This window comes from Primulina tabacum, chromosome 9 (assembly GCF_025594145.1).
Source record: "Primulina tabacum isolate GXHZ01 chromosome 9, ASM2559414v2, whole genome shotgun sequence".
In the NCBI taxonomy this organism is placed as follows: domain Eukaryota; kingdom Viridiplantae; phylum Streptophyta; class Magnoliopsida; order Lamiales; family Gesneriaceae; genus Primulina; species Primulina tabacum.
In genome coordinates this window covers 34,842,447-34,955,210 of record NC_134558.1, presented here as the reverse complement: position 1 = coordinate 34,955,210, position 112,764 = coordinate 34,842,447, and the positions used below count along the sequence as shown (strand labels likewise).

The window sequence follows — 112,764 nt, the reverse complement described above, 5'->3', positions numbered from 1 at the left end:
TAAAATATATAATTAAGAAATCTCGATACAGTTGTATTGTTGCAACACTCACTAATAATATAACGCAAGCTAAAAATCAAACAAAAAATTAAATAAAAATCGAATAGATTCCTCAACTGAATGACAACGGACGCAATGTAGTGTTGGATATTTATTCACAATTCAAAATTTTGACTATAAAACATAATATTACTTTAACAGGCGCAATAATTTTTATTTATTTTAAAAACTATTGATTCAAAATAAATTACCTAAAACCAGAACTAACTAAAATGAAAATTATTCAGTACTCTATCTATAATAGATTATATGTCAATCAATTCCACAAAAATCTCAAACATTAATTATAATTATTTCTAAAACAAAATTATCTAATACAAAAACCCATATGATACCGTGCTATTAGTCAATTTTGTGATACGAAACTCTTATCATAATATATCCATGAAAAATATTTTTTATATCAAAAATATTAATTTTCATTCAAGATATGGACAAGAGACCATATTATAAAATACTTATTTTTCTCCGAGTTTTTGGAAATCTTAGTAATCTAATTAATCCAATGCAACGAGGAAAAATAAGGTATTCGCGTCAAAATCAGTGTATAATTAACTCTCAAATCAAGATCAAAACAATATAGTTAATATAACAAAATATTAAAAAAGATAATAAAATTTCATACTCAGTTTTACAAAACTAAAAATTAAATGAAATATCATTATCTAGCTTAAAAGTTCACAAGATAACATAAAAATAAACAGAGACCATCTACTAGATCACACAGATTTCTGGCAGACAAAAAGGAATAGTAAACGAAAATTTGGAAAAATTATTTGTTTTTTTTGTATTATTATTATAATCCATGTTGTTCATGTGAATTTGTACTGCGTTATTCCATGTTGTTCATGTGAATTTGTACTGCGTATATGTATGTATATATATATACCAACCTTTTTAATTGATTAATTATCGAAAATTAACATTTATTCATTTATTCACGGGATGTCCGACTTACTTTATTTGACTACAATAATTAGGGGTGTCAAAACATGACCACCTATCAAACAGACACGATTCGACTTAGAAAAAAATTAGGTATGAATTTTAAGTTTTTGGGTTCGGTTCAGGTCATGTTGGACACGAAATCTGAGCCAAAAAAATAATCAAGTTTTTTACTCAAAAATTTTAATTTTTTTACAAAATATATAATCAATAAATTTTTCTTATATTTTGATGTGTGGTATGTTGGAAAAAATATTTAGGCATATTTATATAATAAATTTTCATAATTTAGTATTTATTTTGTACATTTTTTTAAAATATTCATTTAATTTAGTAAATATACTTTAATTTTCTAGAATTAGACTTTCAAATTTAAATCATATATAGAAAAGATTTTCTTATTATGCCTTTAAATTAAAATAATATTATGATAATTATTTTAAATAAAAAATCGGTTTGAGTCGAGTTGATCAGGTTGAACCGGTTAAATCGTGTTTACGTTTGGGTTTGGTTTATGAGTTTTCGGGTTCGTTCAATAATAATTGACACCCTGACCCATCATACTCACCCGAATTTACCCCTCTGAAAATAATTGAGTTCTCAAACTCTTGTGGACTTTGATAAATTCAAAAGGTATAATAATTTCATTGATGTAAATTATAGAATTATTTAAATATTAGTCTTCGTATACTTTATATGATATTTATGCAATCAATTAGTGAGATGCATTTTTTTTTAAAAAAAATTATACCCGTTATTCAATTTAATCTAGAATTAATTAAGTGGGATCCAACCAATTATCTAAAAAATTCTCCCTCTCCCACATGACCAAAATTTATTTTAAAACTCCCGTAGCAAAATTTATTTTAAAACACCTGTAAAATATACTCACGATTGATAAACATCATAATAAAACACAGGTAAAATACACAAAAAAATGTTGTAAAAAGTAATTTTACGGAGTCTTGAGAAAATTTACATGATATATATATATATTCTTTTTAACCAAAAAATATATAATACAAAATTGTATTCGACTTCCCACCTTCGTATATATATATATATATATATATATATATAATATTATTATAAGCGTTAACGTTGTTCCGTGATCCGATCAATAAAAGCACTTGTCCAAATCAAATGCAGCAACAAGACAAGGCCCACAGTACTAACAACATATGGCCACAGTGGATTGTATCATATATATGGTCCATTTTTTGTCCCTACGGAGGAATCTTTCGTACAATTGTTTCCAAACTCACTTGTTTTATAAAATATAATATTAGACTTTAAATTCTTCCTATCCTTTCGTTAGCTATGTGTCGTGTGAGTCGATCGCTTCATGCTCAGGTCTAAGAGAGATTCAAACTTGTGTTTGCCTTCACTTATCCCCAACTCTCACATATAATCAATAAATCTCAATATAATTGTATTGTTGCAACGCTCACCAATAATACAATCCAAGCTAAAAATCAAACAACATATTTATATATTAAAAAAATCACACAAAATTAAAAAAAAAAATCATTACATAATTTTTTATATTAGTGTAACATATTTGGATTGGTTTGGTTTGGTTTATTTATATCCAAAATTTGAACCAAATCTATTTTTTCAGTTTGGATTATTTTAATATTAATTTAAACCATGATCGACTGAAAATCGATATAATATAAACAAAGTGGTTGGTTTGGTTCCCTGTGTGGTCAGATTTCTTAACACCTCTAAGGAGGGGCCTAGATTTTTTTTTTTTTTGGAGAGGTGAACACAATTTTTTTAAAAAAATGATATTAAAAAATTTAAATAAAAGTCGAATAGATTCCTTGACTGAATGGCAACGGACTCAGTGTAGCGATGGATATTTATTCACAATTCAAAATTTTGACTATAAAACATAATCTTACTTTAACGGTACAATAATTTTTATTTATTTTTTAAAATAAATTACCTAAAATCAGAACTAACTAAAATGAATAAAATTTAGTACTCTCTCTGTAATTGTTTTTCTGTATCATTATTATATTTAATATAAAACTTTATAATAAAATTTTGAAAAAAGCAGACAAGCCACATCCAATCTCCATCGCCCAATTTCATACAATTTTATTTTATTTTTTTAAATCAAATGCAGCGACAAGACAAGGCCTACAGTACTAGAAACATATGGCCAACAGTGGAGATTATATAAGATATATGTCCATTTTTTAAAAAATTTGTAATTATCATAAATCTGTTTTAGATATAATGTCCATTTTTTGTCCCTACGGAGAAATATTTCGTACAATTGTTTCCAAATTCACTTGTTTTGTAACATATTAGATATGAGTCTCTAAACATTAAATTCTTCTTATCCTTTGTTAGCTACGTGTTGTGTCACTAAGTCATTTTTTTTCCATAATTGAGTCTACATGTCATAATTTTAGTTTTGAAAAAACCTTCTTTAATAAAAAAAAAAAAATGAACACTTATTTGTTGCCTCGGGACCTAAATTTCGGAGACTCGGAAAAAATTAAGTACGACGTTGTATATACTGACTGATATATGTTTGGTAATCTTTAACCAAGATTTGTGTTTTTTTCTTTTCATGGTTACCTAAGAGTCATCGAATATTTTTAATGATATATTACAATTATATAATGAGAAGAAATATATAAAATAAAATGATTCAACGATTTTTATAATGGAATACTTTCATTTTATCATGTTATATATGCATCCACTGGGTTATTTCATATGGACTGTGCCAGAAAAGCAATTTAGTTATCCAATTTCACGTGGAGTGGGAAAAACGAATTTGGGCTAATATTAGAGGACTTTGTTTAAGGATTTAGGCCCAATGAGAAAAAAACTAGTGAGTATACTACAAAATTATTGGGAAGTTATTTTTATACACATTTTAAACAAATTATTTACTTAATCGAAAATATGAAACACCTAGAATTATAGTATTCTAGTAAGCGGAAGTTTCAAATATTTCTAATTGTATATTGATTATTATCGAAAATATCAATGTGATGTAAATATAATTATAAAAGACAAAAACTTGTGTGAGACGGTCTCACAGGTCGTATTTTGTGAGACATATATCTTATTTGGGTCATCCACGAAAAAGTATTACTTTTTATGCTAAGAGTATTACTTTTTATTGTGAATATCGGTAGGGTTGATCCGTCTCACAGATAAAGATTCGTGAGACTGTCTCACAAGAGACATACTCATTATAAAAAGGTGCACGAAGCTTACGTTCGTGTTAAAAAAAGAACGAATTGACGATCTTCGCGTAGCTAGGATTTTGAGTATAAGGACTTGGGGGTGAAACCAAAAAATATTGTTAGATAAGGCTAAATAAGTACAAATTATATTTTTATATATAAATATTCATCAAAGTTTCTTGAATACACATTATTAGATTGATCGGAAAAAGAAAACTACATTTAAATAATTTATTTTTTAAAACATTATATATATAATAAATGGACCTATTGTATGTATGAATGTAATAAAACAATTCATGGTCCAAGAAAAAAAGATCCAAAGTTGGAGGCTTGTAGCCCATAAGTTCTGCCTTTGTAGGACTGAATTTTACCTTAAAAAAATCATCATTAAAAAAAATTTACTTATTAATACATTTTCAATATTTTAGTCTCTTAAAATATTTATCCATAATTATTCGAGAAGAGAATATTCTCCCCTGGGAATCGTACACGTAATATATATATATATAATATATATATATATATATTATATATATATTATATATATATATATATATATGAAAGTGGGACTAGAAATGTGTACGTGTGAAATTCCATATTTACCATAAAAAAATCTGTGACAAAAGTTTCAAGAAGTTAGCCATAATTTAAATTTAGTAATCTTGAAAATTGTTTAATTTATCTATTCAATCCAAATTACCAAGATCATCCAGACATTTCATTCACTGAGATTAAACACAATTAAAGAAAGAAATCTATTTTAATTGTATCTTCAAGATATGATCATTAATTATTAAAGATAAAAGAAATGTTTGTCTGAAGCTGTCTTAATTAATGCTTGCCACAAAACAAGAAATTCAAGATAGGTCGAGTCAATACAGGCTGGAATAAATTCGAATGTTAAAGGAACTTTTTATTTATTTATTTATCCTTATTTTACCAATTTTCCCTTTTACCATGGAGAATATATTGTGTTTTAATTGATTATGTCGATCGACTATCGACGCTGTAACGATCTAAATATATTTTGGTCATTCATGTAATCGAAATTTTGTTTTAGTATATTATTTTTATTTTGAAATTTTATTAATTTTTGTAAGCAGCGTTTATGCATTCAATATAAGCTTTTTATTGTAAAAAAGACTAAATTGCAAAACAAATTATCAAAATCGTCAAAAAATGAAAAATGTAGGAATGAAAACTCAATTTTGATAACATATCGGACCAAAATCGCGGAACATCAAATTTAGAAGATCGGAAAAACAATTTTCCCTATGTAGAAATGGTTAAATAATAAATAATTAAAGATTTATAATGAACCAAACTTGATTTCATGTCATACGAACATTATTATTAATGCAAACAAGGTACACATTTTAACGTAGTCAAACATGAACTATCTTCCCTTAAACTGAAACATTCTGTGACATAAAAAAAAAAAAGGAAAAAAAATCAAGTAAAAAATCCCCTTTGATATCAAATTACCCCAACAAAAAGTGATTGGTATTTTTTTTTATTCTAACAAAGGGTGATCGGTGTTTTTAATTATTCTAAGTGGGATGTTTTCACCAAATTGAAATTTGTCTATGGCTTTCAAACAAGTGAAAAACAACACTCCATAAGGTCCATGGCGAATTTTTTTATTGCAAACAAACTCCCAAATTCGAGACGAGATCTCAACTTCGAAACTCAATTATTATAACAAACCTTTAATCTGACACAAAAACATATGATTCATGATTTAGTTGTATTTTCTTTTATGAGAAAACACTTTCTCAAAGACTTGTTTAAGATTCCATGGTTTTGTAAACGTGGAAATGAGCACATTGATTTAAAAGTTTGACAAAAATTGAAGATTCCACGATTCTCAGAGAGATGTCTAAATCAAAAACCTTGAAAAAAAAAACAATTACAATGAAAGCATGTAGGGCTCATTTCCATTTACATGTTTTTTCCGGTACAAGGAAAAAGGCTCCAAGTAAAAGGGAAGATACTGAGAGATAAGTATCTCCAACATTGGGCAATAAATAAAGTCACTCTTGAAAAGATAGATTTTCCACCATTTGCCAGGCTTACTTTCAATCAAACATAACAATTACGATATCCAGTACAGAATATTTTCATGTCGATTCGTTTTCTAATAAAAAGTTTCAACAAATATAACGTACAATGATACTTACAATAATTTTTCTCTAGTATTACTCAAAATTAATTCGTCGTGCCAAGAATATTATTACCGAATATAGTAACTGTACATATTTATTTTAAAAAGTCGGAAAATATATTAAATTGCTGTAAAGTTGGTATAATGTATACCATCAGTATTATTATTATCATGAGCTTTGTTGGTTGGATTTATAAGTTGTGGCACGAAGATACATGCAATATGTGGCCTTTTGCACTTTAAGAATCTAGTGGAGCATGTGTAGGGGTGTGAAAAGAATTATGATTGAAAAGACAAAAGGGCGTTGGTCCCTCTCAAAAAAAAAAAAAAAAAATTCCTTTCCAACACACAGTGAGAGGTGAAAAAGGTGTAAAATCTCATGTCTGATAACATTGGTAGTCGATGAAGATTGCGTGATGCGTCATTTTCATAGGCTTGCATGCATGTCTTGCCCTTTTCTTGCATGTTATGCTATGTATAAAGAAGCTCCGATATGATCTCCTTCACCACCCCAAGACATTGGAATTTGGTGGGCCAATTATCAAATCTTACTAGCTACCAAGATATATATACACATACAAAGGAATATATCATCAACTACGAATATTATCGCAATTTCGATTTATTATATATATATATATATCACTTTATGATTCAAAGCCTCTATGCCGTCAAATTTTAGTCTTAATCCGCTGTCAGATTTATCGACATGATTCCGACGTGATGCTCATGTGTGTAGTGTCACATCTGCACTCTAGTTGAAAAAGACTAAAATCGACATAATTTTTTTTATAAAAAAAATACATGACTAAATTCGATTTATCAAAGAAATATGACTAATACTCATGTAATTTGAACAACATCGAGAATCAAAATCGCACACATCCGAACATACAAAATGAAATAACAATGTTCTCTCCTCTGTTACAGTGTGTTGATCAATTACCAGATATATATAATAGTTGGGTAGTATGGATCTTGCCAAGATATATAGACTGATTAATGTAGTAAAAGGATATTAGTTACATGTTTCCCGTACCCAAACATTTAATACTTGCTCTTTTATTATAAAAAAAAAAATCACAACAAGAAATCCGTCGTTGATATGTGATTTATGAATCTAATAGAATGTGAATTTACAATTTTCAAAATAAATTCCAAAAGAAGGTGTGACAACCCTATCAATAGGGTAGTAGATTTTAGTGCTCTTTGGTGGGCTTTGGGTCCAAAACTAGTTGGACATGTACTCATTTTTGCTAACTTTTGCTAAATTGTTTTGTGTTAAAATCACTTTAGATTCTTAGACAACACAAAATCACTTTAGATTCTTTCCTTAAAAAAACCAGCTAAAAGAATATAAAAAAACACTCAAAAAGCTATGAAAATTCAAATATACTGGGAAGGGAAAAAATGACTGTTTTATTTGAAAATTAAATAAATAAAATTTAGGGTATTTGGCAACTTCGCGTAAATACCCTAATATCCTTCAAAAAAATGGCAACTCTTTAGTACTCTCGGGCAAACGATCATTTATGACACATAATATTCTTTAAATAAACCATGATAACAACAAATAACCCCAATCATTTAATTCACCATTGACAAATAACAATTCCCTAACCATTCGATTTGGTACGTGTTGACTACTCCTACACACCGATTTCATTAATGAAAAGGCTAATTCTCATTTATCCCGCGGGTACATATCAATGCAGCTAAGATAATAAATATTTTAGGACCACAAAGAATTTCATTAATGAAAAGGCTAATTTTCGAAAAGTATATATAAAAATGGAGGACTGATGCATGTGCACCATGTGTACGTACGTAAAAATGGTTCATCTTTGGTTTGGTTTTCATGAAAATAAAAAATAAAAAAAATACAGAACCTCATCATAGCTTGTGGATCGTATACACAGAGCCCAGGACCACTACTAGTGGTTTACAATCAATTCCTGTCAAAGTACGAGTACTTCCACCATAGATATTATTAACTAATTATTCGTTCCCCAATATTTTTTTTCCATTGATTTTGAGTTTTACCATCTAGTATTTAAATTTTCTATTTTGTTTGAGTGGTGATATGATATCGAAAATTGAACAAATAATATGTACAAACTTAATATACATATAAATGAGAAGTAAACATCAACAAAATTACGGGTTCTCAACGAACTCCTCGACGACATGAGTACAGTATTGTGGTCAAGCTAGATCCCACGCAGCAAGCAGTAATCTGGACAAGACGTGGCCGAGCTCAAGTGCCCAATATGTCGATCTGGTATGGTTAAGTCGTCGGCTAGCTTGACAATATAGCAAGCTAGGCAGACATTTGTGTAATCTAAATCTAAATGTAAACCTAACTTATTGGATTCGAATACATCCTCGAAGGTCACGTAGCTATATCATGAAATCCAAGTACAGTATAAAGGAATATCCACAACCAGCATCACAGAAAATCCAACTCTCTTACACTATAAATATGTTAGTTCTTGGTACAGATCATAAATGTATTCATTGACAGCTGGTTGTAAAGTCATTTAAAGTCGTACATTTTGTGGAAACCATCTGGTTTGGATTGATAATTTTCAAATCCATGAATTTCAGATGTGTTTTTTTTTCAAATAATCAAAATCACAAACTTCAAATCAACTATTTATATGTTTATATGGTCAGGTATGGAGCCACCCCAAAGACTGGAGTGGGCTCCGGCCTGGGATAAAAAAAATAAAAATTTAATAATTATAATATATATGTAATTTTAACTTAGATTACAGTTTTGTCGAACCCATAAAATAATCATATTTAATAACTTAGCCCAATAAAATCATTTTCAACCTATTTAATCATAAGAAGAATCAAATTATTCTATAAACTGCAATTTTGGAAGCCAATACTTGAAGCTGAAAAAGATTGTACGGCGGCCGGCGGGAGGCTTCCATTGAGTTAGCACAAGGTGAAATGATTGTTTTTTGCTACTTAATTGGTTTATTCCATTTATTATGCAGAAAGATTCAAAATATGTCTTGGTTGAGTTTGTAGTTATTTTTTAGCTATTGTAGTGATGAAGTCATAGAATATTAGATTTTTGTTATGTATAGAGCTTGAGATTAACTTTCATATGAGGTATATTTTTAGTTTTTTCTGGATTTTTTGTTTTCCTTTGAAGTAAAATCATGTTAAATTTGTTCATACGCAGAAGTTAATAAGTGATTATTCAATTATTTGTTAAGTGACTGCGACATATTATTTTGAGTTAATTTGAGTTTTCGAGACGATAATAAATCATTTTACAAGGACTTTAGTAAAGTGAAATGGTTATATTGTTGTTTTAATATTATTAAATTCCCAATATGTGTTCATTCATCCTATTTAGGTGATTGAATGTTATTAATTATTAAAATTAGTTTTGATGCTCATTTAAAATATTTGGTAATAGCTTCTGCACCTTTCATTGGTGGTGGTCTTCTCATCCCAGACATGTGCTGATAAAATTTGATTTGATTGAAATATTATTTTAGAAATCAACAATCGACGAGTTTTATTCGATGAAAATCCACATGACACATATTCAGTAGCTTATATCCAGTTCATGTCACTATTGTGTATCGAATCATTTAGCCCAATGTCAAAAAATTTTCTGTCTACGCCCCTGTATATCGTGTTTCACGTTAATTATTATGGATTTCGAATTCACTCAATAATACTTTCATTTGAAATTCATTCTAATTTGCGTAATTAATGCATAAAGTAAAATATGAATTTAATTTTTTTTTATTGTTTCATTGTTAACCAAAAATTATAATCTAAATCAATAGATTTCAAATTCATCTCCCCAAGTACACATGTATTTGATTTTAGAGGATTCGGGTGCCTTTAATTTACTCCCTTAATATATAATAATTAATATGCATTTCTTAGGAAATATCCATTTAATTTTCGCCCCTTATTTTCATTACAAGTTGAGAGAAGACATGCCTTGAAAGCGAAAAATTTATCTGCTAAATTTTTTTCCTATTTGATAAGATTTTGTATGAAAAATTTGTCTTCATAGAATATTGAGTTTCTTAATTTATACATTTTATTTTTAATATTTAAAAAATTTGTTTCCTAATGAAAAATTATTTTCCTTATCTTGCATGAACTTATTCAAGGAATTCTATAAATATCAACATAAATCTATATATATTGAAGAATAATTGATGCACAACAAATGTGTAGGTTAAATGTGCTAGAGAAGCGAGACAATAAATACACGAAAGACTTTTCTGAAGAATTCGCAGAGACAAAGCATCGTGATTTTATTATGTTGTCGTGACGTGTTGGAAACATTTGACTACAACACTCGTACAAAATGATTGAATAATTGCTTTGTTGCTCCGATTTCGGCTACACAGATTTGCATATTTGTGTTTTGGTTATTTTTGTTATTGAGTTTTTAAAATGTAATTTATTTCCTTGACTTGTTAACGAAGATAATTTTTCATTTTTTCACTAGTATTATTTTGTAAACTCGATTTCTTTTCTAGTGATTAATTTGTTACGAGGCATAACATAAATGACACTTGTGCATAAATATCACTATGTTATTTAATTATTTATATGTTATATTATTTCGCTGAATATTATCACACGATATTATAACATTTGTGAAAATATTTATATGATACACACAGTTACTATTGTTTATATAATAATTTCACAAGGTACAAGCATGCATATTGTAGTCATGATTGTTATGTACTAGTTTTTAGTTTTTGGAAATAAAAGCATTCATATATATAGACACACACACGCAAACTAGCTAGAGCACCAACTCTACATGAATATTGGATTTAATTATATGGTTTAAATATTGAAAGATTTTAAAAATTATTTTACACATTGAAGTAAAAGAAATCATGTAACAATTGCAACAACCATTTTGTTTAGATTTCTCGACTTTTTTTTTTTTTTTTTTAAAGTAATGCTCTTCTAATAGAAATACCTGGCTAGCAAAGAAATTTAAACAATCCAATTAATTTATGAACATGATTAGAATCTGAAGAAAGCACATTGAATGGCTATCATTCGATAGAATTTGACTTTAACCGAAAGGTAACGTCGTAGCAATTTTCATTCTAGTTAAGGAATGACAACTCGACCCTCTACACATAAAAAACAAAAAAGACCCCATATTAGAAATATTAATTAGGGAAAATATATTTTTTCCATTAACTTATCTAATTTTTTGCTTTGATCTATCAAGTTTTCAAATTTATTTATAGTTTTATACTCTTTTGGTATAAATACTGATGTGACAAACAAAAATATTGATATGACACTTAAAAATACAAACATAATATTAAAAAATGTTGTCGTGTCATCGAAAATAGATAGATGATGTGTCAGATTTTAAATCAGCTTGTAAAACAAAATTTGAAAATTTAGGGAGCTAAAACAAAAAAATTAAACAATTTAATTGCCTAAAAAAATATTTTCCCGTATAATAGAATGAATTAATTTGTTCTAACTGATCAAAGGACTTGCGTATATAGCACAAATTTGAAGTAGACTTTATACAAATATGTTAAAAATTTATGTCTACGTATCATAACATACAATAGTTAAATATAAATTTTTTTGAAAAAAGCATATATAATAATTAAAGAAGGCATCCCTGCAGTGGGGATCCCCACAGCAATGGATGCTGGGGAGTAAAACGTACTCCAAGCTGTGAGACCCTGAAATTCCAGCAGTAGCATAGCAGCAGCTAGCAGATTTTAGTAGAAGCTATCAATTCCAGCAGCAACTCATATTACAGAAGATATATTTTTCAGCAGACAAAATCCAGCAACAGAAGAGTTCAGTAGCGAGATTCCAGCAGATAGCTACTGGTTCTGCTCAAGACTGGTAACTGAAGCATTTAACATGGAATAAAGACTGTTAATGGCAGATTATGGTCATTAATTGGAAGGCTAACAGTCAGATTTTGGCCTATAAATAACACCCTCAATCCATGAAATTGATGTTAAATCTTGAGTTATCACTTGAAATTAGAGCTAAGAGAGTGCATATTTCGAAGCTGTAAAATCCAGTAGCGAGGCAACCAGATTCCAGAAGACTGCAACCGAAATATTTAGCAAATTACTGTAAGTGGGCTTATGTATAAATATCTTGAAACCGTTTGATAATTTCTGTTTTAAAGCAAAGTATATTTTTAATTTCTGATATCTGATTTTGAAGCACTGAAACCCAGTGAACTAATTGTAGGAATATATATTCTGGACATTACTGATTACTGATTACTGGCCTCACCCCTAAGAGGAGAGAACATATAGGGGACTGATATCAGTTTAGCCATTAAATTCACGAACATGCTCAGTGCTTACTTGTTAAATTCTGATTACTGAATACCAAATACTGATTTCCGATTACTGATTTCTGTTCTGAAATAAAGAGTTTCTGTATATTATTCGTATTACTGTTTCTGTTAAAAATGGTTTTGAAAACTGGGAGTTATTCCCGCCCCTGCTTACTGAGTGACAATCATATCACTCACCCACCAAACTCATCTCAGATAGTAACGAGGAAGAAAAGTTAGAAGAAGAAGAGCAGATCCAGTTCTGGGGCTGGTGAAGAACTGTATCTGTTAAGACACTGTTATGTCTGGTTTTACATTTCCGCTGTAAAACATCAGTATTCAAGTTGTAACAGACAATTGATTTATTCCGTATTATGAATAAAAGACTGGTTTCTGAATTCTGTACTCTGAGGCTTATTGTTTTCGAATGTAAATTTGAGAGCAATGCCGGTGTCAACCAACACCCGTCCCGGGGCATGACAAACGCAAAATCAAATTTTTTTTGCTGGTTTTTTTAAAAATATTTTCATATATATTTTTATTTTCAGGTTTTTATTTCATTTTTTTTTCAATCTTTTTTTTCTTTCTTTGCTGTGGGAGGGAGTCACAATAAATTTTTTTGGCTTTTTTATATTCTAATTCTTTTTCAAAAAATTGGGGTTTCAACATTTTAATTTTTTATTTTCTTTTTTTTATCTTGTCAATTTTTCTTCTATCAATTTTTTTGTGGTATCCAGTTTTCTCGGTATATTCAACCAAAAATATCCAACCTAAAACTTTCAACCCTCATCTCTTAGTTTTAATTTTAATATTTGAACTATAACTCATCAAATTATCATTTTATCAATAAGTTTTTTGGCTTGTTTCAATCTCGATTTCAAAGACTTTGACAAAAAAATACAATGAATTAATTTTTTATTTTTTTATTACATATTAAATACAATAAATTAATAACAAGTTTGATCCACATAATACGTGTTCGAACACACACTCTCTAAGTAACACAATAATAATAAAATAAAATAACATAAAAAATTGGGAGCCAAATAACTAGAAGAAAATTAGATTAAAATATAAAAAAATTGATTGTGCTGCTCCCGCGGACCCCCTGTTGTGGCAGGGGATCCGTTCCCCAGGTATTGCAAGCCTGCAACCACTGACACGAAGAATTTAGTGAAAATATAGACATTTAATACCTTTCTCCGTAAATAAAAGTCAATTATGCGCAGTTTATATTTAATATTTGTGGTCCAAAATCTAGTGCTGGAGAATGTAATCATTTCAATGGCAGAAGCCATAAAAATGGCACTAAATGAGGCAGTGATCATATATCATTTTGATACCAAACTTTCCCCATCATGTTTTTATTATTCTCATACATATATATATATGTATATATTCTCCATTTACTTTTTCACAACGATATATGTGTGTGTATATATATATATACATATATATATATAGACGTGTGCATTGCTTAATCGTTGTCTGTGTATATATATCGACGCGTGTATTGCTTAATCGTTTTGTCCGTGTGTGTGTGTATAATGTAAGAATAATAAAAACAAGCTGGGGAAAGTTTTGGTACCAAAATTATATATATATATTTCTTCACTAATGGAACATGGAGAAAATTAAACACACCAACTGCCAATACATATATACATGTGCCAAAAATTAACCCTACAAACTAAAAGTCAAGTACCTAATAATTAGGGATAATCGATAATGCACAACATATATACACTACAGTGCACTCTAAAACCCTCCATTTTTTTGTGGGCATAATCAATGGAGATGATCACTAGCTAGTAAAAATTTTCAATCCTTCCTTCATCGATCCGTGTTTCGATTTCCCTCCATAACCAGATGTTGAATATACTTCTGGTGCCAACCCAAAATTTCTCCATTAATCAGACGTGAATCTATAATAGTAACTAGTACGATATCGACTTATCAGCAAAAATTACTATTTTGCATTAAATATGGCCATGAAATGGCCGGGAGAGATGCTTTGCTTCTTCCTTCCAAAAACTTCCAATGTCATCTGCGATTTTCTTGGCATCCATGGATGCCCCGAGAAGGCCGCGTTTTGTGAACCCCACGGCGTATAGCCCACATTCGCCTTTCCATCCATTGGGAAATGACCTTTTTGGGAGGCCATCTTTGTCTGAAAACATTTCATTTTCCTGTCCAAATGATGAATAGATTAGTTTTTAGAGTACACGGTACTAATTACAAAAGCGATAGATTACATGATAAATTAGTTCACAGTACCTTTAGCCAAGATGGTACATTGCTTTTGTAACCAGTCGCTAGGATTATTGCATCAAAACTCTCTCTTCTTCCATTTTCAAATTCGACAGATCGATGTCCAAGTCTCCGAATGCTGGGAAATACCTATACATTAAAGAAAAAATCAGCACAAGATCTTTATTGAAATTACCGAACCAAAGATGGTAAAATAATCAAGTAATGTATGGAATCTCCGGTGCATATCAGATCTCAACCATATATAGAAACCCGTTTTCTTTGTAATTGTTTGGACAAAAAAGGTGATTTTGGTTGGACTAAAAATTGCCACTTAGCGAATGCAAAGCAAATCATTGATTCATTAAGGGAGTTGTACCTCGATGTCTCCAGTTTTAATCTTATCAAGGGTTCCAACGTCTAACACCGGTGTCTTTCCTGTTAGGTTCTTTAGCTCGAGTGGGCCTAGTTGAGGCCGGTCCAGCCCTAACCGGCTTGTATCGCCGAGCATGAGCCGTGAAACGTTCAACAAAAAATGGTCGACAAGTTGAATAGGTAGCCACTTTAGCAACCACATGGACAACCCGAAAGTTGATCTTCCCAGCATCTCTTGTGGTAGAACGTGGACCTAATGATAGCAAAATGCAAAGTCATTAACAAAATAAGGAACTCTGAACTACAAAAATAAATGCATTGTACAAAACTAAATTATGGAAAGCATAAATTAAAGAAATGATCAAGAACTAATGTGAAAGATTTACTTGTAAAAATTACACGAAAATTATAGTATCTCTAAACGTCTTGATTAAAACCCTTAATTTGAGCTATCCAAAAGAGAGAGAAATATATTATGTGAACAAATTATTTAAAATTCGAGCCAACATCGACACATTGTTGCGCATGCTAGAGATTTGAGAATCCCAAGAAAGTGAAAACCTGGAGGTTGTTTCCTTTCTGCACCTAAAAGAGGAGTCATGGGCGGATTATAAATGTGATTATTGCATTTACTCAATATAATTAATCATAAATATCAAAATGAAAAATGAAATTCGCAAGATTTTACGAATTAGGGTTTCACTTTCCTTTTTCTATTTATTAAGGGGGAAAAATTAAAAAGAAGTGTGTAGAGGAAGAAAAATCTTTGAGACAGTTAGCAATATAACTTGAGAATAAAGTTTCTCCCACTCGCACAATACAGCCATAAACTCCACTATTATCAAACTGTCAATTTTCCATGCAGATAAACAATTTTTCATTTACTCAATACATATGATAAAAAAACAAATGCTGAAAAAATATTCAAGAATCTTGGGTTTTGCCTTGTTTTCTCAAAACTAACCAGAGATCTTTCAAATGAAAAACACTTTGTTTTCCAATTAACATAGAAAATGCCAGAAAAAATTCAAATGACAAATATTGAAATCACACACACACACACACACACACAAGTTAATTAAAAAAAATCTTACTGTATCTCTCACAACAAGTGAAGGGCTGGCATTATGATGGCAGAGATCCAAACACACCTCCATTCCAGAGTTCCCGCATCCAACAACAAGCACTTTTTTCCCTTCATAAACTCCTCCATTCTTGTACTTACTCGTGTGCACCACATCTCCACCAAACTCCTCCGTGCCTTCCATTTTCGGCACCACCGCCTCCGCATTCTCCCCCGTCGCCACTATCAACCACCGGGACACGTACTCCGCCTGCTCCTCTGCTGCCCCTTGGGCTGCTATCGCTGTTTTCACCCTCCAAAACCCAAGATTCCGATCAAACTCAGCACTCACCACCCTCTGATTGAAAATAGGACTGATTTCGAACCTCTTTGCATAGGCTTCTAAGTACTGGACGAACTGTTGTTTAGTAGGGTAGGTTGGGAAATCTTGGGGGAAAGACATGAGAGGAAGCTCGCAAAATTGCTTCGGTAAATGGAGTTTCAGGCGATCATAGGTTTTAAGTTGCCACAAGGAAGCTATGCAGTTGGATCTCTCAAGAACTAGAGATGGAACGCCTTTTTCTTTCAAGCAAGCAGCTGCAGCCAGGCCGGAAGGCCCGGCACCTACGATCACAGGTCCTGGAACCCATCTCGTGCTTCCGAAATCTCTATTTCTACAAGGATCATTAGCCGTTTTTCCCTCTATTTCCCTTAAGAAATCATCCATGATAACTAATAACGAACCAGAACTAGTTTATCTCGGTGATGTATTATGATCAACAATCAAGATTCAGGAATCAAGAACAATCAGGCGGTTAAAAAAATAATCCAGAAAAAATGAACAGAAATAACTGCTCTATCCAACTGTGTAAACTTCACTGCAGCTACTTGTTCAAAGATTCTGTGGATAGAGGAAGAGTGAAATTCGGAGTGAGAGGGGTTGAAAAAGGGTGCAGTTGATGCGGAGAATAGTTGATGAATCATAGGGATAAGTCTAATATATCCGCCTTAATTCTCTTTAATCCCCCAACATGATTAAGTATGAGTAGAAATCCTGAAGAAGTGGAGATCTGATTACAAGAAATTCTTATCCACTTGTGAGATGGGATTAATTATTTTTCAGTCTGAGACAAAATAGGAGGTGGGAGCGGAGGCTATGGGGCTCATCATCATATTCATTCAATCACTCATTCCATAATATTACGCATTTAAAGCTAGTTCAAAGATGAGCTCGAGAGTGACGTGAAAATTAATGAGTTTTTCAAGGGATGAAGTTGTATGTGAGAAATAGAGAAGAGAGAACCCAGAGGTTCAGCAGTAAACTACAAGTTGTAACTCTTGCGGAGGTACATATATATACACATTATTTGAAATTGATTTGTCTAATACTAAGTCGGTTATTGTCAAAAAAAAAAAAAAATTAAGTGTTTCAAAATCAAATTTAAAAAATTTAATGGATGAAAATTTAAAATTTAACAAGTTAATGAACTAAAAAAAAAACTATTTTATCAGGATTTGTAACATTATTTTTTTAGAAAATATTCTTTATTCAGTTCATGAGTATTTTATTTTGGAACCTCTTATCATGTACACATGGTTTCGTAAAAATAAACATCTTAAAATTACTATAATATTATATATACAAAAGTGAGGAGGAACACTAGACTGAAATCATGTATACATTTTTTATTGGTTACAATCTATAAATTTGCTCTTGCCAAGGACTTTGATTTACATATCACATATTATTCATATTGTGTTTCGCCAATATGATGAGCTCTTGTTACACATCCAGTGATAATCGATTGGATATAGTTCGTGAGAGTTGAATATATGGATTTGGATAATTCTCTCTCTTTCAGCTATCTTTTGGGGTTGAGTTAAGCTTAAACCTCAATTTTAAAATAGTATCTGACCCCAAACTGTTCGTTATGTTTCCAACTATCCATAGATGGGTCTCCCGTTAATGTCTCTACGCTTCATTTGTTCATTTCTGGGCCCTGAGAGGATGTGTTAAGATGTCCTACTTTGGTTGGATAGAGAGTTGCTTGGAGTTGCATATATGGACTTTGACAAACTTCTCCATTTAAACTAGCTTTTGAAATTAAGTTAGGTCAAAATCACAAAATCTTAACAAATTGCACTAAAGTTTGAAATCTATTATTTGTGATTCCACGAGGATCGCGTGGTGACAAGTTTTCATTGTTGGTGTAAGTCGTGTTAGAGACAATGCATTGTAGTTATAAATTTACCACTTGCATACTAATCGATATGTCTTATGTGTTCTATCAAATAAATAATAGAGCCTTCAAATTAAATTATAGCACACTTCAAATACATTTACACTATGTTTGGAAGCAAGGATTTGGAGGTATTCGTGGGGATTTGGATTTGTAAATCTTTATTTTAACTGTTTAGTTTGTTGAATTTTAAAAATGAAATTGGATTTTACGGGATTTGACTGAATTTCATTATGTATAAACAAATCTTTTCAAAACTAGTCAGATTTGATGGGATTTGGATTTGAATAACCTAAAAAAATACGCGTAACAAAATTTTTTAATTATTATCATTCTACCATCTTTATATGTTATAGTTGGATTAAAAGACAAATTTATTTATTTTTTATTTTGCATATTTTATTTTTGAGATCTTATAGTTGCCATGAATATTGTACAATTTTTTATTCAATAACAATTTATTTTTCATTTATAAAATTAGGATATGGTTGAATATATAATTTTGAAATATTTTATGTCGTAGAATTTAAATTTGAATATTTAGATGTTAGGTTTGATTATTATTTTTTTTTTGAAAAGTTTGATTATTTTATTGTAATAATTTATTAACAGTAGTTAATTAATTATATAAGAGTTTACGTAGTTTATATAACACAATTATATAATTGAAATGATATAGGGAAATATATGATAAAATTAATTTTAAATTTTCAGTTTTTTAATAATGTAAATAATATATTTTAAATAATGATTTATGTAAAAGATAATTGATATTATTTTAGTAAAATTGTAAATTTCCAAATTCAATTTTTTTTTCAAACAAGAAATGAATTCTAAATATAATATTTTAAATTTCAACCAAACACGAGATGAAATTATAAATTCATGGATTTTCAAATCCAATTCTACTTTCAAATCCAAATTCCAAAATTTTAAGCAACCAAACACACTGTTAATATTCGATAATTTACAGGCTTAGCGAAGAGAAGAGTAAAATGATCCCCTAAGCTGGAAAAGCCTATGCGTTAATGTTTAATGTGAAAAGTTATATAACCATTCATGTATAATTTTCTATATTTCAGGAAATGTCACTATATGAAGTCATATATAGGCAAAAGTAGATGACATAATTAACCACTAAAAAACAACTTAATATTTAGTACTATTTTTTTAAAAATGAGTTAATATTTAGTGCTTTGGTCGAGAGGGCCAGGTGTTTTTTGGCAATGGGTTGGACTGTCATCTTTATATTGGGCTGGGCCCGTATCAACTCACCTTTTACTGTCTTTCTCCTTCCACTAAGGGATTTGTACATTCACCATTACCTCCAGGTTTATATATACCTCGGAAGATTATTACAAGTTCCAAGAAATTATATTTAATTGAGATGAAATCATGAAGATCCGCTTCAGATATACAAACGACAAATATTTAAAAAAATTATTGGAAAAACAAAATTTACAAACAATTTTTTAATTAATACTATCTAATTTATTCAAAAAATACTTGCACATTTGTCAAGACTAGTCAATAGAGGTATAATAGTACTAGAAAAAATAAGAAAAAGTTGTACTAAATATATAAACTAGATAATATACTTGAGATAACCGATTAAAGAAATGAAGCGTATATAATTGGAATGGAGGGGATATTTTTTTTTAAAATAAATACAAGTAAAAAAATTGATATAAATTCTTATAATACTAACGATGAGGAAAATTCAACAGTTATTGTTATTGTATCATGTAATTTAATGCTATATATATATATATATATATATACACATTTTAAAATTTAAAAAAAATCAGTTTGATTTTTTAAATACATTATTTGTCTTTTCTATACATGTATTTTAATGATAAATATCTTGGTAGAGCTAAATCAAAATGTTGGATTCGTCCCATTCGGCTCACTCAACCAAAAAATAAGAAGAAAGAAATAGATAATAACTAATCTTGTGCATGCATATCATAACTTATATGTAGTTTGATATAATACAAACTGTGAGCACCGCTGAGGTGATATTCACATTATAATGAATATATAATTTTGTTATTTTCTTTATCGCATTCAGTATGTTGACGTTACATCAACAGTTGTCGAGATAGGTATTCACAATATATATACTGCATATCAAAACTCTATCACACACGTATCAAGACGCCATCTCAAGTTATATTTACATTTTTTGAAACCTCAAAACTTTGATATTCCCTATATTTTTAATGAAAATTTTAAAACTTAATTATGGTTCTTGACTCTTAGATGAGTGATAAGGCGTGATTAGGGATTAAGTATCTTGTGACTAATTAAATCACTTTTATTGCTGTACACACATTAATCTTCCTTTAAAGTAATTAATATCAGTATAATAATAAGTTAATCGATTCACAATGTAGAAAAGTAATAATTTAAATAATTTGATCACTTTGCCTTTCCAAAAAGTCGAAATCAACTCATCGTGTTTGCGCAATCTCCAAAAATAAATTATATAAAAGTTATATCATGTGCCAAATTTTATTAGAGTATTATTTCATAAATTTTGTACTGTTAGAATAATTTATGTGTACAATTAATCTTTTACTTATGATTCTAATGAGATGATGATATTAATTTATCTGCCATGTTTTTTATGTGCTAATCTTATAAGAATATTGTTTTTTGTTTGATTTCTTCTAAATTTTTCTTTTGTAATTAATATGCAGAGTTATAATTATTTTTCTCGCATGATTAGTACCGAAAGAAATTATTTTTTATCGTGTAATTTACATATTTTTCGTTTTAACTTGTGTTATCGATCAATTCATTGTTTAAATCTCATTAACTTACATTTCCCCCCTCAATTTTAATATTTTTTCATCAATATGCTGACGTGTGATTATTGATTGCGTCAGCAATACTTATCGGCATGCTATCATTTTTCGACGACACGTCATCACTCCACTAACAAAAGACTAAAATTAATAATTTCAAATTAGTCGAGTAAGAGTCTAAATTAATCAATAACATGATCAAAATAAAAAATATACGATTTACATTATCAAAATTGTAATGATTTCATACCAGTGGCCACTCAACTCAATTGTTGTTTCTTCAATAGCGTAACATTTTGCTCGTTAAGAAATAACAACAAAATAATAAAATAATCGAGAATAGTATTGGCCTCCTCTTTTTTCCGACAAATGGCTCATCCCGAGATTGTTTACAATTATCTTAAAATTGGAAACTTAGGAAGATACCATGTACTAGCCAATTTTAATTATTTTTATTTTATAAAATAATCAAACCCCTCCCGCCGCCAAATGAGTATCCTCAACACCGCCGTAAAGGTGGCGGTGGTGGTGGTGGGTGTTAGAGCTTTTTGTTGTTGACAGTGATGATGGGAAAAAAAAGAGAGAACGACGAAAATAAATAAATATTTATGAGGGAAAATTTAATTTCTTTTCTCACCTAGTTAGTTGTATTCAAAATATAATATATTTTATATTATTGCAGTTTGAGATCAATTTATGTGATGTCTATTGCATTTCGATTAAATAAATTATACTCGAACTTAAAGGTCGAATTCGATTGAATAATAAATATTAAATCTTGATATTAAATTAAATAAATAACTAATTTTTTGAGCTCGAGTTCGACAAACTCTATATTTCAGGCATAAGACATGTTAAGTTGTAGTCGGATTTGAGAGATGATGATTATATAGAGAATAAATACGATTTAGTTTTACAAAATATACTAAAATAAAAGGAATAAATGTATGATGTAAAAATAAATTATGATAATAAGCCGAGTTTGAAAGTATTTTGGAAAAAAGCCGAGTTTGAATTAGAGTAATTGACCTCGATTCGACCCATTTATTCGAATCTTCAAAACTTGACTGTCTCTAATGCTCAAACTAAATCCAAAATTTGTGGCAAAATTAAACTTGCCAACGATTAAATTGATCAATATGCTTTCAGTTTACATTTAAATAAACAAGTGGGAAAATGACTAATTTTGTTCTTTTAAGTCATTCATTTTCTGTTTTTATCATCTAATCAGCCAAAGTACGGTATTAGTCATGTAATTTTACTTTTTATTTATTTTTATTGACATCGTGCGTCATATATGAACAATTTTCCGTTGTCAAATCAACATTTTTCTGATATCACATCAGTGCTCCGACGAAATAGGACTAGAAATTAACAAAAGACAAAAATACATGACTAAGACTCAATTTAACAAGTTAAAGGCCGAAAATAGAAAAAAAGCAAAAATTTGTGTGAGACGGTCTCACGAGTCGTATTTTGTGAGACATATATCTTATTTGGGTCATCCGTGAAAAAATATTATTTTTATGCTAAAAGTATTACTTTTTATTGTGAATATCGATAGAGTTGACATGTCTCATAAATAAATATTCGTGAGACCGTATCACAAGAAAAAAAAAAAGGTCATTCAGGCTTCAAAGATTAAGAGAGGTGTACTTGGAATTATTACTGTAGGTAACAACTTACCATGTCTATAACCACTATGATTCATGTTATATCCAGCTTTATATCATATTTAAGTTTTTTAAAAAAAACCCATAAAATCTAGTATCTAAGACATATCGAAATTTTCTTCCATAAAATACCACTTCCCCACAATTATGCTATTTTCATTAAGAAAACACAAAATTAAAAATTCATAACACAAAATTGATATTTTAAATAATTTTGCTATATATATATATATATTGATAATAAGAAATTAATATCGTTAGGTCCACCTGAGATTAGAGTTGTAGGCTTTTGATAAATGAAAGTGAAAGTAATAGTGCGCCGCTGAGGAGCATTTTGGAAAGAAGAGTTTCCAAACTTGCGAAAGAGATCACCAACTTTTGCTTTTAATTCTAAATCAAGGAGGGGAACCATTTTTATTTTGAGTCATGTCACATGTACACTCAAAGTTACATAAAATATTATATTTTTTTTCCTTTTCATATATAATTAGAGAATAAAAAAAAAGAAGAGATGTAATTGGATTCATTGACTAACTAATAATGAACTAAATTCACTAATTATATTTACATAATTTTATTTATATGTGTGTGTGTGTGTGTGTGTATAATGTATTTTAGATAAATTATACATAGAACACAGTTTGAATTTATACATAATTAATTTCTTGATAATTTATCTTATAGTATATACTGTCTATTTTGTTATATTATTTATCCATCCACTGTTTTTTATCTTACATCAATCAAATTATTAAATTTAAATTATAATATAACACTTAATAAATAATATTGATTTGATTGATTAAATTTGCGATAAAAGGACAAATTATCATTTTAATAATTAATATAAAATATTGATAATAAAATGATAATTTGTCCTTTTATCACAAATTTAATCAATCAAATCAAATTAACTATTATTTATCAATCAAATCAAATATTATATAATCTCTCATTAATTATTTATTTATAATATTAGATTATTTATCTTAATATTATTATCTCGTCTTAAACTTAAAATGATGCCAAAATAAATTACATGTCGATGTTGTTTGTAGGCTACAACAGCCAGTCCTGTATTGTATCAGTCCACTCTCGTATTGTCACACTAACTTAAGCTATTGAGAAGAACGTGGACCCTTTTTTTCGTTTCTTCGCGGCCCGTTTAGTTTATATTGGGCTATTCTGAAAGGTAACCTACAAAATTACACTCGATCCATTTTCATCATTTTAAGTTTAAGATGAGATAATATATAATATACAATTATATATTAGGATTGGCCCGTAAACCCAATAAACCATTTATTTATCTATTTTATTTTATTAAGGTTGAGCGTATGATAATAACTAATTAGGAAGACACCAACTTTTTTTTCCCAATTTTACCCTTATATGATATTATTAATATTACACTTTTGTTTTTTGTTATTTTGTTTGTTTTTTTAGAATTTCAACACACACTTTTATTTTATTTTATTTTATTTTTTAATTTCAACAATTCAAATATCAATTTAGTCACTCCATAAATTGTCAAATTATACATTAATCTATCGATAATGATAAAAAAAATTTGTACACACGCATCGCGTGTGTATAATATTTTCCAAAGTGTAAATTCGAAAATTCACTCTAAACCGATACGGTCGACAAAATACGATCCAAAGTGAAACATGAAAAAAAAAAAATACTGAGAATTGATTTGGTCCTGTTACCCCCCAACCACCTGACCACAGAATTTCAACTTTGATTTAATTGCCATTTTGCGGGTTTTTATTTTTTGTTTGCTTCATATCTTTAAAATTGATTCGTGGAAATTTACCAATTAATTGTGTATATTCTCATCAGCCTGATCAAAAATCATATATATTTTATTAAAGAACCATCAAATAACTCGATTCATATCTGAAGTGAAAATTAATGTTTTTGACATAAAAATAATTTTTAATGAGTCGGATTAGGTAAAAGATTTGTTTCATAAAATTGTGTCCTAAGGAGTTTTTGTGAAATTATTTCGATGATTAATTTTAAATGATGTTAAAATTAGACTAGTTGAAAATCAATCTCCAAATATATATTACAACTACGAGTCTTCATATACTAACTAAAAGTATTAGGATTGAGTTATTTACACTCACATCTCAAATTTGACAAAAACTTGTGTGAGACGGTCTCACGTATCTTATTTTGTGAGATAGATATCTTATTTGGGTCATCCATGAAAAAATATTACTTTCTATTGTGAATATCGGTAGGGTTGACCCGTCTCACAGATAAATAGTTATAAAACCGTCTCACAAGAGACCTGATCCTCAAGTTTTGGTGACAAGAGACGTGAGTACCAAATACACAAAATATACGACAGATTGTCGTATTTTTGTTAATCCTCTCAACTTCCTCTACTTTCACTATTTTTTTTTTATTAGTATATCCTTAAAATTATACCCAAATAAATATAGCAGTTGTTAGTTTAGGGTTGATCTACTTATTTGCCACGTTTCCCCAACAATCATAATTGCTGGAATACTTCACATCATAAGCTAGACAAAAACCACTTATTGATTTTTGCCCAAAATTATACATAATATATAAATACCTAAAATAAATCTAATTTGCCTTCAATTATTGCGAACCAAATACGGTTGAGGCATGCGCCCATTAAAGTATCAATAAGTTTAATTAGTTGGCGATGCGTTCCTTTTTCACTCACCGATCACTGTTGTACGGGCAAAAAATTATATTAAATTCAAAAACAATTTACTAAACCGGTTTAATTATCTTCCTTAAAAAAAATTTGAAGAATTATTCTAAACATTAAAATATATGTCATCCATGAATGATATTATGTATTTTTGAGTGCAGTAATTTTTCATGAGCTAATTTTTGAGCCGTTACATGATTTAAAAGATTTGCATTGTCTCCGTTACGAACAACTATAATTTTTGATAAAACGACAAGAGTTAAAGTATATATATTAGAATCACACATTTGAAGTATTAGAATTATATTTGAAAGTTACGTTACATGTACAATCATATTAAAACAATATATATATACATATATATATATATTTGGTAGTTAATGATCGATCAAGTGGTCAATATAAGCCTACTTCAGCTATAAATATTGATCACTTCCCATCATAGTTTTCAGCACCAAACTTGAATTTCAGTCATGGATTTCAACTTCTACTTCATTGTAGCATTTCTTTCTGTAAGTGAACACACGTATAAATGAATCAACCACATTCAGCCATTATTTTTGTGTATATAATATCGAATATTATAATTGTTAATATTTAATATATCTTTTGTGGGTTTTGATTAATTAGGTGGCATTAATAGGAAGCCACGCAGCTTTGCCTTCAGAGATTTACTGGAATTCCGTGCTTCCAAATTCACCTATGCCCAAGGCTGTCAAAGATCTCCTCTATCCCGCAGGTATAAATATTATTTCAATTAAATAAAACTCCACCAATAATTTCAAATTTGCGCAAGAATTTCCCACATGATTGCGTGAATATATAATTTATATACCCGGGAAAAAAGGAATTAATTAAGTGAGAATGAATGGCTGCTTCTTATAGCCATGCATAATCAACATGCAAATTTGAGTACTATACGTATAGGTATGGTTTGGTACCTAGTATAAAACATTTTTATTTCATTTTCACTTGAGTTTTATAGTATTTATATATATACTCTGTTAGTCCATCTTTTATTAAATAATATATTTTTACTGGTATGAAAGAAGTCGACTTATTTTTATATATATATAGTATATTTTAATACAATGTATATTACATTTTAATGTTACGTATCCGTAGGGCATTGTACATATATTCTATCCCATGATATATCATATATTTTAAATAAAACAGAAGACGAACGCAAAATTCTCTCTTATTAATACATTTTCTTTATTTCGTCCTCAGAATGGGGGGAAGATAAGAGCACTGCCGTGAACGTCGGCCATGGCGGTGTCGGGGTCCATACTGGCAAACCCGGACACAGCACATACGTAGGTGTACGCAAAGGAGGCGTAACAGTCGGAACACGCACCAAGACGGGCAAACCCATTTATGTCGGTGTCAGTCCAGGTGTAAACCCATTTGTTTACCTGTATGCCGCCGGTGAAACTCAGCTACACGATGACCCCAACGTAGCCCTTTTCTTCTTAAAAAAAGACTTGACTCCGGGAAAAAAAATGAACCTGAATTTCTACAAAACTGAGAATGGCGCCACAGTTTTGCCTCGCAAAGTTGCTGACTCAATACCCTTCTCGTCTGACAAGTTGCCAGAGATATTCAGTAAGTTATCGGTGAACCCAAACTCAAAAGAAGCTGAGATTATGAAGAAAACGATCCAAGAATGTGAGGATGAAACAACCATTAAAGGAGAAGAGAAGTTTTGTGCAACCTCTTTGGAGTCCATGATCGATTTCAGCACCTCAAAGATTGGAAAACGCGTGGAGGCAATATCCACAAACGCAGAAAACGGAGATAAACTGAAAGAGTACAGTATCGTGGGGGTCAAGAAAATGTCGAGGGGAAAGGCGGTGGTGGCTTGCCACAAACAGGCTTATGCGTACGCAGTTTTCTATTGCCACAAGACAGAAACCACAGTAGCTTACAAGGTATCGATGGTGGCGGCTGATGGGTTGAAGGAGGAGGCAGTGGCGGTGTGCCACTTGGACACAACGGCGTGGAACCCAAAACACTTGGCTTTTCAGGTGCTGAAGGTGAATCCAGGGTCTGTTCCAGTTTGCCATTTTCTTCCTTCGGATCATGTTGTGTGGGTTCCTCAGAATTAGTGGTCTGGACGCAGGCTCGGATCCAACTTAATTAATATGCCAAATAACAATCATTTTCTCATATTTTCAGTTCCTTCATTGGAAGGTACTTTGAAATATGGACTTGTTGTTTTTATATATATATATATTATGGAATTGCATGCATGGATTCTAGTGTTCTTGCATATAATTTTGTAGGACCGAACTTGTCACCTTACCAAAGATATATCTAATAGTAACAGTACAACTCAAATCTTTTAATTTAAATCGCACAGCAGGTCAAAAATCACGATTCGATCGCTATACCAAGCATGGACAATTAATACACCTGACAAATTTTGATGTCCACTTGGCGTTGTGTATCGACCATCAATTGTGGGTTATGTGTGACGTTTAATTTGTTTCTTGTATATGATAAATTTAAGAGTATTTACTTAATTTAGGAAAATAATAATTTTAAAGTTGATATTAATTAATAATAACAAATTACATGTAAACATAGAAATAACATTAGACAAAGGGCACAAAAATCCAAAAGAAGAATGGAGCACAAGTTTAATTATTTCTTCAGATAGTTTTAAAATATTAGTTAATTTTTTTAAATATATTCAAATTCAAACGAACAATTTAACGATCAAACAGAAATTCTAACATTTGATTGATTGATTGAGCACAATTAAGTACGACTAAATCGAATTCAAATTTAATGTCTTGTTCTATTTAATTCATTTTCAAAAAGTTCAAACTTCAATTCAAATGTAAAAATAACTAGTATTTAATTATATCTGATTTATTATATTCTCTTTGTTCCAAATATATAGTCTTTTTTGTTTTTCACACATATTGAGGGAATAATTGGAAAAACAAATAAACATACGAACTTATCATTTTATCCCTATTTAATGTGACAAACTTTATCGTATTGTATCGCACGGGGCACATTACAACCCATCGGTCCCCAATCACCATTCACACAATAAATAAAATAAACTATTTAGTTGGGCTTATTTTTTTTACAAAAAGCTTAATTGGGCTTATTTGAGGCCCATTCATTCACCAAGCATTTTGGCAGTGTCGATACAAAAACACGAAAATAATTCGAATAATCTCGAGCCGCAATAGCCCTAAATGTTCCGAGATTTTTAAAACCTCAAGTTCCCGAAATTGATCGTCCGCTTTACCTATTCCACTCCAGTCTCTCCGCAATTAGCTCTGCATCGATGGAGCCGACGGCGTCGTTGGACGAAGAAACAGCAAAGAAAGTAATTCGCCAGGTTGAAATCGTCGCTACACCTTTACTTTTCTTGCTTGATGTTACCATTTATTTGTTTAGTTTTTGGGTTTTGGATGATAAAGGGAAGAATTTTTTTTTCAATTTTTACGTGCTAGTTAGAATTCTATATTTTTTCTGCTGTCTTTCAGGTAGAGTTCTATTTCAGTGACAGTAATCTTCCGAGAGATGCTTTTATGAAGAAAACCATTTCTGAAAGTGAAGATGGGAGTATCCTTTTCCTTGTTTATGCAGTTAGTTCTTGTGTTACTACATTGTGTATGTGGTTGCTCACAACTTGATATGCTATGATAATTTTGTTTTCCTGTCCAATAGTTATAATAAAGCTATAAATTTGTTAGTTTATTACTACATATGCTTATGCATAAGTTAAGCATAGTGAACTTGTAATTTATTTACCCGCACAAGAAAATGAAAGAGAAAGGAAAATATTTTCAGTGGTCTGTTAAAAATGCTTTTCATCTTCTTTTCCTCGTATAAACTGCTTACATTATCAATAAACGAGGAATGTCTTTCACGTGGTTGTAATCTAGATATTTTTTGGCCAAAACAATCATGGGCTTTGATAATAATTAGTTTAGGCCAGGGAGGGATGGTACACATTTTTTGATTTGGTAAACTATATAAAATGGTGCTGTTATTGATTTTGTGGTATACTACAAATTCATTTTCTTAACTAGAAGCCAGTGGTGAGTTTGGCATTGATTATCTCATTCTCGCGAATGAGAGGTCATTTGGGCTTGGGAGAGGTGAAACCAGAAGATGTAGCAGATGACACCGTCATGGCAGTTGCGGAAACTTTGAGGACCTCTACATTCCTTAAAGTTTCAGAAGATGGTTAGTTACTTCATACGTATTAGGATGTTAGATGCTTGGGTGAAATGCTTTCATGCACTTACATTATTTTTCTCTCATATTTCCTCTTAAAGGGGAGAAGGTTGGTAGAATTATTGACCTTGAGAAGGCGGAGGAGCTCATGAAGCAAGCAGATGTTAGAACAATCGCTGCCTCACCACTGGAGTATGACGTGAAGCTTGAGGATGTGGAGGCTTTCTTTGGCCAATATGCTAAGGTATCTCTTACCACAGCTAAATTTCCAGTTTGAATTTTGAGGATTACAGTCGTTTACTTCAAGCCTCTATTGTGCGGTTTCTGATTTAACCTTATAAGATCGGTTTAAAACCTGTAACTTCTGGTTACTAATCTTTGCCAGGTTAATAGTGTGAGGTTACCTCGTCATGTTGCTGACAATAGGTTGTTTTGCGGAACTGCGCTCATTGAGTTTTCTAATGATGAAGATGCCGCAAACATTTTGAGCCAAACCTTGAATTATTCAGGGGCAGAGTTAGAGTTGAAACCAAAGTAAGTATGGAACGGTTAGGCACATATGTTTCTCATTTGATTTGAGTTGTATTGTGTAGTCTCACTGTTCTGAGTTAAAAAATTGTTATATTTATCTTCCAATTATGTTAAGATTTGAAGAGATGTTCTCTCCAACCAGGAGTTTTCTCATTGGTAGACATTGGTCGAGGGTTGGTGGGGTAGAGCACATACTTGTTTTCTCTACTGTACTCCAACTTCATCAATTCTTCTTGCAGCATGTGGTTTCTGGCTTGCGTCGAACAACATTCTTTGACAGCCTTAAAAGCATTGCATGCTGTTTTATTTTTCATGCTTGATTGCATTTGGTATTATCCAAATTTTATGCCCTGGCGCACTGACATGAACATTATTAAAAGATTTTATGTTTTGTGTACTGGATTGGTTTAATCTAACTGTTGTATATCTGCATGCGAGCCAATTGCAATCTAATACTGACTTTTTGATATAAAACATGCATCACATATCAGGCAATCAATGGCATGCATCAAATCGTGGAATAGATATTTGCACAATCTTATTTCGGTTCCTTTTTCCCCTTTTACATTTGCTGTAGTGGTTGACCTCATGCTCAGCCGTAAAGAAGGCTTCCTTGTGTATGGTTTCTTGTGTGAGCCATATCTTCCTGATTCCCACTTCCCCTTAAAACTAGTTATTTTCTATGTGTTTTCTAAAATTGAACCTCATTTATCTTGAAGCCCGTAAGGATGGTTTTTGCATTGCTCCAATCCCAATTGATTAGACTCGTTATGATGTTCTCCTTACCTGCTGATGACACAGAAAGGACTTCGATGAAGTGAGAGCTAAGCAAGGGATAGAAGTGGCAAAGTCTCGGCCCCAAAAAGGTTCAAATAATAAAGACAACACCAATGCTGATGCGGAACCGGAGTGAGGACTTGCTAAATAATTTGTAGCACGGGCTCTTATATTTATCTTACTGTTGTTCTTATCTGAAACTATTGTTGTGACAGTTATCCCCAAGGCTTAATTGTTGCATTTAGATTGAAGAGCATCACTGCTGGAGATGATTTGGAACAAAATGGTAATCACAAGTCCATGAGTGATAATGTAGATGCGACTGAAAAAGATAGTGAACAAGCTTTGGCATTAAATACATCTGGAGATACCGGATTAGATATCATGGCAGATGTTAAAGATATGGTGAATGATGAAGAAAATGCAGAGAGTGTAGGGGAGGAGTTGGATGAGACTGGTGCGGAGACTGTTGTCCAAAAATCTGAAAAATCTTCAGGCATAACAGATGATAAGGAAGACAAAGGATCCCATGAAGAAAGAACCAACATCGAAGCTTACAAGGATGACCAAGATGTTGTTTTAAGAGAGGACCTAAAACTAATTTTCAATAAGTTTGGTAATGTTAAGGTATTAAAAAATTCTAAATATTTTTATTTTGTTTTCCTATTCGTTGGCATGCATATAACTTCTGCTTTCTTCTATGTAGTTTATTGATTTCCAGTTTAAAAGTGATTCGGGATATATAAGGTTTGAAGATGCTGAAGCTGTTCAGAAAGCACGTGCTGCTGCTGCCATTTCTGAGAAGGGTGGTCTGATAGTGAAAAATTTCATTGCTATTCTTGACCCCTTGACTGGTTTGTGTCAACCCCTTTCATTTTTATCTAAATTACTATTTTAGTCGCCCATAGAAGATATGGTCTTGCGAGTTACCGTATGACAGTTAAATCTTTTCTATCATCGTCACTCTCCAGTAATTCGTATTTTAATCTTCATCTTACATCCCATGACACAGGAATTTCCTTTTTTTTTTTAACACAACTTTATCTAACAAATTATTGTTGGGTTGCCAACTTGGATCTCTGGTAACATTATTTTTGCATTTTTCAATCTTTTTGTGAATATTCTGTGACAATAGGTGATGCCGAGAAAGAATACTGGAGTTTGCTACGGGAGAAGCAGGGTAGGCATCATGACAATCACCAGGGCAACCACAGGAGGAGGTATTTATGCTCGTAAATTGGTTGCCCATATAAATTTTAGTTCACCAGGTCGAAACTGTATCCATCTAGTTATAATATTCTTGATGTTTAACAGGGGAGGAAAGCACAAGAGAGGCGGTAGAAATTTTGGTGGAAAGCATTCCCGTTCGAGAGAGAATGACTCGACAAATCGTCCCAATAAAGTTCGAAAAGTTTGACGAGCCGTTTTATTGTGGTTCTTGTTTAACAATTTTGTGTCCGATTTATATGGCTGCTGTTTTTAACCTTTGCATGTATGATCCATGAACTTGTCGGTTGCTTCCATTTTGTAATACATAAATTGTGCTTTCCCTCTCCTTCTAGTCCAGAGGCGTAACCGGTTTCTCAAGTTTTTGCATGCATGACCCATTTTATTGTGGTTCGTGTTTAACAAACGTTTGTTTTTAAAAATATTTGGTTATTTATCTTTAAAAAATTTGTGCTGTTTTTTTTTATATATATAAAAGTTCCTTTATTTATTTATATATATGTTGGTAAACAATGTTAATAATAGATATTGAATAATTTTAATAAGAAAACTTGTGGAAGACATCTCACGTTTCAATATTGTGAGATGAAACTTCAACTTTATCCACTCCATGAAAAATATCATATTTTATGTTACAAGTATGAAGTTTCATTTCATTTATGGAGTGCATCGATCAATATCACATGTATAAATATATAAGACTGTTTTACAAGATATTTATTCTAATTAAAATTATACAGTACCAAGATTTGTAAACAACTTGATTTTGATATGCACAATTCTTGAATTGTGGTGTATATACTTCGAGTGTCCGGGTGCAAAGCTGACATAAGCACGTGAGCAATGGGCCTGGCCTGCCGACGAGAGAGATGGATAACAAATGTAAGGTGGAGTTTTCTCTGGCCTTTTCCGCGTGTTGATATTTTTAAAATTTTCCAATCCATGTTTTTAACTCTACTCCCACGAAAGAGATTATATGCTCTGCAGATATATTTTCAGTTTATTTTGGGAAAAAAAAATCAGCTTCAATTTGAAATTTTAATTAAACAATTAATTATTTCAGTTTTTTGGTCAATGTAATTTATCATCCAAAAATGTTTTTAAAAAGCCAATTTTATTTTAAAATATTTTTTTGTAATTATATTTTATATAAAAGCATAACCAATTAAATGTTTTCCGGTGAAACATGTAAAGTTTTTCTAAAGGATACCCGTCAAATCTGTTTTCAAGAAATCAATAAGAAATTTAATAGTTTGTTTGAAATTATAACTACATGTTTTGGAAAATTTACATATATACACATTTTTCCCATTTTGAAAAATACACAGATAAAAATAAAAAAGAATGAGTGGTGCTCCTCAATCCAGACAAGACCGTTTCCTTCCAAAAAATTGAGAATGATACATATAGAAAACGTGAACAGTACAATTATTAATATGCATATGCACTGCAAAAAATTTGCCAATTAGTTAATGATTTGATTTGATTTGAATAAAAAGATACATCTTAATTTTATTTTTAGAAATAAAATTCTCTAGAAATTCTATGAGATATAATTTTTTTTTTCTAGTCTTTAACGATGAAGTATGAACGACATATATAATGTTTTTTTTGGTTTTTTTTAATAGTGTGGCAATTTTCTTTCCTCATGTTCAAAACCGATAGTGACGTACTGTCTATGTTATACCGAAAATGTTATTCTCAATGCATTTTATACAATATGTTCATATCCGAGAGTGTTTGAGTTATCGTGACACGGGTCACGGGCAAGCCTTGGGAGAAAAGTTTGCACATGTGCGTAAAAATAAAATAGCATGCAATATTTAATTTTATCGAACAAATATGACTTTGATCAATATATTTACACGCTGACATCAACTTGGAATATCCGAATTTTCATTTGAATTTTTTTTTATCCATTCAAACTAGCAAAGTAATTGAGCTTCTTTCATCTATATAAGTAATGGAGTTTCCATCCTTCCTCACCAAATATACATTCTGTCTCTAAACTCGTGCAATCATAAATGTCGACTACCAAGTTTTTAACATCTCTAGCTTTACTCAGTTTCTTGGCATTCGTCCCAAATTTTGCGAGCTGCGAAATACATGGAAATACACTAAAAGAAATCTTGAATGCTAACAAGAACGGGCCTTATCTTGGAATAGTGATTCCAAACTTGTTTGAGCTGAGCCCTTTTCTTCAACATCCGAGTTACGAACCTACAAATCTCACCATTGATTTTGCAGGTACATGCACAAATTTTGCAAGCTTTTGTTTCTAGATGACAACGTTCACGAACTTGAAGAATTCTCTTTGATCTACAGGGAAGAGGTTTCGATTTGGAACGATTGATGGAGTAAAAGTTGTGTCTGTTATGACTGGCCTTGGCATGGTAGGTACCATTGTTTTTAAACTTCTTTTGCTTTGCGAGTTCATATATATATATATATATATATATATATATATGCTAATTATTTAGTTGTGTTGAGCAGGATAATTTGCAAATATCTTGATTGGTTTTGAGAATTTGACTCACGTAATTAAGTTTTCGAGACTTGGTTCCGGTGCAAAAAACTGAGAGACAAATCAATAATATCCGACATCACATTTAGCACTTGGATGAGAAAATACTAAAAGAAATAAAACTTTACCACTGAAACCATTAGAAAACCAATAATCCATTCTATTCAATCTTATTTCATTCTATCTGCGTGTGTATATATATATATATATATATATATATATATATATAAATATTTGGAATTTACCCTGATTAAGATGCATTTGTATGCTTTGAAATTTAGCTTAAAAACTATATATTTTCGTCTGATATTAATTTTTTTTTATATCTATATTCCATAGTCTTTTTTTGACATATATATATATATATATAATATATGAGACAATATTGGCGGCCTAGAAGAAGTATGTATCGTGATCGGATTATAGAAATGACAAATAAACAGTTGCCTATTTTCCCCGCTATCTAAATGTCAAATTACGTACAATTCGGATTAACTTAAATTAACATCAACAAAAATGTTATACTTCACGCAACTAACTATTCATGAAAATAAATTTTTTTTAACGTCGTGAGAACCCACAACCGCTATCTTTCGATGTGTAGTGTTAAACCCCGAGCTACATCGCAGATGATAACCATTTATATGTAGTTAAACGCAGGCATCACTACACAGCTATTGCTGAGTTTATTCAAAGTGAAAGGAATCGTGCATTACGGAATAGCTGGGAACGTAAATCCATCTCTTAATATCGGAGACGTTGCCATTCCCAAGTATTGGTCTCATTCGGCTCTTTGGAGTTGGCAGGTAAGTCCACCAACACCAAGCCAATTATATTTTGAATTTTTGGAAATTTCAATATTAATATATTATTTATTATGTTTCTTAAGTCTCTCAAACAATGATTTCATTTCCAGGGAATATAATATACTGTGATGTGACAATATATAATTATTTGTCAAGTAAAGTCTTTTATTCAATGCAGCTTGCGAGTTAGTCAACTTAAATGATAAACCAAGTTTTGAAAATTAATATGATGGTGATTAAGGAATTATATTTAATTGTTGCAAATTGTATCTTTTGCGTGGATTTGATGTATTCTATGCTATATGAGATCGCTATATTTTATATTCCAAGCTGAAAAAGAGTAAAATATACATAAACGCCCCCCTCCTTTCCGTGTAGACCCAGTTGGAGGATCAAGAGAGTGTTTGAAAAAAAAATATTTATACATATAAGAGTATGTCTCTCGAGAGACGGTATCACGAATATTTATCTGTGAGACGGGTCAACACTACCGATATTCACAATAAAAAGCAATATATTTACTATAAAAAGTAATACTTTTTCATGGATGACCCAAATAAGAAATCCGTCTCACAAAATACGACCCGTGAGAGCGTTTCACACAAGTTTTTGCCTGCGTAGAAATAATTATATTTATAGATTACGAAAAGATAAGGAAAGATCAGAAGTGACAAATGATTGAAAATAAATAAGTGATTCTCGCACTAGTTTTTAATAACAAAAATATTCTTATAAGAGAACATATGAGTTGATATCATTCCGATCCCTCGTGAAATTCTTACATAACACAAAACTTCTTATAAAAAATTAATTTGCTATTAAGTAAACTACTTTTCGAAAAATAAGCTAAGAGCCCCTTCCATTGGAAGTGTTAAATGCACGCGCCTGAAATGTATTTGGCCATGCTTTTTCGAGTTTAATGTCTTTTTTTTCAATGATTTAACATATTATTTTTAAATTCGATTATTTAATTTTTTTTAAAAAAATATCTTAAATTGAAAAAGACAATTATTTGAAAAAATAAATGCACCAGCTTGCTAACCAAACATGTAAATTTTTTTTTTATTTTGTTAGTTTTAAAAATACATAACGAAAAAAGACAAAAATTTGTATGAGACGGTCTCACGGGTCGTATTTTGTGAGACGGATCTCTTATTTGGGTCATCCATAAAAAATTATCATTTTTTATGTTAAGAGTATTACTTTTTATTATGAATATCGGTAGGGTTGACCCGTCTCACAGATAAAGATTCGTGAGACCATCTCACAGAGACCTACTCATGAAAAAAATAATGGTTACAACAAACTAAATAAAAAATAGTAATATTCAAAATAATAATATGAAATTTATAATAATATTAATTTGACAACAGGAAAACGAAAGATCAATAATGTTAATATTAATATATTTTTAAAAAAATCATACAACAATAATTTTTCTCAATTAATTTTTTTTTATGTTGGTGAATTGGTTTAACTCAGTTTAATTTGATTTTTAAACACTCTTATTTTGTATTCAAATTATTAACAAAGTAAAAACAACTCTAATTTATTTTCTGTATCTCGAAAAAATTAATCACATATTTTTTTGTTATTGTTATTTTTTTAAAAAATATATACATTTTAATTCTTTTAATTTACTTTCACAATTATATATTTTTATATTAATAAATCGGTTTACTCCGCTTGATGGGCTTGATCTTTGGTTAAAATCTCGCAGAGATACGGGAACGGTCCCGAAGACGAGTTACCCCTCGAAGCGAATGGCGACTACACGAGAGACATCGGTTACATAAAGTTTGCAGATTATGCAACAAATGTAAGCATGTGTAAGAATAACGATAATCTACTAAATAACGTTTGGTACCAACCAGAAGAAATCTTCCCAGTCGACGGCACACCAGAAGAAAGGCAACATGCTTTCTGGGTTCCTGTTGATTCCACTTACTATAAGCTCTCCAAACAACTAAAGGTAACACCATTTTAATATACGCTGTCTTCTTTTTGAAAATAAGATTGATTGTGTTTACTAGTGCGATTCTGTTCAGGGTTTGGATTTGGAGAAGTGCATCAATTCAACATTATGCTTGTCTCCCCCTCCCAAAGTAAGTAGAGTAGCTAGAGGAACAAGTGCCAGCATTTATTTGGACAATGCTGCGTACAGAACCTTTTTGTACGAAAAATTTGAAATCAGCCCCGTGGATATGGAGAGTGCAGCCGTGGCTTTGATTGCTTACCAGCAAAGGGTGCCTTTCATCACTTTTCGGGCACTCTCGGACCTGGCTGGTGGCGGCTCGGCCAATTCCAATGAGGCCGACTTGTTCACTCCATTGGCGGCTAACAACTCTGTGGCGGCGGTGGTGGCATTCGTTGAGTTATTGGGGAAGTCTAAAGTTTTCTGAGAGATGTATGTAATTTGGATGGTCGTTGGTTTGATTTCAAGTTTCAATCTGATCTACGAAAACTTGTGGTGCAATAATTCAATGGAAAATCTGTGTTCTTTTCTCGAGTATACAGCGATATATTTAATTCAATATAATTAATCTACCACTGTAAGATTTTAATTTAAGATACAAATTCTGGAAAGTAAGGCTAGGGACTCGTCTCTTCTTCTGCAAGATTTCTTTCCCCTTTCAATGGACCATAAGCACTACTACAAACAATAAAATACACCGTATTCGCCATACTCAAACCCGCAAGAATCAAGTAGTAATAATCATAGTGACCCTTATCGATATCGTTGGAAATCCAGCTCTCTTGCCCGCCTGCTTTAGAAATCATATTGATAGAATTCAGTATAAAACTCGCAACCAAATTCGCCACAGCCAGTCCAATCCCGTTCATTGATGCAGCTATACTCCACATACTTCTCGGAAGTTCCGAAAAATAGAATTCACTTTGCGCAATAACATTTGACGCCTCCGCAAAGCCTGTGAGGCAATATTGTGGCAACAGCCATATTGCTGACATGTTGGCCGCGGGTACTGCTCTCCGGATGCTTTCGACTGCTGCTGTAACCAACATAGAGATAAATGAGAGAAATATCCCAAACCCCATTCTTGTTTTAGTACTGATTCGAACCCGCCGCCCCCTGACTCTGGATGCCAATGGAAGAAACACACGATCGTAGAGAATGACCCATATTATGACGGATAGGGCAGTAAATGTAGTGAATGAGGCCGCAGGAAATTCAAAAGATGATATTTTTCGGTTCATTGATGCGGCTTGGAGTACTGCAAATGAGGTCTGGCATATGTTCACATACATGATCATTCCCGAAGACCATATCGGGAGTACTCGCAGTAGTGATTTGAGCTCCTCCACTTGATCCACGGTGCAAAGAGTCCACGAATTTGAAGCAACCCCATTCGCCGTTGTGCCGTAATGTGGATCTTCAACTATGCAAGCCTTGTTAAGAAATCTGAAAACATTCAAAACAAAATTCAGCAAGGCTTTGATCCAGGTTTAGGTGAATTTGGAGTTTCACAGTAACTTTCCTTTTCGCTCTTTATTTTCATAGTACCCCCTCATGTATTAGCACAGCAAATGAAAGAGGGAAAAATGGATAAACTTCATGACTCTGAATCTCACACACCTGAGCTTCCTGCTGGGAGGAATATTAGATGAGCCGTTGTTGTGATGGTACACGACATCGGTTCTATCGGACAGTTTGAAATGCCGGTTTCTGTAAGAGGCTACGACGACCTTGATCAAATCGGTTACTAAGCTTGTTTTACTACCCGGTTTGATGTACCATAAGGAAGCCGAGAAGAACAAAAAAACAGCAAGCAACATCAACAAGGCGGGGACTGCAAAACCAACTCTCCATCCCAAGTTGTCTTGAATGTAAACTACACATGTGTAGGCAACGAGGACGGAGAAAGTGTAAGACACATAGTACCAGCTGAAATAGCTGTCTTTTACACATGATGTCTTCTTGAGATTCCCTTTTCGGAGTTGATTTGCACCGAAGGCTAACGACGAGGATCGGACTCCTCCAGAACCAATGGAGATTAGGCCAAGCGCGCTGCACAGGAACACAAATTGGGGGACCATGAGGGAGCAGCAGAGGGGGCTAGATTCATCTGACGGGGGCGGTTTCGCATACGGGATTATGGTAGTTGCCCACAGAAGAATCAATCCCTGCAGTTATTATTCGATCAAACAAGTATTTAATTCAAATAATGAATCAAATAAATAACTGAAATTATTTAAAATGGAATGTTTCACATCTGTTTACCACAAAGCAGATTGTGGATCCAAATCCAATGGTATAGAACTGGCCCAAGAAAGAATCTGAAACGATTGCCCAGATGATTGGCATAAAATTTGTGGCTGACGACCAAAGAAACATTAAATTTGATACATCAGTAATTCCCATACGATATTTTCCAATCAAATAAACGGTCATATTTGGAGTCACGCCAAATGTTGCCATCTTCTCCAATCCGTCAGCCCCTGATATTATAATTTACACCAAGTAAAACTTCAAATGAATTGCCACAATACAACCCTGAATTTGGTTGCTATTATGGAGTGAAATAAAGACAAATTTAAATCAGGACAAGCAACTGTTTAAAGAAAACAATTACTTACCAATGATAAGTGGCAAAGTTCTGAAGCCACCCTTGTTGTAATCATCATCATCACCACTAGTACGACTCCCCAACTCCAGAAGCGGCTCTTCTCCTTCTTCTTCCATCGTTTTTGAGTTACAGAAACATATACATGTGTTCTTGAAAATATAGACGGGGATTCGGGGAGATTCAGAGTTAGGTTTGAGTAGCAACCCCAGTACCTGCTCCAGCCTCCTCTTTCTCTCAGAGTTGGTTTAAGTAGCAAAAAATCCATGATAAAAAGAAGCATCATGAAAGCGATTGATGGGACTAATCTTCTGGGAGCACGGTTGTGAATATTTCCCAGCAGGCCCCCTGCTGTCGACTTGTTCTTGTTCTGTACGCTAATTTTACGTGACAAAAACTTAAGTGAAGATACGATGTTACGGGTCGTATTTTGTGAGATGAATTTTTTATTTGGATCATCCATAAAAAAATATTACTTTTTATGCTAAGAATGTTACTTTTTTATTGTGAATATAGGTAGGGTTGACCCGTCTATAAATATTTGTGAAACCATCTCATAATAGACCTACTCATTTTATATTGTTATACTCTGATATGATGCTGTATGTAACAATATATGAGGACTTTTCAAAATAATATGTTAAAAATTTATGTAAGATCAATGTCAGAGCTAGAAATATGACTCCGCTCGGGCTAAAATTTTAAACTATATAAATTTTTAATATATTAAATTGATTTACCCGGAATAATATTATAGTATTCCAAAATTATATAAAATTTATATATAATTTTTTTTAAAAAAATTGGGTCACCCGAGCTAAAGTCCGGGTATAGGAGCCTTTGGCTTCGCCCCTGGTGAGACGGTCTCACGGATCGTATTTTATGAAACGAATATCTAATTTGGATCATCTTTGAAAAATATATTAATTTTTGTTGTTAACATCGATAGGGTTGACCTATCTCACAGATAAAGATTTATGAGATTGTCTCACAAGAAATCTACTCAAATAATAATAATAATAATGATAATGATGATGTTTGAGACAAAATATAGAATATATAATTATTAATTAAAATAATTGTTTAAATAACTTTTTTTTAGTTATATGACGTGTATATAATAGAAATAACATTTTTTTAAAAAAAAGTAGGTATTCTTGTATTTATATATTCTAGCATATAACACGTATGTTACACATTGTTGATAGGTGTAATAATTATATTTGTTTGGTAGAACAATCGAAATTTGATGTTTAAATTGCTGTAGGATTTAAAAATTTTGAGTTACACTGTTACCATCAGCTATAGCTTTTATTATACCGACAAAAATTTGGTCTTACAATTGATATCAAATCCAAAATCACGAGTTTGATTCTCATTGATTGCAAGAAGTGTAATTATTGAGAGAGATTGTTGGGTGCAATAATTGTCTCTACTAGGTAGAGCAATCAAAACGTGATACTACGATTTAAGTGATTTGTGTCGTACTATTACTATCGATTATAGTTTTGATAAAGCGAGAAATGATCGAATAAAGATTAATACAATTAAATATTGTGATATATTAACATAAATAATATTGTATATCTGAGACAATTTGATTTATGTTTTAGAGATTGTTGTTGTTAAATATACCGCGAATAAATAAATAATATTGAATGTTTGAAATCATTTATTTTTTTCTATTAAAAGTTGTAACATATTCAAATTGTATATGATATTTTTGTCGCTTTCTTGATTGAGAAATTTTTTATTTGGTAGGATCGAGTGTTTATCGCTTTACCAAAAGTTATAGCTAGTAGTAATGGTGCAACTCAAATCTTTTAAACTGCACAGCAGCTCAAGCACCAAAGTTCGATCGCTATATCAAGCAGAGACAATTATTGCACCCAACAATCTCCCTCCCAATAATTGCACTCCCTGCAATCAATGGGAATCAAACCCGTGACCTTAACTCTGAAACCAATTGTAGGACCGGGTGCTTACTGTTTTACAAAAAGCTATAGCTAGTGGTAATGTTGCAATTCAAATCTTTTAAACCGCACATCAGCTCAAGTATCATGGTTCGATCGCTCTACCAAGCAGGTACAATTATTGCACCCAACATATTTTATGATTATTGATTAAAAAAATCTTAAAAAAGCATAAATAATTAATAAAACATATAAAAATTGAAAATTATAAATCAAAAGATCACATATTATCAAGTTTTGTGTATTGATTGAATTTATAAATTTATATGATATATAAATATACAAAAAGAAGCTCAACTAAAACCTTTAAATTTCTTTATAGAGCTAAACTCTTCAAATTCTTTTGAGATATTCATATTTTATAATATTATTATTATATTAAAATTCGAAAACGTTGATATAAATTTTTTTCAAAATAATTTATTAAACTAATTACATTCAAGTCTTAGTTTAAAAACCATAAAATATGTTTGTATTAAATTTCATATTATAATATTATTCTACTATTGTTTATTTAATTCTTTTTTCGTACATATGATACTATAATTATTATTTAATTAAAAATTACAATAAAGATATACTTATAAAATTACGCTAAAAACATTTAAAAATTACAGAGAGAAAAAATTAAAAAGATAAAATATTTAAATATAGTATCAAGATAAATTATTGAGAAAATTAATACATAAGTTATATTTTAGTTTTGAAGTGATATAAATCACTACCATCGATGTATATATATTTGATGAAATTTATTATAATTAGTTAAATATTAATATCTATTATATATTAGGCGGTATAAATATAAATTTTGATATTACATTTATGTGTTTGAGCAATTATAATTTTACATATATGTTCTTATTGAGTTTTTAGATTTGTATGGATTTATATTAATAAAAGAATATTCTCACATTTTCACGGTTGGAAAACAAAAGTCGTGATCTACATATATATATTTATCAGCAATAAATTGAATTTAATTTAATTAATTTTTCAAACATTCATTCATACCACCTCTATGTGGGACCCGGACGCTAATCAGTTTTTAATCGTCATCAGCATCAATTTACTAACCAAGTAATTAGGGTCATAAAATTTTTTTCTTTTTAATGCGGAATGTAGTGAAATCAAACTAATATACAACTCGGTATAAAATAAAGTACAAGTCCTGTACCGTCTACAAATCAGTAAAAACTAAGGTTCAACATCTAATTATCAAGTGCCAAAACCCTATATACATCAAAGTCCGAAGTCTCCACTCTATCACGATCTCTCCTGATCTCTTGGACCCTGATCATGTCCCACCTGTTGTCATGTACACATACAAACAAGACAACAGCCGGATAATTCCGGTGAGAATATAATCCCAGTATAAATCAACGAAACATGCAATCATATAAACAAATATAAAGCATGTAACAGATAACAGCAATAATAGGTATCAAAATCAGAAACATAATCAATATCAGACTGTCGACAATACTCGTAACTCTACAATTCAGACTAGACTCAATCCTAGTCTAGGGATCCCGGTTTTCAGAAGTTGGCATTTCCATATCGACCAACAGTAATAGGAAAGACTCCAGTTATATCCACGTCGATAGGGTATCGATCACCAGTAATAGAAGAAGCTCTGATTCTATCCACATCGATATAGTATCGATCACCAGTAATAGAAGAAACTCCGATTCTATCCACATCGATATGATATCGATAATCAGTAATAGAAGAGTTACGATTCTATCCACATCGATACAGTACCGATCACCAGTAATAGAAGAAGCCACATTTCTATCCACATCGATAGCCAATCATCCGGTGACAGACTTTGGCACTATCGCCCATACACTATCTTGTGACATCGTGCAATGTGCCCGTGGCGATCCCGCCACTATCAGGCACTTCTGTAACAAGATTACTCGTCTAATACCTGCTATCTATAAATCAAGAGAACAAGTACATCAATCAAATCAATGCAAATATCAATGCAATAAAATAAAGTATGTGATTTAGGGAAACTCAAGTCTAAACCGACTTAAGTCGATCTCCCGATACCACATTGACTTATACCTTTCGTTTGTAGTCACTGTCTGAAGCAATATCAGTTCTGAACTCAAGACTGTCTCTGTAAATCTGAAACGACATATTGAGAATCATAATATCAATATTCCATTCTCAATTCAACACTTAATCTGATTAATCCGGATTTAATTCAAATAACAGCATAACGGCACAATCTCAGTATCCCCGTCAATACCATATCAACAGACATCAATTACAAATCGTAACTCATATCCGATACAATTTGTAATCCATCCATAATCCAAATCTGTCCGATTTCAGATCAATATAATCAGAAAATCATAACAATTCCATAATCAGTCCGTTTCTTAATCTGACTTCGATTCTATGATGTCTAACATGTCAAGAACATCATATATGACGTGTATTCAATTCCAACAACATCATAATTTCAAAACATGTTAAAACGTAGTAAAACTTACGTCCAGTTGTAGCCTACATTGCTAGGAACTCGGTTCCGAAGTCGGATTCAAAATCAGACGGACGAATTTTGCACAAAAAGCGTAAGGATTTTCTATAACTTCACAGAGACTTTTCTCGACTCTTTTCTCGGAAATAATGAAGGAGGAACGAAGCTTTGTTACATATATATATATATATATATATATATATATATATATATATATATATATATTGCATTCACGCATGTAAAGTAAATGGCCGATCCTTCATGCAACACGTCTCGCGCATATGCGCGACCCTCCTCCGCGCATATGCGCGAGGCGATAAACCCTGGCGCGTACCTTCACGGCATCTCGCGCACCTCTTCCGCGCATATGAGCGAGGAATTGTTCACAACTCTCGGGTTGTCTCACGCATATGCGCGGATACACGTTGCGCATATGCGCGAGGCTCTCTGGACATTTCGCGCTTATGCGCCCTGCTGGTCGCGCATATGCGCGAGAGCTCCTCCTCGCACATACATCTTTTTACACGTTATCTCATATCGTGTCCCGATTAATCCTTTCATAATCATATCAAATTATAAATCAATAATTACAGATTACTAGGATTAAATTTCCGGGCATTACAACCTATAAATTATATTTATTGCTGGGCAAATATGATATTAACATCTAAGCCCTTTACATAAATTGCAGGCGTACGTGGATAAGTTTTCGTCGGTCCAATATTTTCTTTTGAGGAAATCCAATAATTATTCTTAATATTCTTCAGTAGTGTGATTTATTGTGAACGAGAATCGATGCATACCATTGGACAATCCCATTTATGATTGGGTAAAAATTTGTGTAAGACGGTCTCACGGATCGTATTTTGTTACGAATATCTTATTTGGTTCATCCATGAAAAATATCACTTTTTATGTTAAGAGTATTACTTTTTATTGTAAATATCGGTATGGTTGACCCGTCTCAAATATAAAGATTCGTGAAACCGTCTTACAAGAGACCTACTCGTATGACTGACTATTTTTTTATGTCAAGAGTATTACTTTTTATAGTAAATATCGGTAGGGTTGACTCGTCTCACATATAAAGATTCGTGAAAAGTCTTATAATAAACCTACTCTTATGACTGACTATTCATGAATTTATATATATATATATATACACACACACACACAAATAGATCTAAATTATATTATGGAAATGGTGTATAAAAGATAAAATAAATTTTGAATATTATTATTAATGAATTGATTCCAAAACCAGAAATAAATACGGATAATTTGCATTCACGGTCCCGACATTTTATGTATTTGACATTACCGCTCTCGACATATTGTAATTATTAAAGATGTTGCTTAATAAGAGGGGTGAACGTTAAAAGTGAAGCCCATATTATTACATTATTTATCACTACCAGAATTAAAGACAAATTCTGGAAAACAAGACTCAGAATTCAGAACTCATCCTCTTGTTCTGCAAGATTTATTTCCCCTTTCAGTGGACCATAAACACTGCTACAAACAATAAAATACACCATATTAGCCATACTCAACCCCGCAAGAACCAAGTAGTAATAATCATAGCGACCCTTATCAATGTCGTTCGAAATCCAGCTCCCGTGCCCGCCAGCTTTCGAGATCACATCGACACAATTCAGTATAGAACTTGCAACCAAATTCGCCAAAGCCAATCCAATCCCATTCAGTGTTGCTGCTATACTCCACATACTTCTCGGAAGTTCCGAAAAATAGAACTCGTTTTGTGCGATAACATTTAAGGCCTCTGCAAAGCCTGTGAGGCAATACTGTGGCACCAGCCACATCGCTGACATGTTAGCAGCAACTACTGTTCGTCGGATGCTTTCGACTGCAGCTGTAACCAGCATGGCAGTACATGTGAGAAATATCCCGAATCCCATTCTTGTTTTAGTGCTGATTCCAACGCGCCGCCCCCTGACTTTGGATGCTAAGGGAAGAAACACACGGTCGTAGAGAATGACCCATATTATGACCGATAGGACTGTAAATATGCCAAAAGAAGCCGCAGGAAACTCAAAAGACGATATTTTTCGGTCCATTGATGCGGCTTGGAGTACTAGAAATGAGGGCTGGCTTACGTTTACAAACATGATCATTCCTGAAGACCATATCGGGATCACTCGAAGTAGTGACTTGAGCTCCTCGACTTGATCTACAGTGCATAGATTACTAGAATTTGTAGCGATCCCATTTGCTGTTGTGTCCCACTGTGGATCTTTAACTACGCAAGCCTAGTTAAGAAACCTGAAAACATTCAACATAAAGTTCAGCAAATCCAGTTAAATTTCACGTGTTAACTCGTTCGATAGTTCAAAAGTTCAGCACTTCAATTTCATTGTTTATCCCCTTCCCAAGAATCCCTGGATCCACCCCTGACTCGATCATCCATTAGCTTAGCGCATGAAGGGGAAAGGATAAATCTAATCATTCTGAATTTCATTCACCTGAGCTTCCGACTGGGAGGAATATTTGACGAGCCGTTGTTGTGATGATACAAGACATCTGTTCTATCAGACAGTTTAAGATGCCGGTTTCTATAAGAAGCTACGACCACCTTTACCAAATTCTCTAGCAAGCTTGTTTTATAATCCGGTTTGATGTACCATGTGGAAGCGGAGAAGAACACGAAAACGGCAAGCAACATCAGCAACGCGGGGACGGCGAAACCAACTCTCCATCCCAAGTTGTCTTGAATGTAAACGACACATGTGTAGGCAAGAAGGACGGAGACAGTGGTGAACATATAGTACCAGCTGAAATAGCTATCTTTTACACATGAAGTCTTCTTGAAATTTCCTTTTCGGAGTTGATTTGCACCGAAGGCTAAAGACGAGGATCGGACTCCCCCAGCTCCGATGGACATTATGCCGAGAGAGCTGCACAGGAACGCAAACTGGGGAACCGTGGGGGAGCAGCTATGGGTGCTGGATTCATCGCATGGAGGCGGTTTCGCATTTGTGATTACCGTAGTTAACCACAGAAGAATCATTCCCTAGATGAATATATTTGATCAAACAAGCATTTACTTGATCAAACACTGAATCAAATTTATACAAGTATCAATGAAATTATATAAAGTTGAACCCTTCACGTTTCCAATTCTATAAACATCAACGTGCAGCACAAAAAAATATTTTAACGAGTACATCATTTTACTGGGTGACTCCAAGGCTGAAATTTCCCCACACTAAAAGAAAAGTTGCATTTGGAAAAAAACAATTTCAAAAAAGTGATTTCAAATAACTCAATTTTGTTTAATAAACAAGTTAAAAATGTCACGAGATTATTTCAAATTTATGGATTTCAAAAGTGCCAAATAAGTTGGATGAACTTAAATCTTTGATCTGAAATGGTTTTATTTGAAAGCCTCCCATCCGAATGTAGCTTTAAAAAGAAAAAAAAAATATTAAATAAAACTCAACTGAGATTGACTCCATTCCCCTAAGAGGAGATGATGATGACAGTAGTAAAAAAAAAAAAACAGAGTATTTTGATCTTTCTGCAATAGGCCGAATATGTTCCATAGTGTCGAATGGAAAAAGGTTTCAAATTTTGTTCATAATTTTCATATAAAGTACTAAATAGGCAAAAAACAAGAAGTTTTTTTTTTTTAAAAAAAAAGATAAAATAAAAAAATACCATAAAGCAAATTATGGATCCAACCCCGATGGTATAAAACTGGCCCAAGAAAGAATCGGCAATGATTGCCCATATAATTGGCATGAAATTTGTTGCTGACGACCAAAAAAACAATACATTTGACGCAGTGGTCATTCCCATATGATACTTTCCCATCAAATAAACTGTCATATTAGGAGTCAGTCCATATGTTGCCATCTTCTCCAATCCTTCAGCCCCTGTCATAATTTATTAGCAAAACTTCAAATCAGTAACAACCAAAAAAATCGAAATTTTAAGCTTGATTGAGTAGTTTTCCTTATACATGTTGAGTCAAAACCAGAACAAATTCCAAAAATTTCAATCAAGAAACAGAAATCAATAATGCGCATACTCGACAAATGACAGATACAGAATACCCAACAAAAAGAAAAAACAATTTTTGAACAGTTCTATATATATATATATATATGATTATTAAATTAAATTAAATTATATTATATTAAATTAAATTAAATTAAATTTTAGGGGTTTTAATCAGTAGATACAGCACTGATACCTACCAATGATAAAGGGCAACGTTCTGAAGCCACCCTTGTTATTATCAGCTTCATTTTTACGACTCCCCAACTCCAAAAGAGGCACCACTTCTCCTTCTTCCTCGATCATTTTCTTCTCTATTTCTGAGTTCCCGATTAAATGGGTTTTTTTTTAAATTAAATGTTATTAAAATCAAATAAATTTATCAAAATATAACAAAATGAAGTTTTGGAATGTCTCGTCGGATTCAGTGCAAATCGGATTTGTCCTATATATATAGAATTTTTATGTTTTCGGGTGATTGTATTTGTACCGGTTCGCTCGAATTTTTTTTTTCAAAAAAATTGAAATACGAGAAAAATTTCTCAGATTCAAATTTTATTATGATTGTTTTTTTTTGTTTCGGTTAACGATTTACCATATAATATATTTATGTCATATTTTTAATCATTAAAAAAAGGGATCCGGTCTTTGCTTTAATAAATTAAACAATTTAAGTTAAAATTTTGGTTTATTGATTTTGTTATATTTGTTACGATTTTTTAAAAATATTCCTTAATTTATTTGTCTGTGAGACGGGTCAACTCTGTCGATATTTACGATAAAAAATAATACTATTAGCATAAAAAATAATATTTTTTCATGAATAATTCAAATAAGAGATCCGTCTCGCAAAATATGACCCGTGAAACCGTCTCACACAAGTTTTTGTCATGTATTTTTTGATGCAGACGATCACTGAACAGTTTAATCTCTCTCGACTCATTGTTGTTCTCAAATAAAATTTCAAAAATTTTCAACAATCTAAGCATCCTTTGATAATTTTTTGCATCACCAGTTAAATCTGTTATTTATGAAACAAATTCAAATAATGTTTTAAAAATTAACCGAGTCTTTATTTCAAAACCGAGTATGCATATTAATGAGTGCAAGCCTATTGTGTGATTTTTCGTTTGTCAAATAATTTTTTAATTTTTTTTATGACGTGAAAACTCGCAACCATCATCATCTATGTATGCACATTAGATAAACTCTCGAGTTAAAGCAGTTATTTGTATGTTATCAAGGTAAACCGCATCAGACGAACCCGAAAAAATGCTTGATAAGAAAATCAAACTCTCACGACTATAAGCCAAACACTTGCCTATTAACCAACTCAGATACCTCCTTGGAGCCTGGTCCAATAATTCTTAATATTCTGTAGCGTTAGTTGTTATGAACAAGAAAGATCAATGCACAGTATTTATGGATAAGTATTTATAACTATTCATGAATTTATATATATAAAAAAAAGAGATCTAATTTATATATTGGAAATAATGTAGAAAATAAAGCTGATTAAAAAACCGGAATCCAAACCAGTTCGATTTAAAATCCAGAACCTTGGGCTTACTGTTCGGTTCCGCTTTATACAACAAGGAACTGGAACTGTGAAGAACCGAGAGGTGATCATTTCTTAAAAAAAGTAATTGACCAAAATTATTTCATAGTTAAATTATGCAATTAAATCATTTGATTCATATAAATTAAATTTCCCCCTTAAAAAATAATTGACCAAGATTATTTCATAAATTTCTCCATTAAATTATGCAATTAAATCATTTGTGCCATATAAATTAAATTTCCCGGTATTTTAATTTCTTTTTAAATAAAAATTAAATATTATATTAATTTGTACTTTCCCATATATTTTATCATTATTATTCTTCTTTTGTTTTTTTTTTTTAAATTTAAATGAATATGTTCAAACCAGTTTAGTAACAAGTAAAGACTTATCCGGAACGCTAAAAAACGGGAACCATAACGATATCCAAGCGGTTCAGTTCCGATTTCACCTTTAGTTGGAACCGACAGCAGTTTTAGAACCGTGGTCAGATCCTGGTATAAAAGATAAAGTAACTGATTTAAAAAAAAAAAAAAAAAGAACCACCACTGCCAGAATTGAAGGAAACAAATTCTGGGAAACAAGACTCAGAACTCGTCGTCCTCTTCTGCAAGATTTCTTTCCCCTTTCAATGGACCATAAGCACTGTTACAAACAATAAAATACACCATATTAGCCATACTCAACCCCGCAAGAACCAAGTAGTAATAATCATAGTGACCCTTGTCAATATCGTTCGAAATCCAGCTCTCGCGCTTGCCTTCTTTTGAGATCACGTCGACACAATTCAGTATAAAACTCGCAACCAAATTCGCCAAAGCCAGTCCAATACCATTCAGTGTTGCAGCTATACACCACATACTTCTAGGAAGTTCCGAGAAATAGAACTCGTTTTGTGCGATAGCATTCGAGGCCTCTGCAAAGCCTGTGAGGCAATATTGTGGTACGAGCCACATTGCTGACATGTTGGCAGCAACTACGGTTCGCCGTTTGCTTTCGACAGCAGCTGTAACCAGCATGGCAATAAATGAGAGAAATATTCCGAATCCCATTCTTGTTCTAGAATTGATTCCAACGCGCCGCCCCCTGACTTTGGATGCCAAGGGAAGAAACACACGGTCGTAGAGAATGACCCATATTATGACCGATAGGACTGTAAATAGGCCAAAAGAAGCCGCAGGAAACTCAAAAAACGATATTTTTCGGTCCATTGATGCGGCTTGGAGTACTAGAAATGAGGGCTGGCTTACGTTTACAAACATGATCATTCCTGAAGACCATATCGGGATCACTCGAAGTAGTGACTTGAGCTCCTCGACTTGATCTACAGTGCATAGATTACTAGAATTTGTGGCGATCCCATTTGCTGTTGTGTCCCACTGTGGATCTTTAACTACGCAAGCCTTGTTAAGAAACCTGAAAACATTCGACATAAAGTTCTGGCTTTCAGCGAGGTTTGATCCAGTTTTAGGTGAATTTAAAATTTCATGAGTTAACTTGTCCGACAGTTCAAAAGTTTCGCACTTTAATTTCGTTTATTATCCCCCTCCCAAGAATCCCTGGATCCACCCATGACTCGCTCGTCTATTAGCTCAGCGCATGAAAGAGGGTAAAATTTATAAATCTCATCACTCTGAATCTCATTCACCTGAGCTTCCGACTGGGAGGAATATTTGACGAGCCGTTCTTACGATGATACAAGACATCTGTTTTATCAGACAGTTTGACATGCCGGTTTCTATAAGAAGCTACGATGACCTTTACAAAATTTGTTACGAAGCTTGTTTTACCATCCGGATTAATGTACCATGAGGAAGCCGAGAAGTAGACAAAAACGGCAAGTAACATCAGCAACGCGGGGACGGCGAAACCAACGCTCCATCCCAAGTTGTCTTGAATGTAAATGACACACGTGAAGGCAATGAGGATGGAGAAAGTGTAGGACACATAGTACCAGCTGAAATAACTATCTTTTACACATAAAGTCTTCTTGAAATTCCCTTTTCGGAGTTGATTTGCACCGAAGGCTAATGCAGAGGATCGGACTCCTCCAGCTCCGATGGAAATTAGGCCGAGCGAGCCACACAAGAAGACAAACTGGGGGATCGAGGGGGAGCATAAATGAGTGCTGGATTCATCGCACGGAGGCGGTTTTGCATTTGGGATTACCGTAGTTAACCACAAATGAACAAGTCCCTACAGGGATATATTTGATCAAACAAGCATTTACTAGAAATTCTCAAATTCATGTATGGAACACTGAAATTATAAAAAAAACTGAATCCTTCACGTTTCCAATGCAATGTTAAACATTGACGTGCGGCACACAAAAAAATAAAAATTTACAAGTTAGTGCATGTGTGACTCGAAGGCTGAAATTTTCCCACAGCCTAAGGAATTGCATTTGACAAATAAATTTAGATTTGGGAAAAAAATATATGAGAGAAGGATTTCAAAAGTCAACTTATGAGACCGACTAACCGCATTTGACAGATGAATTTAGATTCTGCGACACAGGCCGACTATGTTCCATAGTCTCGAACGGAAATTACTAAATAGCACTAAACAAGAAGTGATTTCTTATATATAAAAAAGAAATAAAAAAAATACCACAAAGCAAATTATGGATCCAAATCCGATGGCATAAAACTGGCCCAAGAAAGAATCTGCAATGATAGCCCAGATAATTGGCATGAAATTTGTTGCAGACGACCAAAAAAATAATACATTTGACGCAGTGGTCATTCCCATATGATACTGTCCCATCAAATAAACTGTCATATTTGGACTCAGCCCAAACGTTGCCATCTTCTCCAATCCTTCAGTCCCTGTCATAAAATTTATTATAATAATAAAAAAGAAGAAGTAAAACTTCAAATCAATTGACACAAATATCATCCCTTTAATCCCATTTTTGAGTCAAAACCAGAACAAATTTCCAAGTGATTATCTACTGAAATAATCTCAAGCATCAATCAAGAAACAGAAACTAGCTAGTGTACCAATGATAAAGGGCAAAGTTCTGAAGCCACCCTTGTTATTATCGACCTCATTGTTACGACTCCCCAACTCCAGAAGGGGCACCACTTCTCCCTCTTCCTCGATCATTTTCTTCTCTATTTATGATCACACAGGTGTGTGTGTTTTATACAAGTACGAGAAATAGAGTTACATATGATGCAAATCCATGGTGACAGCGATGGAGGAGACATGGATCTTTTATGTGGAGTACAAGTGTAAATAACATGAACAGATGTTGACCTTTTGGATTGTACGTGTGTCTTCCAAACCTGGAGGCACTTAGAATTTGGTTTTATTGTGTAGTCATCAAGCATACATGCTACTGATCTACTATGTTCTTTGCCACGCGACATGAAATTTAATGTGAAATTTGATTTTTAATATATTGATTTTTTATATAACGACAGATTCGATGTGAAAGTGGTCAAAAAGTCACATCAGCCTCTAGGACACATAGTAACGAACCCTTGCGGCCGGAATTGGGGAGACCAATTGTGTCGATATGCTAGTGCGGTGTGGCAAAATTTTCTATTTCCTCTACTTAACCTTTCTTTTGAGAGTATGTCTCACAAGATGGTCTTACGAATTTTTATCTGTGATACGGGTCAATTTTACCGATATTCACGATAAAAAATAATATTTTTTTCATGGATGACCCAAAAAAGAATATATCTCACAAAATGACAGGTGATTTTCTTTTTTTGGTTTGACAAACTTGTATGTGATATTTTTTTAAGATTAAATAAAAAGAAAGTTTCCTCGTACAAAAAAAAATAAAAAATCTACATTTGGTGACCATAAATGTCACTGATCATTCTTCATATACAGTGCATACTTTGATTATTGGCACAGGATGTGGTTTATTAAATTTGTAATTATATGTATGATAAAAAAAAAAAAACATTGTTATGTACAATATAATTTGACCGGAGTAATTTTTTATATTAGTGTTTTTATAAAAAATATAAAGAGTGATAAAAAGGGAAATATTTGAAAATAAAAAATACTTTATCTTCATGATTTAATTAAAAAAACGTAAAAATCTATTTAATAAATGTTTTCTTTATATAGACTACCATATCTCAGTGAAATATTTATTTATTTTTATATATACTTTTTAAATTTTTAAATGATCATATCATCAATAACATAAATAAAATTTTTGAACAGTATTTTAAAATTTTCCAGTTTTATTTTCTAAGCCCCTCAACTTTAATGACATGATGATAATTATCGTCTTTCACACGCTATATGTGCATAAATATTAAATTTTTTTGGTATTAAATAATTTTTTTTTGTGAATTCGATATATTATATTAAAATTTAACTTTTAAAATAATTTTTATAATAATTTTTTTTATATTATGGGACTTCTTAGACAAGGGAATGGAGGCGAATCGGGTCGAGTCGGAATGTTAAGATCTGGAATACCCCGTGGTTGTCGGACCAAACTAACCCGTATATGGAATCAGTGTGTCCCCCGGGCTTTAAAAAACCCTACTGTGGACTCATTGAGAAGCTCTGCGAATGGGTGTTGGGATATATATTGATATCGTCAAGGATCTTTCCAATGATCAAGATCAAAGGCTAATACTATCCGTTCTTTTAAGACGATATGATTGTGAGGACGATTGGTTGTGTCTTGATGATAATAGGGGGGTTTATACCATGAAGAGTGGATACAAAGCTCTCTCATAGAAATCATTTGGCACCCCAAAAAAGTTCGGGGATCAATTGGAAATCTGTTTGGTCCATGAAAATCCCAGCAAAAATCCGAAATTTTATTTGGATGGCACTCAATCTGCCTTCCTACAATGCGAGCACTAAAACTTCGTTGGGTGTGTCCCCTTTGCCATAATGAATCAGAAGATCAATTAATTCCATGTTTTGTTTCTTGTTCTTATGTCATTAATGTGTGGTGTCTTAATTTCTTCCCTTGGCAGCAACTTTGGGGATGTGAGATCTTTTGTTGATCGGTGGAGTTTGGTCGTGTCCACAAGAAGTGATGGTCATGAGGTTGAAATTATAGTTAAAATGTTATGGAGTATATGACAAAATAGGAATGATGTGGTGTGGAATGTCAAGTGCCGCTACTATTAGAAAAAGAAAAAAATTTGTGTGAGACGGTTTCACGGGTTGTATTTTGTGAGACATATATTTTATTTGGGTCATCTATGAAAAAATATTATTTTTTATGCTAAGAGTATTACTCTTTATTGTGAATATCGGTAGGATTGACCCATCTCAGAGATAAAGATTCGTGAAACCGTCTCACAAGAGACCAATTCTTAAAAACCACGGTCATTTTTATGTTTAAGATATTTTTTGTTGTTTACCTATTAATTAAACATTGAGCAGAATGTCATTGAACTATTAATAGTTACAAATCTATTTTGAATATATATAAAATGTATAAACATGTTAAACAAATAAAAAAAATATATTATTATAACATATATATCAAAACAACAACTATTTTAAATATCAATCAATATTTACATAAAATTTATATTTATATAAAATATTTTACAAGATATTGAGTACACATGACGAACGAGATATACCAAAAACCATAAATTTATCAATTTAAGATAATTTAAAATTTAAGATAAAATAAAATTTATAATGTCCGATATTGGGAAAATATAGCTCACATATGCAGCCTATGCAGATAATTTTTTTGAATAAAAAATATCCCTCTATATTTTAACTATATTATTTACCAGTTACCACTGCCAGAATATAAGAGATAAATTCTGGGAAACAAGAGTCAGAACTCATCCTCTTCTTCTGCAAGATTTCTTTCCCCTTTCAATGGACCATAAGCACTGCTACAAACAAGGAAATACACCATATTAGCCATACTCAACCCCGCAAGAACCAAGTAGTAATAATCATAGTGACCCTTGTCAATATCGTTCGAAATCCAGCTCTCGTGCCCTCCTTCTTTCGAGACTATATCAACACAATTCAGTATAAAACTCGCAACCAAATTCGCCAAAGCCAATCCAATCCCATTCAGTGTTGCAGCTATACTCCACATACTTCTCGGAAGTTCCGAAAAATAGAACTCGTTTTGTGCGATAGCGTTCAAGGCCTCTGCAAAGCCTGTGAGACTATATTGTGGCACCAGCCACAATGCTGACATGTTGGCAGCGTCCACTGTTCGCCGAATGCTTTCTACTGCCGCTGTAACCAACATGGCAATAAATGAGAGAAATATACCAAATCCCATTCTTGGTTTAGCACTGATCCGAACCGGCCGCCCTCTGACTGTGGATGCTAATGGAAGAAACACACGATCATAGAGAATAATCCATATAATGGCAGATAGGACCGTCAATGCGCTGAATGAGGCCGCAGGAAACTCAAAAGATGCTATTTTTCGGTTCATTGATGCGGCCTGCAGTACTGTGAACGAGGCCTGACAAACATTTACATACATGATCATTCCTGAAGACCATATCGGGAGTACTCTTAGTAGTGATTTGAGCTCCTCGACCTGATCTACTGTGCAGAGATTCCACGAATTTGTAGCGAACCCATTTGCCGTTGTGTCGTGCTGTGGATCGTTAACCATGCAAGCCTTGTTAAGAAACCTGAAAACATTCAAAATAAAGTCCAGCAAGGTTAGTTTCAGGTGAATTTAAAATTTCATGTGTTGATATTTCCAAAACTTCAAAAGTTTTGCACTTTACTTTCATTGATTATACCCCTCCAAAGAATCCCTGGATCCACCCCTTACTCGCTCATCCATTAGCTCAGCGCTTGAAAGAGGGAAAAAATGATAAATCTCATCACTCTGAATCTCACACACCTGAGTTTCTGACTGGGAGGAATATGTGATGAGCCGTTCTTGTGATGATACACGACATCTGTCATATCAGAGAGTTTGAAATGCCGATTTCTGCAAGAAGCTACGGCGACCTTAACAAAATCCGTTACTAAGTTTGTTTTACTCTTCGGTTTGATGTACCGTAAGGAAGCTGATAAGAACACAAAAACGGCAAGCAACAACAGCAAGGCGGGGATGGCAAAACCAACTCCCCATCCCATGTTGTCTTGAATGTAAACGATACATGTTAAGGCAACGAGGATGGAGAAAGTGGTGGAAGCATAGTACCAAGTGAAATAGCAATCTTTTACACATGATGTCTTCCTGAAATTTGCTGTTCTGAGTTGATTTGCACCAAAGGCTAAACATGAGGATCGGATTCCTCCAGCTCCAATGGAAATTAGGCCGAGCGAGCTGCACAGGAACACAAACTGGGGGAATGTCGGGGAGCAGCAATGGGTACTGGATTCATCGCATGGAGGCGGCTTCGCATTTGGGATTACCGTAGTTGACCACAGAAGAATTGAACCCTGAAGTAGTATATCAAACAAGCATTTAGTTCACTGAAATTATTTAAATTTTGGATGTTTCACACCGCTCCCCTTGTAAGCAGACACAATAACAATCAATGACAGGTGACAATAAAAGCCTTCAAAAATCCAAATCAAAGTTTCATCTATGATCAAGTTCAGAAAATCACGAGTATTTTCAACTCTCTTTCTCGCCAGTTTTTCAAGGCATCCAATGAAAAAAATAATCGAATTTTGTTCATTTCAACTACTAAACAAGAAAGAAAAATAAATAAAATTACCAGAAAGCAAATTATGGTTCCAAATCCGATGGCATAAAACTGGCCCAAGAAAGAATCTGCAATGATAGCCCAGATGATTGGCATAAAATTTGTTGCTGACGACCAAAGAAACAATACATTGGATGCAGTGGTCATTCCCATATTATACTTTCCCATCAAATAAAGTGTCATATTTGGACTCAGCCCAAACGTTGCCATCTTCTCCAATCCTTCGGCCCCTATCATTAATGTATATATATACGATAAAAAAATCCATAAATATAAATGAGGGGATAAAGTCATCCCTTTCTTTCCATTGAGTAGTTTCCCTTATTTGATCTCGTCTCAAAAAATTCGAGGTAATTCCAATTACATTAAGTCTTCTGTAAATTAAATTTATTTTTGAGTCAAAACCGGAACAAATTCCCAGTGATTCGTCTAGTGAAATAATGTCAAGTTTCAATCAAGAAACAGAAATTAATGTGCTCACTTGTCTCGACAAGTTACAGATACAGAAAGTACAACACTGATACTTACCAAGGATAAATGGCAAAGTTCTGAAGCCACCCTTGTTGTTATCATCATCACCACCACCATTAGTACGATTCCCCAACTCCAGAAGTGGCTTTTCCCTTTCTTCTTCCATTACAGAGCACAGGATATGTATTTTTTACATAAACAAACAAAATAATAATAAAGGCGGGGATTCAGAGGAAATCAGAGCTAAGCAAATACATGTAAGCCATTGAGGACTTGTGTGCGATGCATGTGTGACTAAAATATTAAATAAAAAATGACTGTTTGGTTCATAAATTGCAGGCCCTGTCAATTTCTCTTTATTTGATAGTCACACCAATTATATTATTAATGTATAAATCAAATATGAAATTCAATTTTCAATATATTAGATTTCTATATAAAATGTGATTATGTTTCATTTGAAATTTTTAAATATTCTCTTGCGTTTCGTTTTTATTATAATTTTATGTTTCTCCCGATACATGAAATTCATAAATTACTCGATCATTATTATACTCGGTAGACTAGGAAACTTAGGGTTGTATTTAATGTAAGAAATCTCATCATTATTATTTTTTATTTTTTTTATAGCTATTCAATCCAAATTTTATATACTACATGAAAGTCTAGTAATATCTAAAATAAATTGTTAGGATCAAGCGTTTATTACTAGGCTAAAAACGAAGTTGTTAGTCAATGTGTAACTTTATTTCCATATATTTGTGACAACGCAGAGTGCACTATTTGAATATTAATGGGTCAGATGTTAGGTCCATGAGTCCGGGAAGGTGTGTGTCTATCTGTTGGTGTTGTTTTATGTCTTTTAAAGATCAGTCTTACCTTCTCCATTCCGTCAGTCATGTCCCCAGCAGAGACAGAATTACTCGTCAAGATCCAACATCACTCTTTTACGACCCACCTAGTAAACTAGATCAAGCGACGCATCGTCAACACTTTGATGCATGAGAACTTCCTAGGATTTACTCATCTCAGTACTACTATCATTCATCACGCTTAATCTAACATAGATTTTTACAAAATTTAAAAAGTTAAGTGATATTCAAACTTTACTTTTTAAAACTCTATAGAAATTTATAGCTATCCTAAAATTTCAGTAGATTCTACATGATTCTCATGAAATTCTTCATGTACAAACCATCGAGCAATATGTAATATAAAAAATAAAAAAATTGTCTTCTTCTCACCCTATAGATTTTGTGTGGACTTCTAATTTAAACAAAATCACTCTAACCCATATAAATCAGTGTTTTCAGAACCAGAATGTATTGATCGGCTCGACCGAGAATCGGCCATGAGTCTGGTTAGGACATCGTCAAAAAACAGCTTTATCGATCAAAACAGATTAAGAAACGATCAGACCGGTTCACCATTTTTAATTTGTTTTAATTTTATTTTCTGTTTTATATATGATTATTTGAAATTTTAATTTTGTTAAAAATATTATTTTAGTAACAATAGAGTTTATTTGATTTTTTAAGCATTAGAATATGTATATATTTTATAATTTATATACATATTTAAGCTGTATAGAATTTAAAATATATTATTTACTATATTATATTGTTATTTTATTTGACATACCAGTGTTACGGTTTGACGGTCCAATTGAACCAATCTATCTATCTGTTTGAGCCACTATTTTAAGATATCTCGGTTGGATATTCGGTCAAATTATAAAAATATAGATATAAACTTCCTTCGTTCTCTCTTAGAGGACGGCGCCGTATATAGGTATGTCAAAGAAGCTTCTTTTTCTGTCAAATTTCAAAGGAATTTGATATTCTTCAATTTATTTTCTATCTGTCAAATTTCAAAGGAATGATTGGTATTCTTGAATTTATTTTTCAATAAAATACTAAGTATATCATATGCTAGTTGATTATGGTGTGTGTGGATATATGAAAATTTTGATGCCATCTTTTTCATGTTATCTTTTGATTTTCTGTAGATTGTCTGGTATATTTGAAATAATTTTTTATCTTTTTTTTAAAAAAATAAGAATACTTTTTCATTTATTCTTTTACGTATAATCAAATTATTTTGATTTTTTTTTTAAAAAAATTAAAATTCAAAATCGGGTTGAGGCGAGTTGATTGGGTCAAGTCGGTTTCGGATTCGGGTTGTGAGTTTTTGGGTTGGTTCATATTTGGGTCTAGCACTTTTTAAATAGTACTATGCATGTGTCAACCTGACTCACCGGAATTGACACCCTTGATACCTGCAGTGAAAACTAATATTTTTGATATAAAAAAATATTTTTTTAATGGGTTAGGTTGAAGATGTGTCTCACAAAATGAATTAACCCATGAAACGATCTCCTAGGAGTTAGTATTTATTTATGAGTAAGATAATTCTTTTTTTTTAATTTTTAAAAATATATGATATTTGGTTCAAACTTTATAACAGAGATGTTATGGTTAATTTGTGATGGTATCATCTACTCTTGTTTTGCATCAATAATCTATTATCTACTTCTTACGTCGCAATTATATAATTTATATTTATTATTTTGTTCGTCCCAAATATATAAACATGTATCATATTCAATAATATTTTTCTACTATTTTACTAATATATCCCAATTTAATTCGAGACATTGTAATTAACTAATTATTGAAAATATAACAAATCATTTATATAAACACTCATGAAAAATGAGTAAAATTTAAATATGTTTGTATAATTGATATTACGAATGAATTTTTTAAAATGTATAAAAAAAAAGAAACATATCTATAGACGGATAGAGTATTATAATATATATATATATATATAATATATATATATATATATATATTCTATATTATTAAGTATGAGTGGGTTAGAAAAACTGCTTGAGGAGGCCAAAATTTCAATAATTACAACCACGTCAATCTCACGTCTGAAATCTTCCACAAAAATGAAAGCCCTAACCGTGCCAACACATTTGAAAACTTCTCAATTTAAAAAAACCTTACGGTTAGTATTTTTAACGCAAAAAATCTTTCTTTTTTCTACCATAATATTATTATTATTTTTTTACTGAAATTAAATTTAATAGAAAAATAGATTTTTTGTCATCCACAACAGTGTGTACAAACATTATTAAGTGTTATGTTACACGCAACGCGTGTGCCTCATCCGCTAGTATATAGAATGCATATGTATATATTAGCCGTACGTGTGTACATTTACTGGTATTATTTAATATTATCTCTATCTCAATTATATAAATTTATTTTTTCCCCAAAAATTATGAGATTTTTAGATGTCAATTATACAAACAACTTTATAATATAATCATTATTTAACTAGTGTTTATATAAATAATTTTGATATAAAAATTGTTGAAAAGATATAATGTATTTAATGATAAACAACAATTAAATTTCACACCACCTAAAAGTACAAGTGTGAGCTGCATTATTGAGATGGATGGAATATTTTTTATTAAAATTTTAATGTTATTGTCTTTATTATCTTTTTTAAAAATATTAACAAAAATAGAAAATAAATTAAATGAATGTTTGAAAACCGAATTCGCATATTAATTAATGAGTAAACATTAGACAATGAGGCATTAAAAATTTAGTCGGTTCAAGAATTATTGGCGTAATGTATATAGATTTTGGGAAAAACTTGTGTAAGACGGTCTCATGGATCGTATTTTGTGAAACACATATCTTATTTTGGGTCTTCCATGAAAAATTATTATTTTTTATGCTAAAAGTATTACTTTTTATTGTGAATATCGGTAGGGTTGACCCGTCTCACAGATAAAGATTCGTGAGATCATCTCACAAGAGACCTACTCTTATGAATAATCATGTTTATACATTCTATATGTTGACTTTTGTTAAATGTAGATGAATTTAATAATCTCAACAAATGGCCATTTAATATTCGAGTTGATAGAATAAATGAATGTTTAACTAATGATTTTTTTCTTTCTATTAATATTTTTCGGATTAGAATGCCACATAGAATTGCTCAATGCAATTTACATGACTAATGTGATTTGTATATTATTACGTTAGCCTGGGAGTTTTTACCCATTACACATTGAAAAATAACAACTATAACTTCCATCGTCATAAAAAAAAAATCTCAACAAATGATTGGCATATATTATCTTGATCCATTGGTCGATAGCTCTCTCTAGTAATATACTCCCCCGTAATGTTTTTTAAAAAGTTGCTCATTCGTGAATATTTATCTAATATGAATATCCAAAGACCGTAATATTGATTTCATCATAAATTTTTGTAATTTAAATTAAATTTTTAGCTATTCATGTAGTTACAATTTAATTATTCTAATAGTTAATTTACACCAAAAAAACTAAGTATTTTCAGATAAATTTTTCGATATATTTTATGTTCCCATGATGTGTCATCTCGAACATTCATATAAAGTGTGGGCCCGAACTTATTTATTTTGAAATGGACGGTGGCCCATAGAACATCGGAATATGCCCTCTCCACTACACATTCTTTATGGTTCACTTGATGGGTTTTTCTCTTGCATTTTAATTATTTAGTTATTTTTTTAAAAAATTGTACAAACAGATTTAATTGAATTATGGAGAAAATATTTATTATTCATTTTCCCAGTAGATTAATTTGACCACTTCACTTCGTAGTTTTGTCAAAGAAACTTGAATCACGACCAACAAAATAAATGAAAAAATAAAATAAAATAACTCAAAAAAGATGTATATACTACTAAGTGGCCTTAAAAGAACGATCTTGGATTTCTTAGGTATAATATGGCATCACTATTAACTATTAGTTAGTGGATGAAAAATTATTAAAACTTGTCGATTTCTTTGTTAGCAAGCAGTATTAGTGTTTTATAAAGAAAGATGAATCAGGCAAAATTCCCTATGTAAACAGTAAATACTTGTGCATTTTATCGAGGTACTGAGTGATTTGTATTTATAAAATCTATAAACTCGCAATTTAAACATATTAAAATTATATATTAAATAAAACAATATAAAGTATAGATAAATCACCTATATTGATAAGAAATCTAATTTTATAAGAAAAATTGGATAATTTTGTGTTGAAATGCATATAATCTTAAATTTAAGATAAAATCAAATTATATGTAGTCCCATTTTGGGGAAATAGAGCTGACACATGCAGCCTATGCGTGGGTTGTATGTGTTCAGTTAACATGTGTGATTGAGCCATTAAGTTTTTATAAAAGATATAGGTTTTGAGATGAAAGAGTTTGGATTCTTGCCATGATTTTAAATCAAAGGTTTTAGAATGAATATATTTCAAATGATTAAGCCGTTGAATAAATTTGAAATTGAAGCAAATTAAGATATTTCAAATCCTTCAATTTGATCTTGAGTCAAATAGATTCAATGAATTTGAAATCAAATACAGTTAGATTGCACTATATGAATTTTAAATTAATTTGATTGATTTGATGAATTTATGTTGGGTGATTTTCAAATCTACGCAGATGCAATGTTAATTATGATAAAGTTAAAATACATCTAAGATGAATGTCATTTCAAATCCACATTCAAAATAGATTCTTCTTCCATTATAAATCAAATTCCCTCTTCTAAATACAACCTTAAATCATTCAATCCAAATACAAGTAAAAGATCACACGAGTTTAAATATAAATATAATACATAAATGAAAATACATATTAATATGTAATTAGACCTGATTTAATTTAATTTGAAGGTAAAAGTAGAGCAGGAATAACATGATACATTAGCGGCTAGTGATGATGGTACGTGGACCTTCTGATTAGTACAGCATAGATTTATTAAAACATGATGATTAGACATAAAGCAAACTTGCACTCCCACTCGTGCACAATGCCTAATATCATGATCATCGAAATCATGTCGACTATATATTATTAATAAAATATCATAGCATGGATTGGATCCCTTTGCACCTTGGAATCTTGAAAAACAAAAAATTGAAGTACTATGTATTAGGTGCACCTTGGAATCAAGATTTATTTGTGTCTCGGATTCAGTCATGACTCAATATGCACTTGCCATGACACCTGCTCAACACAAACCTTTATATCTCGAGTGAGTTGGTTATATCGATAAGATTTCAACTTAAATCTTCTAAAACATCAAGAGTGTATTATTGTGATATATTTCATAATATAACACACGATAACAATCTAATATATAACGGTAATTAAGGACTGCAGCATAAGATTGATGATGGAGAGGAGGACCACACACACACACACACAGAGATATATATATATATATATATATATATATATATATATATATATATATATTGTAAACTTGAAACAGATGATAATGGTGTAAAAAGATCCCTGATAATAATGAACCCGCCGCTCAAGAAAATAACAACTTTAGCCTTTTATGCACATATAAAGCAGAAAAGAAAGGGGAAATCAATGCAGACATTCACAAGTTGGATACAAAGTTTATTGAACTTTATGTGGAACCTTTCGTATGTAGCTCCAATTATTGTACCCGCATACCTGGAATCTTTCTTTTTATTTTTACTTATTTTAAGAAATTTCCCATCTATAAATAGCACACATTTATCCTTTTCATCAGCAATTGCCCAAGTTATAAACTAATACACCAAAAAGTTAGTTTCATCAAGTTTTCGTTTTCATTTTGGCAAAAACTGACCGAGAGAAAAACTTACATGGGTTTTTTCCTTACGCAGTGTCGGAGAATCCCCAAGGGACTAAATGCAGGTTGGATAAACTCGAGAACATAGAAGAAGATACTGCTGCAGATTGGTTACCTGTCACATGCCCGCTACCAGAAACCCCTATTGAATCAATGGAATTCTTGGCTAGATCATGGAGCCTCTCTTCAGTCGAATTATCAAAGGTTCTTTGTGATATGCACGATACAAAGAAACTAGCCAATGAGCCACCAATGTGTCCTCGTAATGTGGCTCCTCCAGCTGATCATGGAAGCTCTTTGCTTTCTGTATGCACACAAAACTTTCTGTTTCACAGCATAGATACCAAATACACAGCGTACATTTTTGTTCCTACTTTCACCTGGTGCGAACTTATTGCAGCAGAATCAACCATTATTGGTTTCAGAGAGTCTTCCAGTGTCTCCGAGAGGAAGTGCTGATATGAAGGTAAACTACCTTAGAGCCACTCAATATGTGAAATTCAATATCAGGGTCGACTGATGCAACTAAAAACTTTCTGATCAATAATATATACTTTCTGATCAATAATATATGATATTAGTCTCAAGATATCAAATATCAATAAGAATGTCTAAAAACGAGAAACAGATGCCTGTATTCATAACAATTTAGTGGCTTCAGTAATACACTGTGCATTTGGATATAGGTATTTGGATTTGGGAGAATAATCATAGTTTAAAATCTACATTTTTCAAACTTATTAGGATGGAAATCGAATTTGAAATTTAAGCAACAAAAGTATTTTGCCAATAAAAGGGATTTCAAATGCTTCAATCCGCTCAAGTTATATTTGGATTGAAGAATTTGTGACGAAAGATTTTCAAATCTATTGATTTAAATTCCTTGACTTGCTTGAACGGACAAAATTGAAATTTCATATCAAGTTATGCGATTTCAATAATAACTGTGGTGAATTTTCTAAGATGAGTGTCATTTGAAACCATAACTCAAATCCTTCTCCAAATCGAATTCATCAATCCAAACGAATCCTCAAATCCATCAATCAAAATACAACCTAAGATTAATGTAGAAATGCAATGCGAGTATGATGGGACAACCCAAATTCACGCACAAAGTACACAAATAAATGATTATTAACAACAGAGGATTTACTCAAGCTGTATAAAGTACTTAAAACTTCACCACTAGATATTGCAGCTTTCATGCAAAATCTTACCATAATGAAATCAAGATCCAAATAATGACAAACGTTTTCTACTCATAGATTTGTTTGAAATATTAATCACTTGCATGTAACATAGTTACAGCGTGTTCACAATCTGCTCAACATGTGTTGGAATTATTTCCACTGCATCAATCTCGCAACTTAGAATTAATTTCTATCAGCGGTTGATAAAGAATGGGGTATTAACTTCAGGTCAAATAAATTAGTGACAACATTAGAAACTTCAGACAAGTAACCACACTCATTGCTATTATTGTAGGGGCTCTACCGAAGCATAATAAAGAAAAAAACAATGGGGAGATGGATAAAAGATCAAAAGGAGAGGAAAAGGCAAGAGAATAGAGCTCACAATGCTCGATTGCATGCTGCAGTTTCGGTGGCAGGGGTTGCTGCTGCTGTGGCTGCTCTTACAGCCTCATTGGTGACGTCTCCAGAAAAGTCAGGCACCAAACATAAGAAGTCCTCCATTACATCGACTGCAATTGCATCTGCAGCAGCTTTAGTTGCATCCCACTGCATAGAAATAGCAGGGGAAATGGGAGCAGATCATGAACAAATCTTGTCAGCTGTGAATTCAGCAATCAATTCGAGGACCAATGGCGATATCATGACACTAACTGCTGGAGCTGCTACAGGTATCCATTGTTAATTCAAGAAAGACAATTATATCTTTTCTTCTTTTTTATCTGATTAGAAATCTTAATAGACGAACTGATCATATTTTATCTGAATAAAACTATGCAGTTTGCAGGATTATACAACTAGAATCACGGCACAATTTGATTTACTCTCTTATATTGAATACTAATAAGTCATATGTAATAGCACAGCCCTAAGAGGGGTTGCAACACTGAGAACGAGGTCGTGTAAAGAACATGGAACTGCACCAGTAGCTCTGACTGAGGAAAATGCCAGGAGCAGCAAGGATTCGAACATCTCAGCAGCACTGAGTTTTGCTACCGAAGGGGGGGAACTTCTTAAGCGCACGAGGAAAGGTGATCATCTGGGTGGAACAACTTTTAGCCTAAGACAGATATTATAAAACAATTATCTTAACCATTGTGATCGTTGATGCAGGAGATCTCCACTGGAAACAAGTCTCCTTCAACGTTAATTCAAATTGCCAGGTAAAAAAACAAGATACCATGGGCAAGACTGATGCATTTTATATTCCTCAGAGTAGAAAACTTATGGTTTTACAAAAAAATTCAAACCATCAAAAACAATATGCTACTCTGATTCTAGACTTTTGTTTACTTCTGCATTTACTGAAGTGTGAAATGAAACAGATAGTGGCTAAAATGAAAAGCAAGCGCATGGGAGGAACATTCATGAAGAAAAAGAAATGTATGGAAACAAATTCCAAGATACAGGTGAATACATGTTCTAATTCTCCATCACTTTACCCTGAACTATACTTTTCCTGCTGCAGGTATAGTATCTGATATATATAGCGACGTCCCAGCTTGGCCCGGGCGGGATACTGAGGGTAAAGAAAAGATGGCATACTTTTCATTACAAACTGCTGACAGGATAATCGAATTCGAATGCAGAAATAAAGAGGACAAGCAGATGTGGATTGAAGGGATTCAAAGCATGTTGCGCATGAATATGAATATGAAATGATTTCGAGCGAGAATAATGAGCTGCAAAACAAATGGGTCATGTTTTCCAAAAAAAAAATATAGTTTCTTTGGCCTCTGAAAATAAGATGATCAAGGAAGACACACTAAGGGGTGATGATCAACAATGTTTATAAACTGATAATCTGTATTGCTTCAAAAGCCAATCTGAACAAAATGAGATAAGCTAATAAGTAACTGAATATTAGTCTCGTGGAGGATTTCACATAGAGAAATGTGTGAAATGAAGCGAATTTTCCGTCATTCTAGTTCCTTCAGCAAATCAATATTATCAACAAAGACCTGCAATGACAAATACAGAACATAATGAAGAGATATATGAAACATAAAATATCAGTAAAAACAAGTCTTGGCATTGTTTGAATACGTAACATCGAAGTTTTGTCCCTCAAATAAAAAACAGGTGAGATCTATTTGGTCCCACCTTGTCTGGGTAAAGTTCAAGAATATTACTTAGATTTTTATATCTGTCTCGCATCACTATTTTTCCAAAATCTTCTACAAAAAATCACCGAACAATCTGCTCGATTACTGAAAAACTGAGTAGCACGGTTTTAAAGATGAAGAATATAAATGAGGTAGTTTGAGCTATAAGTCTATGCAAAGCATCTCGTCGCCAAATTATAGCCCTATATGTTTAGTCCAAGCAAACACCTCATATCTAAGTCCTACTAGGCAGAGTACCAACAGATGTTAATTTACTACAATTCACTCTCTTATATGAAAGGATTTCACATTCAAACTTAATGAATAAGCAGAACTTTTATGCTTCTCATCATCTAAAATTTAGATATGATGCCACGATGGAAATTTTTTTTATTCATACCCAACATATCTCATAGGTGAAAGGCATACCGTCTTCCATCCATCAGGATCCAAGCAAATGGCGATCTTGGTATTTATACCTGGCAAAGGTCCAGGTTCACGAATGATTTCACCTCCACAAATTTTAATTGCCTCAGCAGTCTTATATACATTGTCTGTGCCGATAGCAATCTGTTGAATATGTGCACTTTTTATGATTATGACATAAAGTACAGTGTCAAAGGATTTTGGTATAGTTAGACAAATCTAATAAGATTCCTTGGCAGCTGTGTGACATCAATCTAATATAATGAAGGTTAAGTCGGCCAATCTACCTGAGCATAACCATTTCCTTTGTTGTATTCTTGTACGCCATAATTATATGTTAGTACCAGAACTGCATTTCTATCTTCAAGACCGTAGCCCATCACGGCATTTGTATACTAAATACAATAATATAAAAACTAAGGTCAATGATGATCATAGTTTGTGGCATCATAAAACAGAAACACACATGAAGATTTGAGCAACATTTTAAACTAAAATGAAAGCTTTTGTTTCTAATCAAGGAAAAGTGATTATTAGTATGAGACACAAGAATATTCCGATGATTATGCAAATGGAAACACAAATTAGAAGGCCAAAAATAAAATATTTCAAGTGGATATTGTAGAAAAGTAGAAAGATATATTGTAAATACTAGAAAGATTTATTTGGATCATTTATTATTTTTGTTAAGATTGAAGTGTATCAATTGGTTGATTATATAGCCCATAATTGTAGGACTATGCTAACCCATTTAGTCTATTTATTTAAGCACATTGTATTGTAATTAATGTGTCGTGAAAGCAATAAAATCTCTTGAGTTTTTCTCAACTTCATGGCTACTGCTCAATTTCTTTCATGGTACCAAAGCTAGGATCTACCCTAGCCTGATAATTTCCTTCCCTGCCCTATAATAACAAGTCTGCGATGGCCTCAAGTTCCTCGTCAGACATAGATTCCACAAACACCACCTCCGCCGTCTGAGTCTGTAAATCCGAGTAGGATGGACAACATGCCCATTCAATTAACCATTCACAAACTGAATGGGAAGAATTACTAGAATGGGCAGAATCTATATATCACTCATAAAGGAAGGTAATGGAAAGTATGGCTCTCTCTATGGCAAGACAAAAGAACTGGCCAAAACATAAGCAACCTGGAAGAATTGGAAGGCTGAAAATTCCTTTTTAATTGTCTGGTTAATCAATTCAATGGAGGCGTCGATCGGGGAAACTTATTTGTTTCTTCCCACAGCGAAAGAAGTATGAGATCCTGTCAAAGAAACATACTATGATCTGGAAAACTCTGCACAAATATTTGATTTGAAGACGGGATTGTGGCAAACCGAATAAGGTGATCAAGATGTGATCGAGTACTACAACAAAGTTAAGGCTCTGTGGCAAGAGTTATGATAACAAATGGTCTTGCCAACCTCATACTGTCCGTTTCCTGGAACGATTGGAGAATGATCGAGTCTTTGAATTCTTGGCTGATTTGAATACAAATCTGGATGAAGTCAGGGTCAGAATTCTTGGAAGAGTTCCATGCCATCTATTCGCGTTGTATTTGCTAAAGGCGCGAAGAAGGTCGAAGGAAGGTTATGATAAGTGAGAAGGTCCACATCAACCTGAAACTTCTGCGTTAATTTTTTTAAAAAATAGCAGAATACTTCTCAACTGAAAGGCTGGCAGAATAAGAAGGGAGAAAGAGTTGTGTGAACATTGCAATGCCCGTGATATACAACAGAAACTTGCTGGGAGTTGCATGGGAATCTATGTAACTGGAAGCCTTGGTCATTCAACCAATCAAACTATGATCAAAAGGCGTATAAATGTTTCAATCCAAAATCTGGAAAATATTTTGTAACCATGGATGTGACTTTCTTTGAATCACAAATTTTTTTAACACCACTCTTCAGGGAGGGAATACCTTTTGGAGAGTTGATGTTTGAACATGAGAACGAGAAGACAACCGAGTCCAAAATGACTTTTATGTTAATTTTCCACTGCCTAATCTAGAAGGAGCAAATCCACCTATTCAAGGTGATCAAAACGGCAACCCAAACATGAATATAAGTGAGACTAATCTGGACAATGGTAGAAGGTTTGGACATGTTTATACCAGGGGCAAAAATCTTCAAAATAAAAGGGAAACATTCACACTTCCGCATGATAAAAAGTCCAACCTGAAACCAGATCCGAAAAGTATAGAAACTGTTGACACAAATGCAGGCAGCACATAATCTGAAAATCCAGGTATGATTGATTTGCCAATTGCACTTAGGAAAGGAACTAGGGCCTGTACCCAATATCCCCTTTCGAATTTTGTTTCGTGTAACCATATATCCCGTCACACTTAGCTTTTATCTCACATTTGTCAAGTGTGGGCATACCAAAGTCTATGCAGGATGCTCTGAAAGTTCCTGAATGGAAGAATGCTGTTCTTGAAGAGATGAATGCTTTAACAAAGAATGAAACATGGGAGCTGGTTCATTTACCCAAAAATAAACTGGTAGTCAGTTGCAAGCGGGTAGTTACATAACTCAGATGGAATCTGGAAGATACAAAGCAAGATTAGTGGCAAAATGATTCACACAAACTTATGGAGTGGATTGCCTAGAGACTTTTGCACCTTCTTCGAAATTAAACACCATTCAAATCCTACTCTCTCTTGATGTTATTTTGGAATGGCCGTTACATCAATTGGATGTAAAAAATGCTTTTCTCAATGGAGATTTGGAAGAAGACGTCTATATAGCTGTTCCACCTGGATCTGAAGATAAAGTTTGAAAACTTAAAAAATCCCTTTATGGAACGAAGTAAGCTCCACGTGCCTGGTTTGAAAAATTCATCAGGTTTGTTAAGAAAAAAAGATATGAATAAGGGCAGTCAGTCATACAACGTTTGTAAAACATAGAGATGGTGGTAAAGTTGTAGTCTTAATTGTTTATGTGAATGACATAATACTCACCGGGAATGATTTTGAGGAGTTCAAAAGGTTGGAAAAAAGTTTTGCAGCTGAATTTGAAATTAAGGACTTAGGATCCTTATGTTAATTCCTGGGGATCGAGATAGCCATATCAAAAATGGGAATTTCAATGTCGCAAAGAAAATACGTCTTAAACTTACTGGGAGAAACTGGAATGAGTAGTTGCAAGCCAAGTGACACACCCATGGATTCTAATAAAAAATTAGGAGAAATTACAAAGGGATTTCCAGCAGATAAGGATCGATATCAACGTCTTGTAGGAATACTCATTTATATATCCCATACAAGACCTGATATTGCTTATATTGTAAGTGTGGTTAGCCAATTCATGCATGCTCCGTATGAGGAACACATGGAAGCTGTGTGCAAGATTTTGAGATATTTGAAAAGTTCTCCAGGTAAGTGTTTGTTTTTCAAGAAGAGTGATCAAAGAAGTGTGGAAGGTTTCATTGATGCGGATTGGGTTGGGTCTATCTCTGAAAGGAGATCCACCACGGGTTACTGTACCTTTGTATGGGGAAATCTCATTACATGGCGAAGTAAAAAACATGATGTTAAGGCACGAAGTAGTACAAAAGCTGAGTTTAGACCTATGTCAAATGGTGTTTGTGAGATATTATGGATTAAAAGAGTACTTGAAGAGTTAAACCAAGAGCTTATGTTGTATTGTGATAACATATCTGCCATAAGCATCATAGACCTCAGGTCCAACATGATAAGACTAAACATATTCAAATGGACAAACACATCAATAAGGAGAAGAAAACTGGAGTAATCTGCATGTCTTTTGTCACCACAGAACAACAGATTGTTGAGGTGTTGACAAAGGCACATTTCAGGCCAAAATTTGAATCATTTATTGACAAGTTGAGCATGAGTAATATCTATGCACCAACTTGAGGGAGGGTGTAGAAAAGTAGAAAGATATGTTGTAAATAATAGAAAGATTTATTTGGATATTTTCTTATTTTTTTTGAGATTGAGGTATATCAATAGTTGATGGTACAGTCCATAATTGTAGTAATAGTATACCCTAGCCCACTTAGTCTATTCATTTAAGTATCCTGTATTATAATTAGTGAGTCGTAAAAGCAATAAGATCCTTTTGAGTTTTTCTCAATTTCATGGCTACTGCTCGATTTCTTTCAGACATGATAATACAAGATTTGCATGCTGCAGACCGGACATCATTTAAAGTAAGAAGATATCAACTCACTTTGTCCTCAGGATTGTCTCTTTTCCGAAGAAGCTCCATTCCAAAAGCCTTACTTAGTCACGTATGATAAGAATTCAGTAGTTCATATAATAATTCAATTCGAAATCAATATAATTCAAACAACAATTTACCGTTTTGTAAAAATCAATAGAACGGTCAAGATCGCCAACTCGAAGCATTACTTGACATAGGGGTTCAAAAATAGGCCTTCTCTCTATAAGCTCACATGTATAACCATCTGGATCTTCAACAGAGGCAATAAATGTAATCCCATCTTCGTCCTGACCAGGATCCTGTTTCACTTTGCCTCCCTTGAATTTTACTAGATCAACTGTTTTGGCAACCTACAGAGAAAGTTCAAAACATTAAAGCCAGGTAAATTTTAATATATTCTAAAAGTATGCTAAAACAAAGGAATGTCATAGCCTTAGATGGTGATGTATACCATATCACGAGATGATGCTTCCTTTAGATGTTAGAATTTAGTGCAGCATTGTTGCATGCTACACATTTCACTTACATTTTCAACTGCTATGCCGAAATGTCCAAATCCAGTTCCAACCTCGTAATTGTCCACACCATAATCTGGAAGCACACAAAGTAAAAAGAATCAGCAGGCAAATGTAATATGGAGGTTCAGAAATTTAAAGAACATACTGTAGGTAAGTTCCATAGAAAAATGTGATTCTTCAGGCCCGTATCCAAGAAAAGCATTTGAATACCCATCCTCGGGTATATCTCGTTTCCTCAACACTTTCATGCCCAAACATTCAGAGTAGAATCTGCACTCATCTTACAGAATTTAACAAAAACAAAACTAAAACTTAATTTACGCCATATATGATATCAGAAAAGCATACCTTATGGTCTTATCCAGATTTCCAACACGAAAGACAACATGGAGCAATCTTCTATTGTCAGTTTTTGTCCACTCGAGAACATTTTCCTCATTTAGAGACGTGGCTTGAGCAATTTCCCACATCGGAGTCCTAGTCTCCAGTTTATTATCCTCGGTTCTCGACAATTTTGGAGCATTTGTGGCAAGTAACCCTGACAGGGAAAAAACTTGACCATTGAATAATGTTATTTAAGTTAGCCACTCATTCCACAACTTTCTTCTTGCTAGAACAAAGTAGGAATTTATGAAGTTCATGATTTCATAGTTAGACAGTCGAAATGGCAAAAGAACTGTCCAAGCTTATATAAAACAAACAATTTGCTGAAGCAATCTATTTTACACTGTTTTTATTTAAAAATGAAGGAAAATGATAAAAGAAACTCATTCATTTCATTCACCGAGCCACAAAAACCTAATAACTATCTCCTATTATGTGAAGACTGAAGCAACATAATCGTTCTCTTTTAAAAACGACAAATAGTTAAACAAATGCAAAAGCAACAACCACCCTGATCTTTTTACTCTACTATGCCCGGATGAACATAGTACAAAGCAGTCACATTTCAACTCCAGCATAAAATGCATTGTAAAACAAAAACAAAGGAAAAAACACAATTTCGAATGATAAGCGGAACCACTTTTTCTTCAAGCGATACAAGCATATATAAATCCAAGAAATTCCCTAAATTGCGAATGTGTACCAGTGCCGAGCTGAAGAAGGGCGATTCTACGAGATTGGTTTTCTGCAGAAGCATAAAATCCATTGTATTTGTGATTAGAAAACGAAAATTTGAAGAGATGAGGAGAAAATTGAGCGGAGCAGATTTGGAAAGCCATTTCGTCTTTATTCTTGTGGCAGTTATTCAGTTTCGCTGGTCACTCCATTTAATTCACTTCATTTCAAATCTACAAGGTCGACAGTCCTGGGTCGTTTAATAGATGGGGCTCTGAATCATGTTAGCCCAATATTGCAATTGGGCTATACTGTGATACTAAGATTTTTACTACAAAAACATTGTTTAGAATATACTGAAAAATATGATATACATATATATATGTATTTAATTTTATCTTATTAAAGGTATTTTTTTTTCCCATATATGTAATGATATTTAGTTATAATTTCATTATATTAAATTAGAGACATTGTTAAAAGTGTTTGATGTATTTTAAAATTTTAAATACAATTCGTTGTTTGAAAAAATTAACAGAGTATTTGAAGCAGGGGTGGAGAACAATGTGGACAAAGCTGGGCATAAGTCCAGCAGATATTTTTTTAAAATTTTAGGCCTATGTATGCATGTATAAAGCCCGATTTATTTAGAGATAATTATTAAATGTGTAGAATCATTATCTCACAAAAAACAAAACAAAAAAAAAAAATTGATTGAATTTTAAAGTCCAATTAATGTTTAAAACAAACCCAATTCAAATGGGTGATTAAATGTGTAGATTTAAAACCCAATTCAAAAGGTTATTATGTGTAGATTGTAAAATCATTACTGAAAAAATAAAAACAAATCGACTACTGAAGATTGAAGAAGAATGGTGCACGCACGAAAACAGCTTCGGTAAAAATTGAAGAAACAAAATTTCTTCTAGGTTTGTATTTCAAATTTATTTATATCAATGATATAGGTTATGATTTGTAAATATTATGTCAAGATTAGTTTAATAAATAATAACACAAACTTCAAACAATCTGTTGGCATATATTTTAATGCCGGAGATGTTCTGTGTGTCTCCTTGATTGGAGTTAATATGTGAATCGAAAATTTGTATTACGATTTTTACTTTCTAGGGTTGAACGTGAACATTAGGGATTTTAAAATTCTGTATTTTTTAGGATTAAAAAATACAGAATTTGCAATTTAAATTGAATTATAACTTGTTAATTTCATTTTGATTGTAATTTACTGGTGAAATATTGCAATGAAAAATACTATACAGTCCATTATCACTATCATTTTGAAATATTCAACGCAGTAATAGATTTTTAGTTGATGGAATTGAACGAAAGATTTACAGAGAGCACAATAGAACTTCTTACTATTAGTAATTCTTTGAGTCATGTTGATGAATTCAGATCATTTTCTCTATGTGACATTTGTTATCTTGATGATAAGTTTTACTACCATGATTTCAATCAAGAAGAAAGAGAATATTTGATGAGAAAATTAGATCATTATAAGTTTGATGTACCGCGTCATGCGCAAGTTTCAGAAACTTGATTCTTTGCATCATTTGTGCCAAACATTGGCGAGAGCAACGAAGTGGGTTATCTATCATTTGATTGATAGGTTGGTTCGATTGGTTTTGACTCTTCCAGTTTCTACAGTAACTACAGTACGAGCTTTTTCAAGGAAGAAACTAATTAAAACGCCACTTCGTAATACAATGGAAGGCAATACCATGGTTGTTTGTATAGAGGTGGATATTGCTCTGGTTATTGATACAAAATTTATCATAAACAAGTTTGATATATTGGAAATTTGCAAAATTCGGCTTAAATAAGAATTTGGTACGTTCATTTAACTTCTTTTTTATTTCTATTATGTGAAGTTTAAATTAATATTTATAAGAATTCGGTATGTTTTTGTAGTTTCTTTTATTTATATTATATGAAGTTCAAAATAATATTTAAAAACATTCTGCCCATCGGAGAAATATTTCTGGCTACACCATTGATTTGAAGAATAGATCATGTAGTTTTTATATCAATTTTTCATGATATCATGCATGACTTATTTAATTAGATATTATATAGCGTGGATCAAATTAGTGTATTTGACTATGGAGTCTGACGGGGTGAGATTTTGATTAAGTATTTTCTATAATATCATTCCGTCAAAAGAAATGATTCATTGAAATAATGAGTTATCATTTATATTGACACATTTGAGGTCACCAAATGTTTGAGTTCCCTTGTTCAATCATTTTCCTTCTTGTTGTAAAATATAGATAGTTTGAAAAATGACTCTGATCAAACTTTTGTTTTATTTATAACATTTCTTCAAAAAATTTGCAAAATGACATTCAAACCATACATTGAAATACAAAAAGACTATGCAAATGGTAAAAATTTATAATGTTAGCTTTCAAATTTGTAGGATATCTAGTTGGTTGGTACATTTTGTCATCCCGACGCCTCAAGGTAATTGTAGCAAGGTCAAATCTTAGATGATGGGTAAAGATAGTAAGCGTATATGTGTGGTTCCATGGTTCTGGAATCCAATTCAGTATCATCGGGCAGGCTCAGAGCCCATGTGTTGTGAAACAGGGCTTGAAGCACACCCGCGCTCTATATTGGAAATTCATGAACAGGAGTTGGGGCGTCGGGGGTGCCCACCCTTGCTTGGAAATTCCAGACAGCGCTTTGGCCGCTCAAAAAAGGCCTTCTTGAGTGCCTCCCTTATTTTCTTATGTTTTTTTCGTTCTAATATTTCTTGATTTTCCTTGGTTAATTTTAATTTATTCATCCAACAATTCCAGTATACTATATTAAAAATTGCAAATAATATAAAAAAATAAATATTCAATAATTGAAATTTAAATTTATAATAACATTTGAACTTTTACCAATAAAAAATTACATTTCAATTTATATCATAATTATTAAACATATTTTTGCAATATTCTTCTTCTACTTCATAATATTGGCTCGCAAATTCATCGATGATATATGTCGTCCTTTTCTTTTCATCGTTAAAATCAATCTTTGCAGTAATAGAAGCATGACAAGCAACTCCGGCTCCTCTTATCCATGTTCACTATAATACATTTTCCTGAAGAAATTGCATCGCAGTCGTCCTCTGATTGTCAACACTCTTCTCTAGCCAGTAAAGTCGCTAGACAATCCACAAGTGAGATTACCTCTCTATATTTTTTAAATTTATCTTCCATGCTTGTAATAAATTGTGACAAAATCTCATCATCTTTATATTTATCAAATTTATAAAACATATTTAAAATAAGATGAATGAAAAAAGGAGTGATAGAATAATAAATGTCAGAAAATCTTCCATTTTCATCTTTAAATGTTTATAATAAAGAGGTACATTGAAAAATAAAATCTTAAATCATTTTTTTCAAGTTGAAAAGAATATGTAGCAATAAAATTATAATACGGATTGGATAGGTATTAAATATTCAGTTTATGCAGTGGAAAGCATATGGTTTAGCACATTTTAGGCAGATGGAACAACTGGGAGTTGACAAAGAAATGGATCGTGGGAATGACTAGGATCTTTGAAATTATAGGATACAAATTATTTAATTAAAAGCCCATACACCATAATCATCAATATTTTAACATAAATATATATTTAATAAATCCGTAGAATGAGGAATGATACATCGTTTGCATCTTAATTAAGTGGAACAATAGGCAAAAATCCTTTTACTTTGGAAAATCATGCGGTGGAATGATCGATCAGATGGATTTAAATCTACCAATAATTCAGTAAGAGCCGTGGCTATGCATCTTTGTGTCAAATTGTCATTTAAAAATTTCCATTCGTATGTATGTCGACATAAAGTCTTGAGAAGATGATTTTATGCTGCAGCGAATAAATTTCACCCGATATAATTTTGATCTTTGGATTGGCGTGTGTGTCCACACCAATGAACGGTGGGCATACCATTTTCAACTAAAGCAATGGCTCCGACGACAAGTAACTAGAATGATTGAAACAAGCACAGGAGGGACAACTAAATCCTATTTTTTTTATATCAAAGGGCTGTACCTTTTGTCCGTGAATTAGTAGGGTTGTCACAATCCAATTTGGACTGAAGCCAAAGTCATCCAAAATTTAAAATCATTCGAAGAAATATCTCGTGAAACGATTTCACATGTTCATATCCACGTAACAAATTGATCTGATTCATATTTACAATAAAAAATAATTTTTTTAACAAAAAAATCAATATTTTTTCATAAACATGATCTAGTTGGAGATCGTCTCACAAAAATAACATGTAGGGCAATCTCATGGAGTTTCTGTGTTTTCATTTATTGAAAAGTATATGTGTGTGTATATATTGAAAAGTTGAGGAAGATAATGTTTATCTTATCCCTAGCTAGAACCTATTATATTAGCAAAGATAACTTTAATAATGAAATGATATGAAAACTACGGCAACAAAAAATTTAAGCTGGACCAGTTAATTTGTTCATGTTAATTCAATCAAATTTTTGAAAAAGTAGTATCGTAATATAGGGTCGGTACTGCTAGTCGTCGTCATCATGTACTGTACGTTAAGTCAGAAGTACTGGCAAATGGTAATGTACAATGAATTATTTATCCAAATTTAATGTGCATCATTGAAGGAAGAGAAAGTATTTCAAGAACAAATTACGAAACAATGTGCATATCATTTTGTCGTTTTTATCATTAAATTATAATTATTAATAATATTTTAATTAAAATATTTTAAATCGTGCAAGTTGAAACAATATATTTTGATTAATTTATTTAACATAAATAATTATTACATATGAATCGTGTGTATGTGTATATATGTTATGGTCTAGATATATAGATCATCTATATCATATTTGCTTAAGATAAGTTAACTAGACATAAAATATAAATAAAATCATTTTTTTTTAAAAAAATGCAACGAGACTTAAACTGGTTCGTAATATATTCAGGCATGCATTTTAACGTAATGATTCCGTATGCAACTATTTAAATTGAGGTACGTCCGACAAAATAAAATTATGTATTAATAGCCATTTAATTAATTTAAAGTCAATGGTTGGACGCTGTATTGCTCGACTACCATGTTGTCACAAAAAAGAAAAAAGAAAAAAAATTGAATATTCAAAATTAATCTATTCTAATTATTGTCAACTAGGCCATCGAAACATAACGAATAATTTTTAAAAGTCATATATGATAATATATTATAATATTTTTCCCGAAGAAGACAGAACATACCCATTAGATAAAAACAACTCAGACTTTTGTATTGTTTGTGGTTTATAAAATAAATGAACTTTCTTTTTTTATTTCAATTTTTAGGAATCGACCATTCACGATTAAAAGAGATTAAATTACATCAGAAACGAAATTATTCAACATTAATATCTTCTCTAATTTTTGTATACCATTGAAAATGCTGGGCCATTTGAATGATTCGCCATCATTAAATCCACCACGGTTTTTACTTTTCCAAGCACGGCATGGACTACAAATAAGAATTTTCAATATGAGCCAGTGTTTCTCAGTCCCGCCAAACAGGCGGGTTGAGCTGAGTCTCCAATTTCCTAACTCGTTTCGTTCCACCAAATGACGAATTGCGGTGGGTTATGGGCTAACCTATCCAACACATGAAATATAACTAAAAATTGACGTGTTAGTCCGTCTTTTCTCAACCTACCCAAATGACGGGTTGTGGGTTGGTTGACCCGTTCTGATTAATCGGTTTTGACAACTCATCAACTTCAAATGTGTGTGTGTTTTATCGTTTTTTGTTTTTGTAAAGAAAGAAAAATATTAATTGAGTATTCAAAACATGAAAGTATTTCTCTGACTTTCTTCAAGTCTCCTTGATGAAATCAGAAAATAGTTGAGAATAATTTACTCAATGATGCGTGTCTATGCATTTACATATGTATGTCTATATATTAAAATACATACATCTCTTGATTGGATTTTATTTTTTTGTGAACATACATTTCTTGAAAGTTACTTGTGCGTTATTGGACTTTTATCTGCCTTTTCTTTCTATAATATATAATATATATAGCACCTAATTTTCCAGTGAGCAATGATGATAAGATATTGGTGACATTTATTACATATGTTTGATGAAAATGATTTATATATTATTACAATCCATATAAATATTACAAAAGATCAATGAATTTGTACATCATCTCAAAAATACCTTAATTAGAAATATAGATGATTTATAGTGTATTAAAATTTCAAAATTGAAATGAGAGGTCATACGGGACTGCACACCTTAGAAAACAAGACAAAAACTTGTGTGAGACGGTCTCACGGGTCGTATTTTGTAAAACATATCTTTTATTTGGGTCATTCATGAAAAGTATTATTTTTTATGCTAAAAGTATTACTTTTTATTCTGAATAAAGGTGTGATTGACCCATTTCATAGATAAAGATTCGCGAGAACATATTATAAGATACTCTATAAACAAATGATGCCCGTGACATGCATCTCTCCAAGTTGATGGATGGATGCTCATTCATTTATATTTCAGTAGATACCACCTTCTCCCATACAAAAGATTCCTAGCTTATAATTTTGTCCTATAAATACCAGCATCAAATACTCGGGGAAACCAAGGAATTTAGTGTCCTAAAACATTTAAATTAAATTTCTTAAAATTACAACATTTGGGAAAATGGCCCGGAAGATAGCTTTAGGCAGTGGCGGGGAGATCTTCAAACCAGACTGCCTCCAAGCCCTCGTTGTCGAGTTCATTTGCACTTTCCTTTTCGTCTTCGTTGGTGTCGGCTCCTCCATGGCCGTCGGTAATTACTCATCGTCAAAATCTTTTATTTCTTCATATTTTATATATTATAATCTGGACATAAAATTAAATTAGAATATATAACTTATATGAATTATCTATTAACTCCATTAACATAATCATTTTAAAATTTAATCTCCACATCGAAGCAACTAGCTAGCATTACTTTTAGCATTGGAAAACTGTTTTAAATTTTTTTTGTCAATTATTATTTCGAGTTCCCTTGGTTTTCAGTTTCATATATTTTTGATAAAATAATAGTATAACTAATACTGATGGACTGCTATTTTTCAACGTAATTGTTTTACCAGCTAAGCTGAATGGAGATCCGCTGGTTGGGCTGTTCTTTGTGGCAATGGCACATGCTCTGGTGGTGGGGGTGATGATCTCCGCCGGTCTCCGCATCTCCGGCGGACATCTCAACCCAGCCGTCACCATCGGGCTTTGCGCCGGCGGCCACATCACCATAATTAGATCGATGTTCTACTGGATCGATCAGTTATTAGCGTCTGTGGCAGCTTGTGCTTTGCTCAATTATCTCACTGGAGGACTGGTAAGCTTAAATAATCGGTATCTTTAATTTTTACTTTCCATCTCCTTGTTCAAGGTATATGCGTTGATAACAAAAATTATCAACATATATCATTAAAAATCGCGTCCCAATCGTATCAGTTCAAGATCCAATTATAACAGTAATGGAAATAATCATGAAAAAAATCGTTTGAGCTTAAAAAAGTGGTTTAGTAGGGCCCCGCGATGCTTTCAATAATACATTCTTGCGGGAGTTTGTTTGTACATGAACAGGTAATATGCTGACTTTTTTTGTGGACATATTACATATTCCACGCATGCGCAACACTTTTTTAATCTGAATCTGTCTTGATCAATCAAATCTAAATCGTCCCCATATTTTTCTATGACAAAATTTTAATAAATGACTAAATAATTCAATAATCAAATCTAATTTGACCACCCCACTTGTGAACAGATAAGATGTCTAGAACTCAGATAATAGAGATAAAAACTAAACTACCCCATATGTAATATGTATATTTTTCAAGATAATATAAAATAAACTTTGACGAACTTGCAGACGACACCAATTCATTCGCTAGCAAGTGGAGTGGGGTTCTTGCAAGGTGTAATAATGGAGATTATTTTGACATTTTGCCTGCTATTCACCGTGTATGCTACCTTGGTGGACCCCAAGAAGGGGAGCCTTGATGGGCTGGGTTCATTTCTAACTGGTCTTGTCGTTGGGGCCAACATTATGGCCGGCGGACCGTTCTCTGGGGCCTCTATGAACCCTGCTAGATCTTTTGGGCCTGCCTTGATTAGCGGAGATTGGACAGATCACTGGGTTTATTGGGTTGGGCCGCTGATTGGAGGTGGGCTCGCCGGTTACATATACGAGAACTTCTTCATTGGTAAATCCCATGTTCCATTGTCGGTGGATGATGAGTTCTGATAATCTGGTGTGTTGATGATTATTGACCAACTTAGTCTGTCCAAATTGAAATGCTAAGCAATTTACTTTGCAAGTTTTCTGCCTTATGTATGGATATTTATGTTAAATGAAGTGTCATGTATTTATTTATCCAAGCTTAATCAGCAAAGACATTAAGGTTTAAGCCATTACTATGGAATTTTAGGTGTCATGTTACATTTATACACACAAATATACCATTCTCATTAATGGATTATAAATCTTACAACAAAATCTCAAATTTGGAATGAGATCTAGGGTTTAAAACAAAATATTAAAAACTCCCCCAACTCAAAAAAACCCAAAAAAAAGGCAAAAACTTGTGTAAGACGGTCTCACGGGTCGTATTTTGGGAGACATATCTCTTATTTGGGTCATCCATGAAAAAATATTACTTTTTATTGTGAATATCGGTAGGGTTGACCCGTCTCACAGATAAAGATCCGTGAGACCGTCTCACAAGAGACGTACTAAAAAAAATTCTCACTCTATATATATAGACACACACGCATCATGCATGCTTCTATATCTTATAGTATAAAGATCCTATGCGTTTTGAATAGTCCTCCCCTTTTGTCTAATAATTATTCAGCCTCGTCTTTCGAAGAACTTCGAGACAGCTCTGATCAAATCAAATCTTTCAATTCAAACGCAATCTTGATTGTTGAGCAAAGGCCAAAGCTCATTCTATGGGATATATTAAACGTTTTAAATTATTCAAGTAATCCAAATATATCAAATTTCACAGACGCAGGAAAATAAAGCAACCAATTCTCACACCCAAAACCAAAAATGAATGCATGGAAGAAATTTAATATCTACAACAACCATATACAGCTAGATACTATCTATAATACATAAATCTCCCGATAATTGCATGCATCTACCCTGAAACCTAATGCGCCGTTAAAGAAGTAGCTTTCCGCATTCAATACTTGTTTTAATGAGACAACGATGGGAGCAATCATGGCGTTCAGTAGAGTAGGCACGGGTTTCTAATCTTCTGAATTTTTTTTTTTTTTTTTTGTTTGAGATGCTAAAAAATATTTGTTGAGATTCTATAATAAGAATATCATCGAATCAAACGATATAATCGATGAAAATATATTTGATCTATGCTTAAATCTGTATATAAAAAAAATTGAAAACACAATGACCACTGAACATATATATACATGAAGATAATATTTTCAAATACCGTTAAACATTCACACATCACAATCTTAAGCACATGATCCAAGAAATTGCCCCTGTACTAAGTGTTGTAGATCTCAAACATGGTCTCAAAATATCTTTTCATAAAATTACATTATAGGCTTATATATATATATATATATATATATGCTTGAAAGCTGAAAACGAAAATAATAATATAATAAGCCATGAAAAGAATGAAACACATTAATTTTTTGCTTGCCACTAAATAAGTATACATATATCTAAATCTCGTTATCTATAACAACCGCAATTTTTTGATGACTAATAACGTGGGTGGGCCAATGAATTTAACAAAGATTCATCAAAAAATTTGAAAATTAAATTAAAATGGGATTTGAAGTTGGAGCTGCTCTAACGAAAAGGGTGATTACCTTGTAGCTTCTTTTCCATTACCCAAGAAGGAGATAAGACAGGATTCATTTCAAACGACTCTACGACATTCTTTGGATCCATAGGCTCCACCATCAGGTCCTGTGTGCACTCTTTTTCTTCAGGCAAAATCTTGATCCTCCAGACCTTGAATGTTTGATCCAATCCAGCGCTGTACAACAAGAAACCCATCACCATGACTTTTTCTATTTCCAGAGACACCGCCAAGCACTTGACTGGCCCCCTGTGAGCATCCAGAACCGCGAGGCATTCATGGAAACAGCTTCCTTCTTCCCTTCTCCAGACTCTGATTGTGGTGTCCTCTGAACCACTGAACACTAATTTCTCTTTCGCGACCAAACACAGAACTGAGAATCTATGGCCTTGCAGGAACCCTCCATGGTTGAATCTTCCGGACGTTTTTTCCTTCTCCCAGAAGTTGATGAATCCGTCCGAAGAACCTGAGTAAAGGAAGCATGAGCTCGGTGATATGCTTAAAGCCAGTGCGTTGATAGGGGATGGCTGGAATTTCAACGTCATTGTTAGAGTATGCGAGCTCTGTCCATACACTCGCCGCCATATTTTAACAGAGCCATCGGAGGAACAGCTGAAGACGCATCCGTCGTCTTGCTTGACTACAATTGAGTTTATAAAATCTTCGTGTGCTGTAAAAGAATCGACACAGAGATTATCAGAAATTCTCCATGCTTTGATCGTTCTATCCAGTGAACCCGTGTACAAAACCCCTTCTGCATGGTTATAGGCCATGCAAGAAATGCGATCCTTGTGCTTATGGTTGCTCGATTTGTTGAAGAAAAGAAATAAACCCCTTTTCGGCAGGGTGGCGATCTTCTTCGCCTGAAAATTTTCTGAAACGGACGTTGTATTCCATACACGAACCCTATCATCTTTATGCGAAGTGAAGAGTGTGTTTCCATGAGCTAAAATGGCACGAATCTCGCCATAACTCGCTTCTAAGAATCCCCTCTCCATGCAGTCCGGCTGTCTCCATGCTCGTATGCGGCGGCTCTCCGAGCCTGTGAAGACTAAACCCCTGGCGGATGCAATGGAGAAAATGGTGCCTTCTTGGCGGTGAAGGGTGGCGATGCAGTGGTAGAGGAGCGAGGGGGACGGAGTTTGGTGAGGGGAGAGTGTCCAGGGGGATTCGGGGCTCGGGGGAGGTAGAATTGAGTACATATTTGCGGCGTGCGGGGGGGATCTGGATGGGCTGAAGAGGAGATTATCGTGGTGGTGCTCGTAATCGTTAGGGCGGGAATCGACGGAGAGGCGAGGCGGGGATTGCATTGATGTTGTGTGTTCTTCTTCTGCGGAGAAGTAATTGCTCAGAGTAGAGCTTCTCCGGTAACGGGACTCCATTGTATGAGGTCGGGGAATACAACTGTTTTTCATCATTTATAATAGGGGGATATGTACATTATTCCGATATTCCAAATATAATTAAAATTATTCGAAATAAAAAATAATTCTCTAATAAAATTAAAGTTGGCAATCATGTGATAAAAATAAATTATTACCAATTTTACAATCAGCTCTATCTAACTCCAGAATAAAATTCAAATCATCTTAATTTCTTTAATTTATACTTTGAAATTAAGAAATGAGTAATAAAACCTGATGATTTCATAAATTATTATAATTGTCTTTGGATTTGTTTGAGGAAATAATTTAAATTCTATGTTATAAATGATTATGTCATGTGTTGAATTAAATAACAAACTAATACGTAACCTTTTCTAAAAAAATATTTGGCGAAAATAACCTTATTATTTTAAAAAGATAAAAACTTGTGTGAGATGGTCTCACGAGTCGTATTTTATGAAACATATATCTTATTTGGGTCATTCATGAAAAAATATTACTTTTTATACTAAGAATATGAATTTTTATTGTGAATATCGGTAGGGTTGACCCGTCTCACAGATAAAGATTCGTGAGACCGTCTCACAAGAGACCTACTCTTTTAAAAAAATGGTGTATATGGTTAATTAATAAGTGCTGCACAGTGCCTAACAAATAACAATCACCCATAACTGGTATATTACTATATTAGTTGAACAAAAATTAAATTCAAAATAAGGTTTCTCATAAAAGCCGTGGCGATACAAAGTAAGCGAGAAGGTAGATCGATCGATCGGTGGCACATTAATTATTGAAGTTAGCTAAAGAATTTAATTTGGAGTTATATATTAAATGATAATGGGACCGACCATTTTAAAATGGTTGCCTAAGTTAATTCCCCCCATTTCTTCGTCGACCCAATACTTAGCAATACTTACATTCTCATAAATACAGTTGGTAGGTACGTGGCTCTATATATATACAGTCTATCCAAAATATATGTGTATTTTTTGTGTTATAATTATGTCTCGGACTTAGATGATTTAAATACAAACTTGAGATATTTGTGTAAGATATATTATAAATCATCAACATATGTATCATGTTGTTAGAAACCCAAAAATACACGTCATCTCAGCGGATACTTACACAAATATTCATAACGAATGCTCAACATATCAAAACTCAAAAATATATATATAATTTTTCTTCTTGACATCCACAATAGATATTGATGTGAGCATCGATGATGTGACGTTGATTTATCATATGTATAATTTCATGACATCATTAGGTGGACACCAACTCAGCATTACTCATATAAATGTCTGAAATAGATGTGTAGAAGATGAAACCTATACATATACCTACCGGGAAGTTAATTTGTACAACAACTACTAATGTATATATTATGATATTAGGCCACTATGCATATGCATGGCTGAGCCATGATATTCCAAAAGTGGGTAAATACCTCTCAAATAATTATTTTGTATATACCAATTATATCTTTTGTATTATTTTTTATTTTGTGCAAAAAAAATTTTTTTTGTCAACTAATGTCACGCCCCGAGATCGGGGTTAGTCGACGCCGGCATTGTCTCTCAATCACATAATTGCAAAACAACAAGCTTCGTAGTAAATCACAATAACCAGTCTTTTTCATAACAAGTAATCGTCTTTACATTGCGATGGAAATAAAATATGGAAGCGAAATACATGATAATAAAATTAAAAGACATAATAAATTCGACTAGTCTCGAATCGGATTTGCTTCATCACCATCCCCAAAAGTAATCTTGCTCTTCATCCTCGATTTGTTCCTCGTTCTTATCTGAGTGAGAATGTAAGGGGTGAGTATTTTGAGAAATACTCGGTAAATGGGGGCCAATCGTGTATAACAAATATCGAGGATATACATACGAATAAATTATCGTAATTTCAATATTAAGCATGTTGAATCAAATACTAACAAAAATACAAATATAGCACTTAAAATCATCTTATTTTTTTATGATTTTACTGATCAGTCTCCTATATGTTACTCCTCTAAGGGGCGAGGCCAAAGGAACGGTTATTATAACCCACCGCATCAGGGCCTAAACAAAGCATATCAAAGTTTGGAATTTCCTTTACCATTTATAAATCAAATCATTACAGTGTATTTCAAATAATTCAACATGCTTTCAAATATTATAACTGATATCGAACAACGAATAATTCAGGGGATTTCATACCAAATTAAAACGAATAAATTACGACGATCGAATTTTCAAAGTCATATTTAATTTATTTTCGACATATATCATGCTCACTTAAACAAAAGAAAATAAGTGTGCCAAATCTTTTATATAATAATATATATATTCAAAAGTCTACCTTAAAATTAATTAAATAATGAACCATATTTATTAAAAGAATATAAATATCAAGAGCCACTTAAAATAAACATATTTGTACAATTTTATATAATAATAGCAAATGAAACCCACTTACCGATTTCGTTTGGATTGAAACGCTAGAAGGGCGTGCTAAAAAACTCCGCTCGAACAAGGTTGCGGCAAAGCTTTGAACTAGGCTGCTGTAATGCTTCGATCTTGAACGAAATAGGTTTCTATCACCTTCGAAAATGGACAGAATCTTGGTCTGGAGAATGGGCAGCAATTTGCTTCGAACCGTTGCGGAATTCTCGGGATTTTGGATAGCTTGTTTGATCAAGCTTCTGGGCTATTTTTGGACCAACTTCGGGCAGCAACTGAGTTCGAAAGAATGAGTAGGAACTCGGTTGACGCAGGAGAATTAGCAATGACAGCAACTGGACTTCGAAACGCTACTACAATGCTTCGAATTTGGCCAGGAAATTGGATCAAAAAATCTGTTTTCCAGCAGCTATACTTTCGAATTCTTGTAGCTACGGGGAGGGAGTTTGCATCATGTGAGGTGGGTTTACTACCTTCGGTTCTTCTTATATAAAGGCTTGATTGATCAGCTACAAAGGTAAGCTTTTATCACTCCATTAATGTTGCTAATTGCTTAGTCAAAGGGGTGATTACACTTTTTCTCTCCCAAGTTGAATGTGGCCTCTTCTTGATTCAAGATACACGTCCGAGATTCATGCTGTAATGGAGAGTGATTTTGGTTTCCTTAAGTTGCAAGGTGATCGGTTATATGAATCTCCTCCAAGATTAGTGCACTTTATTTCCTCCTTCCATATTGTTGCACGGCTTTCACAACTAACTTATCCAATTTTGGCTTTTTCTTGTTTCAAAGTTTGATTTTGATAGATTAATTTTTAATTTTTGACTATTTTTTGTCCATTTGATGACGTGACATCCGAAAAGTCAATAATTTCGATATTACGTCAACATTTTTCGGAGCCACGTTAGTATTTTCCGGTTTCACATCAAAAATTGAAATAATATAGCTGAAAATTAAAGGTTAGGTTACTAAAATCAAACGTTGAAAATATAGTAAACCAAAATTGATCAAGTTAGTGAATAAAAAAAACTATTTTATATAAAAAAAAACCCACTATAAAGGTACAATAGTGCATATGCTCGAGATACTTATAACATAAATCAATTTAATATAAAATCATAAATATTGTATATTAATGCATGTAATTGGGAATACAACATTTTTATTTGTTTTAATTCAGGCATAGAAGTCATTTTAGAATGCAAATTAAAATCTCGAAGCAGGCACTTAGTTAGCGATGAAAAATCCTAAAATGGTAGCAAGTAAATAGATTTCTCTTACAACATATATGATTGGATTCATGATCATAAGATCAGCAACATTTATTTACACAAAAGGAATAAAAAAAAAAAGGAAGCGAAGTCGAGTGAAAGATTGTTTGGAAATACTAATTTATCGATCATTTTAAAAGAAATGTTCATAATTAAGCAAGTCGCAAGCTAGTTCCTTCTAGATTATAGATATTTCTATGCTTCTACGAAATTAATAAAGTTCTTATGAGTCGGGGTGGACCAATTAATAACTATACTCTCAGCTTGACATTAAGGAAATTTCCCTGGATCCATCTCTCTTTCATACCCAAATTAAATTTGATGTTGTTCATCAATCATGTTTATATATATATATATATATATATAATTTTAATATGATTCCCATCAACCGTGCTCACCTCTATATATACAAAAATGTAGATTTACTAGGTGAGTGTCACCATCTCTGTAATCGACTGTAACTATTTCGATCTAACTAACTTTCAAGAATCAAATGAAGAATAACCAGAAATATGTAGAATAGAAAGTAAAAGACAGAATGAGAAACGAGAAGATATAGATAAGGAATGCAAAGAAATTCTTTTACTCGATCAGCTGTTCTTCAAATTACAAACCCATATGCATATAGCTTTCTAAGCAGTAATTAGCAACTCTTAAAATTCTATAATATCTTAACATGCTCCTTGAGAACGTAATCCTTCATCCGTGCAGCTTCACGAGTCCTTACCGTTTCCATCCTTAACGTTTCATCACCCAAATGGTTGGCTTGCTTGGTAATTTCATTGGTATTTCCAAGTTTTCGAGAATAATTGACGATAATTTCTTCATTGTAGGCCTCTTTGTTTTCAGCCCACCTTCTTAAAACTTCTTGGGACATGGTGTTGTCAATGGGTATATCCAATGGACTATCAGATACATTACCAGAAAGATGTACAAAATAAAAGATATTCGAATTTTTCAAGAGATCATCGATAATTTATGGCTTATATTGCACTAAATTTTCATATTTGAGACCATGTCTTATAATCAAATTCAAATCTAAGTGCAACAAACTCTCCAATTTTTTTTTAAAAAAATTTAAAAAAAATCTAGAGATCAGTATATATGTTTTGGAAAACACACATATACTTGTATATTTATGTATCCATATACAAAAATATATACTCTTACACACACACACACACACACACACACCCACCCTATATTTTTAACTGGTGTGCATGATGTTGTACGTACCGCATTTAATGTAGTTGATAGAAATATGAGAGAAAAAGATTCCCGATTTTTATTAATACATCGAATATTCATCACATTGTCAAGGCTGGTGGCTACACCCCGATTGACAACGACACCACCCACTTGTATATGGAGAAAAGTTTCAATCTGCCTTGCCAAAAAAAAAAAAAAAAAAAAACCCTTTCACACTGAAAATCAGCGAAAAAAAAAGACAAATATTTAAACTTCAAATCCAACTTTTTCAACATATTAACAAGAAATTAAAAAAAAAGAATTTTTTAGCGTGTTGCGTTTCCGACACAACTTCCTTCACGAACCTTCCTAGTTGTCACTGGTCTTTGAAAAAAATTAATACATGTCTCCAAAAGCCAGGAAATAAAATGCAATAAGCTCTAAAGAATTTTCATCAGGCCATTGCCAAAGCTCCTGAAATTCATGTAATTTTCCATGGATCGTTGGCTTCAGGAATCAGTAACGAAGGGTGACGTTTCCACGCTCAGAGAACGAATTGAACAAGATGAAACAATCGTCAGGCAAACAGTCCCCGGATCCCTGAACACAATCTTGCACCTATCCGCAAGATTCGGGTACGTGGAATATGCAAAAGAGGTACTAAATCGGTGTCCTGATATGGTTTCCATGGAAAATGCAGACCTGGAGACTCCTCTCTATGAAGCATGCAGACAAGGGCACCTGGAAATTGTGAAACTTATCCTAGAAACTGATCCATGGATTGTTTATAAAGTGAATTCCCGAATGGAGAGTGCGTTTTTCGCGGCATGTGAAAAGGGAAAGATTGACATAGTTAAGCATTTTCCGAATTCTCCGCAACTTCTGATGCTGGAAATGGACATGGATACTAATTCTCTGCATGTTGCTGCTTCATCTGGATTTACAGGTAACCTGTAGGTGAAGTTTAAGCTTAATTGAAGAAAAGTAGACGTTCAAATGTTCGAACATGATTTAGTTTTTGTTTAAATGCGTCTTATTAGTTAATTTTTGTAGTTTATTATGCATCCATTGACTTGGAGAGCCAATGATTGGATTTGTGTGGCTGAAATTAATCACGTCTATAACTGAGAAATCATGTTGACCTAATCATCAAGAAGTTCAATTATCACTTTTTGGTTAATTTTCGGCATTTTTTGCGTCAAATTTGTGAATAAATTGTAATAAAATAAATTATATTTCTTAAAATTATAATATATTTCTATGAAATAATTTCTAAAAAAAATTATTATTAAAAATAATGTAAATATTCACACAGTAAAATATCCTATAATTTTTCTTTTTCTCTATTTGTAAAACATATTTTTCTGATTTCTTCTAATTATATTTTAAGGCAGCTTACAAAAGTATCACGTCCAATTAAAATTAGGGATGCTTATCGATTATCAGATTGGACATGGATTCGTGCGGAACCGGTCCGATTAATCCAGTTCAATCCGGAACCGGTCCGATTGGTTCCAACAACAATCTTAAATCATATTAGGTTGCTCGAAAACGGATTTGAAACCACTTTAATCTAGTTTGGTTGAATCTAATCCAATAATATATATAATTTTTTATTACTTTGGTTTGTGATCGGCATCCGATATCACGGAACCGGACAAATAAAGTCCGGTAACATTTAAAAATAGTTTCATCCGGGCCGAGTTTGGATTGACTTGACTTTCCATATTCATTATTATTATTATTATTATTATTATTATTATTACTATTACTATTACTATTACTATTACTATTATTATTATTATTGTTATATATATTTTTAATGATACTAAATAACACTATACAAAATACGACATAAACTAATAAAAATTTCAAGAATATAATAACTAAATACGTTTATTTTTTCAAATACACAAACCTATATTTATATATTTAAACAATATAAAACATGAAAGATAGATTTCCAATTAATCCATTTTCGGGTAACTTGGGGAAACAAGCGTTCAATTAGAAATCAAAACAAGATTTTTAGGTTCGGTTTGATTTTTTTGGATGATCGAGTTTAAGATTTGTATTTTTTTTCCAAGTTAAAATGTTAATTTGTGTTAAAAAAAATAAATTTAAAGAGATATCAAATACATTCAAGTATCATAACATTTAACATTAGAATATATAACATTGTAAATTATTAAGTACAAAAGTATAAATCTTCAAAAAATAAAGGAAAATAAATAGATATAAGAAAATGATAAAAGCCAGTTACTGCAATTATCCTATTTTATGTGATAACCAAACACACAGCATTTTTCGATTTAGTTGATTTTAAATCAATTTAAATGGCGGGTTTTTTTTCCCTCGTACTCATGTTTTCCTACGAAAATTGGTGTTCATTGTTCAGAAATAGTGAAGGAAATCCTGAATGCCTGCCCGGATTTGGCCTGGAAAAAGAACTCGCACGGGTGCACGCCGCTGCATCTGTCGTGCAGCAAGGGCCACTTGCAGATCACAAGAGAATTCCTGCAGCTGGATTCTGATCTCTGCTTAGTACAAGACATCCAGGGCCGGACGCCCCTTCATTGGGCTGTAATCCGAGGGAGAATGAACGTGATCCACGAGATTCTTTCGTTCAATCTTGAATATACCGAGATGACAACACATAGTGGGGAATCCATTCTGCATCTTGGAGTTAAGAACAATCAGTACGAGGTTGTTAAGTACTTGACAGAAACACTCAGCATGAGTAGACTGCTGAACCTGCCAGATTCTGATGGGAATACTGTTCTGCACTTGGCTACCGCGGGAAAACTCACTGCTGTAAGACCCTTTTATCCTTTTTTGTGTACACTTTTTGGTATTCGGATAAAGATTTTAACTCGAGGGTCATTACAAAACGAGAGAAGTTCTCTGTTTTTCTTTTGCTGCCTTGTACTTGAAAGTTTGCTATCTGAAGCCTAGATAATAAAGCTTTTTGTTGGTAAAATTTACTTTCAGATGGTCACACACCTGCTAAAAATTGGTGTCGACGTAAATGCCCTGAACGGAAAGGGATATACGGCTCTAGATGTCATTGAAGCTGATGCGAGCCATTCCGGTTTGCTGGCTATTGTACCAGCACTGATGGAAGCTGGATCTAAGAGATGTGACCAATTGTCTCCTGGTTCGATTAACATCCAACAAGTTGCGGAATCCACGATGATAAATGTAGATGAAAGATCTAGTCGGCATAAAACAATGTCTTGGCCTAACAAAACTCCAGAATATCAATCCCCACGCCACCATCAGCACAGGCCGAGCCGCCAACGGAGAAAAAAGTTGGACCTACAGAACGAGGGTGTAAGAAATGCCCGAAAAACTATCACCATTGTAGCGGTTTTAATTGCAACCGTGACGTTCGCAGCAGGGATCAACCCTCCTGGTGGATTCGACCAACGAACAGGGATCACGTTAAGAGGAAACCGAGCTGGTTTTAAGGTCTTTCTCGCGTGTAATATTGTGGCCCTGTTCCTTTCGCTTGGAGTTGTCAACGTTCTTGTGAGCATCATCCCCTTCACCCGAAAAAACATGATGCAACTACTCAGTGTGACACACAAGATTATGTGGGCGAGTTCCATTTTTATGATAGCAGCATATATAGCTGCCGTTTGGACGACCATGCCAGATGGAAGGGGGCCACAATGGGTATTGGTGGAACTGATTTTTTTTGGAGGAGGATCAACGGTTGTGCTGTTTGTTGGACTTTGTTTCCTGCTGGCACGACATTGGCATAATAAGTACAAATGGAGGAAATTTAAGCAGAAAAAGACGAAAGATGAAAGCCCAAAGAGTAGTACAAGTCGAGTTGAAGAACTGAGAACGATGAAAAATGGGAGGTATAGCAGTAGTAATTCGGATGTCGATAGCTCTGATCAAGGCTACCATTTATACTAGATAATAAGATTCAAAACACAATAATTTTAAAGAGGAGAATTGGTGTAGAATAACGAGTAAGCAGCTATTTGAGAGCGTGTGGAGAGTTTATTCTGTAGAAAATAAGTTCTCTATATCATTAGATGATCGTTAGCAACTTTTGTCGGGGGGTTAATTGATTCGGTTTAGGCCAAATCATTCGCGGTTCCTATTGCATTCTTGATTAGTATGTGCTGTAGATCTCGGTACGTCTCAGATCTCGATTCGATCCCTGTTTCATGAATATAGTGTCTTCTAGATACATCTTAGATTCGATGTATGAATCATAAACGTAACTCTCCTAGGGAAATGGTAAAAACTATAAGCCGACAGCTTATCTCACGAAATTATATCCAAGACTCGAACTTTCAGATTTCCTATAGTTTTAAGATAAAAGTTAAAAAATGCTGTCTTATCCAACTTACATCAAATATTTGTATCACCTAGTATTGGGAGTCGAAATTCTATGATTTACAATGGATTTAGAATTTAACATGCAAAGATTCATGTCAGATGATTTGGTGATCACGGTGAGCATAAAGGCACAAAAGCTCCATGAAATCCATAAGGAACTCTTTTTGGTAGAGAAATCTTCGCAACAAAGATTCGTGACAAGAGACCTACTCTACTCCTATATACCTATATACCGGTGGATTGAATCAATAAAGAATATCAAAAAAGAATTATTGGCAATCTTGTGTTACGAGATACGAGGTTCTCTCCAACGAACTTCAAACTCAAGATCGAGAGATTCTCTCATAACAGCCTCAAATTCACAATAGACAGCTCTCGGCAAGATCGATAACACTGGGTCATAAAAATTGGTACCAGACCTAGTTGACAGTTGTCGTGGCGAATTTCAAGGCATTCGGGCAACAACTGAAAACCTTTATAATGAGTTAACAAGCGCTTTATGATTAATTGAAGAAGAAAACTAAATATTTGTCAACTCTGTGTGCACAAGAATGAGATCAAGGCAGAGACAATAGTAATCAACGGGGCACCATTTACCAACATTCCGAAGGGCAACGAAACAAGAAGGATGGCTTATTCAATGTACATCAAAAATCGAAGCTAGATTTTTCGTAATACAATAGTCAATCAGATTTGTCGGGATGACTTACTAAATGTGAAAAGTCATTCCAACATCAAAGAGAACCGAGGAAAGACAAGGAATGATTGGCCTCTTTCCATCTTGAGTGTGATGGTGAACCATGCATGGTTCCTCAATCAGGAACAAGATCGGCTTGAGTTACGGCCGAATTATTGAATTATGATATTTGGTATATGGGATTTAATAATTATCTTATATTCTAGTTTAGTTTGAATAAATGAGATAATTCCAAAAAATGTAAGTTAAAATATGATGATCTTTTTATTTTAAGTTATTATATTAGTTATCTTTATTTTAAATAATTGTACTGTATTATATATTGGTGGATTGAATCAATAAGAATATCATAAAATAATTATTCGCAATCTTATGTAACGATTATTTACAATGGATTTAGAATTTAACAATGAAGGGTTTCCTTCAGATGATATGGTGATCATCGTGAGTATACAGGCACAAAAGTTCCATGGAATCCATAAGGCACTCTTCTTGGAAGAGAGATCTTCGCAACAGGTTCTTCGGAGAATTTCTTTGCATCAACTATATACACCTTTACAAAATCAACTTGCTGATTAAACAGAAGAATATTCACTCAAAGCTCAGAAATTTATTGATGCAAAAGAGCTTTACTTGAGACGTATCAGTATTTTCGTCGTGCACGTATGAAATTATCCAGCCATCATCCTCTGCAAGACCACCAGATTTGGCCACAAAAGCAGCTCCGGAGCAAAATGTGTTGTCTGGGAACTTGTGATATTCAACTTCTACAAATCCCCCATGCTGATTCGAAAGTTCAAGTTTCCTATCCTTGAAATTAAGCTTTGCTAGTGCTCCATACTTTGCCATGCCTGAGAACAAATATTACAAACCAATGAATATTATAGTATACTCGAAAAGGAAAAATTTATGAAAAGAACTTTCTGTTACCTGATATGGAGCTAGCATTTGAGTCGACCACTTGTGTGTATCCAAACTCATTTTCGATACCGATGAATTTTTCATTTATAGTAGGAAAATCCATAGAATATTCAGTTCCTGTGAGATTCCTCTCTGTCACTTCTCCAGTTATCATATCTAGCCTCCATTCATAAACTCTGGAGAAAAACGATTCACCTTCTGATCGTTCTATCTGCTTAAAACCTTTGGAAAACCACACAAATTTGTTCAAGCCGAAGTCAGGACCTGGTATGATCGAAGTGGAAGCTCTACAGGCCAAAACAACTACCTGTTTCCCGAATATATAAAAAATATGACCTTGTTATTTGATCCCGAAAATCGAGAAAAAATGTATAAAGTTCTACGTGTGATTAAGTGTGGCTGATTACTTCATCACCACGCTCATAACAATTGACAATGTGAAACGTGCAGCTTGGTTCAACTTTGAACCACTGCACAGATTCTGAATCTCCATAACGTGGCATGACTCCAATCTGTGCATATCCTTCTTTATCGTATTTTATCAACCTAAATATACACCAAAATTTAGAACAAAAGGTAGCATAAAGATATTCAAAAGGCCTTGGATTCGCTGTATTTGAACTGTCAATAATGTAAGAAGAAATATTTTTTGGCGACCAAACTAAAGAAAACACTTACGGTCCTCCAGTTATTAGGCGATTTAAGTCTATGGTCAGAGGAAAATCCATGATCACATTATACCTGAAGAAATTATAAACGCAAAGCATCAATTCAATTTCTAGTGATGATGAAGATTTTCGGGCAAATAAGTATTACTTTTTCGTTATGCCTATTTCATGGCAAAGGCAACACCTTTTCAGCTTTAGATCCACCTTGTGAAGTAATCTCTTTCCATCAGCTGAAAGGAAGAAAATTCTTTTATGTACATTTCATTAACTAGACACGAGCGGTACGAGGATTCAGGCTTTTGATATTCATACCTGAAACCACTCCAAGTTCAAAGTGTGGTTTTTTTGGATGGATTCCCATTACAACAAGCTCTCCTGTATCTGGAGCTTTCTAATTTCACCAAAAGTTGATTCAGACCCATAAAAAGAAGTCATAAAAGATTTCTTAATGCTCGGTAATGGGTTAAGGAGCTACCTTAGGGTGACTAGTGAATGGCCTGTTCCAACTTCCATTGATGTCCCAATTTCCTTTAGTTTCCAGTGTTAAAGGATCAATTTCTTGAGGTATATGATTCTCAGAAACCGAGTACACCTTCCCCGAATGCTCAAATACATTGGTGTTGCTCAAATATTTATCAACCAAGCCAAACCTCAACTAGCAATGATGATCAAAGAGCAACAGTAAATTCAGTAAGCTGGGGAAAGTAAGAAATTTTGCTACAATTTCTTCTACATGATTGGCCTACCCAATTCAATAGATAAGCTGATAATACTGCAGCAGAATCCCCTTCTATAGCAGGAAGAAATAATGGTTTTCTTGTTTTCATTTCCAGCTTGAACGTGTCCGTATAAACATGCCTGTTATTGTAAGATATGTTCCATCTGCCATTGATGCTGTCTTTAAAGACATGCAAGGCATGGAGCATTCCCTCTCCTTCTATCCACGTGTGACTCGATTTTCCGAAAATAGAATTAGTCAATTTTAAACCTCCAAATAAAGGGTTTGGTCCTGAAATGAAAAACATCTTTAGCATAAAAGGACAAGGAAAAAATAATAACAATACAAGTAAATAAACCATCTTTTTAAGAACTTGACAGGCCGATGTGAACTATTCTTTTGTTTTGGATCTTACGATAAGTTTATTCTATATCAAACAAAAATGAATTTCTATAATTTTGTCTGATTCAAAAAAGGTCATTGATTTCCCCAAAGATCATCCAAATTATAACTAGTTCTTGGCATCATCAACGAAAAAAGATGATGCCTCCAAGTAACATTCAAAAAACAGCTGCAAGAATCCAATCTAACGTTTTCGTGTCAAACAAAACTTGGATAAGGTTACCGTTTCTGATGTAAACACCCTCGGTAAAATCATCCGGTATCGTTCCGGTAAGCGCGTCAGTCACCTGTTCTGCCGTTCCTATCTCTTCAACAGGAGCAAAATTACTCTGTAAATAAAGAGAAAATTTGTGTCTTTTACCATAAACCCAAAAAACGGAAAAAGAAAGATCCTCTGAGTTCTTGGATTTTGCATGATTTGTGAAGTACCTGAGACGGCAACAAGGGCTGATCGACAAACTCAAACGCTAAATCAACAAAGCCATCCAACAGCCTCAGTGAAGCTTCCTTCACAGTTCTCTCAACAATATGGAAAACGGGATTTCGTTGTAACGCTTTCAAGATTAATGTCTGTTCAAAAATACAAATTTACGTATCATATAAAAATTGTACATCAGGTGAGTGGAACGTAACAACGTATCAAAATTATATATATATATATATTTTTAAACGTAGCGCTGAGATTGCTCTGTGACACAAAATTCTGTTTCAAGAAAACAAGTATGGTTTTGTCACCTTAAAGTCGAGAGAACATGAGAGTGGAGCTCCGGAATGGGCATCATATTTTGGAGAAAGTGAAGGCCTGTGCAAAGAACAGCTCACTTGAAATGCATAGCTTGAAGCAACCACCATTGTTTTGTCAATTTTAATTGAACAATGAAGCTGTGTTCTCCCTTAAATTTGAAGAAACTTCCAAACGAAATTTTCTCAAGCGCATTTATTTATTATTATGCCAAAGTAAAGATGCTTGCAGTGTCTTTTGGATTTTAGGGGTTAATTATGAGTAATAAACTTATTTTATTGTTCAAATTTTAAACTAATAAACTATAATCAATCTTTTATATATTTTTTTTTAACTTCGATCAACTATTTTTTTTATATTGAAATATAAATGAGATTCTATAAAAAAATTTTTAAAAAAACAAAGCTTAAAAAATTGCCCTAAAAAGAGAAATAAATATTTTTTCCATACCGCCTTCCAATTGAAACTAATCTCTTTAAATTTACATCTAATTTTTTGATTTACTTTTTATCCTAAATTTGCTAAATTAATTTTTTAAAGATTTTATACAAAATGTAAATCGTCCATCTTTATTAAAACAAAACATTCAATTTCGTATCTCTCTTTTTCTATACATTTACAAATCAAACTCTTTGAAAACCACAATTAATCCAAGGACTAATAATCAAAATTGCAAAAACATAATAAATTGAAAGAAGTCAAAAAGCCAAGCGCTAACCAGACAATTAAGCATCGAAATAATACATTAATGCTTATTATATGCTTACATCGTAAATATTTTAGATTGGTTCCATTAAATAATAATTAGTTGTTGTAATGTCAGACCAGAGTCAAATTGTTGTAGGCATCTATTCTTTCTCTAAAGGTATCTTTTTGTCCCATATCCACATATAATAAACAAAATGACATATGAGAAGTCCTTTGAAGTGTGCGAATTGATGGAGCAAGTAAACACTTAACTAATATATCATGAATTCGTTTCCTCTCATCGAGTAAGTAAACGCTTAACTAATAGATCATGGATTTGATTTCCCTCGTCCAGTGTCAGACCTGAGATTTTTGAGGTACGAGAAGCCAAAAAATATAGTGTCCTTATAATATGATATTCATATATATATTTTCATCAATAAATATGATAGTATAAATAACATGAATTCTATAAAACAAAAAACAAAATATATCATCCAAAACAATATGCCATAAGCAAATACTAACAAAGCCAAGATCATTGGGACAAAATATGAATTCATGTTTCGAATCAGTACATAGTCACTTGAATATTGCTCGTTTCACAATTTTTGTAGCGAAAATATTGATTAAGATTGCTTAATCAATTTTCTCAACTATTTTTTTCCTTGGTCGATAATATAGTCAATCCATTTAATCTTACTTGTAATATAATTGATCGAATATGAGTTTTGAACAACTTCAACATGAAAAAACTCCTTTCAGTAAATGCAATTTTTGATGGATCACAAAAATTATACAGCCAAATGATGGAAAATCGCCTGAAATTGATCGATATACAGAGAAACCGAACGACAACGAGCTTGATCATCGTAGAATAGGGGATAAGTTGTTTTTGGAGGGAACTCATGAGATATGTATTTTAGATTGATTATCGGTTCTTGCTGGACGTTTATGAGTCAGACTAAAAAAGATAAATAAACGGTTGTGAGACTTCAAGTTTTCATCATGCATCACTACCATTAATCATTATTTATGGGATGAACTCATGGGTTAATTATATTTTTCTATAATACTTTAAAAAAAAATTATTGGTGCCCCCAAAATTTGGGGATCCAAAATGCTTGCCACATATTTTGACTATAAATCCGGGTATATCTCTATCGACACTTTCTCTAACGAGTCTGTCGCATAATGTTTGCTTAGTCCAGATTACCTTACTAGTATGATTGCATGTTATTGTGTTAGTTCAATGGTTTATCTAATGTATACAGGACAACAGCGGTGGTGATTTTCATCGTAACCGAAACATGCATGTTCAATTATCACCAGAGTAATTTACGAGCTCCTCTTACATTATAGTTTATGCATTGACAAAAAAGAGAATTCAGAGAATTTGTATGCACGATAATTAAAATTTTCATGTGTGGTGCTAATTTGTTTTTCAGACGGGCTGAATTGCTGGTAGGAAAGCTCCATGAAATCCATATGGCACCCTGCAAGGCAATGTAATTTTTGCAACTGGCACACTTGTGAAATTCTTTGCATCGATAATGTACACCTGAAAATTAAATTGAAAAAAAATATTAATTTAAAAATTCGCAACATAGATACAAGACCGATTAACGTTTAAAATCAAAGAAAATAAGATTATATTTTATTAAATGGACCAACCTAATTATACATAAAATTAAAAACTAAATAAATGTATCAGTTTTACACAGAAACCGAAACAGCCGACTAATACTTATCTAAGCTGTCTATAAAACATAAAAAGAGAAGGAATCTACATGTCGAATTCGATCTATATTTTAAAAATTGGAAAAATTATATATTTAATCATCAAAATTGTCATGTTTCTCGCTTAAGTCTTCCTCTAACTGATAAATTTAGGTGATACCGATATATCAACATTCCGACGAAATAAGAGCATAAACCAACGAAAAACAAAGTTACATAACTATGACTCGATTAACAAGTTTAGGAAATTAAACGATTTTTTTAAAAAAAAAAACATGACTAACTTATAGGATTTGATTTGACATTTTTTCTTTAAAAATTATTATGTAGTCATGCACCTCAGATATATCGGTGTCTTCGTTATGCACAAAAGTGATTAGCCAGCCATCGTCTTCTTCAACTGCGCCCGCGCCCAGTTTGGATATGAAGGCGGATCCACTGCAGAAGGTGTTTTCTGGAAACATGTGGTACTCCGCCTTTATATATTCTTCTCCTTTTTGCTTGGCCTACTTGGAAAACTTATTTAAAAAATCCAGGAACTGGAGAAATCAAACCATCTAAAAAGACCGATATAATTTACCTCAAAAGGCCCGAGATTTTTCTCTTCAAAAGACAATTTGGCCAGCCCTCCATACTTGGCAATTGCTGCAACAAAAATCATGTTATTTTTTTGAAAAAAAAAAAATTAAAATATTACATACTTTAGAAACTTGTGTACCTGAAGCAGCGCTAGCAGTCGAATGGACAAATTGTGTGTACCCGTATTTATTGTTGATCCCTGTAAATTTGTCGTTGATAAATGGAAAATCCATGGAGAACTGAGGCTCAACGAGATATCTTTGTTTTACTTCTCCTGTCTTGGTGTTCAATCTCCATTCATAAGGCCGACCGACGAGAAATCCAAATTCCTCTTCTTTTCCGTCGTCTTTTTTCTCAGTGGAATTTTCGAGCCTAAATCCCCTGGAAAACCAGTCGGATTTGTCCATGCCCAAATCGGGGCCTGGAATTATAGAATCCTGAGCTCTGCATCCCATCACAATCACCTGTTTTTTCAAACTCAATCAATCCGTGTCTTCTATTTGATAGCACGCACGGTTCCACTCACGCGATGCATATTTATTAACCATGCGAATTGAATTATTTTGTGTAGCGATATTTAACCATGCAGGAAATCTTTCAATTCTTTTTTCTTTTTTTCCCCAATTTCTTATATAAATATCGAAAAACAAAAGATAGATGGTAAATACATGAAAAACATAAAATCTACATAATTATATAAAAATACCTCGTCACCTTCCTCGTAACAGTTGATGATGTGAAACATAGAACATGGTTCCACCTCAAACCAACGAACCGAATCGGCGTCCCCGTAACGAGGCATTACTCCAATCCTTGCAAATTTATCTTTTTCGAATTTTATGATCCTACATAATTTAAATGCATTCCCGAAAAATTAGGTTCATGTGATTCATTTAATTAATTAAAATCTGAACTATGTATAAATATAAATCAAGATCACTTACGATCCTCCGATAAAGAGTCGGTTTAAGTCTATAATCGTGGGAAAATCCAAAATGACATTGTACCTGGGAAAAAAAATAGATGAACGATGTACAAATATAATCAACCTCGTAATATTATTATTTTTGTGATCTCCACGAATCAATTTCTTGAAATATAAAACGTGGATCCGGAAATTCAATTTTAGACGATCAAATATAAAACTTGAAAAAATTATTATTCAAGTTCACTATTATCTTACTAAGAGTCCAAGATTTGATAGAAATAGATGTATACACAATATTACCTCTGAGTAACCCCAATGTCATGGATTAGTGTGCACCTTTGAAATTTGAGATCAACTTTATGATTGAGCTTTTTCCCATCAGCTGAAATGTTTTTTAATTAAAAAATTATCTGTTAGTTCAATTTCAATTAATAATGAATTCGAATATATGTAAAGAAGGAGTCAAAAAAGAATTTTTTTTAAAAAAGAAGAAGATAAATCATATATACCCGTGATTACACCTAGTTTAAAATAAGGTTCCTCGGCATCAATCCCGAACGTCACAAGCTCCCGTGTCCCTGGGGCTCTCTGTCACCAAGTTTTATTTTACATCAAAATATCTAATTATTTGAATCTTTTAGTCGTCTCACGTATATTCAAAGTGGTTCGAATCTACGAGCTCGAACTTGAAAATGAATTTATATATACTCTATAGCTGGCTATCAAAATGAATTTGTCACAATAATTGTCTGATCTTATAAATATGCCTTCGCGGGAATCCATTAATTTTCAAGACATTTTTTTTTCAAGGTTCTTATTTGAGTTCAAGCTCAAAACTTAAAAAATAAAGTAATTTGAGCCCGAGTTCAGCTAGAACGACAATTTGTCTTGTTTGGTTCAAACTTAATTATGGAGCTATATATCATAAATTAATATTGCTTGTTCAAGTTAAGACTCATTATGCTCGTGAGCTTGATTAGATTAAATTAAATTAATTTGGATTTGAAATTGGCTCAAATATATAATGTTCGAAAAGAGTCAAAACATACCTTTGGATGACTTGTGAAGGTTGTATTCCAAGCATCATCTCTAACAACGTCCCAAGTCCCCAACGTTTGCAACGTGTTAATATCAATTTCTAGAGGCCCGAATAAATCAGTTTCGGTGATGGAATAGTACTTCCCAGCGTGCTCGAAAACATTAGTGTTGCTGAAGTTCCTGACACCGGAGCCAAACCTAATCGAGTTCAGAAGGAAACAAGCCAACACAGCGGTCGAATCCCCTTCGACGGATGGGAGAAACGCAGGCTTCTGCTTCTGCTGCTGGTTCTGTCTTTCTAATCTTAACGAGTCTGTCTCGATGTATTTGTTGTTATATATGGTAAGCCAGGTGCCATCCCTTTGTTTTTTGAAGTATAAAGCATGGACCATCCCTTCTCCTTCTACCCATATATTACTTGATTTCCCGAAAATGGAGGATGTGGATTTTAGTCCTCCATGAATAGGGTTTGAACCTGCATGCATGTCATAGATTAAAAATAGTAATATAAGTTGACTTGCTTTGACTTTTATTCTTAATAAGTTGATATTTTTTTTAGATTTTAGTTTTCTTTATCGAAAGAACGACGTTACAATAGACATAGACGAGAGAAAAATATAATGTTGTCTTAGCAATTTCCGAGTTCAACGTCAGAGAAAAAAAGAAAAAAAGACATACTTATTGTACTAAGACCAATCTTTAACTTTGACTACTTATAGTAAAACAAATACAAAACAGACAAGATTAAATTACATGATAATTATTGCAATTTTCAGTAGCTAGAGTAATTTTATAGGGGTATTTTATTTTTTAACCTCGGTCAACTGTTTTTTTAAGAAAATGACCTCATCAAGTATATTTCAAATACACTTGAGGAGGTCATTTCCTTAAAAAAATAGTTGACCGAGGTTATTTAAACAATTTCCCCAATTTTATATAAGGCAAAAAATTTCTAATAAACGTGATATTCTTACTGCCTATGATTATTTTATTAAAATATTGTATCACGGTCGATAAATTTTTTTTAGAATGGATGAGCTCTAAGATGATTATTTTACTTACTTTGTTAGATATTTTAACATTTTTCTGGGACACATGAAAAATGTGTCCACTGGTCGGGTCACTTTCTAATTACTAATTATTAATTATTAAATGAACCACTTCAAAAATAAAAAAAATAATTTGTTCAATGAATTGAATTTTACTAATTAATATGGATTTTGACATTGTCTCGTCAACGATTAGTTTCGTACAAAACTGTTTTGCTGATCTTTATTCGTGAGACATGTAAATCATGTCCATATTTACAATAAAAATTAATAGTTTTGACATAAAAATTAATATTTTTCATGGATGACGACCTGAAAGGAAAATTAATTCTTGGGTTCCAAAATATAATTTATTGTTTAAATTATATTTTCTTTATTGATAAGATTTTGTTAAATATTTGATTAATTTTTTTGTCTTTCTAGTTTTTTATAGAGATTAACTTCAGTTGTGATTTGATATGCTTAAAAATATTAATTTCCTTATAAAATCTATATTACCATGATTTGTAGGTATCTAGTCAAAGAAACAATTATAGGGAAAATCATGACTATAAATGAGGATCATATGCTACGCGAAAGAGCGGAGAGATAGAGAGAAATATTCCCAGATAAAATAATCAAGTCGTAGAATGTGATCGTTTGAAGATTTCTATTATTTACAACTCTGTCCTCGTTGAGTTCTTAACTTTTTAATAAAGATATTTTTTTAATAAAATCATTAGTATTATTGCGTGATGGAATAGTTGTCACCTTTTAACCAACTACAGAAAACACGAAATATTTTTTCACGTGTGTGCCCTTATCTGTCCCTTGTTAAAATATTTTCAGAAATTTATTTTCATATTTCCAGAATCTTCAGAAACCTCATGACTATTCGTGAGTGGACGCTTTGGTTCATGAACGGATGCATGTGTCAATTCAGAAAAGAAGTGTTGTTTAGCTAAGAGTCATGTCCGTTCAGAATCGTCTCCACGTTATCTATCAATAGAAGTGCATCATCAGATTCAAAAGTGTCTTGAATTTAACTTGTTTTCTCCATTGTATCCTGAAAGAGATCGAGAAACATCTCTTAAAAGATAGCGTTTACAAAACGTGCCTTGGAGTCAATCAAAATCCTCTTATTTTCGAAATTCTTCAACAGTTTTAAGATATGTCTTCATTCAAGGATTTAACTCTGAATGATTCCGTGGCACAGTCCATTCAAGTGATGAATCGGGATCTAGTTCGTCTCAACCGCTTCAATGGTCATAATTTCATGCGTTGGCAAGAAAAGGTTCTGTTCTTCCTGACAGCAATCAAACTGTCATACATCCTAAGTGATGATCTTGCTCCAATTCCAAACGACGCTCCAGAAGATGATGCAAGACGCAAAGAAGAACTACAAGAACAGAGGCAGAAGCGGAAAGATGATGATTTTTTGTGCCGAGGCCATATACTGAATGCATTATCAGACTCTGTTTACAGCGCGCACAGAACAATTGAAACAGCGAAGGAGTTGTGGTTGGCACTGGAAAACAAATATCATATCGAAGAGACAAGTAATCAGAAGTTCCTGATAGGTAACTATTTCGATTTCAAGATATATGTCTGAAAGTAAACCTGTTATTGATCAAGTTCATGAGTTACAGTTAATTGTTAGCAATCTTAAGAATGCTGAGATTACTCTGCCTGAGCCTTTTCAAGTTGGAGCCATAATTACAAAATTGCCTTATTCCTGGAATGGTTATAAAAAGAAACTGAAACATGACGAAAGTAAACATACTTTGGAATCCCTCATGCGTCATCTGCGTATTGAGGAGGACTCTCGTAAGCGAGAGAATTTTGATCAGGAGGCTGAAAAAGCTAATATAGTTCAAGGAGAAACATCCACGAACCATAAAAACTAGAAAAAGAGGAAGAATCCGATGTCCAATGGATTTCCTCCTAAGAAAAAACAGAAAGACAATTGTTACTATTGTCAGAAACCTGGTCATTTTACCAAAGATTGCAGGAAGCGCATCAAGGATGATAACTTCAAAGGAAAACATATTAATATGACTACTGGAAATGATGATTCAAATTTCACCGCTGTAGTAGAGGAAGCCAACTCAATTGGTTTTGAAGAAGGATGGTGGTTGGACATCGGGGCCACTGTTCATGTAAGTTATGATATGTCAATTTTCAAAACTTACAAAGAATGCACTGATGGGAGAGAGGTGAAAATGGGCAACAATGTTCGTGCCAAAGTTACTGGAATTGGAACAGTACTTCTGAAGTTCACATCAGGCAAACCACTGACATTGAATGAAGTGTATCATGTGCCCGAAATGACAAAGAATCTGATTTCTGGAGATCGTCTTAACAAAGGAGGATTTAAGTTGGTCATTGAGTCTGACAGCCTTGTAATATCCAAGAATAACGTGTTTGTAGGAAAGGGCTACTCTTGTAATGGCATGTTTAAGATGAATATAATAAAAGATAATTCTGCTTATATTGTTGATTCTTTATCTTTGTGGCATGCTAGATTAGGACATGTAAATTATAAATCTGTTAAGAACATGCATAACTTAGGAATAATATCGAAGTGCAAAATGGATAATATTCAAAAGTGTGATATTTGTGTTCAAGGAAAAATCACTTGCAAACCACATAAATCTGTTTCATTAAGAATAACAGAATTACTAGGACTTATACATTCTGATGTGTCTGATTTACATAGTAAAGTATCTCATGGTGGAAATAAGTATTTCGTCACCTTTATAGATGATTATTCGAAATATGCTTATGTTTATTTACTTAAAAGCAAAGATGAAGTTCTGAGCAAATTTCTAATATATAAAGCAGAAGTTGAGAATCAATTGAATCGTAAAATTAAAGTCCTACGTTCCGATAGAGGAGGTGAATATCAAGTTACCGAGCTTGCAAAATTTTGTGAAAGAAATGGTATAATTCACGAGTTCACACCACCATATTCGCCCGAATCGAATGGTGTTGCTGAAAGAAAAAATAGGACTTTAATTGAAATGGTAAATTGCATGTTGATCAGTTCCAGATTACCTGATTATTGGTGGGGTGAGGCACTTCTAAGTGCATGCTATATTTTAAACATAATTCCTATGAAAAGAATTAGCAAGACTCCATATGAATCATGGTTCAATCGAAAACCAAATCTCAGTCGTCTCAAGGTATGGGGATGTCTTGCATATGTGAGAAAACCAAACCCTGAGATTACTAAGTTAGAAAATAAAACCTATAAATGTGTCTTTATTGGATTCTCAAGAAATAGTACTGTATATAAATTTCTGAAACTAGAATCAAATGACATATTTGAATCCGTAGATGCTGAATTTTTTGAACATTTATACAAGTCTTCATCTTTACCTCAAATTGAAAATTACCCTACTCATAACTTATCCTAGAGAGCTCATGAAGAATCCTTGGATAGTACTGTTGTTAGAAAAATTAAAAGGCAAAGGAAAGAAAAATCATTTGGTTCTGATTTTGTAACATACTTAGTGGAAGGTGATGTAAATAACATTACACACCAAACTAAGTTTTCTCAGAATGATGATAGTGAGCCTATAACCTTTTCAGAAGCTATGACTTCAAGAGATGCTGTTTTTTGGAAAGAAGCAGTTAATGATGAAATGAGATCCATTATGATAAATCAAACATGGAAATTGGTTGATCTACCTCGTGGTTCCAAACAAATTGGATGCAAATGGATTTTCAAACGAAAACTTAATGCAGACGGCTCTATAAATAAATACAAAGCTAGATTAGTAGCTAAAGGATTCAAACAACGCCATGGTATAGACTACTTTGACACATATGCTCCCGTGGCAAGGATATCATCTATCCGTGTGTTATTATCTCTTGCTTCAATTCACAAATTAGTTGTTCATCAAATGGACGTAAAAACGGCTTTCCTAAATGGTGATTTAGAAGAAGAGATATATATGGAGCAACCGGACAGTTTTGTTTTACCTGGGCAAGAAAAGAAAGTCTATAAATTAGTAAAGTCGTTGTATGGACTAAAACAAACACCCATGCAGTGGCATGAAAAGTTCAATGTAGTAATGTTATCTAATGGTTTCAAGGTTAATGAAGCAGATAAATGTATTTATTCAAAATATACGAATAACATGTGTATTTTGGTTTGCTTATACGTTGATGATAAGCTCATATTTGGTTCTAATATGGAATGTGTAAATGAAACGAAACAATTTCTAGGATCTAATTTTGATATGAAGGATTTGGGAGAAGCTAATGTGATTTTAGGAATCAAGCTAATGAGAAAAGATGGAAATGTATTATTGTCTCAATCTCACTATATCAAAGAAATCCTTAAAAGATATGGTCATTTAGAACATAATACAGTGTCTACCCCTATAGATCCTAGTATTAAGTTGATGAAGAATACTGGTCGATGTTATGATCAAATGCAATATGCCAGTGTGATTGGAAGTCTTATGTATGCCATGCATTGCACAAGACCGGATATAGCATATGCAGTTGGTTTGTTATGTCGTTTTACTAGTAATCCAGGTAAAGAACATTGGAATGCAATTTCAAGAATTCTTAAATATCTGAATGGAACTATTAACTACGGATTGCATTATCAAGGATATCCAACTGTATTTGAAGGTTATAGTGATGCAAGTTGGAATAACATTGAATCAAATTCAAAATCTACTACTGGTTGGATTTTTACATTGGGAGGTGCGGCTATATCATGGTGTTCTAAGAAACAATCATGTATATCAGATTCAACCATGTTGGCAGAATTTATTGCTTTAGCTGATGCAAGCAAAGAGGCTGACTGGTTGAGAAATCTATTGATAGATGTTCTCATTTGGGACAAGCCATCTCCAGCTGTGATGATTTATTGTGACAGCAAAGCTACTTTGCATAAGGCAGCAAACAAGACTTATAATGGTAAGCAACGACATCTCAGTCTTAGACATCAGTCTATACGTAGTTTACTCAAGCAAGGAGTAATTACAATTGACTATATAGAGTCGGAAAACAATTTAGCAGATCCTTTGACGAAAGAACTCGCTAGAGATTTGATAACAAAAACATCAAAGGAATGGGGTTAAGGTCTATGTGATTATAGTTACTTAACAGGAATCCAAGTTATGTTTTGAAATACAAACAAAGTTCAAAGGGTACTAACAAGTTAAAGAATAACTTAGAAGAGACATTAGAGTATTCATTTAAACCCTTTTCTCAAAATCTCTAATGTGGAAATTCTGCATGTAAGAGGCTGGATTTAGTTCCTTAATAAATTCACTTTTAAGGAATTTACCTATATGAGTGTGGAAATCAGGCCGTTTTCTATGAGATCTTATAGACCATCTCTAGAGCACTCACGAAATCGGGATATTACACATGGCCAGTAATGCGTTGGAACAAAATAAGACAAATATTTTGAATGAATAATAGTATGTGTGATGACTCCGGTTGGTTTTATAAGGGTCCTTGGTTCAAGACTCGTTCACCATAGTACCTTAACTAAACCTTGAGTTGTTTACACTAAGTGGAAGTTCAAAGTCATCTCTTAAAAGATAGCGTTTACAAAACGTGTCTTGGAGTCAATCAAAATCCTTTATATTATTTTCGAAATTCTTCAACATCCCTTTCATCAGAAGTGTGGAGAATTTTCCAAACGTTGAAAATGGACAAAAAAAGGTAGTGATTATTTATGCGTCCTAAATTGAGAAAGGCAGCAGTCTAAATCCAATCCCGGGATGAATAATTTATAATTACCGTTTCTGATATAAACACCCTCAGTAAAATCATCCGGGATCGTCCCGGAAACTGCGCCGATCACTTCGACAGCGGCTCCGATCTCTTCCACCGGAGCAAAATTACTCTGGCCAGAGAAAAAATGTGTTTACTTAAAACAATTTGTATTTCTTACGTGTATATTTTCTTATTTCTTGAATTAATTTGCATGATCCATAAAGCACCTGAGATGGGAGTAATGGCTGATCAACAAACTCGAAAGTTAAATCAACAAATGCGTCCAACAACTTCAGTGAAGCTTCCTTGACAGTTCGTCCAAGATTATGGATAATGGGGAACCGGTTCTGTTGAGCAAACTCTTTCAAGATTGTGAGTTCAAGATTGCAAATTTACATATCAGCTAAATCAATGTATAAATCCAATCATAATTAATTTATGTGGAAATTCTATGTATTATCCTTGTGAAATTTCGTGTTCGTTGATTACCCTTATGAAATGTTTTTGAGCTGATAAACCACATTGTGATTCCAGATCACATCATTCCCTCTATGTTTTGTATTACACAAGCTGATAGTTGCAAATATCCATTTTTTATTAAGAAAAAATGTCTAAAATACTCTTAAAATGTGGTGACAAAATTTATTTAAGTAGGGGAAATTTCGCCATTGAGATAATTTATTTGATTAAATCATTAAATTATGATTTATGATGCTTGTGCTACATATTTGGAATCACATAGGATTATCAGCTCAGCAAACAAGGAATTTCGCTTTCGCAGAAGTAGTATATGTAATTTTCCCTTAATTTATTCCCGAAACACAGGTCCAAACTTCAGTAGTCAACAAAATAAATTTTAAAAAAATTAGATTCTAAGTGCAGTGCGTGGGATTGATCTCTCGGTGACAATATTAAATATGGCATTGTTAGTTTACCTTCAAACTGAGAGGTGATGCGAATGAAGCTTCGGAATGGACAGCATATTTTGGAGAAAGCGGAGGCCTTTGCAAGGAGCAACTCACTTGAATCACGGAGGAGTTTGAAGCATTCATTTCTTTTTTTCTTTTGTGGATAGAAATTAAAGGTGAATGAACTGTGAGGATTGATGGCATATATATAATAATATATTGTAAAAATAAATAAAAAGTAAATATATTTGGTGGGTCTGTTTTAGCTTGTCATCTTGTCGTCCTCTGAATGCTGTAGAACATCCAATGGAAAAAAACGTTTTTTCCACCATATTGATGTCAATTTCCTGAATATCAATGTTTTTCTTTTTAGCTTGGCCGCCACTGCGTGTGGTAGAAAACCCAATACGGAAAATAGTAATTTAACACTCTTCTGTGTTGGTTTGGGGTATATTATGTTTAACATAATGTGTATAAAAAGTTTTGTGTATCAGATTTTAATGTTGTCTCAGATGTTGTGACACCAG

General features: G+C 32.8%; 14 protein-coding genes, 1 long non-coding RNA gene and 1 pseudogene across 32 annotated transcripts; 6 read left to right on the top strand and 10 right to left on the bottom strand.

The window, feature by feature from the left end:
* Positions 1–14,320: 14,320 nt before the first annotated feature.
* Positions 14,321–17,727, bottom strand: LOC142555510 (indole-3-pyruvate monooxygenase YUCCA6-like). The gene is made up of 4 exons (XM_075666399.1): positions 16,450–17,727; positions 15,360–15,608; positions 15,008–15,130; positions 14,321–14,919 (listed from the first exon to the last, which is right to left on the bottom strand). The coding sequence occupies exons 1-4, from the start codon at positions 17,143–17,145 to the stop codon at positions 14,710–14,712; spliced, it is 1,278 nt and encodes a 425-aa protein (XP_075522514.1). The 5' UTR covers positions 17,146–17,727; the 3' UTR covers positions 14,321–14,709.
* Positions 17,728–26,273: 8,546 nt separating this feature from the next.
* LOC142555509 (BURP domain protein RD22-like) lies at positions 26,274–28,097 on the top strand. The gene is made up of 3 exons (XM_075666397.1): positions 26,274–26,354; positions 26,473–26,581; positions 27,076–28,097. The coding sequence occupies exons 1-3, from the start codon at positions 26,316–26,318 to the stop codon at positions 27,951–27,953; spliced, it is 1,026 nt and encodes a 341-aa protein (XP_075522512.1). The 5' UTR covers positions 26,274–26,315; the 3' UTR covers positions 27,954–28,097.
* A 935-nt stretch (positions 28,098–29,032) lies between these two features.
* On the top strand, positions 29,033–32,914 carry LOC142555508 (la protein 1). Its single transcript, XM_075666396.1, has 10 exons — positions 29,033–29,206; positions 29,355–29,433; positions 29,911–30,060; positions 30,153–30,295; positions 30,437–30,585; positions 31,384–31,491; positions 31,575–31,986; positions 32,066–32,213; positions 32,495–32,579; positions 32,674–32,914. Exons 1-10 carry the CDS (start codon positions 29,153–29,155, stop codon positions 32,774–32,776), a joined length of 1,431 nt encoding a protein of 476 aa, XP_075522511.1. The 5' UTR covers positions 29,033–29,152; the 3' UTR covers positions 32,777–32,914.
* Positions 32,915–34,550: 1,636 nt separating this feature from the next.
* Positions 34,551–38,428, top strand: LOC142555507 (bark storage protein A). Its single transcript, XM_075666395.1, has 5 exons — positions 34,551–34,833; positions 34,912–34,979; positions 35,761–35,916; positions 37,637–37,888; positions 37,965–38,428. Exons 1-5 carry the CDS (start codon positions 34,611–34,613, stop codon positions 38,316–38,318), a joined length of 1,053 nt encoding a protein of 350 aa, XP_075522510.1. The 5' UTR covers positions 34,551–34,610; the 3' UTR covers positions 38,319–38,428.
* LOC142555504 (protein NRT1/ PTR FAMILY 1.2-like) lies at positions 38,388–40,759 on the bottom strand. Its single transcript, XM_075666393.1, has 4 exons — positions 40,513–40,759; positions 40,157–40,374; positions 39,512–40,059; positions 38,388–39,337 (listed from the first exon to the last, which is right to left on the bottom strand). The coding sequence occupies exons 1-4, from the start codon at positions 40,616–40,618 to the stop codon at positions 38,509–38,511; spliced, it is 1,701 nt and encodes a 566-aa protein (XP_075522508.1). The 5' UTR covers positions 40,619–40,759; the 3' UTR covers positions 38,388–38,508.
* Positions 40,760–46,316: 5,557 nt separating this feature from the next.
* Positions 46,317–49,321, bottom strand: LOC142555506 (protein NRT1/ PTR FAMILY 1.2-like; annotated as a pseudogene).
* A 1,761-nt stretch (positions 49,322–51,082) lies between these two features.
* LOC142555505 (protein NRT1/ PTR FAMILY 1.1-like) lies at positions 51,083–53,801 on the bottom strand. The gene is made up of 4 exons (XM_075666394.1): positions 53,550–53,801; positions 53,158–53,375; positions 52,196–52,743; positions 51,083–51,963 (listed from the first exon to the last, which is right to left on the bottom strand). The coding sequence occupies exons 1-4, from the start codon at positions 53,653–53,655 to the stop codon at positions 51,135–51,137; spliced, it is 1,701 nt and encodes a 566-aa protein (XP_075522509.1). The 5' UTR covers positions 53,656–53,801; the 3' UTR covers positions 51,083–51,134.
* Positions 53,802–56,212: 2,411 nt separating this feature from the next.
* On the bottom strand, positions 56,213–58,943 carry LOC142555503 (protein NRT1/ PTR FAMILY 1.2-like). The gene is made up of 4 exons (XM_075666392.1): positions 58,731–58,943; positions 58,215–58,432; positions 57,386–57,933; positions 56,213–57,167 (listed from the first exon to the last, which is right to left on the bottom strand). Exons 1-4 carry the CDS (start codon positions 58,837–58,839, stop codon positions 56,339–56,341), a joined length of 1,704 nt encoding a protein of 567 aa, XP_075522507.1. The 5' UTR covers positions 58,840–58,943; the 3' UTR covers positions 56,213–56,338.
* A 6,114-nt stretch (positions 58,944–65,057) lies between these two features.
* Positions 65,058–68,231, top strand: LOC142504448 (VAN3-binding protein). The gene is given in 10 exon segments (XM_075617314.1): positions 65,058–65,148; positions 65,348–65,646; positions 65,780–65,837; positions 66,709–66,759; positions 66,762–66,784; positions 66,865–67,240; positions 67,436–67,600; positions 67,683–67,732; positions 67,895–67,952; positions 68,038–68,231. Coding segments are annotated over 10 exon segments (1,365 nt in total).
* On the bottom strand, positions 65,265–75,076 carry LOC142555501 (lactoylglutathione lyase GLX1-like). 17 transcript variants are annotated; one of them, XR_012822421.1, is made up of 13 exons: positions 74,901–75,076; positions 74,162–74,351; positions 73,959–74,083; positions 73,822–73,886; positions 73,433–73,645; positions 73,302–73,349; positions 69,388–69,495; positions 69,104–69,244; positions 68,427–68,530; positions 67,987–68,088; positions 67,493–67,629; positions 66,955–67,118; positions 65,572–65,834 (listed from the first exon to the last, which is right to left on the bottom strand). XR_012822421.1 is itself a non-coding variant. In XM_075666390.1 (9 exons), the coding sequence occupies exons 1-9, from the start codon at positions 75,034–75,036 to the stop codon at positions 68,489–68,491; spliced, it is 1,068 nt and encodes a 355-aa protein (XP_075522505.1). In that variant the 5' UTR covers positions 75,037–75,076; the 3' UTR covers positions 67,311–68,488. The 17 variants fall into 17 exon arrangements, 1 of the variants encoding a protein (XP_075522505.1); XR_012822422.1 differs by having other exon boundaries at positions 68,012–68,088; XR_012822416.1 differs by having other exon boundaries at positions 65,572–65,683; positions 65,760–65,904; positions 67,493–68,530.
* Positions 75,077–81,471: 6,395 nt separating this feature from the next.
* On the top strand, positions 81,472–83,302 carry LOC142555499 (aquaporin TIP4-1). The gene is made up of 3 exons (XM_075666389.1): positions 81,472–81,706; positions 82,017–82,258; positions 82,799–83,302. The coding sequence occupies exons 1-3, from the start codon at positions 81,577–81,579 to the stop codon at positions 83,171–83,173; spliced, it is 747 nt and encodes a 248-aa protein (XP_075522504.1). The 5' UTR covers positions 81,472–81,576; the 3' UTR covers positions 83,174–83,302.
* LOC142555500 (uncharacterized) lies at positions 81,682–82,010 on the bottom strand. The gene is made up of 2 exons (XR_012822409.1): positions 81,766–82,010; positions 81,682–81,727 (listed from the first exon to the last, which is right to left on the bottom strand). It is a non-coding gene; the product is annotated as an uncharacterized LOC142555500 (long non-coding RNA).
* Positions 83,063–86,188, bottom strand: LOC142555498 (protein JINGUBANG-like). The gene is made up of 2 exons (XM_075666388.1): positions 84,781–86,188; positions 83,063–83,878 (listed from the first exon to the last, which is right to left on the bottom strand). Exons 1-2 carry the CDS (start codon positions 86,186–86,188, stop codon positions 83,874–83,876), a joined length of 1,413 nt encoding a protein of 470 aa, XP_075522503.1. The 3' UTR covers positions 83,063–83,873.
* Positions 86,189–91,373: 5,185 nt separating this feature from the next.
* Positions 91,374–95,259, top strand: LOC142555496 (uncharacterized). Its single transcript, XM_075666387.1, has 3 exons — positions 91,374–92,020; positions 93,473–93,888; positions 94,066–95,259. The coding sequence occupies exons 1-3, from the start codon at positions 91,570–91,572 to the stop codon at positions 94,999–95,001; spliced, it is 1,803 nt and encodes a 600-aa protein (XP_075522502.1). The 5' UTR covers positions 91,374–91,569; the 3' UTR covers positions 95,002–95,259.
* Positions 95,260–96,456: 1,197 nt separating this feature from the next.
* LOC142555495 (carotenoid 9,10(9',10')-cleavage dioxygenase-like) lies at positions 96,457–99,760 on the bottom strand. Of its 2 annotated transcripts, none has more exons than XM_075666385.1 (12): positions 99,575–99,760; positions 99,269–99,409; positions 99,063–99,168; positions 98,466–98,728; positions 98,195–98,374; positions 98,032–98,110; positions 97,868–97,949; positions 97,730–97,792; positions 97,459–97,597; positions 97,061–97,358; positions 96,764–96,981; positions 96,457–96,683 (listed from the first exon to the last, which is right to left on the bottom strand). In XM_075666385.1, exons 1-12 carry the CDS (start codon positions 99,689–99,691, stop codon positions 96,570–96,572), a joined length of 1,800 nt encoding a protein of 599 aa, XP_075522500.1. In that variant the 5' UTR covers positions 99,692–99,760; the 3' UTR covers positions 96,457–96,569. The 2 variants fall into 2 exon arrangements, with proteins under 2 accessions (XP_075522500.1, XP_075522501.1); XM_075666386.1 differs by having other exon boundaries at positions 97,904–97,949.
* A 1,808-nt stretch (positions 99,761–101,568) lies between these two features.
* Positions 101,569–112,409, bottom strand: LOC142555494 (carotenoid 9,10(9',10')-cleavage dioxygenase-like). The gene is made up of 12 exons (XM_075666384.1): positions 112,265–112,409; positions 111,557–111,676; positions 111,354–111,459; positions 104,565–105,028; positions 104,025–104,103; positions 103,816–103,897; positions 103,532–103,594; positions 103,294–103,432; positions 102,727–103,051; positions 102,589–102,653; positions 102,347–102,514; positions 101,569–101,829 (listed from the first exon to the last, which is right to left on the bottom strand). Exons 1-12 carry the CDS (start codon positions 112,379–112,381, stop codon positions 101,713–101,715), a joined length of 1,845 nt encoding a protein of 614 aa, XP_075522499.1. The 5' UTR covers positions 112,382–112,409; the 3' UTR covers positions 101,569–101,712.
* Positions 112,410–112,764: the final 355 nt, after the last annotated feature.

Excerpts from the sequence above, each read along its gene's own strand:
- LOC142555504 (XM_075666393.1), bottom strand. The coding sequence starts at position 40,618 with ATGGAAGAAGAAGGAGAAGAGCCGCTTCTGGAGTTGGGGAGTCGTACT. Across the intron at positions 40,375-40,512 it reads AACTTTGCCACTTATCATTG|GGGCTGACGGATTGGAGAAG; the intron begins GTAAGTAATTGT and ends TTATAATATCAG. Across the intron at positions 39,338-39,511 it reads CCTCCCAGCAGGAAGCTCAG|ATTTCTTAACAAGGCTTGCA; the intron begins GTGTGTGAGATT and ends GAATGTTTTCAG.
- LOC142555499 (XM_075666389.1), top strand. The coding sequence starts at position 81,577 with ATGGCCCGGAAGATAGCTTTAGGCAGTGGCGGGGAGATCTTCAAACCA. Across the intron at positions 81,707-82,016 it reads CGGCTCCTCCATGGCCGTCG|CTAAGCTGAATGGAGATCCG; the intron begins GTAATTACTCAT and ends TTGTTTTACCAG. Across the intron at positions 82,259-82,798 it reads ATTATCTCACTGGAGGACTG|ACGACACCAATTCATTCGCT; the intron begins GTAAGCTTAAAT and ends ACGAACTTGCAG.
- LOC142555503 (XM_075666392.1), bottom strand. The coding sequence starts at position 58,839 with ATGGAAGAAGAAAGGGAAAAGCCACTTCTGGAGTTGGGGAATCGTACT. Across the intron at positions 57,934-58,214 it reads GAACCATAATTTGCTTTCTG|GGTTCAATTCTTCTGTGGTC; the intron begins GTAATTTTATTT and ends ATACTACTTCAG. Across the intron at positions 57,168-57,385 it reads CCTCCCAGTCAGAAACTCAG|GTTTCTTAACAAGGCTTGCA; the intron begins GTGTGTGAGATT and ends GAATGTTTTCAG.
- LOC142555510 (XM_075666399.1), bottom strand. The coding sequence starts at position 17,145 with ATGGATGATTTCTTAAGGGAAATAGAGGGAAAAACGGCTAATGATCCT. Across the intron at positions 15,131-15,359 it reads TTAAAACTGGAGACATCGAG|GTATTTCCCAGCATTCGGAG; the intron begins GTACAACTCCCT and ends TTTAATGTATAG. Across the intron at positions 14,920-15,007 it reads ATGTACCATCTTGGCTAAAG|GAAAATGAAATGTTTTCAGA; the intron begins GTACTGTGAACT and ends TCATTTGGACAG.
- LOC142555496 (XM_075666387.1), top strand. The coding sequence starts at position 91,570 with ATGGATCGTTGGCTTCAGGAATCAGTAACGAAGGGTGACGTTTCCACG. Across the intron at positions 92,021-93,472 it reads TGCTTCATCTGGATTTACAG|AAATAGTGAAGGAAATCCTG; the intron begins GTAACCTGTAGG and ends TTCATTGTTCAG. Across the intron at positions 93,889-94,065 it reads CCGCGGGAAAACTCACTGCT|ATGGTCACACACCTGCTAAA; the intron begins GTAAGACCCTTT and ends ATTTACTTTCAG.
- LOC142555495 (XM_075666385.1), bottom strand. The coding sequence starts at position 99,691 with ATGGTGGTTGCTTCAAGCTATGCATTTCAAGTGAGCTGTTCTTTGCAC. Across the intron at positions 99,410-99,574 it reads CATGTTCTCTCGACTTTAAG|ACATTAATCTTGAAAGCGTT; the intron begins GTGACAAAACCA and ends ATTTTTGAACAG. Across the intron at positions 97,793-97,867 it reads GAAATAGGCATAACGAAAAA|GTATAATGTGATCATGGATT; the intron begins GTAATACTTATT and ends TAATTTCTTCAG.
- LOC142555501 (XM_075666390.1), bottom strand. The coding sequence starts at position 75,036 with ATGGCTTTCCAAATCTGCTCCGCTCAATTTTCTCCTCATCTCTTCAAA. Across the intron at positions 73,887-73,958 it reads TTCTATGGAACTTACCTACA|ATTATGGTGTGGACAATTAC; the intron begins GTATGTTCTTTA and ends GTGTGCTTCCAG. Across the intron at positions 69,496-73,301 it reads GAGACAATCCTGAGGACAAA|TATACAAATGCCGTGATGGG; the intron begins GTGAGTTGATAT and ends TATTGTATTTAG.
- LOC142555509 (XM_075666397.1), top strand. The coding sequence starts at position 26,316 with ATGGATTTCAACTTCTACTTCATTGTAGCATTTCTTTCT. Across the intron at positions 26,355-26,472 it reads TCATTGTAGCATTTCTTTCT|GTGGCATTAATAGGAAGCCA; the intron begins GTAAGTGAACAC and ends TTGATTAATTAG. Across the intron at positions 26,582-27,075 it reads AGATCTCCTCTATCCCGCAG|AATGGGGGGAAGATAAGAGC; the intron begins GTATAAATATTA and ends TTTCGTCCTCAG.
- LOC142555494 (XM_075666384.1), bottom strand. The coding sequence starts at position 112,381 with ATGAATGCTTCAAACTCCTCCGTGATTCAAGTGAGTTGCTCCTTGCAA. Across the intron at positions 111,677-112,264 it reads CATCACCTCTCAGTTTGAAG|AACCGGTTCCCCATTATCCA; the intron begins GTAAACTAACAA and ends TTTGCTCAACAG. Across the intron at positions 103,052-103,293 it reads GTTACGAGGAAGGTGACGAG|GTGATTGTGATGGGATGCAG; the intron begins GTATTTTTATAT and ends TTGAAAAAACAG.
- LOC142555505 (XM_075666394.1), bottom strand. The coding sequence starts at position 53,655 with ATGATCGAGGAAGAGGGAGAAGTGGTGCCCCTTCTGGAGTTGGGGAGT. Across the intron at positions 53,376-53,549 it reads AACTTTGCCCTTTATCATTG|GGACTGAAGGATTGGAGAAG; the intron begins GTACACTAGCTA and ends ATTTTATGACAG. Across the intron at positions 51,964-52,195 it reads CCTCCCAGTCGGAAGCTCAG|GTTTCTTAACAAGGCTTGCG; the intron begins GTGAATGAGATT and ends GAATGTTTTCAG.
- LOC142555508 (XM_075666396.1), top strand. The coding sequence starts at position 29,153 with ATGGAGCCGACGGCGTCGTTGGACGAAGAAACAGCAAAGAAAGTAATT. Across the intron at positions 29,434-29,910 it reads TTCTGAAAGTGAAGATGGGA|TGGTGAGTTTGGCATTGATT; the intron begins GTATCCTTTTCC and ends ACTAGAAGCCAG. Across the intron at positions 31,492-31,574 it reads AATGCTGATGCGGAACCGGA|TTATCCCCAAGGCTTAATTG; the intron begins GTGAGGACTTGC and ends TTGTTGTGACAG.
- LOC142555507 (XM_075666395.1), top strand. The coding sequence starts at position 34,611 with ATGTCGACTACCAAGTTTTTAACATCTCTAGCTTTACTCAGTTTCTTG. Across the intron at positions 34,980-35,760 it reads TTATGACTGGCCTTGGCATG|TTAAACGCAGGCATCACTAC; the intron begins GTAGGTACCATT and ends ATTTATATGTAG. Across the intron at positions 35,917-37,636 it reads CGGCTCTTTGGAGTTGGCAG|AGATACGGGAACGGTCCCGA; the intron begins GTAAGTCCACCA and ends AAAATCTCGCAG.
- LOC142555498 (XM_075666388.1), bottom strand. The coding sequence starts at position 86,188 with ATGAAAAACAGTTGTATTCCCCGACCTCATACAATGGAGTCCCGTTAC.